The sequence below is a fragment of the Rhea pennata genome, chromosome 26, assembly GCF_028389875.1.
Source record: "Rhea pennata isolate bPtePen1 chromosome 26, bPtePen1.pri, whole genome shotgun sequence".
NCBI lineage: Eukaryota > Metazoa > Chordata > Aves > Rheiformes > Rheidae > Rhea > Rhea pennata.
This window is the reverse complement of record NC_084688.1, coordinates 5,051,138-5,167,989: the sequence shown is the minus strand read 5'-3', so window position 1 is coordinate 5,167,989 and position 116,852 is coordinate 5,051,138. Positions and strand designations below refer to the sequence as shown.

At 52.4% G+C, this 116,852-nt stretch overlaps 7 protein-coding genes across 7 annotated transcripts; 4 read left to right on the top strand and 3 right to left on the bottom strand.

Annotated features, from left to right (window-relative positions):
* Nucleotides 1–363: 363 nt before the first annotated feature.
* LOC134151082 (vasoactive intestinal polypeptide receptor 1-like) lies at nucleotides 364–13,374 on the bottom strand. Its single transcript, XM_062595370.1, has 13 exons — nucleotides 13,306–13,374; nucleotides 10,467–10,590; nucleotides 7,011–7,118; nucleotides 5,861–5,967; nucleotides 5,486–5,583; nucleotides 4,719–4,851; nucleotides 3,575–3,728; nucleotides 2,556–2,616; nucleotides 2,198–2,264; nucleotides 1,994–2,085; nucleotides 1,522–1,651; nucleotides 896–937; nucleotides 364–453 (listed from the first exon to the last, which is right to left on the bottom strand). The coding sequence occupies exons 1-13, from the start codon at nucleotides 13,372–13,374 to the stop codon at nucleotides 364–366; spliced, it is 1,275 nt and encodes a 424-aa protein (XP_062451354.1).
* Nucleotides 13,375–22,839: 9,465 nt separating this feature from the next.
* On the top strand, nucleotides 22,840–28,406 carry PRR29 (proline rich 29). The gene is made up of 6 exons (XM_062595369.1): nucleotides 22,840–22,917; nucleotides 23,608–23,710; nucleotides 25,179–25,312; nucleotides 27,751–27,932; nucleotides 28,070–28,140; nucleotides 28,375–28,406. The coding sequence occupies exons 1-6, from the start codon at nucleotides 22,840–22,842 to the stop codon at nucleotides 28,404–28,406; spliced, it is 600 nt and encodes a 199-aa protein (XP_062451353.1).
* A 2,497-nt stretch (nucleotides 28,407–30,903) lies between these two features.
* LOC134151080 (1-acyl-sn-glycerol-3-phosphate acyltransferase alpha-like) lies at nucleotides 30,904–35,760 on the top strand. The gene is made up of 6 exons (XM_062595368.1): nucleotides 30,904–31,088; nucleotides 34,145–34,278; nucleotides 34,551–34,726; nucleotides 34,898–34,993; nucleotides 35,247–35,319; nucleotides 35,495–35,760. The coding sequence occupies exons 1-6, from the start codon at nucleotides 30,904–30,906 to the stop codon at nucleotides 35,758–35,760; spliced, it is 930 nt and encodes a 309-aa protein (XP_062451352.1).
* A 2,590-nt stretch (nucleotides 35,761–38,350) lies between these two features.
* Nucleotides 38,351–54,760, top strand: LOC134151079 (alpha-2-macroglobulin-like protein 1). Its single transcript, XM_062595366.1, has 37 exons — nucleotides 38,351–38,424; nucleotides 40,296–40,485; nucleotides 40,954–41,116; nucleotides 41,489–41,541; nucleotides 42,189–42,209; nucleotides 42,424–42,577; nucleotides 42,964–43,048; nucleotides 43,170–43,302; nucleotides 43,635–43,749; nucleotides 44,323–44,432; nucleotides 44,578–44,742; nucleotides 45,031–45,261; nucleotides 45,683–45,709; nucleotides 45,832–46,008; nucleotides 46,285–46,434; nucleotides 46,712–46,786; nucleotides 46,892–46,927; nucleotides 47,517–47,610; nucleotides 48,099–48,210; nucleotides 48,359–48,584; nucleotides 48,665–48,791; nucleotides 49,088–49,209; nucleotides 49,672–49,723; nucleotides 49,979–50,053; nucleotides 50,341–50,517; nucleotides 50,706–50,787; nucleotides 50,994–51,150; nucleotides 51,290–51,364; nucleotides 51,606–51,762; nucleotides 51,920–52,137; nucleotides 52,254–52,469; nucleotides 52,542–52,666; nucleotides 52,849–52,939; nucleotides 53,193–53,261; nucleotides 53,418–53,520; nucleotides 54,043–54,084; nucleotides 54,699–54,760. Exons 1-37 carry the CDS (start codon nucleotides 38,351–38,353, stop codon nucleotides 54,758–54,760), a joined length of 4,341 nt encoding a protein of 1,446 aa, XP_062451350.1.
* A 675-nt stretch (nucleotides 54,761–55,435) lies between these two features.
* FTSJ3 (FtsJ RNA 2'-O-methyltransferase 3) lies at nucleotides 55,436–63,346 on the bottom strand. Its single transcript, XM_062595645.1, has 22 exons — nucleotides 63,297–63,346; nucleotides 62,932–63,057; nucleotides 62,741–62,846; nucleotides 62,016–62,062; nucleotides 61,710–61,789; nucleotides 61,358–61,457; nucleotides 60,999–61,193; nucleotides 60,791–60,906; nucleotides 59,828–59,932; nucleotides 59,543–59,643; nucleotides 59,382–59,462; nucleotides 59,145–59,291; nucleotides 58,659–58,794; nucleotides 58,345–58,550; nucleotides 58,107–58,221; nucleotides 57,915–58,008; nucleotides 57,591–57,735; nucleotides 57,396–57,472; nucleotides 57,117–57,219; nucleotides 56,793–56,976; nucleotides 56,599–56,693; nucleotides 55,436–56,236 (listed from the first exon to the last, which is right to left on the bottom strand). The coding sequence occupies exons 2-22, from the start codon at nucleotides 62,996–62,998 to the stop codon at nucleotides 56,047–56,049; spliced, it is 2,490 nt and encodes an 829-aa protein (XP_062451629.1). The 5' UTR covers nucleotides 62,999–63,057; nucleotides 63,297–63,346; the 3' UTR covers nucleotides 55,436–56,046.
* Nucleotides 63,347–63,715: 369 nt separating this feature from the next.
* On the top strand, nucleotides 63,716–68,410 carry PSMC5 (proteasome 26S subunit, ATPase 5). Its single transcript, XM_062595437.1, has 12 exons — nucleotides 63,716–63,827; nucleotides 64,240–64,311; nucleotides 64,800–64,869; nucleotides 65,341–65,438; nucleotides 65,809–65,865; nucleotides 66,023–66,253; nucleotides 66,666–66,792; nucleotides 66,995–67,185; nucleotides 67,308–67,406; nucleotides 67,557–67,667; nucleotides 67,811–67,897; nucleotides 68,297–68,410. Exons 1-12 carry the CDS (start codon nucleotides 63,789–63,791, stop codon nucleotides 68,348–68,350), a joined length of 1,236 nt encoding a protein of 411 aa, XP_062451421.1. The 5' UTR covers nucleotides 63,716–63,788; the 3' UTR covers nucleotides 68,351–68,410.
* A 118-nt stretch (nucleotides 68,411–68,528) lies between these two features.
* SMARCD2 (SWI/SNF related, matrix associated, actin dependent regulator of chromatin, subfamily d, member 2) lies at nucleotides 68,529–88,282 on the bottom strand. Its single transcript, XM_062595436.1, has 13 exons — nucleotides 88,202–88,282; nucleotides 76,644–76,828; nucleotides 74,325–74,367; nucleotides 73,619–73,741; nucleotides 73,360–73,479; nucleotides 73,070–73,165; nucleotides 72,319–72,420; nucleotides 71,814–71,975; nucleotides 71,321–71,418; nucleotides 70,824–70,959; nucleotides 70,491–70,613; nucleotides 70,197–70,298; nucleotides 68,529–69,800 (listed from the first exon to the last, which is right to left on the bottom strand). The coding sequence occupies exons 1-13, from the start codon at nucleotides 88,226–88,228 to the stop codon at nucleotides 69,747–69,749; spliced, it is 1,371 nt and encodes a 456-aa protein (XP_062451420.1). The 5' UTR covers nucleotides 88,229–88,282; the 3' UTR covers nucleotides 68,529–69,746.
* Nucleotides 88,283–116,852: the final 28,570 nt, after the last annotated feature.

Here is a 116,852-nt window from a genome sequence, read left to right as displayed (position 1 = left end):
ATAGTGATGCCAAATGAAAAATGCTAAACCTGCATCTGATCCTTTGTGAAATGGTATTTGTGCCTCCTAGCCAATCCGAGGGCAAAATAGATGGAGAAGTATTCCTGGGTTTGCCTAAAACACTGATCAAACTGCTATGAATGCTTTGGGCAGGTGAGATATAATCACAAATTAGCAAGGAGCTGCAAGAACAGCCAGCACACAAGTAGCTAGAGACTTTCCCAGTCACTGTCCACATCAGTCACTGAGGATAGGAGACCCACACATCAAAAAAATCTCTTTTATTGTGTTTCTGACTGCGGGACTGTAACCATGGAGCTGTACCACCACTGTCCTTGGAGAGGAATTTCCTACCAACCTTCATCACGCTGTGAAATCTTGCGTCACCAGGTTGAAGACATTGCTTTCCATGGACTGCCACTTGCCCCAGTTCCTCTTGATCTCAGCCTGGACCTGGACGGGCACCAGAGCAGCACTGGCATCCATGGACATGGTGCCGCCAGGCCAGCCAGAACCCCACAAAGCGGGCAGGAGCTGCCTTTCCTCACATGGCACTGATGGCTCAGAGACAGGCTTTTGGTGGTGGAAAAAGAAAGAGACCCCAGCGATGGCAGGGTCTGGTATGCACATGCGCCCTTCAGCACCGTGCTTGCCTGACCACATGCTCCCACTTGTAAATGTCATCATTTGTGGGGCCACAAAGCAGCATGCTTGCGCATTTGCTATGCACACATGCACATGTTTGCACATTTGGTGTGCACGCATGCATATTTGTGTGGATAAGTTTGCACACATGCATGGCTGCATACATGTGATATCCATCTGTGCACACACACACACGTGGCTGTGGATGGCTGGTGGGTAGATGATGTGCTTGCTACACAGGGGCACTCACCTCTCCGTTGAGGAAACAGTACAGCAGAGCCACCAGGAAGCCCTAAAATGCACAGGAAGGATGAGCTTCACCCAAGGGAAGTGACTGGATCTCTCCATGCACATCCACTGCCCTGCGCTTAGCATCCTCCCAGAGCAAAGCTGCCTCTAGGGTCCAGCTCAGAGCCTGCTGGTAGAGAGGCCTGGGACCAGCTTCTAGGACCTCTCCTACCTGGGTATCAGCCACATGTGCAGTACAAGGATGGGATTCATGCAGTCTGTTTGCTGGACCACAGCCCCTTTGCTTGGTCTCTAAGTAGCTGAGGTCTGCCTGGGACACAGCCCTCTCCTGAATGAACACTGGGCCCCAGCCCCTGTGATGCACCCCAGGGGTGTCCACCATGATCTCAGGATGGGATGGAATTGGTACATAGGGATTTTGCCATGTGGAAAGTTAAGCTTTGCTTCTTGGTATGACAGGGAGCTAAGCCCCAGGCTCAGGGCAGCCTGATGAAGGAGGAAGAAGCTGCAAAAGGGGCAGGTTGGACTACAGTGAAGGAGTTCTGGATTGGCCCTGGAAGAAGGTTTGAAGGAGAAGTCCAGGGAAACAGGCTCTGGGGACCTGCTCCTGCCTTCTCCTGTTAGCACCTGATAGGAGCCGAGGACCAGCTCGAAGTACAGCCGGGCATCCACACCAACGTGTTCAGGGAAGAGCGCGAACACCACGTAGTGCACCCCGAAGAGAGGGATGAGGAGCAGCGTGGACTTTGTGAGCCTCCTGGAGAGCATTGCAGCATGAGCAGGAGCCCAGGTGCAGATGGTCACCCACTGCCCTGATGAAACATCCCTGCAAGGCCCTCCTGTGGCAAAAACTTTGAGGAAGCAGAGCATGAGACACCCCCCAAGTGAAGCAAAACTTTGCACAGTTGAGGCTCTCCCTGGACACAGAAACACCCTCTGAGAGCCAAGACCTTCCCCCCAAAAATGTAGAAGTTAATCCAGAGGTGGGTTTCCATCAAAGGCATGTCTCAGAGGTTCCTTAGCTCTCCTCTATGCCCCAGGTGCCCCCCAAAACCAGAGGGGGGAGGGAAATCCCAGCCTTCCTTGAGCTGGTCCTTACATGTACTGCTGCTTGTAGTTTTTGCTGATGTCTGGAGATCGGATCTTCTGTGCTAAGATCCTGGTGACATTGAGGAAGATGAGGAAGTTCACCTGGCATGGGAAGCCTTGTCTCAGGCCCCCTGGAGTGGCCCCCTGGTTGTGTCCTCATGTCTGTGTGGGACTGCCAGGCTCTAGCACCAGGATGCTCTGGGAATATACTCACAAATATGGCCAGGAGAATGGGAGCCTTGATCACCCACCAGTACAGGCTAGCATAGTCATCCCAGCACCTATGGAAGAAGAGAACCAGCAGGGCTCTGCTGCCTGCTTGCATACTTTTAGCCCAGGTCTTGCCCCTCCGGCCACCCCAGCCTGCTGCCCCATTCGCATAGCACTTCTTGCAAAGGCTCCTCACCATAGCAAGAATTTCTACATACCACCAGAAATAGTATTAAGTGTTTCTCTGGTTCTTCCCTTGAGGCACAAGGGACAACCCCTGCCTGGTTTTCCATACAAAAGTTGTGTCCCCAGTACATGTGGCCAAGCTAGCCTGGAGCAAGAAGAGAGATAGCATCTCTTACCCATGGTTGTCATACTGAAGTCTGGTGATGACCCACACACACACTGTCAGCATGGGGACACCTGCAAGGACAGGACCAGTGTGGGACATGGAGCCACTCTGGGGAGCTTCTGTGGCTCCCTTCTGTTCCCTGCCCCTTCTATCTGGGCCTGGCATCAGGCTGGGGTCCTGGAGGTGACAGGAAGATGTAGCCTCTCCCTGCTTCTCCAGCTTTACAAGGTGATGATGTCCACTAATGGTGCTGTACCTGCCTGTGTCACCCACAGATACCTCCTCGGCTGTCCCTCCTGCCTCCCTGCTGCCCCTTATCTCTAACCTGGGAGGGGCATGTGCAGCCCCAGGTGCATGAGGCCAGGGAAGTGGGAGATTTGTCTCCATCAAACCTGCATGAGAGATGAGTTGGCAGCAGATGCTCCAAAGGCTCTTTCATTAACAATTTGTTGGCATTAACAAATATTTTCTCTTTCAGTGATTTTCCAGGGACCTCCATCTCCAGCCTCCACGCATCTCTAAGTGGCATTCTCCTTCATGCAAACCTCTCTAGATCAAAAGCTAGGTTTCTACAGCAATTTGTGATTCAAATGTCAGTATGGAAATGTTAGGAGGAACAGAGAGCAAGCCCACTGCAACCCCCAGCTATGAAACAAAGCTGACATTTCAGGTTGATCTTGTAAATGGTTCCCTTTTTCATACTTAGCCCTGGTGGTAAAGGCTAACCTCTCCCCCAGCACCTGCTTCCTGCAAGGGGAAGAATCAGAACAGACCACCCAATGCCAGACCAGCTCTAGTGGGGCTTGCAGGACCCACCACGCACTAGGCAATGAGAAGAGCACAAAAAGGCGATGTGCCAAGAGTGACTACTGGAAATATCTTGCCTGTGGTCTGCTGGCCAGGTGGTCTCAGAGCAGCAAGTTCAGGCAATGTCCTGAGCTCCCCAGCCACAGCAGAGAGATGGAGAGGAGGATGTGTTTACAGGACCTCGCTGGAGATGTTGATGTGCCAGGCGGGCACTGCACTCACCCCAGCCAATGAGGATGTACCACCAGATGTACCTCTTGTCGGAGGTGAAGGTGAATAGCAGCAGGGTCTGCAGGTACATCCCCTCCACCAGCAGCCAGTAGAAGTTGGCCAGGACCGAGTACTGGAAGAAGGTGATGGCTGCTTTGCAGTTCATCTAGTAAGGATGGGGAGGGGAACAGCTCAGTGGTGCTGGCTGGCAGGTGGATCTGGTCCTTGAGGGAGCAGGGGGTAGGCCAGTATCTTTGTTCCTGCTGTTTCTGTAGGTGCCCCAACTGCCTTCCCTCCTGTGGCCGAATGTACCTCAGACCACCTCTCCTGCTGCTCTGGGTACAGTTTAGCTCAGGGCTGTGGAGCTGCAGGATGGACCAAGAAGCTGGAGATGGTGATTTGCTCTCATGGCTGGGGAATCAAATCTCTCCAGGACCCTTTGAGGTGATGGAGCTCTTGAGAAGATCTGCAATGCCCTTTCAGTGCAGTGACATTATGACACCTCTCAGCTCCTAATGCCTCTCCCCACCTACAACCCTCCATCCTCCCTTCCAACCCTCTGGGGTCTCCCTTCAGCTTAGGATTTGCTGCTTACCTCCAGAAAGTCCTGTGTGCACCAGGGGAGCTGCACTGATCCCACACAGCAAATACAGCATTCTCTGCTCTCCCTGTGCAGAGAGCATGCGACATGTGCCCATGACTGCAGGGCCAGGCCTGTGCTGCTGTTATTGTAGGTCCTTTAAGAAACCTGCCCTGGGCTTGTTATGGTTCATGTCCACAGCATTGTAACTGGGCTGTGTGTGTGGGATTTTGTTTCTATTTACAACTCCAAATCTGTGCATCAGGAGCTGCAAGACCTGCCTGTTTGCTTGTACATGGTGTACTGTTGGGGCTGTGCAAACCTATAGTCCCACTGGGAGTTCATATCCAAGACCAGGGAGAGCTCTGAAGGCAGGTGATGTTCCCTGTATGTTGTTAGGACCCAAGCAGAAACACTGTTGTGAATCTCCTAAAGTCCACTCAAACCAGCCTTTCCTCCTCACTCTTCCCCTCATCTTTGTATGTCTAAATCTTCTGTAAATACAGCCAGACTCCCAGAAGGCAGCACGTGGGACCTGCTCCTGCATCATGTCCAGGATGGGCTCAAACAACTTACCGTTGACATTGTGCAGTGGTCGATAGACTCATCCGAGAAGAGGATGGAGTCTTTGATGAACACAGCAGCCCCACGCAGTATGAAGGAGGTGAAGAAGTGGATGTGGATGGAGTTCCTGGTGCAATGCAGCTTTCTAGGTTAAGGAAGAGACATGGTGTGTCCAGTGAGGAGGAGAAAAAGCAGATGGACAGAGAAGCATTTTGTTTGCAAATAACACAGGCAGAGCGCTGTTTTGCACCAGAGATGCTCTATAAACTTGCACTGCTGCTAAGACATTTCTGGACCATCACTTCTGAGTGTCAGGCTTGTCCAAAGACATCTAGGCAGACAGCCTTACTGTGACCCAAGTGACACTGCAATTCATGTAAAAATGTGTGTGTGTAGGGGGAAGGAAGCAGGTCCAAATTCTGATTCCCAGGTCCCTCCTGCGCCTGGCACAGCAGCTCAGAGCCTCTTCCTTTACTTGCACCCTGGCCTCATGGGCTGCGCCTTGGTGGTGGTAGGGCAGAAAGCCTTGCAGAACATTTTGCTGCTCTGAGCTCCCCAAAGGAAGGAGTTTTGCTGTACTGGAGGCTGCGGGCCTGGGACGATCCTGCCAGTCACCTCTAGATAGCATCCTACTGGCAGCACACTGAGGTCTGCAAAAGTGAGGCTCGAAAGAGGAAGCTGAGAGTTCAAAGACAGTCTATCAGAAGGACAATGTTGCACTTTTATCCGTGTCATACTTTGGCACGGACAAGCTTGGAGAGGCCAGTGCTAAGCCCTACCTGAAGCATGAGAAGATACCAATGGCCAGGAGCAGGGCTGCGAGGGATGTGGAGTAGCCGCAGGTGTAAAGTACCTTCATGGTGACAAAGTAGCTTTTCTGGAAGGGAAATCACTGGCTAAGTGAGGGATCAGGGCAACATGGGCATGCTGGAGTCCTTGGAGATGCTGGTGTGGTGGGCTGGGAAAGGGGCTAGGTGCTGCCCACTTGTGTTATCACACAAACTAGCCCAGAACCCACAGAGCCACCCATAAACAAGGACAAGACTAGGGAGATATCTTGGACAGCATCCCCGCATTGCATTGTCCTACAGCACGGGAGCCTCAAGGGTAGGGTGATGCCAGCAGCCCAGGAGACGCTGGGGCCCCACACTTGCCTTGGCCTCCGTGTCATTGCTGCTGACAATCTCCAGCTCACAGGCATTGTAGTAGGGGGGGCTGGGAAAGCTCCATCCTGACTCTGTACAGTTCCTTCGGATCAGAGCTGCAGTGGCAAGAAGGGACCTCATAAGAGCTGCAGGGATCACCCTGCAGAATGGCCCCACATCAGCTCCCCGACCTTAGTGGGAGCATCCCCAATATGTCCTTCCCAGTGCCAGCACCTATACCAGCACTCTAATCTCCAGGTTGGTGGTTAAATCCTACCAGCAGCTTTAACATCAGTATACTGCCCAAATGGCCTGGCTGCTGAAAAGGACATTCCACCAGAGCAGCTCAGCATGGACAGCAAGGAGAAATAGGCAGCATGGAAATAAGATCTTATCTCTACTGTCCAGTGCTATACCCAGAAATAGCAGGACAGGGCAGGGACATACCCAAAGACCAGGGACATACCCAAAGTAGGTTCCCCCTGTGGAGAGAATTAAATGTTTTTTTTCCAATCCTATGAACACTTTAGCAAGCCTCTCCCAAGCTGTTCTGCCCTAAAACATCCCCCTTTCCAACTATATCCATGCAAAAAGTGCTCAGCTGTCACAAGGGCCAGATAGACACTTTGCTTTGCACTTGGCCAACTCCATAACAGATGGAGCAGCATTTTCCTCAGAAGCAGCACCCACCTGGGAAGAGTGGGAGGCCTTGAAATAATGATCATTTGCAATGTTTGTCATCCATGCAGCTTGAAGCAGTGCTAAGCAGGCCAGGAGCTTTTGCCTGATCTGTGAATGGGGAGAGGTAGGTGCCAAGCAGCAAAGACTTGGCATGGTGTCACCTAGCTGGAAAACAAGGACCCCAGTGTTCCATCCACACTGTCCCCAGCTCACTCAGGGAGAGCACTTGGGGACTTTCTCAGGGTGGCAGTGTCCCACATTTCTGCTTTCAGCCATCCCCTGCTTCAACTGCATTACACACTAAGGTGTAGGACAGGGTGGTTGCCATGGGGCTGCCCCATGGGGCCAAGTACCTGAAGGGCTGACACAGGGCTCCTGGGCATGGAGAGATGGGTGCAGAGCAGCTCCATCTCTTGATCCCAGGAGCACCACCAGTCACAATACTGTCTGGATTCAGAGCCCAACAGCAGTGTCGCACCTTTGGACTTCTTGAAGACGTGGTGGATGTCAGGGCAGGCAACAGCATGGGACTGGCCAACAGGCACAGCCAACCAGCAGCTCACTCCATCCCACTCTGTCAGGCAGCCTGGGGACAGATGGACCAGTTAGTGCTGCTGGGAATGGGCAGAGCACTAAAGATGAACCTCTTGCAAGGAGACAGCCACCTGGGCTTCCCCAGGAAACACCCCCATGGTGGTAAATCCAAGTGGGAAACAGGGACAAATCCCTTTTGGTGGCAGGGAACTGGGGAGTAGTGAGGGGAAGAAAACACTTGCAACTCCGTGGCACACAGTCCCAAGGGACAGCCTGAAGCAGGCATGTCAGTGGCTGCCCAGCCCAGACGTGCTGCATGGCTGTAATGGGAGAGCAGAGACCAGCAAGTCGTCATTTGATCTACTAGGCCATGCCGTACCGCTTCAGGAATTAGGAGTATCCTGGCTCCAGTTCTGAGAATTGCCTCCTTGGGGCTCTGAGCTCTCCTTTTAGCCCTGTAGCAAGCAAGGGCCTGATACTTTCTGGGGCTACATCAGACCTAAAGCTCCTGTGGAGAGACCCTGGGGGTACACAGGTACAGGAAGCACTGAGATTCACAAACAGTTGAGGTTCAAAGGGACCTCTGGAGATCTAGTCCAACCCATCTGCTCAAGCAGGGTCACCTAGAGCACATTGCCCAGGACCCTATCCGGATACCTTTTGAATTTCTCAAATGATGATTCTCAAAGCACAACAGAAACAACCCTAGGACATAGGTGGTACCCAAGCAGGACGAGACACACACACACAGAGAGAGAGAGAGAGAGAGAGAGAGAGAGAGAGAGAGAGAGAACTAAGAAAATGCATGCAGCTTAGATGAAGAGCGAAAATGGAAACTTGTCCCTTGCTGAGCTGCAAGCAGAAAGCAGAGCTGAGCACCCTCTGCAGTGCCAGCCAGGACATCTCTCCACCTCCCAGGAGGAGGAAAGGAGAAAACATTGCAAGGCTTGCTGGAGAACAATTAGCTTAAATATATTTTGCTTCTTTGCCTAGCACTGAATTTGTATTTAAATAACTCTCCAATTGCCTTGGAAACGAGCACAGCCAAGCAGGCCTTGAAGAATTAGCAGCACAGTACACTAGGATGAGACACCACACTTGCAGGACAGCTCTTCCCAGCACATGTACGCTATTAACCTTGTAGATACACATTATTAACCTGGAGTCACATTTATTCCCACTCAGGGAATATGGAATCAGACAAGTCTAATTAGTTTTCTCTGGTTTCAAAGCTGACTGGGTATCTTGGCCAGGCTTGGAGGGATTTGCGGTGCTGTCACTATAAAGCCAAGGTACATCTTAATTTCTGCTTTGGGAGACTGACAAAATGAACACAACTACTGGACTGAGATACTGAGGGCAGTTCATTTCTTGGAGGCTGATAACATCTTGGTGTGCTATATCTGTTTGTATGAGAGTTTTAAGTGGATCTCTTCCACTGTACGAAGAAGCCCTTCCAGCATGCAAAGCAAGTGCTGTTGCGGGGCAGGAAGCCCTTGTGCTGTCCTGTAGATCTACCCTAGAAACAGCAGGGCAGGTAGATCACCAGGCAAAGTGCCTCATCTACCAGGGATGGGGAGAAATGGTTTAAGTCCCACTTACCACTCTTTCCCTCTCTGTGCAGCTGTGAGGGCTAAAGAACAACATTTCTTAGAGCTGTGCAGGAATGGGGGCATAGGGGATGTCCCCTTTGAAGACCACAAAGAAGGTGATGGAAGGGACTTCTGGTGGGACAGAGCTCAGGAAAACACAAGCAAAGGAACCAATGCAAATCATTGCAAGTCTGCCCACACTGGTAAGAGAACCACAGCGGTGGACAGGAGCTGTACCTTCAGTTTCTCTGCAGTTTTTCTTGCGGCTGGCCACTTTCTCATGCTGTCCAGTTCCCCAGGCTCCCATGTTATATCTCAACTAGCCAATGCTGGGCTGCAGCAATATGCAGCAAGCCAAACCAAATTATGCCAGTTTAGCCCTGCAGCCCAAGATATTTGGCTTGGATTGACCCAAAGCAACCTGTAGAAATTTCAGTCATCTACTGGGAAACAAGACCAACATTATTCTTGTGACATTTTTCTTGACATGGCAGATTATTTTTTCCCCAAGGTAAAGTAGGTTAAGAAGTTCCTGCTCAGCATTTCTACTGATTCATTTTACATAGACCTACCAGGGTTACAACCCCTCTGCTGGTTACTTAGCACAATGCCAAAACCCAAGGTCCCTGGGCTGTTCCCTCACACTATATTGCCACGATCTCTTGGTCACCTGAGCTGGTTTGTCCCCATACACTGTGGGCACACAGCGGGTGAGAATTGCCCAGCCTCCATCATCATCACTTCATGCCAGGCTCTGCGCTAGACCACCACAGTGGCAAGCAAGGGGAAGAGGGTAAAGCCAGTTCAGGTGGGCAGTGGAGACTTTAGTCATGCTTAAACCAAGCAGGAAAACTCGGATTAAATATTGATTTTAATTATACATTCACGCTTCTTAGTTTTTTTCTTAAAGTGAGATTCTTTCCCCTGGCCGGCACAATATGGGCTGCAAAAAGAACCTTTTCCAATCAGCTTGGCTTTTCTCTGCTAAGCAGGATATATTACATCTCTGCACAGTTACTTAAGCAATTATGCACCTTTACATGCATTTACTGAGATCCTTCTTTTTTACTGTTGTATTAGATGAAACCCATTGAATGACGCATGTCTTATTCACTAGGTGATAATTTTTACCCAGAATTTGAGCCAAGCTGCATTTGGATGGAAACTGAAATGCAATTTAAAAAGAAGTGTACAAAAGCAGCACTTTAAAACTGTTTTTCAATTAGTTAATCAATTTTAAAGTGCCAGATACATAAAAATCAAGTTACTCAAAACGTGTTTTGCATTAAAACTAACTGAATTAGGGAAGTAAGAAAGTATAAGTGGTGACAGGTACCGCATAGCTTGAGGTGCTTACAGGCAGGTGGTGGGGCACAGTGGAGGGCTGTGAGCATGCATCATGTGCATGCCATGTCCTGACATGCAGCTGGACAGAGGGACACACAGACACCCCCCACACTGGCTCTGCCCCAGGCTGGTTTGATCAAGGGAAGCCACGCCAGAGCCTGGCTGACTTGCCTCTGTGTCCTTTTGCGCCTCTTGGCCCACCTGAATCCCTCTGCCACAATCTCAGGCTCCCTCCACACTGCAGGGACGTACTTTGGGGCTCTCCAAGCACGCTGCATCTGGCGTTTGCCTCTGCACTGCTCTCCAGCTCCCTGGAAATACCTTATTTCCATTCACCATACATGCTGCAACCCCTCTAACAAGCATTTTTTTTTTTCCTTGAAGAGCCTGTTAGCAAATGTTTACCATTCCCTAGCAGCACTCCTGAGAGACATGCCCCATGCACAGCCAGTGGCTCTCACCTTGCTGCCCAGGGTGCTCCGGGGAGCCTAGGGTTTGGCTTTCACTCTTGATAACCCTCAGACATTCAGCCTCTTGATCTTGGAAACAGAGAATGACGGAGCAGTCGGGATGTGTTGCTTGCACCTGGAGGAGGGAATGGACAAACAGCAGGACACTAAAAGGCTTGGCCATGCAGGATACCAGCCAATATTCATTTTCTGCTGCAACCAGCCCCAGGAGAGCCTATCTATGCAGCTGTGCTTTGGGGCCCTGACATTTCCTTTTGCTTTCTATTGCTTGCCTTGTAAGCACCATAAAGAACCAGAGCAATTATTTCTAACTCCCTCCGAAAGCATTTTATGCTTAAGGGCATCACTCTGCCAAGGTGCAAGCACCGTAAGGAGGAACTGAGCTTTCAAGATGTAGGGGCTGAACCCCACTAACAGGGCAGATTGGAGCATGTTCAAAGCCAGAGCAAGGGAACCATGTAATTAGAGATAAACCCCACCTATCTGGGCATATCTAATCCTTCCCTTGTCAGCTGGGGCAGGCCTGCTCCTGCAGTAGGTTTTGCTCACATTCAGGCTGGTCTATTTTAACCCCATCTGCTATGGCTGTTGGAGATCACTGTCTCCTATTACACAGCCCTCTGGGGAGGTGCTTCAAAATGGACACACCAACCTTGTTAAAGCTTTATGAGCCAAGGTAACAAGGTGCTGGAGCATGCTCTAATCCCGTGACTCCCCAAAGGGCTGGCAATGCAGTGCTGGGGTGATGGAGCTGAACACCCTAGGGCCTCCACTGAACTGAAGTTTGGATTTTGCTCCTGTCTGTTTGCACGTGGAGAACTGGAACGTTGCAAGACTAAGGCTGAACTGAGGCCAGCCCATGAATTTTGCATGCCTAGGTGAGCATACAGCAGCACTTAAGGGGCAGTTCTGTGCTCATGGCCTCATTAGCCAGGAAGCCTGGCTGCTGCAGCAAGGCTTGCCTTGGACTGGGGCAGGTCATTTTTGGGCCAGAACACAGGCAGTTCAATGGACTATGGATAGTTTTAGGTGGGCAGACTGAAGTGGAAGGGTACATCCAGCTGGAGAAAGAGGTGCGGATGGTAGGCAAATTGGCCCAAGGACTAGGAGGAAATCTGGGACCATGAAGCATCCTTTTGCTGAGCTCTGTCCCCTCCACTGTGCAGCTGCTCACATGGTGTCTCTTCACCTTCCCTGGGAGATTTCATTTCTTTTCCTGCTAAATAAGCCTTTCTCAAGGAAAAAGAGTTTGGTGGCAGCTGCTGTGCACAGCCCTGAGAAAGCAGGCAGGGCTGCTCTCAGACTCGTGCAGTACCAGGTGGGGCGCAGGCACCATGGCCCCTTTTAGCTGGGAAGTTGCTGGTGTCTGTTTACAGCAGTGAAGCCTAATAGCTGGAGCTGTGGACCAGGTGATGCACTGTGTTCTCATCCGAGCCTCCAGGCAACCAGCACCCCTCACTGTGCCTCAGTGTCCCCCGTCTGTGATGGAGGTTAGTTCCACTGCTCATTATAAAGCCCAGAGGACTGGGCTTGCTGCTGTCCCCAAATAAATGCCACCAGTACTTGCTCCAGGCCCCTGCCCTGATACAACAGATGGGACTTCCCAGCCTGTAAAAGCAGAGGGTTCAGCCACTGCTAATTGCATGCTAATTAACAGGGCCCACTGTTCTCTCTACAGGGAGCAGCTAGCTCTCCTATGCAAGCAGGGGAACCCGTGCAGCACCCATCCTCGGGTAAAGCAGGGCCAGGGCACCCTTCTGTGCTGCAGCATCAGGGCATGCTCAGGGTGGGGGGGAAGAAGGGGGGGAAAGCAGGTGCATGGGGGGCTCCAGCACCAGCTCCTGCCCTGAATTATGGCATTGCTAGGGCTGATGCTCCACAGCCAGCAAGGTGCTGTGGGATAGGAACTGCTGAGGAGCTGCTAGAGTGACAGAGTCACCCTGTGGAGCTGGGAAGAAAAATGCCCTCAACATCAAGTGAGATGTTCTGTCTTTTCCCACTTTTTTCTTCCTTCCCCTTTCTCTCCCTTTCCTTCTCATTTCTCTTTTTCTTTCCATTCTCACTATTTAAAGCCACTATGCTGGATCAGGAACTCACCAAGCAAAGCATTGCCAGGAGAAATCCTGAAGGCTTCGCTGAGACAAGCTGAGCAGAAACACTTGCATGCCCGATCCATCCACCCCCGTCAGCATTCACCGCCGAAGCAATCTGACAAGTTCAGCGCTTGTGGGAGACGGCTGTCAGACCCGCCGCGCATTGCTCAGGGAAGCAAAACGGTTTGGTTCCCTCCAGTGTCGCCCAGGTCTAGAGCACAGGCTCAGTGCCAGCCCTCCCGGGGGTGTCTCCTCAGCACGGCCTCCCACGCCACCAGCCATCACTTTGTTCTGTCTGCATGAACTCACACCCTCCTTTGGCACAAGGGCTGCCCCTTGTACCCTCAAGCAGTGAGGCTGCCCCAGCTGGCTCCCTGCAAGCTGCTGGGAGCACAGCGGGTCTCTGCACTGTGCGTCTCCCTGCCTGGCTTGTCCGAGCTCCTGATTTCAGCAAATCTGCCTCTGGAAGCCGCTGCAAAAGCACACGAGCTGCTTGCAGGGGTGCAGATTGCCATCACCCTTGCAATACAGGTGGGAAGGGGCTGGGGAGACAGATGGGGATGGGTACATGCTGGGCAAGACCTATCCCACGGTGGGGTCTGCCTGCAGATGCCATGAGTGCTTTGGTCCCCAGGGCTGGCCAAAGCCTGAAGTGGCTGTCAGCAACCAGCTTCTTCCCCCGCAGACCTTTCTTCCCCAGGGTCCACTCTGCTGCCCCATGCCAGAGTCCCATGGACACTTACCCAAGGCAAGAGCAGCAGAACCAGCAGCTTGCAGGCACCAGGGGGCTGGTGTGAGGGTCCCATGGCTGGAGCAGAACTTGTGCCACTCTGTCCGTGGAGCGTCCCAGCTCAGCATCCACAGGTCTGGAGACAGCCCACCTCCTTCTCCACAGCTCTGTGTGCAGGGGGCCACACCAAGACCCCAGCTCTTGGAGATGTAACCTGTCTGCACCCAGCACCCTCCTCCTAACCCTGCATTGCCAGCCCTGTGCTGCTCCTGGGTCCCTCTCTAGGCCCTTTCAGCGGTGGCTGCTTGGGTCCCACCTGGGCAGTCCCATCCTTCACCCACCAGCTGTGGCTACCACATGCTCTTTTCCCTGCCTCCTGCTCCCTGCCCAGTGCCGACTGTGGGCTCAGTCTCTCTGTGAGCCTGAATGTCACAGCTCCTGGAGCTGGTAGTATGGCAGGCTCCACCCTCCACTCCCCCTCCCCACACAGGAGGCTGGATGTGCTGAACAGCCCTGGGGTGGGGGGAACACCCCAGTCTGGTCCCTGCTGGGATCCTGACTCCCCCTTATCTGCTCCCATTGGAGTGTTGGAGTGCCCTGCATGGGCCCACATGGAGGGGTCTCTTACCTGCTCCATTAGATGCTGCTGAGCTGGAAACCTGCTGGTCAGAGGCTTTGAGAAATGTGTGTAGGAGGTAGTCAGGCCAGCAAGAGTGGGCACAGGGGCCATGCCAAAGGTCACACTGCTTCTCAAATGGTTCCATGCAGGACCTCAGGCTAAAAAGCCCAAAGGTTGGAGTGCCAGGGCCATGCACACACACATACAAACACATGTCCCAACACATGTGCACAGAGGCACATCTGTGCACACAGGGTGGAGGCAGTGATGCTTCTTCAAGCCCTGCCTATAAAATCATAGAATGGGTAAGGATGGCAGGGACCTCTGGAGATCTAGTCCAACCTCCCTGCTCAGCAGGGTCACCTAGAGCATATTAAACAGGGTTGAATCCAGGCGGGTTTTGAATATCTCCAGAGAAGGAGACTCCACAACCTCTCTGGGCAACCTCCTCCAGTGCTCTGTCACTCTCACAGTGAAAAAATTCCCCCTCACGTTCAGGCAGAGCTTCCTGTGGTTCAGATTTTGCCCTCTTGTCCCTTCACACAGGACAACTGAGAAGAGTTTGTCCCCATCCCCTTGACACCCTCCCTTCAGGTACTTACACACATTGATAAGATCCCCCCTCAGTCTTCTCTTCCGCAGGCTAAACAGGCCCAGCTCTCACAGCCGTTCCTCACAGGGCAGATGCTCCAGCCCTTTGATCATCTTCATAGCCCTACACTAGACTCTCTCCAGTAGCTCCATATCTCTCTGGGGAGCCCAGAACTGGACTCGAGTACTCAAGATGAGGCCTCACCAGAGCTGAGTAGAGGGGCAACATACAGAAGCCCCTTGGGTGATGGCCAGCAGGCTCCTTCTCACCAACTCACTTTCTGCATCCCTTTTTGAGCAGTGAGGCCCAAGGTCCCCTTCACATGGTTGACACAGTGAGGCCCAAGGTCCCCTTCACATGGTTGACACAGTGCACCCTCCACCTTAACCTGCCCCATCCCCACCCTGCCCAGAGGCCTCACATGGGATGTCCAGCACATCAGAGAGCTGCATGAAAAACCAGCAGGGTGCAGTGGAGACTTTTAACCTCAGATGAGCTCATGTTTGCAGTGGTTTGGTGCTTCCAGGACTCCAGGCACTACAGAAAACAGCAGTCAGTCCAAGCCCCTGAGCAGAGGGTGCTGGTGACCCCAGGAAACAGGGGCACCCATGCAAGGTTTGCAATGGCTGCAAACACACATGCCTCCCTTCAACACAAAATACCTGTCACAGTAACCCTCTCAGCAGACACCCAGGACAGGAGCTGCCCTGAGGCCAGCTGTGGTCCCCAAGGTCCTCATCTGGGGGCTTCTCTGCATATGGCTCAACCTCCATGCTATGAAGCACCAGCCCCTTTAGCAAGGGGAATTTCAACTGCAACCACACCATTTTAATAAAAAATGCTCTTGGCAATGAAGTAAGAAGGGCAGGAGCAGTGAGCAGAGCTGCTTGGAAGAAAAAGAAATCCAGGAGTGCAGAGAAAGCAGCTGTGATAATCTCTGAGTTAAAGAGCCAGCTTTGCAGCCACAGACCACACAAAATCCTACTCACCAAGGATGAGTGTGGGCAATGGTGAAAGCAGGAACTGAAAAGCACCTAAGGGCCCTTGCTAAAAGGCAGAGAAGGCTGTTCTGCACCTATATATGATGTGGGAGGAGTGGAAACAGGTAGGGGAATAATATGCACAGCTGATGCAAAAGCGGAGGTGTTGAGCACACACTGCAGCTGCACAAAAGCCTGCAGAGGCAAATCCACCTGCAGAGATACCAAAAGCAATCTAGGAGGGTATCTGCCCTGGAGAATGGCCCTAGCGGGTGCCCTGTGAGGACTGCCAGGTCCTCTCGAGGCATAAATAAGCTTCGTAACACAGGTGGCTTTGTTAAATGAGTTAGGTGGAGGTTCTTAGCTGAGCAATTCAACTACGCCAAAACCGGTGCCAGGTATGACACAGCCAGTGCGGGAGGGTGGACACCAGCAGCCTCTCCCACCAGATCCAGCAGGAGCTCTAGGCAGCCGTGACCTTGGCCATTTCCCAGAGCTGACTTCAGCACTTCGTTATAATTTTATGTCTATAATTTTAGTACTTCTGCATCATGACCAGTTCTTAACGAGGCAGCACACCATATTATCTGTTCCTTCCGCAACTTCTAATAATGAGATATGAAGTGAACGAATGAACCATCATTATTACTTTACTGTTCAAAGACCTCAGTCAAAATTACTGGGTAAATTAAATACTCCTAAAAACATAGGGAAGGAACTGGCTCCTTAATGTTAAACATGACCTATTTAACATTACGTTAAACATAATGTTATCACAAGTGACTGACGCTGGTCTCCTATGCCCGGGCTGGCAAAAGCTGAACCTGTGGTTATGTTGACGCAGAAGAGCTCTGCGACCTGGGCAAACTCATTACTGTCTGATGGTTTCCGCTAGAATGCAAACAACAAATCTTAATAATTTAATTTTCCAAAAATAATAAACCATGAAGTGGCAGGGTGCCTTATTAGATACTGCTAAAACCAAATAAAACCATATCTGATGCAAATAGCCCTGCGTGTTAACTGAGCCCAAGGCTCTGCTGTGAGGGTGCATCGTGCTGTGGGGCCTGAGGCTTTGTGCTGCTGACAAGTCTGGGCTGCTCCGAACAGATGTGGACAGCAGAGGAGCACAATTAACAGTTATGGGGTCTGGCTCAATGGTCATGGTGACTCCACAGTCACAGTGGCCCAGTGGCCCCCAGCTACCAAGATCTCCCTGTAAGGCTGGTTTGTTTTGTGCCATCTAGTGGTAAGCTCACTAGATGGATGGGTCCCAAGCTGGTAGGAAACAGCCCAATTTCAGATGTGGCTGTTCTGGTCCCCATGATACAAAAGGCCGGATGTGGTTTGCCTGGCTTGCAAAATGCAAGTAGAGCATCGCTGACAGCTGGGCAGCATCCTTCCCCAGCAGCACCTCATCCTACAGGGGATGTGGCATGGGGATATCCACGTGATGCCCAAGCATCTCTGCCTTCCAGACCCAATCCTGCCCTTCCTCCAGTGAGGATGAACTGGGCCAGCCAACAGCAGCTTGATCTCCCATCCTGGTTTTGGGCAAATGATGTATCCCCCACCGTCTCGTGGCCACATGTGCCCAGGGCGCAGAGCAGTGCCGGCAGGGCACCAGGGTGGAAGCATGTGGGTGGCACCCTGCAACTGTGAGGGGACACCAGTCCCCAACATGGCCATGGGTGGCAGGGCTGGCAGAACTCCCAGCTCTTGTAAGGCCTCATGTCCACACTGAAACTGCAGGAAAGCTCCCAGGAGGCTGGCCTCGAGCCACTGGCACTCCCATTAATCAAACAGCGGAGCTGGGATTTCGGTTAATGCATGCCAGCAATTACAAATGACTCAGTTGTTTCCAAAGCGAATGAAGTCACTCGCAGTTATCTTTTGCGAGTGACAAATACTTATTTTCTGAGTGTGGGAATTACTGAGTGGAGTAATTATGTTTCCTCTGAGCACTTCTGTCGTACCTTGAAGCAGCCAGGTGTCCCCAGCACTCAAAACCAATCTCCCCACACACCCATCCAAGGGTGGCTTCTCCAGATAGGGGCTTCAGCCAAAAGTGAAGCTTTGGACTCCTGCAGAGATGCCAGCCCATGCTGCCTCCATCACATCAGGTGACTGTCCCCGGCAGTTGCACAGGGGCCACTAGCAGGGTCCCTGTGTTGTGACCACTTTCATCCTATGGTTATTTCAGGCACTGGGCTGCGACTAGCTACCTCTCCTTTGCACCAGGGACTCAAAACTCCCTGTGAGATCTCCTGGAAGGGGAAGGTGGCTTAATTTTCATTGACTTTCAAAGTGAGATACTTCCACCCACTTGCACACCCATATCCATGGAGGTGTGTGCTGAGGATTAGCTTCATGTGATAGAGGACAGGGGACAGCAGCTGCTGAGTCCTCACTTCATAGTTTGTCTTGATTAGGGATGACAGTTTTTTGAACTGTTTTTTTATACCTCCTAGGACCCAACAGTGATTTTAGGGGGATCTATTGCCTCAGTCTTGCTTTCTTCATCTTCCACAGGTCTTAGGCAAGGTTACTGCCTGTTGTCTGCATTACTTCATTTTGGGTATCTGTCTGGCTCCAATTTGCCTTCTGGGAAGAGGGAGGGCACAAAGGACATGCCGTAACCTTGTCACCCTCTTCCAGTTATCAGCGGGCAGCTCTATGAGTCATCAGTGCCAGAGCGTAGGTCGTCTGCTGGCATCCTTGGTGCTCTCTGTCATGCCCTAGGTACCGATATGAGTCATTCAGGTAAGCTCCACTCTGGTATTCCTTTTGGTGCTTCCGCAAAGTGATCGAACCTGCCTGTAACCTGGTCTTGCCATGACATGAGCTTCCCCTGTCATCAACTCTCCTGTTAGCGTGAGGGTTTGGAGAAGTCTAACCAGGCCAAGCTAAGAGTTCACAACCAACCTGGCTCCCCTTCTGCTGCACTGAGCTCAGGTGATGGGAGAGGATGCATGTCTCCCCTCCATGGCTGGGCCTGGAGGACAATGAGACCTCCTGGGAAGTTCCAGGAGATTGGTCCTGTTTCAGATGGGACTACTATCTTGGTCCTGACTGTGGCCCAGAGCCAAATGGCTCGTGGAGTTCACCTTCAGCCTGCTTAACCTGAGGATGTGGCTGAGATCCTGGCCTTGGGGTCCATCTGGATTTAGCATAAAGATTTGTGTTAGAGTTTCCAGATTAAGCAATCTCAGACTTTTAATAGTAAGAGAGGGGCTTAGCACCCGCCAAAGTGAGGGCTAGAGGGCTACTGTTAAAATTAGTATCTGATCATCCTTAGTCCAGGTGTTCAGGATTTCTTTTGGAATAATCTCTGTCTAGAGGAAGGGTTAAACAAGGTGGCTCTTACTGGGGACAGAAGGGCCAGTTCCCATCATAACTTTAAAATCCTCTGATCTCTCCTGAGCCCTTGTTCCCTGGTGTGCTAAGCATGAACAGCACACGTGTCATCACCAAGCACACCAAAACAGGGAATATAAACTGATTCCGAGCTGTTGCTTCCCCTGGTACATTAGGAAAGTCACCTAACTGTGGTCCTCACCCCTATCTCCCTGGAGCAAAGCCGTACCTCCAGCCAGTGAGTCATTTCTTTCTATAAAAGGTGTCTCTGGGCAAACATAGAGCCTGAGCCCAGTGTCTTATGGATGCAGTTTTGAAGACAGCCATCCTGGGCAGCTCTGCCAGAGGCTGCCTTGCTCCATTTCCCTTGCGTGTGCTTCGACGTTTGTATTTCCTCAGGCCTTTCCCAGCCCCATCCTTCCCCTTGGCTTCCCCGGCACTACGTGTTGGCACGCACTTATTCTGCTGCTCAGCACGCACCATCCATCACCTCACAGTAATTCTTACCCAGTTTGCTTCTAGCACCACATGGCCCATGAATGTTCCCTGCTGGAGGAGGCCTGGACACTAATTGCCCCAGTCCTGGTATCTACATCCCTAATTTGATGATTCCCTGCTGCAAGGAAGATTGAAAGCTGGACTGATGTTTGCAGATAGGTGCCTGGTGCCCATGTCTGGCCTTCCCTTCTCTCTGTGTGGGAGATGTGCTGGGGGACATGCCGGGGTGTCAGATACATGAGAAGGGACAGACTGCGGTGACCAGATGCAGCGGAGTAGGGATGCCCTTATATGAGACCCTCCAGCACGGAGCCAGTCCCCAGCCTCTGCCTTGTCCTGCAACACCGCCTGCGATGCATCTCGCCTGTGGCTTGCACTGATGCCTTTTGGCTTGGCCTGCACTTGATTCAGTTTGAGCACAGAGCAAAAAAGCCCCTATCCGTATTGCAGTGCTTTCCCTGAAGCTGATTTCTTGTTTTATGGCCTACCTAAGGTGACGCTTGCTTCTTCCCACTGTGGTTATTGCAGTACTTGCAGGTCATGGCTGAATCCCTGCCTTTATGTCGACTTATGCAAAACACCCCCAAATCTGCCTGAATCATGTATGCAGGAAGGTAGCTAATAACATCTCCAAAAGGGCTCTGGCTACTGTGGGTGTTTCCACACAGTACAGGAGTTCAAAGTGAGTCTCTCGGCTCCTCTTGTTGCCCACCACCAGCAGAAAGTCTCCTGATCCTGCAATTGGCTAAGCCCTTCGCCCTGGCATCTGAATCTTTCCTACAGACTGGAATGATATTAGCATCAGCAAAGCTGATAGCCAGGATTTGTCTGAAGCCAGCTAGGCTCTGCCAGAAAGAGAGGGTAATCAGCACAGTAATTAAATGTGTAAACAATATGAATTTAGGAGTTCTAACGAAAGACAGAGAAGTACTCCAGAGGGGCCTGAAGAAATTGGGAACACAGAGCAAATTCTATTCAAGCAGAAAATAGCCAAACTAGAGCCAATGGCTGGGGGCTAAGGCAGATGATCTTGGAGTGGAAAGAGCATGTGTTCCTCATGGGGCATCTGGAGGTGTCTCCAGTCCTGTTTTGAGGCAGGACAGGAATTTTTGGAGAGATCTGCTTCTGCTCAGTAAGCAGGGCTAGCTCCAGTCTGGGCTCTTGGGAAATGCTCCCAGATCTGTGCAAGGTGACATGGCTGATGGCAGAAGCAAGAGCCATCTTATTTTGGACTCAATATTGATGGAAAAGATCACAGAGACAGACTGGAGGCATGCTAATAGAGGTGGAGAAAAGATACCTGAGTGCCTGCAGAGGGAGAGAGGACAGCAGGAGATTGGGCTCTTTTGGGAACAGTGGCATTTTGTTGCAGTGGGTTTGCTGGGGCACAAAGATTTTGGGCAGAAATATTGGTCTCAGCAGCAGCATTCCACTGAGATGAGTTTGGAAGTCCAAAGCTCTCTGGCCAGAGGGAGATAAATGGAAAACGTGAGCTTTTTTTCTGTCTGAGCACAGCCTGCTGCACAAGATTTCCTTTGTGAGAATGTTGGAAAGGACTTATTTTCTTTCCAGTACAAAATAAACACTAGTTTTGAGAGCTCAGATTGCCCCAGTGTGGCCTTGTGCACCAGGCAGCTGTGCAAGGTGGGGGGACAGCAGCAGCAACACCATCTGGGCTCCACGCTGGGAGGTCCGCCAGTGCCGGCACCGTGCCATGCAGAGCCTCTGCCGCAGGTCTCGCTCGTGGGTCATTTTGGGCCCCTTATTAGCACTGAGCTATTGTCAGAATGGGAGGAATTTAGCAGAAAACAACAGGAAGAAGCCAGACTCTGGTGCAATCAAGTCATGCACCTGCTAAGCTGGTACAGGCCAGGGTTTTCGTGAGGGATATGGCCACTGCCCTTTACACACCTTGGGGAAATGGTCTAGGCTGAAGTGACCCTAACACTGGTCCCTGGGTGCCCCATTGCCCTTGGGACCAAGTCTCAGGTTGCACACAGCAGGGTTCAGGACCATCTCCATCCATACTCGGTGCTGTAGGAGAGCCTGGTGGCACACGGCCCATCACAATTACAGCGTGTTACATCTCACTAACTGCAACAGGTCATCCCATGGGGTGAAAGGACATTTTCCCTCCTTCTAGGGAGACCGTGAGCCTGTGGCATGCTGGCAGGGAAGCCCTATCCAATGGCAGACACCACTGAGCCTTGGGAGGGCCTGCCATCCAAGGTTTTCCTGGGTTTTCACTGCAGCTGGTCACCCTGACTTGTCTGCCAATATTCCCTGAAAAGGTGCCTGGCCTAGCTTTGCTATGATGGCCTGAAGGCACCCCGAGGTGTGTGTGACATGGCTCCTATCCAGACAAATGTGCTGGTGCCTTACGGCTGGCTCCTGTCCCCTCCAGGTGCTGGAAAGGGCTTTGCCATAAGTCCCAAGCAAAGGCTTCATAAAGGCACTGTTGCGAGGAGCAAGTGAGGCACGTCAGAGCTGCTCCACTCACTGGCAGCGGTCTTGCAGTGTCATGATCCTCGTCTTAGGCAGAGAGCAGCAACATGTGGGATGGGCAGGATGAGGGAGTTTAGCAGCCAGGCTTACAGCTTTCTGGAGCCCTGAGCTTTGGAGAGCCAAAAAGGTGTCCCACCGGACTTCCATTTCCTTGTTTTCCTGGCTGCAGGCAGCAAGGAGAGCATGAACAGGGTGGGATTTCCACTGCCTCACCCCAAACTGGAGCTAGAGAGCACCCTGTGAGATGATCTGGCAGTGGGTTCACAGCTAACGAAAGGGAATGTCTCTTAAACTGTAGATCTTGTTGCCGTGGGGTTTGGCAGCTGTCAAAAGTTTTTCCAGGCTCACAATAACGAGGTGCATTCAGGAAAGAAAAGGTTTATCAAGCTATTAAAGACAGGATTGTCTCTGACAATGAAGCTGAAAGTCATGAGAGGCTGCTGGGACCAGTCCTCCAGGTGCTGAGCCCCTTCAACACCTGGCTCCACACCACTTCCATGCCTGGGGGCTGGGGCAGCTGGGTGCAGCAGTGATCCCTTGGGTAAGCTTTGCTTTCTCTTAGCTCACCCTTGCAGTGCTTCCCTCTGAGAGAGGGTCCAGCGTCTGGGATTTGCACCCTTTTGCCCTGGACTCCGTGCTTGGCACCACCAGGGCAGGTGCCTGGGCTGGATTAGCCTGCAGCCCCCCATTCCCAGTGAGCACTGCTTGCTTCCCTGAAGGCACGGGAAGGTCGCCCTCCAGATTTGGGAATACTGTCCAGGGGGCATGAGCCACCCCTGTTCTGTGAATCACTGCATTGGCTGTGCCAAGAGGATTACACCAGTACTAGGCATACATTGTGGGGAAAAACAGTTTGAGGACACTCCTTTTCCACTGGCCAAATCTCTGGGGAGGGTTTGTTTAGGCCCAGCAGCTATAGCAACGAGTCCTGCTCGTGTTTGCAGCTTTCCTCATCCCTGGCTGCCCATTGCCTGCATGCCTGCCCAAGCCATGGACATGGGGGAAGCAGGGGACTCCGGTGGGGCCTGGGGAGAGACTCCAGCAGGGACCTACATTGTCCCACAAGTGGTAAGCCCTGGAGATGCGGCTGTGTCTCCTGGATTTATGGGACAGTTAGAGTTCACAAGGGTCCTTGTGGTTCAAGGTGCACCCTGTTTTGGGGAAACAGTCTGGGGCTGGACAGGGCAGGGAAGAAGGATAGGAGGTTAGAGGAGTTGGGGTTCAGGTTTAGGGGTGGGCATTGGGGTCTTGACCATCAAGGCCAGTCTCTGACAAGGTTGCTTGTAAAATGCCCCCCTACTCCCTGTCTACCAGGAGCCTCAGGCACCTCTTGGAGGACACTCTACAAGGGGACATGTCCCCAAGCATGGGGACAGGCTGACTTGTGCAGGCCTGCATTCGGGGTCCAGGCCTGTAGAGCTGCAGCCCTGGAAGAATGGTCAGCTCAGGCCATCCTTTCTCTGAGATACTCATCTCTGTCCCCTGCCTGGGCTCAGCGTTGCTGTTCTCCCTGGTCTCATCTCCTCTCCCTTCTCGACTCTGTGCAGGCTGGGGTTCAGCCCTGGCTCCCACACTCGCTGTGGGACCACCCAAAAGAGGGGAGCTCCTAAATGCACCTTGACTCTTCAGCATTGTCCTGACACCCCTCTCTGCCTTGGCTGAGGGGAAACAGGGGGGTAAATTAAGAGTAGAGTGGGAGATCCCTAGGACTTCCCTTCCCCTCCTTCATTTTAGCACTGACACATCCAATCTCCCCAGGGGGCTCTGCAGGTTCCCCAGCAGCCGCTGATGATCCTCCAGCAGCTTCCCGGGACCAATGCTGCCCTGGCTCGGCCGGCCAGACCCCTGCATGTCCGGGGAGGTGCGTGACAGTAGACATTGCAGCACTTCCACCCTGCCATGCCAATGTTGAAACTGCCTCTATGTTAGCCTCTTCTTTTTCCAGCCTTATTAAGACAAGTTAAGTAATGCTGCTATAAAAAGCCAGTTTTGTCTCCAAACCATTTTGCAATGTCAAATTGTGACAATCTGAGCATTTGAAAAGGCATCGTTGCCCATTCCCTGCCCAAGAGCATACCCATCACGTGGAATGAGGGAGAAGATGAAACCATTAATGTCCCCACAGGCCTCCATGTGACGGGATGAGAGACAAGGGCTGGGGGACGCGGTACGCAAGCGAGAGCTGATTCACTGCTCGCTGTTTCCTCACGCTCCCCTCTTTCCCCCAGGGCTGGAGGTTATCGCTCGTGTGTCAGCATGTGTGTGTATAATGTCTGTGTCACACAGGGCTGCCGGAGCTTTGGCGCCCATGCTCTGCACTCCACAATCTCAGCAGGGCTGGCCGCTCTGTGCTTTGATGGTTCTTTTGCCCTACAAGATATTATTTTCGGTGGCTCTGCCAAACTTGTAGTTTGGGCTGATTTTGGGCACGCCAAGATCTTCCTGGGGCTTTGGCTGTTCTTTGAAATCCAGCTCTCTCTGGCCTTTGAAACCTCATTTTATGTTGGTCTAGGGAGCTTCCCCAAAATTTTAGGCCAGGGAGATACAAGATCCTTGGGCATGCTAGGTGAAACCAGAGGAGACATATGCCAGCCCCAAAGCCCATGTAATGTGGCAAGCAGAAGCAAAGAAGGACACTTTCCAAGGGTTTCTCCCAATCTCATCCAATCCAGGATCCAAAAAAGCTGGCCTAAGAGGGGGCAAAGGAGCAGAGAGAAGAGCCAGGAGGTCTTGTGGTCCCTGGGACACACCATAGGGTGAAGCCTAGGTGAGCCCAAAGACTGTATGCTCTTGGGGGGTGCTATGGGACCTGCAGCAAAGCTCTGCTGCCTGAGAGCAGAGAGCAGCCTGCTTCAGCTCTCGGCTACAGGCTGAAGAGGCAGCTAAGGGAGGCAGCGAACAGATGCAGCAGTTGGCGCAGCACTGTCTCGGCTCTGCCTTGAACTTTGGGAGCCTGTGTTGGACATTGTAGTCTGCTGACCCTTGTGGAGCGAGCGGACTAGAGGGTGACTCTGCTAACAGGTAAGGGGAGCTGGGCAAGGGCTACTGCAGGAAGCCAGACCAGACATTTAATCATTTAAACTCACTTAAAGTTAAAAAACATGCATATATATATATACATATATGAAAGCTTTATCTAGGCAAAATAATCTTAAAATGCCATTTCAGCCTTTCACATTGGGGTTGGGAGGCTCTAGCTCAGCTCGCATTGGGCACAGGGAAAAGCCTCTGCTGCCCCATTACAGCACTGTGGGGACCTCTACTCAACTGTGCTCATTTCTTGTGTCTCTTGTGTGCTTGCTCTACTCTGCCCTCTCTCTGATGCAGAGCCCCTTACTCTCTGGCAGATTTAATTGAGTTGATGATGATTCAAAACTCCCAAATGCACCAGGTGGTGATGAACAGCCTGGCTGTGTCAGCACTGATGTCCTTTGGGTTCGGGCCATCTCCATCCACTTCCCAGGTAAGAGGGCCATGGAGGCTGGATAAGGCTGGGGACATAAGGTGACCATGCATTCCCCACCAAGGCTCTCTCAGGATTAGGTCCTTCCCTGGTGACTTTGCTACACCGAAAGCAGGATGTCTTGGCTTTGGCTTGGCAGAGTAGCCGTGCCCCAACGACATGACTTTGCTGCGTGTCTTTGTGGCTAGGGCTGGCAACTTGTTTTGGGGCAGTTATCCTGCTCTCCTACACACTGGACAGACCCACACAGCTAGTTCATCTCATTTACTCTCCTTGCAGTTCATCACACTGCATGTTTCTACTAGGGTCAGGATGTGGCCCCAGGTCTTTCCCTCTTCTTCTTGGACTGATCACTGTGCTGCCCTTCAGCCAAGGCTTTCTCAGAATCATAGAATTGTAGAATTGATAAGGTTGGAAGCGACCTCTGGAGATCATCTAGTCCAACCTCCCTGCTCAAGCAGGGTCACCTAGAGCATATTAGACAGGGTTGCATCCAGGCGGGTTTTGAATCTCTCCACAGAAGGAGACTCCACAACCTCTCTGGGCAACCTGTTCCAGTGCTCTGTCACTCTCACAGCGAAGAAATTCCTCCTCACATTCAGGCAGAGCTCCCTGTGGTTCAGATTTTGCCCTCTTGTCCTTTCGCACGGGACAGCTGAAAAGAGTTTGTCCCCATCCCCTTGACACCCTCCCTTCAGGTACTTACACGCATTGATAAGATCCCCCCTCAGTCTTCTCTTCTCCAGGCTAAACAGGCCCAGCTCTCACAGCCGTTCCTCACAGGGCAGATGCTCCAGCCCTTTGATCATCTCTGTAGCCCTACGCTGGACTCTCTCCAGTAGCTCCATGTCTCTCTTGTACTGGGGAGCCCAGAACTGGTCTCGAGTACTCAAGATGAGGCCTCACCAGGGCTGAGTAGAGGGGCAGGATCACTTCCCTCAACCTGCTGGCAATAGTCTTCCTAACGCACTCTTCCAAGACACATTTCTGCTTCTTGCTTCTGACCTTCTACTCCTCCCTTCACAGTCCATCATGGCTGCAGAGCTGGGACACACCAACACAGGCCCTTGCTGGGCAAAGGGCTCTTACCAGCATTGCTCAGGAGAGCAGGACACCCATGACCCTTCACAGCACAGTGTGGCATCCCTCTGACTGCAGCCATTCATCCATCACAGCCCAGCTCAGGCCCTGGCTTGCAGACCCTTGAGGTCTGGACAATCTTTATCTTGCGCAGAGTTGCTGATTTGACACCCAGCTCTGCTGGCTTAGACCGTTTCCAAGCTGCTCAGAGGTGATTTAGTCGATCTGGATAGAAACAGCTGCTAAAAACTGTCTCTACTGCCCATTCCCAGTGGCCATGTGGCTCCCCATCCCTGTCTCTCTGCTGTCCTCCTCCCTCCCTGGTCCCCTCAGGACCAATCCCAGATTGTTCTGAGCAATTCCCAGGGCTGCCCTGTGTGGGCTTGTGTTTCTTTGGCCATCCTTCCCCATGTGGCATTGTCCTGGCTGTAAAGCAATCCTGGTCCCTCCACACTCATCGTGGCATGGACAGGGTGTAAAGCTGGACTAGAGCTGCCGAGCAGCAAGGCTGAGTGCAATTCATTAAGCAGAATGGCTCTGCAAAGGTTTTCATTTAAAAGTCAATCCTGAAACAAAATCAGATTAAACATTTCATCTCCATGGGGAGAAACAACTAGTGCTTTCTTAGCGGAGGCGAGAGATGTACAGTTGCCTTGCTTGCTGCCAGCTGGCATCTTCAGGCTTGCACCCTGCCCATGCTGCCTACCCGGGGCCAACTGCTTCACCGCAGCAATGGAGACCAAGCCCCACTCATCATCACTCATCACAGCTCTCTCAAGGAGTGGAGGAACTGATACTGCTCTTTGAGTGGCTCTTGACATGGCCTCCCAGTTTTGGTGGTGCCCTCAGTGCCATGTGCCCCCATCCTTACTTCAGTGCATGCCCTTGCAGCCATGTTTGGAACAGGGTTGTTGAACTGGCTCGATCTAAAAACTTTCCAAAACAACCCCATGGCATCAGTGTGGTCAGAACAAATGGGAGCAGCATGTGGAGGTCCCCTTTGTAGGACTAAAATCTCCCCAGAGAGAACGGGGAGACTTTTCAGCAGTGCTGGCTCTCCTCTTGCCAGGTTCCCACATGGCTGCTGGTGCCCCCCGGGATGCTGCTGACATCCCATTCAGAGCCAGCTCAGGACTAGCTACAGCCTGAATGTTTGCCTGCTGTGAGGCTTTGTGTGGGGCAGAGCCCACCCAGCCAGGCTCTGGGAGAGCCACTGCCTTGCAGGCAGCATTGCAGCCAAGTGCAGCTCTGTGGCAACACTTTTCAGATGTTTCGGAGAGAAGAGCGTGTGCGTGCGCAAGAGACCCAGGTAGTCAAAAGGGGCGAAGCACAACTCTGCTTTTTATTTCTCCCTGCAGACAACTGTGATGCCTTGGCAGACTGATGGGGAAGGAGAAGCTGTGGTGTTCCACCATTACTACGTTCCCTACCCGAGTCCTGCTCCTGTCTTGTCCTGGCCAGTCCGAGCACCAGCACAGGCTCGGGGGCCAGCTGCTGTACGCTACGTGGGCCCAGTCTCAGCAGTCAGGGATGAGGAGGTGTGAGTAACAAGGGTGTCTCTTTGTGCCACTCCACACAGGGTTCTGTGTTTGTAAAGTGCCTAGTACAATGGGACCTCTAGTCCAAGCTGGGAGCAATGCTAGGCCAGCACTCACTCCTGTCCTTCATACTCTCCAGCAGTGCAGTGCCTCCTCCACCACCTCCCAGTGCTACAGGGACCGTGGGAGCCAATGTCCTGCCAGCCTCAGGTAAGGACACCCCACGGAGAGCTCTCTCTCCCCTCCATGGTCACTCTTGTTCTCCTACATAAACACCTCAGTGTGTCCTCCAGCTCCTAGCTGAGGTCTGAGCCCTCCCTGCTCCCTCCATCCATCAGGTCCTGGGTGGCTCTTGCACAGCCCTGGCTTCTTGCTGGCTGTTGGCATTGCTGGGACAGGGCTGCTCTCGATGCCCAAATTCCAGGTCCTCCTTTCTCTTTGCAGAGTACTATGACTTGATGGAGGGCAGGCTGTGAGCTCTGTGCCTCCCAAGATGTCCTGCTGCACGTCCCAGCCCCTGACCTCAGAAGATCACACTGCAGCAAAAGCAGGTCCTGAGGGCACTACCCCATGACACCCACCCACTGCCTCAGGGTGACTCATGGGAAGGAAGTGAATGTGCCCACCAAAATGCACCAGCCTCAGCTGTCTGGAGCTGTTTGCTGAACCTGGATGACTGCATAAGCCCAGAATGGGACAGACCTTGACTCCCTGTCCAGGGTCCCGGCTATGCCTCTCCAGAGGCGAACAGCCAGCCCATCCTCAGCAGGATGGTGGTGACATCCCAGTCCTGGCTGAACAACATGTCATTGCTGTGGCCAAGCTATAAGGACTCTGCAGGACAGGCTCAGTGTGGGCTGTGCTGTGCCCCCTTGCGAGATGCAGACACCCCAGGGGGGCTATGCCAGCCCAGGTGGCCTTGGTCTCTATTATTCCCTTCAGATCTTAACACAGCACATTGCCTGTAATTCATTTGCTTTGTTAAGAAAACTCCCTGCTGTCACTAATTAAACATCTGTAATTACCCAGACTGCTGGCTTTGTGCCTGAGTGCAGAGCTCCCTCCTAGCCAGCCGCAGTGCGGATGAAGGAGAGCTGTGATTCTCTCAAGCCTGGGCAGAACTGGTGCCCAACGTGGATGCTGGGGCAATACAGGGAGATGAGTTGCTGATGGCCAGTCCTGAGAAGCTGAACATGCTGCTCCTATCCGCACTCGCTCACCAGTCTTGGCTGAGCACTGCACAAGGAGGGCCGGATTCTGCAGCCCCATGGAGCCCAGGGGGAATTTGTTGGCACAGGGTGATTGGTGGGACCTGGCCTGTTGATCTCTCCCAGAGGAGATGTGAGTCAAGGCAGCCACCTGAAAAGGGATGCAGCATGGTGACCATGGAGTTTTCCAGGGCACACAGCCACTCTCCTCTCCTAAGATGTTTGCATCAACAAACAGGGCCAGAGAGGAACCAACTGGTTTGGGCAGCAGCACCTCGATATCCTCAGGTAGGGCTTGGGGACCAGTGCAGTGGGGTTGTGATCCTGCCAGCGAGGCAATGTTGCTGACAGCTGAGCTGACTACTGGCAGGCCAGGACAGGTATCATGCAATGACAACCATTTGCTTTTTAAACCTAAGACTCGAGATTCCAAACTTCTGCAGAACAACGCAGAACTGGCCTGAATCCTGTGTGCCCAGCATGAAAGCATTAGAACAGGAGGAGAAGTTAATTACAGTCCTGTGCTTTCTGATTACACCTAAGTAAACATGTAACGCAATGCAACCCCTGGCTGCCAACTGGGACGAGATCTGGCATTTCCTTCAGAGCTGCTAGGATTGGAGCGGAGCAGGTGGAAGGGCCCAGACCCATGTGACGCTGCTGGGCAAGAAAGGAGCAGGATCTTGGCAGGGGAAAGGCAGAGGGCCTCCTGCAACCCCAGTGAGAGAGCAACGAGGTGGTGAGCACCAGCACCAAGTGCCTGCTGTGCACTTGGGAGGAGAGCAACAGGAAGATATTCACCAATAATCCAATAATCTGCAGGGTGAGGGTTGGAGATTAACTAAAATGCCAACTAGTTGCTGCAACAAACCTCACTAGAGTAATGGTCGTGGATCACAGCCAGCTCCCTTGTGCTGGCCTGCTGGGCTCCCCCTTTTTCCTGGCTTGGGGATCCCTGTGGCCGTGACAGGAGTCCGGAGGTCCCTGCTGCCCTGGGGCTGTCAGGAGCTGGAGCTTGGACTGTATCTGGCCTCAGGGATGCTCCATCCTGGCAGGCTCAGATAGTAGTGGGAGTATCCCAGAGTCCAGTGTTCGGAAGCTGCATCTGGGTCATGGGGCAGATCAGGGGCTGACACGAGACTGGCCGTAATACAGCCTGCTTTGGACACACCCCTTTTCCACACATACCGCTCACACTGGGGACATTACCCAGCATAGAAAGAGGGCTCCAGCACGTCCTCAAGGTGCCAACTGCCAGCTTAGCAGGAGAGGCTGGAAGTCAGAGCCAGGTGGCTGAGAGCACCAGGACCTGAACTCCTGGCACCCATATGCCTGCCCAGGACCTGTCTCTGCTCACTGCTCTGTGCCCCCCAGAGCAGAGGGGATGTACAGACACTTCTCTGGGCAATGGAGCTGGCTGTATCAGCTCAAAGGCACTAGAAGGCACTGAAATGGCTTTTAATCACCCAGCAGGGCATTTATTGACAATATCTTTCTGGGTGATCCAGGGTCTCCTGTGTTGTCTCACCTCCACTCTCCACTGCTCACTTTGGCTGATGTACCTGCCCCCAGCCCAAGCCAGTCTGTCCTTGAGCCTTTGTACAGAGTCAGAGACGCACAGGTCCTCCCCCTGACCAGCCCAAAACGCCTACATACTGATACACCTGATTCATCTGCCACGCTGCTCAGCATCCTCATGCTCAACTCGTCGTGTTCCTGTGGACGTTGGCTGAGCTCCCCAGCATCCTCTTTCCCTGGCAGCATGATGGAGATGGTCCTGCTCCAAGGGCTGCTGCTCCTTCTTCCCTTCACAGCCCTGTTGCTTTACTGGTACAGTGCCACTATCCAGTACTTCTGTAAGGTGGCTTTCTTTAACTGCTGGATTGCAGCCATGGCAACCCTTCTCTCCCCCTATGCTGCTCTTCGGGGACGCAGTGTGGAGAACATGAAGTAAGTACAGCCTGGGGTTGTGTTTCCAATGCAGAGATATTTGAGGTTTAGCTGTGTTGGAGGAATTTGCACTCTCTTGTGGACACATACTCTTTCCTGCCCTGGACACACCTGCAGCCACGTTATGGCCAAGAACTCGTGCTATGTCCATGTGGTGAGGCCACTGTTTAACCCTAGAGCTTCAGAGAAGGCTGTAGTCATGTCTGCATAGTTGTGAAGGATGTATCTGCCTCTTCTGATGTGGTCAAGAGGTGCTGGCTATGGTGTGGTGAGGGAGAGTTAACTCAATGAAGGAGTTGGCCAGGTGTGTCTAGACTAGCTGATCCTTGGAGGATGATATAGTATAATATGGATTACTCTTGGTCATTGCAAAGTTGGGGTTATCAGTTGGGTGGCAGATGGGGGGAGTTGGCAAGGTGACCGTTACAATCATTAGCAGGTTGATCATTGGCACATGTACATACAGTTCCATCTCCCTAGCAATGCAGCCACATCTTCTCAGTGGGAGCTTTGGGGACCAGGTTTTGGCAGAAGGTCTTTGGGATTTCTCAGTGCCGTTGTCTCTTGGGCATGGTGCGGTTGTGTTCTGGCAAATCTTGTTCTGGTGTTGCTCTGCAGCAGACAGCTGACAGCTGCACTCCCAGGGAGTGGTGGTAGTGGAGATAACATCACTGTAACACAGGAGGAAGGTCTAGATGCTTTCAAAGGTTTTGCAATCTTGTTACTGGATTTCTGAGTACGAGAGCGTACCAAAAGAGATAATTATGTCAGAGAGAGAGATGTCTGATCCTGTGATATTTGTCAAGCTCGAGCCACCGTGTATTTGTGCTGATGGATTTTGGGCCCTCAGCAGGAGTGTGTTCAAAGATTTGACGTTATCTGCCCTACTGAGTAATCTCTCCCTTATCCCTTCTCTGCAGACATGCCATGCACGCATGCATACACTGTGCATGGTATACACAGGCACTCTGAGCCCTGGCACGAACATTTCTGGCTTAGTGGAAATATCCTGTGTGACAAAGTCTTGGGTCACAGCTGCCTTATCTTGTACCACCAACACCTCATGCCATCCTCCTCTGCAGCAACATGCCCGGCTCCATCTCCTCCTCCTCAGCCTCCGAATCACAAAGCCTCTGGCTTGAAGCAAGTTCCTGTCATTAGTTCCGGCTTTGGAGCACTGCCACATTGTATTTGCATTGTCTTTTGCTTCTCCTCAGCCATTGCATCCCTGGAATCTCTGAGCCCACATCTCCCAAGAGGTCCTCTGACACAACGTAGCTCCCTCTAACCACCATGCATTTCCTCTACTTCCTTCTCCCTCTGGGCCTCCCTTTACTCTCTCCTCCCAAACTTCTCATCCCCACCTGCTGCTGAGGTCTCACTATCAGCTCTGTCCCCTGCAGGTGCTGCCAGACTCCCTTGAAACATTTACCTCTGGATGTCCAGTCCCCTGTGTTTATGCTCTCTAAACTGCAAGTCAGTGTGTCCCATTTCAACCATTTCAACATCAAAAATGTTCCAAGTTTTGCCTCTGCTGCAATCCTGTTGCTCCATCCTCCTCCCATTCCTCTCGGTATTCTCATACTCAGTGTCACCCTTAGTGCTGCCATCCTCATGTCAGCGTCACCCTTCCTGTCCACCCCTCCCTGAATGGTGACTTCCTCACCATCAGTACAGATGAAAAAACCTCTGTCTGTTCCTGATCCCTTCCAGCACAGTCCTGATATGGCTCCTGTACTACGGCCTGTACTGATCCAAAGCTCTTGTTGGACAGCCCTCACACGCAGACATTGCAGTTGTCCCCTTTTGGCTTTGGTAGAGCTCCCGGCAGAGCTGGTGTTGTTGCTTTGATTTTGATTATGTAAGCGCAGTTCTTTTCCTTGCCTCACCCCAGTGCTCCTAGTCCCTTTGACACCTCCTTGCTTATCTCATTTCCTCTCCAGCTCTTCTTTGCATGAGGCATGGTGTTGCACGAGTCTCTCCTGCCTTCTCCCTGCGTTGGCTTTGTGTTAGTCACACCGGAAGGTTATTTCCCAGTTTCACAGCAGAGGACCACATCTTAGAAGTCTCTACGGATATGTCCCTGCAGACTGCCCTTCAAAATTCGTGTTTGCAGGCACACTTGTTGAGCTTTCAGCTACCTCTACTGGGAACAGGGCTAATCCAGGATGACCCCTCTCCACAGGCTTAGTGAAGCTATCCTTTGTCATTTGCTCTAATGGAAGAAGATGAGCAGTTTTTTTCCCTCCTTACTTTTTGTCAGGAGCCTCTTCCACCTCCATCTGCAGCATGAAGCTTCGTGCCTGTAGCAGGGAGCATTGCTCTGGCTGCTCCCCAGGGACAGTTCCACGTATTTTAAGTATTGATACATCCACAGCCTTGTAGATCTGGCTCTTGCAAGGCTGTTTCTCTGTGCTTGTCTTTCGCATTCATGCATCTACAGCTCAGCACGTCTTGTCTGTGATCCAGATCCCCTGGTTTTAGGTGTCTGCAGTGAAAGTTCCTCCTCCTAAGCCAACTGTCTCAGTTTCCCCACTAGCACACAGAAGTCTACCTGGGCAGTTAGTAGAGTGTGGGGTGAGGTTCACGTGGCTGGATGCATTTGCCTGCATTGGGATGCAATGATTTTCACTTTGGCTCCAGACACACACATCCCATCCTTTCTGTTCTTGCTCTTTCATCTTCCTTGGATGTCAAATCTGTTATTTCCTCCTCTTCATCTCTCCTTCACAATCCCACCAACTTGTGCTGGGTGCTCTTCTCTCTTGTCAGCAGATCCACTTTCTACTACTGAGACAGGAGCTGGTATCACCTTACTAATGGTTACAAGGTTAGCACTGAGCTGTGCAGGCTAGAAATGCGCTTAGAAAAGCAAAGCACCACACAGCACAGCTGAGATTATGTATGATCATAGGCCCGCTTAAGGACACACTATTTACTCAGCTTTAGCCCAGTCCATATCATTTCTTGCTAGCTGAGTGATTATGAAGGGCTGGAAAAATCAAATGGGCCCCATCTGTGTTGGTCTCCTTCCCACATATGTTCTTCTGCCCTAGGATCCTGTGTGCTGCTATCCTGCCCCTCAAACGCTTCTTTGGCATCAAGATGCAGGTATGGGGATCTGAGCATCTAAATATCAAGGAGCCCTACGTGATGGTTTGCAACCACCAAGCTTCCCTTGACCTTATGGGTATGTGCATGAGAGAGGTGGGTCTCATCGCTGCATGACCAGTCTTTGGGGTGCTGCAGGAGCAGAATAGCCTGGGGAGTCCCAGCTAAGCCAGTGCTAGGATTTGTACAGGGTAGTGCAGTAGGCATGGAGCAGAAAAGCTGGTGGGACATGAGCTCAGGGCTGTGGGCATGCTACAGACAGTGGGACTGCAGAATGGAAAGTGTCTCCAGGCTGGATGATCGCAGGGACCACCAAAGGTCTGATCTTTGCCTCTCCTGTCCATCCTGCAGGCATGGTGGAGATCATGCCTGACCGCTGTGTGCCCATTGCCAAGAAGGAGCTCATGTACATGGGCACCGTGGGATGGGCCTGCTGGCTCAGTGGCATTATCTTCATTGATCGCCAGAAAAAAGGAGATGCTATTGATGTCATCACCCAGACTGCCAGGATCATGCGGCATGAAAATGTAAGGGGGAACAGTAGCAGTGGGGAGGTCAAGAAGCAAACACGATGCAGTGAGAGCCGGGGGAGGTACAGGGAAGAGGGACATACTGTGTCCCTGGGTCCTCTAGTCCCACGGGAAGGGCAGGCAATGCCAGCTGAGGTCCACATTCCTATCTGTCCCTGTACCATGCAGCTCCGTGTGTGGATTTTCCCTGAAGGCACCAGGAACCAGGACAAATCCATGCTGCCCTTCAAGCGTGGGGCGTTCCACTTGGCAGTACAGGCCCAGGTAAGGTCCTCTTTCCCTCCTAATCAGCCATGCTGGGGTGGGGTGGGCATGTACCCAGGAGTGAAAGTATATAGGAGATTAATGTCTTTGGGGTGTGTAGTCCCTGGGATGGGTACACCACTGAGCAAGGCCCGGGGAGGAGACAGAGCCCTGCTGAAGCCTGAGGCATAGTGGGAGCTGTAGTCCCATGGGTGTTACCTAAGGAGAAAGAGAGTCAATATGGAAGATGCACCTGACTCTACATCTCCTGCAGGTTCCCATTATACCTATTGTGATCTCCCCGTACTGGAACTTCTTCAGCTCCAAGGATAAGAAATTCATCCCTGGTAAGTGGGGAACCAAGAACACCGTTGTCTGAGGACAGAAATGGCAGCATGGATGGGATACATAGGGACTGGAGGTGTCTTTCTGAGACATCAGTGGCTAAGGATGCTGGTGGAGAGACCTGAGTCCTGGTGGGTTTGGTTAACAGCCTCCTTGGCCTTTCCCTTCTCTCTCCAGGGACATGCACCATCCGAATTCTCCCCAGGATAGAAACCCAGGGTCTGAGCCCAGAGGATGTCCCCAATCTGACAGAGACCGTTCGCAAGGCCATGACTGATGTCCTCTCTGAGATGTCTGCAAATAATTGTGAGGATCAGCATTCTGAGCAGCCTGCCCTTCCATGTAGTGCTGGAGCCAACACTATCAAGGAGATAGGCAGTCCACAGCATGAGGAGGACACAACTGGGACCAGCAATGAGGCACAGAGCCCCTCAGGGGTATAAGGCTGGGCCATGCTGCCCCCATCCCCTCCAGACGTGTCCACTGGGCTTGCAATCACCCTGGCATCCTGCAAGTGCAAGAAGATGCCCTGTGCCCTGGTACAAGACGAAGAAGAACAGTGCAAGATGGGTACCAGGCAGCACTGCGAAAACAGGGCAAAGTGCCTTAGGCACCTCCCTCCTGCAACGGCTGTGTATCCCTTCTTATCCCTTCTCTTGGGCAATGTTATGTCCCCCCAAGCCTGGTGCCTGTGGCTGGCCTGAGGTAGCAAGGTCAATCTTGCTCCTCTGCCCAACAGCACAGCTCCCATCTGCACACCAGGCAAGGGGACACTTGTGCTGGGCAGACAGCCTTGTACCCTCTCCTTGCGGCAGCCAGGACACCATGACCCCTTTGAAGCACACCAGCCCCTACAATGCCACGTGCTAGTGCAGGGTCACACCACTGGTTACAGACACTGCACCAGGGACACACAAACCTGGCAAAAGCCACCTACCCTGGACACACCTGAGATCACGGCCCTGCAGAGCCCACACCTCCAGCTTAGGTGGAGGATAGTGCAGCTAGTATGGTGCAGGCTGCAAGCAGTTCTCCAGCCCTGGGGATTCAATGTGCCGTTTACCGTACCTGTCAGTGTAACTTGGAGTAGAGTTCATCTTTCTTCCTCCTGGGCCTGGGTTGATTCCTGCAGAGGAACCTGCAAGCCACAGTCCACCTGGCAATGCTGTTCAAGTGCAGCCACCTCTAGGGCAGGGAGTATGGTCCAGAACTCAGTGTAAGACCCGGAGGGGGACAGGAGATAAAGGCAATATTGCCACCTGTGTAAAGCTTTCTCTATGCTGAGCTACAAGACAAGGATGTAAGATTAAACAATCCATAGCTGTTGATGTGTGCATGGCATCCTGCCTGAGCCTGGGGTACTGAGGGGTGGGTGGGAAGGGGGATCCTTGTCCTACTGCTGTGCTGAGGCCCCAATTCAAAGCACACAGCACATCCCTAAGGTCTCAAAGCTTTTACCGAAGGGGAAGGGACAGGGGTAGTGTGAAGAGCGTATGGTAGGGTGAGAGTTACACTGAGGAAGGCTGGGTTTGCACTCAAGATAGGAGCCCTAGCCCACCCTTGAGACTTGCTTTGGGGACAAGTGGTCACTGCAGAGAAGGAGCATTAGTAAGGCCTGGAAACCTCAGAGGGGAAGTGGTGCCTGGCTAATGCCCAGCTAAAGCAGGAGGGACTTGCACCTCCCTATGACCTCTGGATCCTGGCACAACCAGTCATCCTTTCCACTTAGAGCTACCAGCTCTGCAGGGCTCCTCCAAGCCCCTCATCACCCCTGGCCCATTCTACGGAGCCATGCAGGGCTTTAGGGACTTTCTGGCCCCTTTCCTGTGGAGTAGCTCCTGCCGCAGCTGCTGCAGTGACAGTAGGGCGGAGGGAAGGGCGATGTGTGGGTGCCCTCAGTGCTGGGAGTGTGGCAGGCAAGGTTCGCCTCCTCCTGGGACTTTACTGGGGCCTCTCCAGGGCAGAGGAAGCTCAAGTTTGGGTTACTGGAGGCCCTTAGTTGTGGTCATGTCCCGACTGTCCTCTGGGCTGGCTCCTGATGACGACTATGCTTGGTGACCCCTGTCCATGCTAGGACTCCATGGTAAGCAGGCCCTCCAGTGCCTGGAGGCATCCTCCAGCACAAGAGACCTCTGCACTCCAGCGCAGCTGGCCTACATCTTTGGGCTTGTGAAGAGCACAGAGTGGACAATCCCCTGTGGACCATGGCCTGAGACAGTGTTAGCAACACCCCTGAAATGAGCTAGCTGTCACCAGCCAGGGGTTTTATGCCACTGAGCATGGATGTACCCCTAACCAGCTGGACAGGCACAACCCTTTCCTTGTCCTGCTCGGAGCCCCCCGGGGTCCCGCGTGGTGCTTGGAGTCAGTGCTGCTCAGAGAAGACAGGACACAGGTCCAGTGTTCAGAGACTTTAGCAGTGAACCTCTGAGAAATTATACTGATGTTGTGTAACAGAGCATTTTAGGGACATCATTTCTAATTTCTCAAGCAGAGCAGCTTTTGGTGGAGACAGAAGTAAGCAATTCTCTCTTCCTGGTGCTATCCCAGCAAATTTTCAGGTTCCAGCTCCAGATGACGGTGGCTGTCAACTTACTTAAAATATTCAAAGCACAACTAAGCGAGGACACAGCTGCCTGGTTTGACTTTGTTCTTGCTCGTAGGAATGACTGGCTTGTTTTGGAGAAAACTCTGAAAACCAGTCTTCCTGGCCTTCTAGGGCTCCCCACATGCTGCTTATTCTGTTGACTGGAATAGCACCCCCCATTCCTGCCACGTACCTGCCACCCTGGATGTGATTCGGTTTCACAGAGCCTTGAACCCAGCAATGGATTGAGTAACTAAATATTGTCCTAGCTGAATCCCTGGGTCCCAGCCAGAGACTTCACTGGTTTTTGTTTACCTGCTGGATGGAAGGCAATGACCCTGTGAGCTACGCAGAGCAGGCTGGCTTCCAGCAGTGAGCTCTGGGAAAGACGATAGACCCAGTGAGGGGAGCTGTGGATCCACCTTGTTTCCAGATGCTCCCCAAGCATGAGGCCCTCAGCAACTCTACCCTGCCTGCTCCTTTACATCCTACACCTTACAGCTGGAACATCTGCAGAGCCGTAAGCCCTCCCCATGTCTGTCTGTCTGAGGCTGATGGGAGGTGTTCAGTCTTGGCTCCCTGGCAGTGCACATGGGGTGATAATCCCTCTCGTGACTGTGCTTTCTGGCTGAGGTGGAAATGCTTGGATTGGTGGGTTGTCCCTGCCCACGGTGATAGAGGACTTGTTCTTCTCTTCCTCACTGTGCTGCCTAGGTCCCCCTCCACCTCCTTACCCATGCCCCAGAGGGCTCTGTGTGCTGTTGACTTCTGTCACTTTGAACTGCCCCTGGGGACACACAGAGGGACACTGACCTGGCTCCACATCCTGTGGCTCTGGGACAGGCTCAGGGCCAGTGTGCTCTTGCTGGAGGCAGGTCCAAGGTCAACCTGGGAAGTCATCCATGGGTCTGGGCCTGGATCACTGGGGTGCATGTCCAGGCATGGGACAGCAGTGATGCAGCAGGAGCTTTAGCACAGGCAGAGGCCAAGCATTAGAGCTGCAGCTTAAACAGCACCCGTGGGAGGAGGGATCAGCCCCAGCTGTCCCCCCCACCCACCCCACCCTGCAGCACTGCCTGGCTGCCTCTCTCCATATCTCCAGTCCACAGCTGCATGGTCCCCGAGCCCCGAGAGTGTGAGCGTGTGCTCCAGAGCCCTGATACCATGTCACTGTCCTAGGGCTGCCTTGGCTTTCCTGGATGCCCATGGGGACAAAAAGAGCCCCCCCCCCAGCCCTGGAAATGGAGGAAAGTGAGTGTTTGGAAGAATGGTTGGCACTACCACAACTGCGTGAGTCAGTTCGGCTCCTGTGCTCACAACTGATTTGACTGCAATGAAGGAAATTCGGAAAAAAGACGACCTGATACCTGAGACCAGCCCAAATAGCTACTGTTTGGCTAACTTTGAAACACCTGGAAACAAACATTTCTGAGAAATTGTCACCAGCTGATGTACGGATCCCATGATGTGTTGCCTACTTTCATATCAGGAACTTCTCTCCCACTCTTCCTGCCAGTATTTCCCAGCACCTGGGGTATTACAGCATGACTGTGTGTAGGAGGATCTTGTCCCTAAAGCTTTGAACCCCAATAGCCTATGTAAACCTTTCCTCAAATTGCAAAAATCTATCAGAGCCTTGAACTGAGGGAGCTGTGGCCAGACAGTAAACATTGCCCTGGTTATATCTCCTGGCCCCCATCATATACCTGTCACAACTCTTGCTTGCTTGCTGGATGGAAAGCAAATATCTCATTTCAGTGACTGCAATTGAGTAGAAGAAACGGGTCCACAGTAGTCCAAAACTTGGAAATTGTAGGTGTCCCCAGCACCGACTTGCAGCTGAAGGCATGATGCCCTCAACAGTCCTGCCATGCCTGCTCCTTTACATCCTACATCTCATAGCTGAAGCATGTGCAGCACCGTAAGTCCTCTCCGCGTCTGTCCATGTCTGTCTGTTTAAGCCTGGTGGGAGGATGTTCAGTCTTGGCTCCCTGGCAGTGCACAGGGGGTGATAATCCTTCTTGTGTCTGTGCTTTCTGGCTGAGGTGGAAATGCTTTGGGTGGTGGGTTGTCCCTGCCCATGGTGATAGAAGACCTGGCACCTGGAGGCTCTGGGGCTGGTGTCTCTGGGCTTGTTGTAGGTGTAACCTCACAGACAAGCTGATACGTGAACAAAGCCTTTGCTTTTCTGAGCCAAGAAGTCAGTATGGTCCTGGAATCTGAGATGGAACGGGATGAGGTGGACCTGTGTTCTGGCCCAGCACTGCCTATGCCCTCAGTTTTCTGTGCACCTGAGAGCTCTTTGATTCATAGGAGTGTGTTGTCCTGTGATGTGTCTTGGCTCAGGTGTTTCATCCCCACACCCCTCATGTTGGCACTTCTCCTTTCCAGGTATTACGTGGTCACATCCCCAGCTGTGATCTACTACCCACACACAGCCATGCTGTGGGTCCATCTCAGTGGTGTCAATGAGTCTGTCTGGGTGACTGTCCAGCTGGAGAGACCAGATGTGACAAGTAACATCACCCTGTTGGAGAGGGAGGTCCAGGAGTCTCATCTGTATTTGAACATCACCTTCCCTGTGAGTCTCATTCCTGTGGCATAACCATAACCCTAGTTGTCCAGGCCCTGGACACGACGCTGTCATCAAGCAAAGCAGTTCTCATCAGCATCCCTGAGCCTGGGGTTGCTTGACATGACATTCTTCATGATGCTGTGTAGTCCTACAGCTATGGAGCTGGAAAAGGATGGGAACAGGTGTAATTTCCCCATCTTTTTGTACTCTCATCCTTCATGCATGCAAAACAGCCCCAGGCCCAGCCCAGCTGTTCAGTAGCTGAAATGATCCCTGTTGGAAGGTGTCCATCTGGGTGAGGAGTGCTCCAGGTCACTTGGAGCAAGCAGATCCTGGGTGTGGCGCATCCCTTGTTCTCGTCCCTCCTCGCTCCTCGTGCCTGGGGCAGCAGGGCAGAGCCAAGCACCGTTGGCCACTCCTGCTGCAGCAGCCACGCATCATGACAGCCTCTCTTCCGGCATTTCCCCTGGGCAGGCTCCAGCCCCCTCCAACGGGGAGGAAGAAATTGCAGTCCTGCACGTCTCAGTCCAAGAAGATTCCCTGGAAATCTCCGAGAAGAAGAAGGTGATATTGAAAGCCCTGGAGCCTGGGATCTTGGTACAGACAGACAAGGCTGTCTACAAGCCTGGGCAGAGAGGTGAGGGGGCAGGATGGGTTGCCCCATGCTGGGGTCTGATTGAAGGAACCAGTGGGAGAGAGGCATCTGCCAGTGCCACAGCTACCAGAACAGCTGTGAGGAGCAGGAGGCCCAGTCTTGCTCCTACCCACAGAAACAGGAGGCCTTGCCCTGGGGGGTATTAGGACCTTCAGCAGAGATGCTGAAGCCTGGCTGGGCTCAGGGCAATGCCAAGACACCGTGGCAGCATGCAACATGGGAGGCTGTGCTGCTTGGAGGACAGTGCCCCTTTTCAGGGCTTGGAGTGGCTTTCTATCAGCCTTCCCCATTGGGACTCTCCCTCCAGTGGATGCAGCCATCACTCACTCCTGCATCCTCTTTTGCTCTTTCCAGTGAAGTTTCGAATCATCTGTCTGGATAAAGACTTCATTCCCAGTAACAACAAGGTGAGGGCAGTGTTGGGGAGGGGGGGAGGTGAGATGTCTCCTCTACACTGCTTTCCAAGCTGTGAGAGAGCTGTGGGAATTAGCTACCACCATGTCCCTTGGGAATCCTGCCTCAGCCAGCTCTGCCTAGGAGGGTGAATTTCCCAGGTGCAGAGATGGCTGGTATCATTCATGTAGGCTTTGGCAGCATAAGGAAAGAGATGGCATGTGTGATCTGGGACTGTACCCAGTTAAACTTTTGGTCAGGAACATCACACTGGTGAGAGAGAAGCAAGAAAAGTTTTTTCTATCAGTATCTAACAGGTCATCAGATACCAGAGTTGCAGGCAGGTTCAGACTCTATCACTTCCAAGCAGTCCTACTCACTGAAAATGCAGGAGGGCCCCCAGTTAAATTGTTGCTAAGACACTAAGGGGGTGCCACCTCTTCATGCAGGGCTGGCAGTACCAGTGTTGGCTCCCTCTGGCTAGAGCCATCCATACAGCTCACATCAGTCCCAAAGCAATCTGGAAGGTCAGAAGTACACAGCATCCCACAAATAATCTTCACTCTACCCACTCCATGGCCCCTGAGATGTTCCCATCCAAGTGAGACCCCTGGGCTGTGCTTTCAGTTTCTCCTCTGACCATCTTCTGTTTCCCTTGCAGCTACCACTCGTGATCCTGAAGGTCAGTCTCAGAGAAGGAGGGAGACAGGGCTTCTGGGAGATGTGGGTTTGGGAAGACAGCATGAAGGGCAGAGGAGAAATGTAATGTGGTCATGGTCTTTTTTATTGTGGTGTGGGTGTTGCTGGGTTGCACGGTGCTGCCCTGCCCCAGGTGCACAGGGTCACCTGAGATGCCCTGGGAGTGAGGGGCTGATACAGTGTGTCCATTCGCACAGGACCCCAGTAGGAACCGCATTGCGCAGTGGCGAGATGTGAGCCCGCAGCAGGGCATTGTGGACCTGTCCCTGCCTCTGTCTGCAGAGCCGGCCCTGGGCACGTACACCATCGAAGTGGGGAAGACGAGACATTCCTTCAGTGTGGAGGAATACGGTATGTGGGGAGCAGAGCCAGGAGGCAGCAGAGGGGAGCTGGATATCGGCGGGGCACTGTGAGCAGAGTGTCCAATGGTCCTTGTCAGGGGAAACACATCTCAGGCTCTTTTGCAGTTCAGCTGCCACATGAGACCTCTTCCTTTGCAGGCTACAGGTTCACTGCTTTGTCCTTCCAGCTTCTGCTCCTGAGATGCAGCCTGCATCAGCATGCATCAGCATGCATCAGCATGCATCTGATATTGTCCAAACTTCCCCAGGGAGAGCCCTTTGTCATTGCTGTGGGATCCAAGGGTGGTGGTGGTGCCTGTCCAACTCTAGCCATGCAGGCACCGATGTCCTTGTGCTGGGAGAGACCATCCCTTCTCCACTTTGCTTTTCCCTCAGTGCTACCCAAGTTTGAGATGACAATTGATCTTCCCCCCATGGTCCTGGAGAAGGACAAGAAGTTCCAGATGGAGATTTGTGGCCGGTGAGTCTGAAACACTGTGTCAAGAATATAGAGTGAATGGAAGGATCTGACATGATGTGGCCCATCAGGCAGTGCTACTCCTCATATCCCTGGCACACCCTCACCACTCTCTGCCCCACAGGTACACCTATGGGAAGCCTGTCCAGGGGAAAGTCCAGGCTAGCTTGTGCCAGCCCTTGAGGTATCTCAGGAGCCACAATGTTCCAGGCGTCCTGTCACCCCACAACAAGAACTGCATCCAGGTTTCTGGACAGGTGAGTGCAGCTGGGGAGTGTGGATGCTGCTGACAGGGATGCCTCAAAGTGCTTATCACATCCTGTCTGGGGCATGGTGGTGAGCTGAGCTCAGCATCAGCACCAGAAGGAGAGTCTCACAAGAGGCAGTCAGTGCCAGAAGGTCTGCTGTGACCATGAATAATCAAGGTCCTGGCTCACATCTCATCCTGGTACCATGATGGGGACCATGGTATGTCTCACTGCATAGTCACCCTGCAAGTACCATCAGGACAATTAAAATCAGAGACCTGGGGTGTCAGGGCAGCCCATTCCCAGGAGTGCTGCTAACCTGGTTGATTCTCTTCCTCCAGACCGCAAAGAATGGCTGCTTTTCAACAGAGGTTTTGATGGCTGCCTTCAATCTGACCAACACCATGTTTCAGAAGCGCTTCCAAGTCCAGGCCTCTCTGGTGGAGGAGGGGACAGGTAGGGTCAATAGTGTCTTCCTGCACAGGAATGAGTGCAGTTACCACTGCATATTTTTGCATTCATCCCTGTACACATACGAATGCACATAAAGCACTGCTGTGTTTCAAAGTACATACGTGAGGGAATGAGGCCCAGGTGGGAATGTAGGTCAGGTCTGCAAGACAATACTCTTAATTCAAAGTAGATGAATGGTCAGGAAGAAAAAAATGATTTGTCAGGATCCAACAATTCAGTTAACACTATGGCTAGCAATGACTCTAGTCCTTGTGATACAAACAAGTCACTTCAGTGACTCAGTTCAATGGGTTTTGGGTGGAAAAACGCAGGAGATTAACAGAAAAAAAAATAATTTCTGATCTTTGGTGGGGCAGGTCAGGGCTCCCATGTTTCTGTGAAAGGCAGGTGCCGGACTTTGACTGACCGGCCACTTGTACATGGTACAAACTGCTCAGAGCTGCCAGCTGCAGAGAGAAAACTGAAATGTCCCAGGGCCCTGCCTACACTCCAGCAGCAGCTAACCTGTGCCCTGTGTTCCAGCAACACCCTTAGCTTCCCTCTTCCTCTGTGCAGGGCTGGAGATAAACAGCACCAAGAGCTGTGAGATCTTGCCTGAAGTCTTCACTGTGACCTTTGAAAACACTGATGATACCTACAGGCCTGGAATCCCCTACACTGGGACGGTAATGGGGATTCCCTGCTCCACGCAGAGCTCATCCCACACCCTGCTATACCAGTGCCAACCCCACAACCCTGCTCTGCCACCTCCACCGTCTGCCACGCAGCTCCCTCCCAGAGCTGGACATCTCTCCTTTCCTCTTAGCACAGATGCTCCTGAGGGGAGCTGATGGCTCCCTGCTGAAGGAGAAGCAGCTGCTGCTCATTGTTACATCTGGAGGAAACACCGCAAGACATATCTTCCCGACAGATGAATCTGGGAGAGCCTCCTTTGAGCTGGACACCTCTGGCTGGACTCAGAGTGTCTCCCTGAGTGTAAGTGACCCATGTTTCAGCCCATCAGGGGCCCTTGCCATGCATTCTCTGGTAGAATGGGGCTGGACACCTTTTCCAAAGAGGCAGGACAACTTACATCAGTGGTGCCTGGTGCTGGGACTACCACCTCATGATTGGCTATATGCTCTGCTGCAAATCTCACAGTATTTCTTCTGCCCTGCTGGACACAGCACTGAGGCAACGGTGTGATCTCAACTGCTACATCAGTTCATTGCTGTGGAGCTGTCTTCACCCTTCAGCACCCTAATTTCTTCCTCCACTGCTCAGGGTCAAGTCAACAAGGCAGACCATGACCAGGAGAATGATGGGTCAAAACCCAGATACCAAACTGCCTTCCTCTCCCTGAGACCCTTCTATTCGGAGAGCCAGAGCTTCCTGAGGATCCGCAGGCTAGGAGAGGAGCTGCCCTGCAACCAAGCCCACCAACTCCAAGTGGATTACACCCTTGCCAGGGAGGCCCTGGGAACTGAGCTCCAGAGTGTGGATGTGGTCTTCCTGGTGAGCCTGCATGGGGAGGGCGAGCAACAGGCAGTAGAGAGGGCATGTGAGACTTTGTGTGTGAAAGTCCATATCCACACACAAGTGCATGGTTGTGTCCCAGTTGTGATCGCACTCTTTGGCCCATTTGACCTGAGGACAAGACAGTGAGCAGTCTCTCCTGGCTGGATTGAGGTGTTTAGCCCATGCTTTTCTGTTCCTTACCTCCAAACAGCACTGCTATGATGACTGAGAGACATACACCAGTTAGTAGAGGTGTCTACTCACACTATTGGACTTGTTTGCCAGTGGAAGAAGTTGGGGGGCTGGAAACTGGCAAAAGTCAAAAAAAACTTCCATAGACTCTAGCCCTTGGATCCATCAGGGTATTTTAGATCCACACAAAGCAACAGTTTAGTCATTCCCATCTCCTCCTCTGCAGGTCATTGCCAAAGGAACCATTGCCACTGTCCTCAGGAAACAGCTGTACTTGCCTGAGAAGGCTGGTAGGTCTCAAATCATGGATAGGCATGTGCAGGGCTCACTGTGACCCCGTTTGTATGGAGAAGGCTCTGCTGTCTGCACTGTGAGCTGATCTACTTCCATGTTTCCCTTGTCCCAGGGCTGAGAGGCTCCTTCTCCCTGGAGTTGCCTGTTGGCCTGGAGCTGGCACCAACTGCCAAGGTGCTGTGCTATGTGGTGCTGCCCAATGGGGAGATGGTTGCTGACAGCACGGAGCTCCGTGTGGTCAAATGCTTCCCCAACAAGGTGAGTGAAGCCTGTAGGAGACAGGAGAATTGCTCCTCACCCTATCTAAAGCTGTGTGCCCAGAGCTCCTTCCTGTTCTGCTTGTACTGCAGCACTGCTGTCTCTTTAACTTGTGCTCTGATTCCCAAGTCCCTGAGCCTGAATATCATCTTGTGCAGCTCCAGGAGAGACCTCCATGCGCATGGCTTGGTTATTCTAGCTGGGACTAGCTCCTCTTTGGGAGGTGATTCCCTCTCCTACTCTTGAATACCACCTAGTATTCATGTCACTCCTCAGGTGAAGCTGGCATTTTCGGAGACGAAGGCTCTGCCTGGCTCAGAGCTCTACCTGGAGATGCAGGCTGCCCCTGGGTCCTTGTGTGCAGTTCGTGCTGTGGATCGGAGTGTGCTACTCTTAAAACCCGAAGCTGAGCTCAGCAGGGACACAGTGAGTCATTGCAGCTGCCTGGGGCACTGTGGGGGCTTCACCTCGTTCTGAAGTGACAGGAACCAGCTGTGAATGGGAGGTGGAAGGACATTTGCTAGGGCCTCCCATTTGGGGGCTCTGGGCTGTCCCCAAGTGAATGTTCATCCCCTGACTGCTTGTGGGCTGCTGGCCACAGCAGTGCTGTGGTGTCCCCTGGGCATTCCTCTCAAGGGGCTTTAAGTAGTCAAGGTGTAGACTCCAGGCTTGTTTTATGCCTAATGCCTATGTTTATTCCTAGGTCTACAAAGTGCTCCCCAGATTTGAATATCCTGAAAGGATTCAAGATCCACCTTATTGTCCAAACTCTTACTGGAACTTCCTGCCAGAACCTGCTGGTCCTCTCATTCCCTTTTCTATAAGGAGAGAGCCAATGAGGTTTCCCCATCAAAGGAGGCATCTTTTGCCTCCATATTTTTCAAATTCTGTCAGGATGGAGTCCTATAAGTTGTTTCAGGTAGAGTTCCTGCCTACTTATGTGTAGTTGTTCCTTTTCGGCCCAGGAGCTGACTGTGATTTGCACAAGGTCCCTGGAAAGCAAGATAACATCCCTTCAAAGCCACACTCATGCCTGGTCTCCAGAGGATGCTGGTGGTGCCTCACCTCCCTCCCTCAGGATTCCCCTCAGAAACATCCATGATGCCCAAGGCAGGGATGTGGGAAGACTTGGGGCATATTCAGGGCTCTGGTGCCCTCCAGCAGCCTCCATGTCAGCTGTCTCTGCAGGCACACGGTGAGGTGTATCTCCCACAGAGGCTGCTGAACGCTGGAAGCTCACCTTTCCCCACGCAGCCTTGCAGGGATGTCTGCAGAGTAGTCACCCACCATACTGCCTTTGTGCTCTGCTGGGGATATCTCTGCTCACGTGGCATTAGCAGACGCCTTTCCCCCTTCCTGCAGATCCTAGACTCTGCTACTTCTCCACTTCCCTTATTTTGCAGTCCAATGACTAATTATCATTTTGATATGACTCTTCAAAATGATTTTGATAGGGCTCTTCCTCCTTCAGGGTTTTGGAGATGGCTGACCTGTTTTCTTTTTCACAGGCTGCAGCACTGAAAATTTTCACCAATGCAAAGATCAGGAGCAAGTGCAAAGAGAGGTACAAGATGCTCGGATTGGGCGCCTTGGGTCCCAAAGGTCAGCATACTTGCCCTGGTTTGCTTGCTCTGCCAGACACACATGGAGAGTCAGAAGAGGAGAAATAGGAGCTAGTTCCTGACCCTGGCACAAAAGCAGTCAGGTCACATTTTTCCTGTGCCTTCAGGGGGCCTTGGAGCCATCCCAAAAATTCACTTAGCATCAAAGAAGCAGAAGCTGGGCTGCAGGTCTCCCCATTCTCAACAGGGTAGAGGGAAAGGCTGTCTCACACAGCTTTGCCTTATGGAGCAACTGGGTGTTTTCCATGCTCAGGTGTCAGTTCGTTAAAGAGATTTTTGACCACTCTCAGGCTGGCTACAGCCAAGGTCCAGCCTTAGACTCCACAGAAAAGGAGCAGAGATGCAGAGAGATCCACTGGCACCCCATACCCATGTTTCTGTTCATCCAGGAGCAGACCCTAAATCCTACTCTGCTTTCTCTAGGGACCTTTAGAACTACAGCAACCTCTATGAGGAAAGAGATAGGAGGGGATGTGATAGAAAGGAACGACGTGCAAGAGTTGCCTCTGATCCAGGAAGAATCACCAACACCACGGACATATTTCCCAGAAACGTGGCTGTGGGACCTGGTCCCTGTGGGGTAAGTGAAGATGTTCTCTGCAGGGCTGGTCCCCAACCAAGTGCTCCTCATGCATGGGACAAGGCCAGGCCAGCTCCTTCTCTCCGAAGGTCTAGCATGGGCAGGATGGCATCGGTGCTCGTGACGCTCTTGTACCACCCTGCTGCAGCAAGGGAGGCTCTGCAGAGGTGCCAGTCACAGTGCCCGACACCATCACAGAGTGGAAAACCAGCATGTTCTGCATGGCGGGCCTGGGCTTTGGGCTCTCCCCCACCATCACCCTCACGGCCTTCAAGCCCTTCTTTGTGGAGCTGGCACTGCCCTATGCTGTGATTCGCAATGAAGCCTTCACGCTCAAGGCCACCGTCTTCAACTACCTGCAGCAGTGCATGCGAGTGAGTGGGGCTGGGTTGGCAGGGCTGGGGCTGGTGGGGGTTCGTGAGGGCTGATGGAGGCTTTGGCCATGGTCTGGCAGGTGCGGGTGACGCTGGCAGAGTCGGCGCAGCTGGAGGTGTCAGCGAGCGTGGAGGGGGTGTACAGCGGCTGCGTGTGCGCGGATGAAGGGAGGACTTTCCAGTGGGATGTGAGAGCAACCAGCCTGGGTATGGGATGCTGGGGCCATGCTGGGACCCATTTGCCCTGTTGCTTGGGAACCCTCTCAGAGGATGGGGTGGGCAGGGAGGTTGAGGAGAGGAGCAACGCCGTTTTGGAAATGTGCTTCTGCTACACTTTTACCTTCCCCATTTCCTCCCCATCTTCACCTATCTGCCAGTAATGCTCCTTTCCCTGGTCCCCTCCATCCCTACCCAGGCAGCCCTTGGGCTATGCCAACCTGTGGGACTGTGGTGCAGGTTGGGGGGGGCTTTATCAGTACTGGGTGCTCTGTGTGCGTCTGCAGGGGAGGTGAATGTCACTGTCAGCACGGAGGCCCTGCACTCTGAAGAGCTCTGCGGCAATGAGAATCCCGTGGTGCCCACCCAGGGGCGCGTGGACACCGTGATAAAGCCTTTGTTGGTGCAGGTCAGCCGGGCCAGGGGTGCTTTGGCTGCGGAGCCAAGGGATAACAAGAGTCTGAGCCTCCTCTGAGCCTCAGGCTACTCTGTCATCCCCTGCCACTGCAATGTCACCGTTCGCAATGCTGACACCTCTCTGCTTCACACTGCCCCGGCCCAGCGAGGCTGGGGAGGATTGTGGAGGAGAAAGAGGATGATGGGTTTGCAGACAGGGATGCCTCTGAGCAGGATGGGGTGTGAGGGGCCTGGGGGGAGTGCTCCCTGGACGGAGCGGGGCAGAGCAGCATGAAGCCCTGAGGTGTGCTGGGCTCTGAGTAGTTCTTGTTGAGCAGTGGAAGCACCACTACAGGGCCCTGGGAGTAAGGCAGTTCTGGCACCCAAGTGCAGGCTGTAGGCATGGCTCTGGGTGGTGGGGGGACATTGACTGGTCCCTCCTCCTGACCAGCTCTCTGGTATTGCTTTCTTGCAGCCTGGAGGAATCCTAGAGGAGAAGGCACACAGCTGTCTCCTCTGCCAGGAAGGTAGGACTGGCCAGTGGTGTCTGGCACTGCTGTGGGAATGTGGGACAAGGACAATTGACTACTGGGTGCCCTACAGCAGCTGCGAGGGCCACCAGGGCAGGGTCCTTAGGTGCTCTCAGCCGAGACATCCCATCCCCATCCTTGAGCACATGGAGGAGGGGAAGGATAGAGCAGGGCTGTGGTAGGTGGTAGTCCCATGGGTCAGGCCTGGAGGAGCTGGTCATTGCCAGTTGTCTTTTCCCTCTGTTCCTGCAGCCTCTGAAGAAATCACCCTGGAGATTCCTGCAAACATCTTGGTGGGTTCCCAGCGAGCCCAAGTCACCGTGATGGGTAAGACACGGGCAGAGGCCTGTGGGTTGTGTGGTGCAGGAAGGCTGGAGAGCTGCCTGGGTGCTCTAATGCCTCTGAGGAGGGACATGGTAGATTCCTGGGGTAAGAGATGCCAGTGCCCATGGGAGACTCCCTCCCAGCAGTGCCCTGGATCCTGCATGGTCCACCCTTGGCAAAGATTGGGAATGCCCAGAGCAGAGATGGGATGGGATATGGGACACTGGGCTCAGCTTCCTGGAGGAAGGAGTAGTGCACTTGTGATGGTGTCCCTGCTTCCCCTGGGACAGGTGACATCCTAGGCAATGCTCTACAGAACCTAGACCGTCTCCTGGCCATGCCCTATGGCTGTGGGGAGCAGAACATGGTCCGCTTCGCTCCCAACATCTACATCCAGCAGTACCTGGAGAAGAGCGGGCAGCTGCGCCCAGACATCCGGGCCAAGGCTCAGGGCTTCCTGCAGAGTGGTGAGAGTCCTTGGCCCATCTCCTCACCCTGTAGTCACTTGGAAAGCCCTGTCCTACCCTGCCTTACTGGCAAGGGCCACCATTGCCCCACATCTTCCTCCCTATTTTCTGAATGCTCCTCGGGGTGTGTCTGGTTTCTGGGCTGATAACTGTCACGTAAAGACTCATCCCCTGTCTCCTCCCCACAGGGTACCAGCGAGAGCTCCTCTACAAGCACAATGATGGCTCTTACAGCGCCTTTGGGAAGAGTGATCCCAAAGGCAACACCTGGTGAGGAACTGCATGGCAGGCAGAGCCGTCACCTGAGCAAGGGACTTTTCTGGCCAGCCATGCCTTGAATGCTGGCATGTCCCTTCAGGGGCCAGCCTTGCCAGGGCTTTTCCTGCCCCCACAGCGCTGCCTCGGCCCCAGATGTACCCTAGACTCATGTTCTTCCCCTGGGCTCCCACTCCCTCTGATCTCCCACTCACTCACAGGCTGACAGCTTTTGTCCTCAAGTCCTTTGGCCAGGCCAGAGCCTACATAGCCATTGATGAGCAGCACATTGGGGATGCGCTGGGCTGGCTGCAGAAACAGCAGCAGGACACAGGTTGCTTCCGGAGCACGGGAAAGCTCTTCAACAATGCTTTGCAGGTGGGCCAAGGGGTGCACATGCAGTCCCTGCTTGGGACCAGCTCCTGGGGACCTGGTGGGGATGTGGCTGGAGACAGGAATGAATCCTTGCATTGATGGCACAGCCTGGCTGGACCTATCTCTTGCGGTTCCCTTGCAGGGTGGCGTCTCAGATGAGCTCTCGCTTTCGGCTTATGTCACGGCAGCGCTGCTGGAGCTAGGCCTGACCCCCACGGTGAGGACAAGCTGGGTCTTCCCTGGTGGTTGGTGGGGTAGAGATGGGCATAGGAACAGCCCCATGCCAAGGTCTGCCCATGTAGGTCTGCGCAGGGAGGTTGTTCCCAGACGGACCCAGGCATAACCAGTCTCACTGGGCAGAAGTCCCAAGTCAGGCTATTAAGACCTCCAAGTGATGGCCATGTGCACGGGCTGGCTCCTGACAGTGACTCTACTTGGTGTCCCCTGTCCCATGCCAGGACCCCATGGTGAGCAAGGCCCTTCAGTGCCTGGAGGCAGCAAGCACGGATGACCTCTACACGCAGGCGCTGCTAGCCTATGTTTTTGGGCTGGCAGGGACCACAGGGAAGTGGCAAGCCCTGCTGCAGAACCTGGCCCAGCATGGGGTCAGCACAGGTACCACTAGGGAAAGGGCAAGGCAGGGCTGGAAGGGCAGCTCCTGCCCCAGGAAGTACCGTCCTCTGCCCTGAGCCATCCTGTTCCAGCACCAGTTTCATGGTGTTGAGCTCACACCTAGAGCTGTGGGGCTGCCCTCCATCTCCTGCTCTTCTAGAAGGCCAGCTCTACTGGCAAAGGAAGGTCAAGGCTTTGTCCAGCTCACAGCCCCACTGGGCAGCAGCTGCATCGGCAGAGGTGGAGATGACTTCCTACATTCTCCTGGCATACCTGTCCCAGCCCAACGTTTCCTCTGCCCACCTGGCAACTGCCTCCCACATTGTCCGCTGGCTCAGCAAGCAGCAAAACCCCTACGGAGGCTTTGCCTCCACGCAGGTATTGGTGCCGGGGGCCCAGCGGGGGCCAGGCTGCAGCTGCTCTGGGGATACTCCAGTGTCTTGCAGCAGCCTGCACTTCGGGGTGATGCTGCCTCAGTGCCTCTCTTTCCCCAGGACACCGTGGTGGCCCTGCAAGCCCTGGCCAAATATGCCACCCTGACGTACAGTGGCAATGGGGACTTGGTGGTGACAGTGAAGTCAGCAACAGGTGCTACACAGGAGTTCTTCCTGGAGAACAACAACCGGCTGGTGCTGCAGCAAGGTGCCCTGCATGAGCTGCCCGGGCAGTACGTGGTGCAGACACGTGGGCAGGGCTGCGCCCTGGTGCAGGTGGGTACAGCCCCAATCCCTGTGTGGCTGTCCCCAGCTTGCTCGCTCTCTAACCCTTCTGCGCTTCCCCAGGTGACTCTGCGCTACAACGTGCCTCCCCCTCCGAGCACAGGCACCTTGGACCTGCGCGTGGAGACGGAGCCCAAGGAGTGCACTGCGGATGCCAGTGCCCGCTTCAGGCTCATCCTCCGGGCACGGTATGCAGCAGAGCTGTGTCCCCAAAACCTCTTTGCCCACAGTGACAGCATACAGAGAGGCCAGGGGTTCCCAGCATTGGCAAGGGTGCAAGAGCAGGTGGAGGGTGTGTGGTCCCTGCAGACAAGGGAGGCAGGAAGGCAAACCCCAACCCTGCTCCCAATCTGGGGCTCTGCCCTTGCAGCTACACCGGGGAGCGTCCTGCCACCAACATGGCTGTCATCGAGGCCAAGCTACCATCTGGCTACATCCCCGATAAGGGCTCCATGACAGAGGTGAGAGTCCCTGGCTGCCTTGGGCATCCTCTCCAAGCACCTCTCCAGGGCCAAGACAGGCTGGTGCAACCACCCTTCCTCCCCCCCTGCTCCATCCCACCTTGGCGCTAGGTGCTCACTTTCTCCTCCAAGCACTGAGCACCCTTGCCTGGGCAGAGGGCCACCTGTGGGGGATGTGTGGCCCTGGGAAGCCCCCAGTACCCAGTCGAGCTGCCTCTCTCCGGACTGAACCATTTGCTCCTTGTGCTTCCAGCTGAAGAAGCAGAAGCTGGTGAAGAGGGTGGAAATGCAAAGCGACCAAGTGACACTTTATCTGGACCAGGTGAGATGAGAGGATGGGGACAAGACCAGGACCTCAGCCCGCTGTAGGAGGCTGAGGAGCAGGGCTGGAGTGTGGGGACATTTCCCCACCATTTCCAGCTGAGAGGGCTGAGGCAGCTGGATGTGGTTATGCCTCACCCTTGGGCTCCATCCGCAGCTCACAAAGGAGGAGGAGACTTTTGCCTTCTCCATGACGCAGGACTTCCCCGTGAGTAACCTCCAGCCAGCCACTGTAAGACTGTATGACTACTACGAGACAGGTGAGCCCTGCCAGGGACTTGCCCTCTTGGGGTGCCAGGAAGGGTCTGGCACCACTGCTACCCCTCGCTCCCCCAAAACAGCTAAAGTCCGCACCACTGAAGCCCCAGCTCCACACAGAACCTCCAGTGCCCCAAAGGCAGCCTTAGGATCCAATGTAGACCAGCTGAAAGCCCCAACAAGACCATGGGGACAGAGCAGCAGGCCTTACCCCTATGCTCATGATCCCAGGCATGGTTCATTAGCCCATTATTAGCTCCATGGCTCCTGGCTGTCTTGAAGCCCAGGAATGTCCCAAGAGGGCAGCAAGGAGAGGGAAGGCTCCACAAGCAGTGTATAAAGAGGGAGCAATGAAGCCATATTGTCCCGGCCCTGCATGGCAGCTGGTGCCAAGATCAGGCACAATTTGGGTTATTGGTTAATACTGATGAGTTTTGGCTCATTAATGGAAGCTCAAGGGCCAGCTTACTGTAAGCCCACAAAGGAGCACTAGGTCCTGACAAACATGGTCCTTCTCATTACAGGTGACCGCACGGATGCAGCGTACAGTGCTCCTTGTGGCTCAGGTAGGGCTGGTCCCATCACTAGGACCTCCAGGCAGTGATCTGCCATCCCCAAAGGGGCTGCCCCTGGATCCAAGAGAAGGAGGGCAGGGAGCAGGAATGGAGGAGTCAAGCCAGGAGGGGAGCCCCCAGCTAGATCCATGGGTTCTGCTGGCTAGAGGCGAGGGAGGACCCAGGGGACAGGCTGCAGAGAGCTGTGGGTACAAAGAGGTGCTTTGCTCCCTTTGAGGTGGGCACTGAGACAGGTTGGGTTCAGATACACAGCAAATCTGGCCTCCCTCTTTGTCCCTCTGTGGAGCTCCTCTCCCTGGGTTTGGCGTCACACAGTGACCCACCATGCAGGCACATGTAAAGGAAACCTCATGGGGGGCAGCACATGGACCTTGGGAAGGGGCCACGGGGGGACAGGGAGGAAATAGAGATCCCTGGGATGGCTTTGGAAGGACAGGAGCAGCCATGCACAGAGCCAGGGGTGGCTGGGGGATGGCAGAGGGGCTGCTCTTCTCTCTCAGGACACCTGTATTCAATTTTGAAGAGGCAGAAGCCCAGAAGAAGAAAAATTTCTAGTGAAGCCTGACCCTGTCAGCTGGTCACCTCGCTTGCCCTGATTCCCTCAGCAGCGCTAGCCCCTGATGACCGGGACAGCCAACAGTCTGCTCCTGTCATGGCCACAGCATAATCCCTCCATGCAGGCAGAAAGCATCTCAGAAACATTCACAGCACTGCCAGCAGCTGGCACAGCATGACAGGGCTTACTCCAGACCCAGCCACTTCACTCCCAGTGGCAGCCAGGGATGAGATCCCATCAACATTCGTTTGACTAGGCTGTGCTAGGAGCTCAGCAAGGCGTGGTGGGCGATGGAAGCAAACTCTGGCCTTGCCACTGGAGAGCAGCAGCTCAGGTTGCCCTGTCCTGTGCCTAAATAAATAAGTTCACTTAACTGCACCTTTTGTTTGCTGCCTTTTTTTTTTCCCTGTAATTGCTGCATCCCACACCTGGAGGTGGCAGCGGTCATCTTTGCAGCTGGCCAGGAGGGCTGGGGTGCCTCATGTGGACTGTTCCCTGGGGGAAGGAGGGCAGATTTCAGAGTGCTTATGGGCTCCTGGTGTCAGCTTGCTACAGAGCAAGCTGGTGTACGCCCAGCTTCTTTGTCAGTGAGAAAATGTCGGTAGACTGAGTTTGGCTCCCTGAGGAATTAATAAAGAGGCACAGGGCTGCCCCAGACAACCATGGGTCCTCCCTGCGCCTGACAACAGCGCACAACTTGAGATGAGATGTGGCAGCTCCTGAGTAGTCCCTCTAAAGCCGACGACGGTGCAGGCCCCTCGCCTTGCCAAGACACAGGACACATCCTGGGGCATCCTCAGACCAGGGTTTAATTCTGTTGCAAACAAGGAGCAGTTCTGTGCCGAGCAGATTGTTGGGACTGATACCTGTCTGCCTCAGAGCTCAGCATCAATAGCCCCACACAGTCCTGAGTGTGCAGAATGGCTCTGGGGACCGGCCTTTCACCAGGATTTGAGTGATAAATATGGCCCCAGGAGCGATTTGCTCAGAGCCATGACTCCTCCCGGGACAGCAAGGGCTGGCATGGGTGCTCCCTCTATCTCTGCAGCCTAAGATTCTCCCAGCAACGTGGCCAAGCTGGGGAGCCAGCATGACCACAGGGACCAGGAGATGCTGCCATCCAGCGAGCATTTGAAGGGGGGCAGGGTCAATGCCACAGAACTAAGGTCAAGTTAACCCTGCCTGTGTGCTGGTACTACTGAGGGCAGGAGGCAACGTCAAATCAAGGCACTGAGGAACAGGAGCACATTGCTAACTCACTGCTCCATCTCCAGAGAGAATGGCAGGCTGCTCCTAGGGTCACAGTTGGATCAGTGTCCAGTGGAGGGAGGGCAGGAGCCGGCCCTGCCCAGAACCCTCTAGCTAAGTCCCTTGCCTGGGACAGAGTCTGTTCCACATCACTTACGGCGCTTTTTCTTCTGTTCTTTTCGTTTCTGAGCCCTCACATCCTTCTTCAGGCGGCTGTCAACCACCTTGAACTGGCCCTTGACCCCAGGGGGACGGCGCACGCGGGGTCCTACACCCTTCTTGGCCACCAAGTAGGTGACCTGTCGTTTCTCCTTGCCCAGTCCAGCCTTCTTGTAGATGCTGCAGGAAGAGGGGAACAGGTGAGAACCGAAACCACAGCCCTACCAAGAGCTCAGATAGCAGGATTTGTCCAGGAGCTTGGCATCAGCACACATCCAAAGGCCAATACTAGGCTCTGCAGGGCAGCTATACCTCAAGATGGGGCTCCCCAGGACAAGTACCCAGCTCCTCCCAGCTCTCGCTTGCTCTCCTGCTGTGCTGTCCTGTTCCCTTTCCTCTATCTTCCCAACCCTCAGCCTACCCACAAGTACAGCCCAACTCTCCCTGGCCCCGCTGGGTTATGCTCAGGAGCTGCTCCCACACTGCCTTGCCATCCAGCCTAGCACAATCCAAAACACCCAGATCCCAGCTTCACCACTCACCGCCGCAGCTGGGCCACTTTCTCCCGCTCTGAGATATCCACCGTGCTCACCACGGCCTCTGCTTTCTTCTTCATCTGCTCCATCTTCTTCAGCATCTGCAAGGACAGCAAAGCTCAGAGGCAAAGAAAACTGGGGGACAGAACATCTGGGACAGAGGGGACGGAATACCTGTCCAGGACCACAGCCCCACTCACCCGCCGCTTCTTGCGGGCCTTGGCCTCCGCCACCTTCTTGATGGGCCGCGCATTGATTTCGCGCCAGCGCTGCCGATACTCCTCCACTGTCTGCCGGTCTAGGGGTATCTGCTTGTGTCGATGCTGCTTCTCCTCCTCTGTGAACCACTCAGGCAGTTCCCCCTCATCCTCATTGAAAGAGTATCTGGGGGACAAACAGACTGTGAGCAGCGCACAGGATCCCAGCCAGTTCCCTGCCAACTCCAATACATCTGCCACCCCCACTGCCTGTCCTGTCAGGGGACCATACGCTACTCCCCCTCCAGCAACCACAGCTGGAAGTACCTGTTGAAGGAGTCATCAATCAGATCCCGTCTGGCCTTTTTAGAGGTGGCGATGACCGAACCAAGTGCCAGGCCCTCTGCGTCCAGGACACGGGCTTTCTTCACTGCAGCACACAGATAGATTAAAGCTTGTCCTGTCTGCAAGCAGCCTCAGACCCAGAGGGCCAGTAGCCACTCCTTCCCAGGCCAGATACACAGGACCTGCCCTTGCCTCCTGTCCCCAAAGAGGGACTTGTTATATCACCTGGCACACACGGGCCCAGACTGCAGCGCCACTCACCTGGGTCCTCAATGGGCACCACTTCGAAGCCACTCGACTCATCTCGGGCTCGCTTCTTCCCCACTGATGTTGGCAGCCTGTGGGGAGGTGAGCTGTCAGGGCTGGGGCAGATGCACGCAGGGGTCCCCATGTACCCCTTCTCCTGAACTGTGGAGCAAGATAGAGCATCCAGACTGCTCCTCTCCTGCCCCTCACCTCTCCTCATCGCTGCTGCTGTCATCGTCACTGCTCTCCTCATCCTGTGCTTCACCACCATCTGGTCTTGTGTCCACTACAGTCTTAGGCTTGGTCACGGCTTCCTCCTGAGGAACCTTTTTCTGCCCTTTTCCTTTCTCCTTGTCTACAGGACAGGAGTCAGTGGGTGAGAGAGGATGAAGGCAGACCCCACTCCAGAACTTAACCCCTTCCTCCAGAGACACTTCTTGTTAATGCTACATTAATGCAGGCTTGTTAACTGTATAATGTTACAGGCTGGAAAGGAGCTCTGGGGATCCCCAGCAACGCAGCCCCCTCATTGACCTGTCCGAGACTCCCGCTGTCTCTGAGCCAGCATCTGTGACTGTCCCAGTTCCAGGTCCTCGTCTGCATCATCCTCGATGCCAGCGAAGGCATCCTGTGAATTGGGGATAGTATGTCAGGTAAATGGGTAGAGCTGGGGAGGAGATATTGAGGCCGAGGCTGTCCCATCAGTTCTGGGCCACGGGGACTCACCTTCCCAAACCATAAACTAGTCTGCCGTTCCTCCAGCACTGACTTCTCCTCCAGGGGCACCAGAAGGGGATTTTCCTCTTCCTCCTCTGCGTCCTCTTCCTCCTCAAAGGTCACCCTGTAACAGACAGCAGCAAGATCAGTGCCCACAGCTAGGACAGGGTATGCCTCCCCTTTCCCCAATCCGCAAAGCTGCTCCAAAGGGAGTCTCTACCCCAGGACAGCCTCTCATTGCTCTCACCTCTTTGTACCCTGCTCTCGCCTTTCCCGCTCCAGCTGGCGCTGACGTGCCTCTATCTCAACCAGCTCCTCTGGGTCCAGATCGCTGGCCAGGGACACATCATCTGCTTCGTCCCGATCTGAGAGACAAATGTCATCGTCCCCAGGCCCCATCTCCAGGAGGGCGTCTGCTGATGCCATGTCCCCCCGGGCCATCTCATTCAGCAGCTACAATATGAGCGAAATGATAGTCATGAGCAAAAGTCCATCTCTTTCCTGCCTGCCAACATCCTAGTCCTGCCAGTAGCCTTAAGAACCTTCCCACTGTCCTCATACCTGGGTCTTGTGGATAGTCTGGAGGGAGAACATGCTAGTGTCACCCTCATCAGCAATGGAGACACCGGGGAGGTCCATCTTCAACTCCACACGCTCACGCTGCTTCCGTTGCTCCTTCAGGATCTTCTTCTTCTTCCTGAAAGAGGAGGCGAAGAAACGAGGCCACACCGGCCCCCCCACATCTCAGTGTCTCAATCCACTGCCATGTTGCTGCCAGACCAAAGGGCCCAAGAACACCATCATCCCACTGCGAGGCGTCCCCAGCTTTGGTGCAACGAGAGCCCACAACATTTGGGAACAGCTGCTTCACCTGCCTGGAGGAGCAGCTGGCCCCAAAGACCCCAGATCTTGGGGGTCACCTTCTCCACCACTTCCTCTCTGAAGGAGAAAGGCCCTGACGTTACTGGCCCATCCGCACATTTAGAGCCCTGCTATGCTACACTAGCATGATTTTCCCCTGGCTCTCCTCATCTGAGCAGTTTTCACCTCTTTAACTCTGCCAGTTCCTTGGCCTTCATCTCTGCCAATGCCAGCTCTACTTCCTCTTCTTCTTTTGCCATCTCATCAGCTGTGGCTTTTGGTGACATCTTCTTTTCCTCCTCCTGGCCTTCCTCCTCTTCGCCAGAGCTCAGGCTGTCAAAAGGAAGCAGCTCAGAGTGTCTCTTCTGGTGGCAGCCCCAACCAACCACATTGGTGCTTTGGGACAGCCCTGGTGTCTCCTACCTGATATCCAGCTCCTTTGCCTGCTCTTTCAGTTTTTTAGCCAGGAAACGTCGCAGTTTTGTCCTCCAGTTCAGCAGGGCTCTGTACAGGGAGGCAGCCAGTCTGAGACACCTGTCCAGGTCCAGCGTGCCACCCTGTCCCAGTCCCAGTCTTCCCAGTACCTGAGCTCCTTGCGCCCCAGCACGCGGATGTCTTTGCAGCATTGACGCAGCTCCTCTGTGGTGGCACTGTGATTCTCAAGCTCACCATCCCCTAGTGTGATCTGGATGCAGCGAAGAAAAAGCACTGCCACTCCCAAGCACCAGCCGCTGCCCTGCCTCCCCTTCCTCTGCAGGAGCAGGGCTAGGAGCCACCACTGGGGCAGCTAGCTGCCCTCCTTCACTGCTCTGTGCTCCTGAGGACTAGGCTCTGGGGCCACCAAAGTTCCTCTGGCCTCAGATACTCACCTCATTGGCCTTGGAGAGGAAGTCCACAGGGTTGGGAGCCTTGAGGAAGTCCATCAGGGTGAAGCGGCGGTACAGGGTCGTGTCACCATCTGCGTAGCCCTCTGCCTATGGAAGAAGGAAGCCTTATGAGCCACGCAGCTTCAGCCACCCCCAGAAGTCAAATCATTTCACATAATTTGTGTTTAGCTGCAGCATCCACCTAAACATGCCCAAGTGATGCATGGACAAGAACAGATTACCAGCCTCTACCACCTGCTGAGTATCAGGTCCAGCTCTAGGATGACTCCTCCAGCCTCAACCTAATCTCAGATGCAGAAGGGAGATGGCAATACAGGCTTGTGAAGCTCCACTCTAAGTTGAAGCTGTTTCACATAGCCATTGGCATCCTGTGCCCCAAAGACACCTCACGGAGACATAAGCCCTGTGGCCAACTGTTGCAGGAAGAATACAATACTGGTCTATCCCCATCCAGCCTCATGGCTTGTTCACAACTCCCCCTCACCACCTTCAAAGGCTATGAATCTCTCTACTACCAGCTCTTCCACCCACTAGTATCCTGCAGTCTCTCAACTTCCCAGACAGCACTCCTGATTAAGTATCTTAACCACCATCCCCAGCCCCTTTCACGTGTGTTTGGCTTTGCTGCCCAGCAAAGCAAATCAGCCAGCTGCCCCCCAACATCCTCCTCCTTCCTGCAGCTATTCAGGTGCTTGTGAGCTCCCAGAAACCATCTCCTCCTGCTCCTCACAGACTTTGTCTAACTGCTGCCCCCACAAGAGCTTTTGCTGCTCGTCTGTCCCATGACAGAGTTGAAATTGGGAAGGCAGATGGCTCCCCAGGACAAGCAGAACAGGGAAAATAGCACCACGGAGACAGACGCTCTCTCAGGCTGTGGCTGTTCCCTTGAGTCAACTCTTTGCTGAAGGACCCTTAGTCCACCCCAGGAGCGCACCATCCTCATACCTTTGGCTTCTTCTTGCTGATCAGCTCACTCACGGATTTGGTCTGAACCTCTACCTCCTTGAAGGCATATTTTGGGTCAAAGAATTTGCTGTCAATTTTATCTGGAGCCTGATAACCTGTGACATGGGAATCAGAAATAACAGTCAGGAACTGCCCTGTCCCAGTGCCCCAAGCTGTCAACAGTTGCAAGCTCCCCTTGGCCACTCACCCTGGCACACCACAAAGATTTCAGCGGACTCGTTGCGGGAGGCTTGGGGCTTGGTGGCCTGGACCTTGCGGAAGAACTGCTGGAAGATCCACAGGAGAGGCTGGTAGTCTCGAGAGCGAAAAACCTTGGTGATGAACCAGCCGCCTTTGCAGAGGAATTCGCAGGCCAGCTTTAGGGCCATGAGAGTCAGGTTGGCTGAAGTGGGAGAAAGCAGCAGTCAACAGAGTTGTCATCTCCTCATCACCTGGCTCCCTGTCCCACAACATGTGCCATCATCCATGCTGGCGCATGAGATAGACCCACCCTTGCAGCCCCCCACAGCTGCTCCAGGCCACACTACAGCTCTGCAAGGACTCTACCTTGGGAGTAAGCATCGTGCACCCAGCTGGCTCCCACGTTAGGAGCCCCATCGTTCAGCACCACATCCACCTTCCACGTCTGCAGCTCTTTGCGCAGGGCCTGATGACCAGAAGCACATGTTAGTCCTGCTAACGCTTGTCGTTCTGCATGAGCCGGCAGGCGGCATCCCCAGTTCCCAAAAGCCCATGTTTCCACCCGCCTGCCAACCTAGACACTCAGTTCAGCCCCCTGCTCTGGTCCTGCCCCCAAATTAGCCGTGATTAAGCAGCTAAGGTGACTCCCATCCCAGACAGACCTGCTGAATCCCAAACCAACATGTGACACTTGGTGGGGCGGTGGGGAGGTTTTTACCTGGCGACACTTCTCAGTAGTGATGTCCTCCTGCAGCGTCACCACATTGGGAATGGGTTTGATGGGGACCAAATCCACTCCTAGTATAAGAAAGAGATGTCAACATTGCAATTTCTCCCCCTCAACCTGGGTTCCAACCTGTCACAGCCTAGATTTGCAGCTCATTCCCTCCATGTACCAGTGTCCCCAAAGCACCGTGTCCCTCAGTCACATCCATGGACTACAGTGGAGGTCCTTGCACCCAGTCTACACTAGCACATCCTTGCCCACCCCTGTTCCAGCTCAGCACAAGGTCCCACCACTCACCAATGATCAAGCTGGAAACAGGCATGAATTTGGAAGCCACCTGTAACCTGCAAAGAGCAGAGAGGTTCAAAGCTACAGCAGGATCCCATGAGAGCCTCCAACCATGAACTGTACAGCCTGAGGCTTGGGATCTGCCTTGAGATCTGTGACAGGGAACAAGATGAGCCACCACCAAGGCAGAAAACATTAAAGCCACTTCACTACAAGGTTCCAGCCACCCAAACCACCAGATTTCTACTTCATCTGTGAAAGTCTTTTTCAAAGGCACCCTTGAGTCAGGAACAGATTAGATACCCAGACAGAATAACTTGGATATCCCCATGTTGCCATGTGGGGAAGCCACAAAGGTTAAGGGCTACTGGACTAGCAGCACACACAAACAAAATGATAACTAAAGAGTATTTCAGTCTGCATCACTTACACACAGCCCAGAAACTGAGTCTCCTGCAAGCAGATGCCTGTTGGCTTATGGCTCAAACCCCTCAGTAGTGGGAAGCATTTTAGCAGCTTCAACAAAAAGCAGCCATGGTTCTCATTGACTCCCCATCAACATGATATCTGGGCTGGAGGAGCAAACACATCTTACACGGACCACTTTCCAAATGGTAGCCAAGTGTGTTCCTCTACGCTCTGGCTGGTCTTGCTCACCCATGCACCTCCAGGAGGGAGGTCTGTGGGGCAGCTGGAGACACTGAGCCATGGCTCAGGGCCCTGGTGACACTCACCACCCACCAGGGGCTGCACATAGGTCCAGCAGCGCCCGGGCCTTCTGCAAAAACTGGAACTTCCTATTGAGCTGGAGAAGTTTGAAGGAGGAGCGGGAACGAAAGCCTGTGGGAAGAAGAGCGAGGGGTTACAGATTACTAAGGGCTACAGGTTTCCCCTTCTTCTTCTGGTGTGCACAGGCCCTGTTTACCTGTCTCCTTGGCCAGGTGGTAGAACTTGTCCCGCCGGCTCTTCCCCACTTTGCTCTTCTTGCCCATGGTGCCGTCGGGCTGAGATCCGGGTGGGTCTGGGAGCTGCGGTCAGCTTGCACACGGGCCTGCGGGGAGGATAAGGGGGTGAGCTCGGGGCGGCAGAGCTGCGAGGGCAGACCCGGTGTCCTCCCACCGCCGCCGGTGTCTGCCGGCCTTGCATTCCCACACTGCTCCCCAGCCCCGGCCCAGCTCGGCTGGGGGGGGGGGAGGGTCTGACCCCGCCTCGGGGTCCCGTGGGCTGCCTCGGTTCCCCCTTCCGCCGCCTGGGCCCACGCAAGACCCCGCCGCGCCCGGCCCCGCTCACCGCCACGCTCCCGCGTGCGCGCCCCGCTGCCTCGGGCTGCCACCCGCCGGGCGCCTGGCTTCCGCTTCCGGACGCCCTTCACCACCATCTTGGGAGTGTTGTCTCAGTACTGAGTCCCCGGTGCGAGAGGCGAAACGGGCCTCCGTGCGCTCATGAAGAGAGTAAAGGGAGAAGATCCCCAAGGAAGTGCGTTTTCAGCCTATTTACAGCCCTCTAACATTTCACAGTACGGAAAAATAACGCTTGACCTTATAAAGATGGCGGCAAAGCAGGGGCGCCTGGTACCACGTCTGCGCACGCGCATTCTCACCCCGCCAGCGCTGCAGTGCGCATGCGCCCTCCCAGCCTTCGGGAGTTGGAACATGTTTGTTTGTTACCATGTCATTGTTGGGGGGAGGAAGTGACGTCAGCGCGCTCCTCGCGCGGGGGGCGGGCAGCGGAAGGGACACCGCAGCCATCTTTAGTGCAGGCAGTGGCGGTGCCGGTGTCCCGATGCCGGCGGAGAAGATGGCGGTGGACGGACCTGAGCAGGTGAGGCTGGATCCGGGGCGGGGTTAGGGGCTGTCGGCGGCCGCGGGGTGTCCGGGCCGCGCCGTTCTGCCGTGCTGAGGGCGGGCTTGAGGCCTGGGCCTGGTGGGTCGCCGTGACTCGGCGGGTCTCGCCTCAGTCTTGGCGCGGAGGGTGGGGGGAGACGAGGGGTCCTAGGGGACGAGAGGGCATGGAGAACCCGGGAGCTGGCGCTGGGGACAGGCCTGTGGAAGCGCATGAGGGAGTTGGGATCTGATCCGTGGACAGGCTCGGGGAGGAAGGAGGCACCGGGGCAAATGGGGCCCGAGGGCCCCTAGGGGGTTGGCCCGGGGGCAGAGGTGTCTTGCGGGGCCCTTGGGGAACCGGGAGGCCCCCAAGGCCCAGTCGCATCCCGCTGAGTCCCGTTTTCTCACAGATGGAGATGGACGACGGGAAGGGCGGCACGGGGCTCCGGCAGTACTACCTGTCCAAGATCGAGGAGCTGCAGGTGAGCTATCTCCAGCCATGCACTGCTCTGGGAACCTATTGCTATGGTTCCAGCCAAGGGTGCCCATCTTTCTCTGGGCCTGCCCTCAGTCCAAGACCAAATGCAGTGCTTTGTAGGCCTTTCACTGCTTTGGTGCCCTGTCCTAGGATGCAAGGAGGAGGCAGCACTTCTCAGGGTGGCATCTACAGGCAGGGCCATCGATCTAGCCTTTGGGCGATATGGGCATACAAGATATCTCTGTCCTACCCAGTGTCATCGCTGCTGTGCATGTATGAGATATTGCCTAATCCTTGGTAAAGGAGCCTGGCTGGCCATGTCCTGTTTGGAAAGGCTGTGCTGTACTAGGTGCCTGTCCCAGGATGAAAGCTGCTCCTCTCTGTTCTGCTGCAGCTCAACTAGTGGCTGTTGCATGTACTTGGTGTGCAGTTGATTTGAACGCTCTACGGGGATGCTGAAGTCTCAGCTAAGTTCTTTGGCTTTTTATGTAGCTCATCGTGAATGAGAAGAGCCAGAATCTGCGGCGCTTGCAAGCGCAAAGAAACGAATTGAATGCCAAAGGTACAGTCCTCTCATCTTTCTCACCCTGATCTCCTGCAGTGATGTGGCCACTCAGCCACTCCTAGCTGCTGGGCTGATGACTTGTGACCCAGTTGTGGGCCAGCACGGCTAGTACTGTTGTCAGAAGGGTCCAGCTCATGCCAGATGAAGAAATGTGTGCTAAGTTTCATAAATCCTCTAGTTGTTTTGCTCTTTATGGTGATACTTTTCTTTTTGGTGGGTGGGTGGCTGTGAGTGGGTTTTTGGATTTCTGTGTGTGTGTGGAGAGGATTATTGTTTGTTTTTTGCTATTTTAATTAGGGAAAGGTGGGCTGCCTTGGTTCTAGCTGAGCAGGAGTCTGCACTGGTGCCCAAGATGCCCCAGAAGGGCTCTGTGGGCCACCTCCATCAGGGTGTCTTCCTGCTGTGTTGGGTGCTGATGCCTGTGACTGGGCAGAATGGTGGTGCTGATGGCTCCCTTGCTCTTCACAGTGCGCCTGCTGCGGGAGGAACTGCAATTGCTGCAGGAACAGGGCTCCTATGTGGGGGAGGTGGTGAGAGCCATGGACAAGAAGAAAGTACTCGTCAAGGTACAGAGCTGGGGCGAGCAGATTGGGGTAGGGCAGACTCTTTCCTCATCCCTGTGCAAGGAGAGGGGTAGGGGGCAGAAGCAATAGCACAAGTTCTGGGAGGGATGTAACGAGGAAGAAACTTGAAGTGAGAAATGTTTCTCTAGAGGAGCACCTTGTAGCAGCTCTCCTGGGCCCTGACCTTCCCCAAGCAGGTGGGAAGCACCTGGCTTAGTGGTTCTGTGGGGCAGGTAGGGCTGCAGGGCATTTGTTGGTGTCTGAGCTGCGTAGCTCCTCCTCCTTCTCCCTCTGAGAACCTAGTATGGCTATTAGACACGATTGGTGACTTCAGATAGAGAAATAACTTACGGTGACAACTGCCATGTTCCAGGTGCACCCGGAAGGGAAGTTCGTGGTGGACGTCGACAAGAACATTGACATTAATGATGTGAGTGTGGGAATGTTCTGGGGGCCGTGGGTGGGACGGGAAGGTGATTGCTCCCTTTGGGGCGGCCTAGTGCTGCTTGTGGCATTCTTCAGCCTGGGGTGGCTCGGAAGGGCCGTGTTTGGGCCAGGCACTAAGCTTCACTCTGCTTTCGGTGTAGGTGACCCCCAACTGCCGTGTGGCACTGCGCAATGACAGCTACACGCTGCACAAGATCCTGCCCAACAAAGTGGACCCTCTCGTGTCGCTGATGATGGTGGAGAAGGTCCCAGATTCTACTTATGAAATGATTGGGGGTTTGGACAAGCAGATAAAGGAGATCAAGGAAGTGATCGAGCTGCCAGTCAAACACCCAGAGCTCTTTGAGGCCCTGGGAATTGCCCAGCCCAAGGTAAGTGCTGTCCATATGGCCCTGGTGTGAGTAGGGGCCGTTGGCCACTACAATGAGAGGAGCACCCTGGGGTGCTCCTGCAGTTGCTGCCCCAGTGGCACTGCGATGCTGCAGTCCTGCCGCTCACCGGCCAGGCTTGTTGCGTATTGCCTGCTTCCTGCAGGAGGTTGTTTGGGCTTGTGGGAGGGAGAGGTGATTCTGGGGTGTCATCGCTTCTTGGGTGCTGGGTCCCACTTCCTGAAGGAGGGAAAGAATGTAGGTGCTGCTGCCCTGGTGAGGGCGTTTGCTCTCTTCATCTGTGGCCCTACCTTGAGGGCAGGGGAGAGGGGTCTTTGCTGTCCGGGTACTGACAGAGCGGGGTTCTGAGGCCCTACCTGGCAGCAGTGCCAAGGTGATCGCACGGCTGTTGCAGGGCGTGCTGCTCTACGGACCTCCTGGTACGGGCAAGACTCTGCTGGCCAGGGCTGTGGCCCACCACACCGATTGCACCTTCATCCGTGTCTCAGGCTCCGAACTGGTGCAAAAGTTCATTGGCGAAGGTAAAAGCATGCAAGGGGGGGGGCTGCTGCATGGATCAGTATCAGCCTGAGCCCCAGAGAGGGCTTCGATGGTGCTGTGTGACTTCCAGCCTGGCTCCCAGGGGCCAAAAGTCTCTTGCACGGTGTCCTGGGCTTGCAGAGACACCATGGGTGCACCAGACTCTGCACAGTGCCAGGGCTCAACCCTCTCTGCTCCCTGCAGGTGCCCGCATGGTGCGGGAGCTCTTTGTGATGGCCCGGGAACATGCCCCATCCATCATCTTCATGGATGAGATTGACTCGATTGGCTCCTCCCGCTTGGAGGGTGGCTCCGGCGGGGACAGTGAGGTGCAGCGCACTATGTTGGAGCTCCTCAACCAGCTTGATGGCTTTGAAGCCACCAAGAATATCAAGGTATGAGGACTGTTGTCCCTGGTTGGGTCCTGAGCCACCTGGAGAAAGGGACAATGTCCTGCTGGTCCCATGGTGGCAGTGAGGGGCCCAGAGTGGTGACAGCTGCTGCTTTCCTGGTGCAGGTGATCATGGCCACAAATCGGATTGACATTCTGGACTCAGCTTTGCTGCGTCCTGGCCGCATCGACAGGAAGATCGAGTTTCCCCCTCCCAATGAGGAGGTAGGTGAGATGCCCTAGGGCAGGTCCCATGTCTCTGTCATCCTGGCCCAATCCTTGGTGGGAAAATGAGGTCCTAATCCCTGTCTGGGAGCAACTTCTGTGCTTGTTCTAGGGGTTCCAACCTTTGCCTCACTGCTGCTGTCCTTACAGGCCCGTTTAGACATCCTCAAGATCCATTCCCGGAAAATGAACCTGACACGAGGCATCAACTTGCGAAAGATAGCTGAGCTGATGCCAGGAGCGTCGGGTGCGGAGGTGAAGGTAAGCCAGGCACTGCAAGATGAGCAGCAGCTGGGTGCCTGGATGTGGTCTTGGCCACCAACATGTGCCCTGTTGGCCCTTACTGGGGTGCAGGCTCGGGCGGATGGAGAAGAGCAAAGGGTGATACCTCTGTTCCCTGGCAGGGGGTGTGCACAGAAGCTGGCATGTATGCACTGAGGGAGAGGCGGGTGCATGTGACACAAGAAGACTTCGAAATGGCTGTTGCCAAGGTAAGTGCCATGGCGGGGAGGTGAGGGGAACTGCTGGGTGGCTCCTCCTGGGGAGCTGGCAGTGGGGCACAAACTGACCTCTGGGGCAGGATCTGCTCAGCTTGCTTTGCCCTTCAGCTACCTCTAGAGCACCAACAACAATCTAAAATGGTTGCTCCTGGGCACTAAAATGCCACTGTCTACAGGGTTAAGCTCTAAGCAGACTCCAAGAGGCTGGAGAAGGTGGAGGCTGGGCTATGGTGACCACAGAATATGGGGGTAGCTGGAGACAATGGTTATAGCACTGGCCCTGCCTAAGACTGCAGCTCCTGGGTTTAGTGGCACCTTCCAGGGTGCCCCCTCCAACTAGATAGAGATGAGACCTGGGTGCTAGGACCTGAACTTCTCCTCCCTGCCCAGGTGATGCAGAAGGACAGTGAGAAGAACATGTCCATCAAGAAGCTATGGAAGTAACAGCGAGGCTGGGGCTGCTCCTTGTTTCATTTCGTCCAATAAAGCGCTGCTGCGGCCAGGCTCACGTGCTGATTTGGGGCAAAGGGAGAGCAGCGCTGGCTCTCACTGGGGCAGCGAAGGGCTACGAAAGGGGAAGCCTGTGCTGTGACCAGAAACCCCCGGTAGACACACAACCAGCTGCTGCTAACTGTTTTTATTAGAAAATATCCAAAATAGACAAAATGGTTACACAAGAGGCAGAGCAGGCACCCCTGAGCCATACACCCTGTGAATATGTAAACACCCCCCCTTCTGCCTGTGACTACGCAGAGGAGGCAGGACTGCTCCGCTCACAGCCACTGCGCCAGCTGCAGCTGGCAAGGCCAACGCCACAAGGAGTTTGCAGGCAAGGGGCAGCAGAGGCTCGAGTGGGTAAAGGCACTTCAGCAGGTCTGGCGGGTGGTGGCACCGGTCTCAATCCCAGCACTGCAGCTGCCCCCCTCTCCCCAACCCTTAACTCCAGCATCTCCAGTTCTCATACCCCCCGGGGCCCTCTGACCCCGAGCTTATAGCCAAGCCAACCCCCTTGCCTGCAGCCTCCTCGGGGCAGAGCTACCCCTCTGCCCCAGATACCTCGTATCAATCACAAGACAAGTCACTACATATGTAAAACAGCAGGGGGTGGAGTAATTAACTGATTGTCAAAAACTCAAGACTAAAAACTTGGTTACATATAAAAAGAACAGCCTGGGCCAAGCCAGCCCTTGAGAACACCATGAATCCACTGCATAGATTGAGGCAATGAGTGCAGTAAGAAGAACTCAATATATTAATCAAATACAAACCCACTGTACAAAAAGCTTCCTTTTTATAAAACCTGTTCACAAAAATAGTGCAAAACATTGGGCACCAGCGGGGCTGGCGTTTGGAATGGACAAACTTTGGTTGAAGAGCGGCAGGGCCAGGCCTGCCCTTGCGGTGGCTGGGAGAGGCTGGGCCAGGGAGGGCTGGCAGGGCAGGCAGTGCCTCCCCCTCCGGCACAGGCAGCTTTCCCTGCTGGGCAGCAACTCCAGGAGGGCTTTGGCCAGAGGCAGGGAGAGGAGGGGAGCAAGCAGGAGAACATGCTTGCAGAGGGGCTGCATTCAATGCTTGGGGAGAGGCAAGCAGCATGATGCAAAAGCAGGATGCATTAACAGAAGGGCTAGAGCAGGACTTAGGGGGAAACCAGGGGAACCTCCACTACTCTGCCTTTGGCTAGAGCTTCCTGGCCAAGGGGAGCCCAGGGGTTACTAGTGGCTCCGACTCCCTACAGGCACGTAGGCTTTGTGCAAGTGCTGTATTTGATTCCAGTAAGAAGTACCATCAGGCTCAGGCAGCAGGGAGAGGAGAGGGACGCTCCTGAGCCCCCACCAGCCTCTTAGGTGAGGCGGATCCCGAGCACTTGTTCCAGTTCCTGCCGGCGCTGCTGGACCTGGGGAAGAGCAGTGGGGTGGTCAGGCAGGGAGAGGGACTCAGCTGACCCATGCTACTAGCTGCCCTTATCCTTTCCAGAGGATCAGTCCATTCCACGCAAGCAGTTCCTGCCCTTGTTCACTGATTGGCCTCCTTTCTGCCCCCAGCTGCTATCTCAGCAGCACCCTTCCAGGCCCCACCCGAGCACTTTATCTCCTGCTGTACAACCTCCTCTTGTTTTATACTTCCACCCTTTTTCTCCATTTGAATTTTTCCATTTCATACTCATGGAGACAGCAGGAAGCTCAAAGTTCCTCCTTGGAGGAGCTTTGGGGGCAGAGGGTAAGAGGCCAGGACTGGTATACAGGGCAAGGCAGGCAAGAGCCCGCATCCTACCACCTAGCAAGGAACCCACCTTGGCAAAGATGTGTCTCCCCACAGCCTCTTGTGCCCAGGGCTGCTGGTAGAACTCTGCTCTTCTCTCCTCCTCGGGGTTTCCGATGACATCGGTTATGATCTGAGCAAAGCACAGGGTGCAATGTGCTGAGCACCACCATCCGGCTCTCTCCTCAGCCCCTTACCCTGCCACAGGACCAGGCCAGCCGCCATCTGCCAGGCACTGCTGGAGCCTGGGTGCTGCCCCTGCAGTTGGGGCAGGTAGCTCTCCTCATGTGCCCTGCTCCTCTCCTGCCCAGCCCCAGGGTTTTACCTTAAGGTCCCTCCTCTGAGATTTGATCCATTCCTGGATGAAGTCCTGTGGGTTGTTGCTGAAACTCAGCATGAAATCACGCTGCGTCTTCAGCTGGTTGATGGATTCAATGGTCTCATGAATCTAGGAAGATGGTAAGAGGTGAGAGAAGGCTGAGGGGGGGCATGTCTGAGCAGTAGCTAGAATTGTTCAAAGTCCCCCAAAACAGGAGAGTAGAGCTGGCACCAAGCTCCTCCAAAGCTCTCTGCAGCACTGAGCCCAGTCTAACCCCACAAGTCCCAGCCCTGCCACCAGCTTCCAGGCAGGGCTGGCACCTCATGGGAGTCTCTGCACCTTGGCATCCAGGGAGGCAATCTCCTGCTGGTTGGTGGTAGAAGCCAGGAAGTTGCTCATCTGAGCTTTGAGGGGATCGTCCACCTCCACATCAATGTCATAGCAGGCAGTCTTCTTCTGGTCATTGGGGTCCACGCTGGGGTAAGACAAGTCATTAGTGGGAGGGACATCCCCGGCCTCCACTCTCCCATAGGAGTGAATACAACCCCCCCACCCCACCAACAGCAATATAAGCAGTCCACTACCACCCCAGCCCCACCTGATTATCCCAAGAAGCCTCTCAATTAGTCTGAACCATTCTCCTCTCCTGAATGACTTGCATTCAGTGCTGCTTTGGGCTTTAGGCCTCATACCACCTGTGGATACTGCCCTCCACTCCCGCACCTCACCTGAGGGAACTATCTTGTCCCTGTGCTGCTGCACGGGGCAGCCCATCCTGTGGTGACAGAGCCCACCACCCCCCAGGAACACTACCCAGCATGGCCTGCTGCCCCTACCTGATGGTGTGGTTGATGATGATGGGATCTGGGTGCTGCAGGAGCCCTGCCAGCTTCATGGGGATCTCAGAGAAGCGCATGCGGACACAGTTAAAGATCTGGAGGGGGCACAGCAGAGCATTAGCTGCCCATGCCAGGGGCTCCTTCAGCTTGCTGCGGAAAGGGCCAGGCAGGAGAGGGAGAACTCACCCAGTCCTGATTTATGCATGGCAAACTCACGGATGCAAGCCAGAGCCCGAAAGGGGCAGGGGAGGGGGGGGAAGGACATAAATCAGGGACAGACACTGAAAGGGACAGTGGTCTGGGATGCTCATTTCAAGCCAGGAAAGATGCTTTTGCTGTTGGCCTTGCTAGGATTGGGATAGGTGCTCTCCTCCCAGCAGCAGCTTAGACAAACCATGCTACTGCAGCAGGGCAAGGGCTGGGCTGAGGCTGCAGAGCTCTGCAGCAGGCACGCAGCCAGGAGCACATACGGAGGACGGATGGGGCTGACCTGGCGGAAGTAGCGGTTGCAGTTGATGTACTCCTTCTCATGACTGTCCTGCAGCTTGTTGTGCTTGATGTAGAGCCAGAGTGCTTGCATGATGCTGGCACGGGTCTGGGTGTGCACCCCAAGCAGGCGAGCCAGGCGAGGGTCCAGTTTGTACTGTGGTGGCTGCAGGGACACACAGGCCCATTAGGGTTAAGGGAGTCTAGGACCTGGAAGGACTCCTCCCACAGGCATGGGGCCTCACACAGTCCTTGTTTCATACATGAGGGTGCCTTTTGTCTGCAGGATGTGAGATCCATGCCTGGAGCCCCTCTGTGCTCCTTTCCTACTCCACTCTGCACTTCTGCACCACAGCATACAACCCCACAGCACCCTGACAGCTACAGACAAGGCTCTGTCCCAGCTTAGGCCCGGGTGTGTGCCCTCCTGTCTACCCCATACAGTTGGGCCATGCTGGAGGAAGGACAGCAGGGCACAACCAGCACCCGCACAACCCTGGGGCCCCTACCTGGTGATCCAGCATGAGCAGCAGGGTGCATTTCACATTGACGTCACCAGGACGCTTCACTTGGAAGCCATCAGTCTCCTGCGTTGTGGGCAACCGGTGCCACTACAAGAAATCAGGGGACAGTGCTCAGCTCCAGGACTACAAAACGCCCGAGACACCTGCTAATGGCCTCTGCAGTCAAGAGCCAGCAGAGCCGGTGCTAAAGCTCTGCACAGGGGTCTACCAGATGCAGACAGCCTGGATCCCATCCCTTGCTCTTGCAGGCAGGACTGCACCATCACCTTTTTCAGGACTCAGATGCGTCCCTCGAGTATCCCTGCCCAGCTGCAGCCCCAGGCAAGACAGGGTTAAGAGCCAAGCAGCCATGGGTGAGCTTGCTGCAGTTGCTGCTGGGAGACCTCCAGGTGAGGGGACAGGGCAGGCCACCCTGGGCTGCTGGCCAGCACCACAGAGAAAAATGCAGCCATAAGCTTAAGCCTGGAAAGTGCAGCAGCCTGGTCCCTAGGGAAGGCTCAGCACTGCTCCTCTGCGCACACAGCACCACGTCCCCACCTCTCTCCACTCGTTGCTTGATCCCCTTTTGCACTTGGGCAGTGAGCACAGAAGCCAAGCACCCACAGGGCAAGCAGCAGCACCCATCTACCTCCCTCTGCCTACTGGGGCCAAAGGCTCTCCTCATCCTGCCCTAGATGCACAGCCAGCCTTACAGCAGAGCTGAAAGCGTCCTGCAGCCCCACTGTGTGCGTCTTACCTCCACCAGATGGTTGTCTGGCCCATACAGCTCTTTATCCAGCTCGATGACGAGGCTCTTGAAAAAGGAAGAGAACTTCCTCTTCTGCTTGCTTGGCTGCAAAACAGAGCACTACAGGCTTGGCCTGATACTGCCAACCACAGAGCGCCTCAGCCCAGAACATTGCCTCCGGCACCTGGGAAACTCAGAGAGCCATATCAATCTCAGAGACTCTCACAAAACCAGCAGAACCTCCCCCCGCCCCCAACCAGCCTGCAGACTCTAGCCCCAATCCCTGCCCACATCCTTACGTCCTCCAGCAATTTGCCCTCCACACGTAGCTCCCAGGAGGCCACACGCTCACCACCCTCCCCTTCTTCTTTGGCTGGGGTGAAGGTATTAGAGATATAAATCCTCAGCTTCCGCTTTTGCTGTGGAACAGAAAAACAAAAAGGGGGATGCCTGGAGTGAGAGGGTGAGCACTCACAGCGGCACCCACCTTGCAGGTTCCCTCACTTTCCCCCTCCCCACAGCTACTTGCTCTCCCAACTGGCCAGGGCTGCCACACACCGTCAGTGGTTTCTTAATGGCCTCTTGAATCTCCATCCTCTTTCGAGCAATGGTTTGGTCCAGTTTGCGCTCAAAGGCGAGGAGGTCCATGTAAGCCTGGGATTCTGGGACCAGCTCCCGGATCTGTCAAATGGAGATGGTCAGTCTTTCACATGCTGAGATCACCACCGGCATCACCCTCGGGCAAAGCCCCAGGCGGACCAATAGACCAAGGAGTAAACAAGCAGCCAGCCTGTCACGACAGCACAATTGCTCCTTTCTAAAGCTCTGCAAAGCTTTCCCCAGCTGTGGAGCAGTTTGGAGCCTGCCACTGTGTCCAGGAGTCTGCCCAGTGTCACAGACGGATGAACGTAACCCTAGGTTGTCTAGAGGGACCCAAACGCCCCAGGAGAGAGGCTCAGGAGCTACCTGGGGTTTCCATTCCAAGGCACTGCTGATCCTTGTTTACCCAAAGTCCTGGTTGTCCAACCCATGTGCACTCTGAACCTCTCCTGCTACCCCAGCAGAGAGTTGACTTCCAGGCCAGTTTGGGACTGAGCAGAAAAGCCAGGGAAGGCAGGACGAAATCCATTGAGAGTCTGCTCAAACAGAGATCTTGTCTCCCCTGCTGCCCTGGGAAGGCAACACAGATGCATCACCTCCTTCCAGCAGCTCAGTTCCTTCCCCATGCTGCTACCCAGTTTGTCAGTGCCAAAGCAGCACTCACCCGCTGCGGTAGAACCTTGTCAGCCATCTTCCTCCTTTTCACCCTGCAAGAAGCATGGAGACAATGAAAAAAAAAAAATCAAACCAAAAAACCAAGATACTGAAGCCCTCTGTACATGGCACATTGGGCTTTGCTGTCTGCCAAGTGGAAGCTACTGCATGGCCCAGGTTCAGGAAGCAGCAGGTCTGGGGGCCACCAGCAAACTCTGCTTATACACCAGGAGCTTGGTCACACCTCTGGCTCCATCCACACCATGAATAGTGCTGGGCTCTAGGGAAGGGATTTACACTGGCAATGCTAGCTGTGTGCCAAGCAGATGTCTCAACCTGAGCTAGGCTGAGTTAAGGCTCCTGTTGCAGGGCACTGAATGATTTGAGGGAACAAGTTCCCTTTTCCAAGCTTTCCCATGTGATGGGTGTTCTGAAGTTGCAGAAGGGGAACAAAGAAAGGCCATAAAAGCATCTAGAGCACAAACCATTGGGTCAGTGCTGGAAAGCAAATAAAGAAAGAATTATAGCCCCATGGGCAAGCCAAGACGTCTTTTAGAGAGGAAGGTGTTGGACCTCTAAAATACATCGTCAGGGAAGGAAATCCAATCCCCAGGCCCAATTCATTGCACTGCACTTGCTCAAAGTGGACAGAAGCAAGCAGAAGAGGGTACAAGCCAAAGCTACAACTTCAGGCTTGCTCCAGCTCTGATCTATTTGTAGTACAATACTCTCTTATTCTCATTCTGGAACTGGCCATCACATTCTCCCAAAGCTACAAACTAAAGCTCAGAGAACTCTAGTGAGTTCCAGGAGCTCCCTAAGAAACTGAATAGCTGAAATCCAGATCATCCTTGCCATTATGGGGCTAAAACCATTGCAGGCTAGAAGTAATGGATTTTGGGCTTTCAGTGCCACTACAGAGTTGCAGCCTTGCTCAGAGCCATTTTAGCTTCTTCTAAGCTTGTAACACCCTATCTGACCACAGCAACTAGTCCCAACACTCTGGGCTTGCCTCCCTTCCTGGGCACTGCAGGCTCCGTTCCTCCCATAGTTGCTCAAGCAGGAGCAGCACACTGCAAGGCCAGGTCTAGCTAAGTGGGGGGTCACTGTGCCTCTTTCAGCTTTTCCACCAAATAAGCTGGGCATCCCATTGAGCATTTCCGTCCTGCGTGATTTGGCCACCTTATTAACAGCTGGTAGGTCCTAGTCTCCTCGACAGGAATGAGGCAGCACAGCCAGCACAGACCCTGCACCCAGCCACACAGCTCCACACTTGAGGCATTGCTGACCCCCATACAGACCTATTGCCTGCTCACAGGAATAGAGCTGCCGTCTTATCTGGCTGCTTACACCCTTGTTTAGTGAACTGCCCCTTTTCCTTAATTTCCAATTTGCTCTGGAGCACCAAGCAGCCACTGCTTTCCCACCAGCAGCATAGAAAGACAGTAACTCTCCAAGCACAGAGCTCTGCAAAGGGATCACAAAGCCATTTTGCTCAGTTTGGCTAAGTCAATAGACCCACCAGCTTCCAGCCCCACCACACAACCCGGGCAGGGAACCGGACCTGAATATCCATTAAGACCATGAGATCCAGCCCTGAGAAACAGCCTAAAGTAATCAAGAAGCCCTCTTGAAAACAGGAACAGACCAAAGGGCTTAGAAGAATCGTAAACAACTGAGGAGTTGCTGGCAGAGCCCCACAGCTCACAGAAACCAGCCCAAATGAACAGTCATACCGAGACCACAGCTTCAGGGAGTGTCTCTGCAACCTGTAACCCTCGTGCCCCCCCCAATGGCCTGTTGACACTGCCTGGGAACAGAAACACTCTCTGCACCTCCAATTGCCTCCTGCAAGGGGAGGGAAACGGTTGCCAATTATGTCTGTGCTCGCCAGTGCCAGGATGCAGCACAACCCCTCATGAGAAGGGGAAAGACAGAGCCCATGCTGCAGCCTCTGGCAACTGCAAACGCACGTGGTGAGGCTTTTCGGTTACTGGCGTGGAGATCAGAGTGCAGGGAAGCGGCCAGCCAAGTGATCTCTGTCCCCATCTCCACCCACTGCTATCGCATCCCAGTGCCAAGCTTTGGCAGGCTTCCTACCCGCTGGTGGGGCCAGCTGGAGGAGTTTGCAGGCTAGTAGTGCTCACTGCCTCCCCTCTAGCAGGCAGCTCACCCCTCCGCAGACAGGCAGGGAGGCAGAGGAAGCTGAGGGTTTCTGCGGCAGAAGTGCAACTAGGAGACAGCGGCCAGACCCAGCACATTAACCCCGTCACCCTGCTGTGAGCGCTCTCCCATCTGCCCCCAGCACAGGAGGGCACCAACTCCTTACCCTCTCCTCTGGCTGGCCAGCGGCGGCTGCGACTGGGGAGCAAGCAGACGTTTCCTAAAGGGATCCATCATGGACTGCGGCAGGCCAGGTCTCATTGGAGAGGCTGCTCCATAGGGGGGAGCTCCCGGGGGTCCCACCTGCAGTCCTGCCATAGGCATCCGGCTTCCTGGTGGCATCCCAGGACGCTAGCAGCAGGGAGAGAGAAAACATGTATGTTAAACGCTGCTCTGCCAGGAAGCTTCTCCCAAGCTACAGCCCCTGATGTGATCATCACTGGTTGCTAATCAGCACGAAGCAGGTGCCACATGGAGGAAATGCAGCTCCCAAGACCTTACCAAGCCCTGCTGGCACCTTTATTTCTCCAAGAGAGATTTCCAAGGACCCCATCCCTAGCATTACAGCTGTATCCCTGCTCCTCAAAGTGTGGGTGAAGGACAGGGTAGGGGATGACTCAGCGGGAGGGAGGAGGAAAGGACATCAGGAACCGTTGCTTGGTGAGCTGTGGCCTTCAGCGCTCTAGAAAGGGTGACAGGAAAGCAGAACTGAGAAGAGCAGAAGCAGCGACCACAGGGGCCCCTACACTCCTGCTAACGGACATGAACAGAGGCTGCTGGCGCGGGGGAAACCCTGTCCACCAGCGCTTGCTTCCCCAGGAGCGGGACAAGGTCTGTGCACAGGCCCATGCCATCGCCATGCTTCTCCCCACACAGTAAGAAATGCCAAACCTGGAGGGGCACAAACCAGGTCACCAAGGCCAATATCTGCAAAGCCTCCACCCTATGGACACCATGAGCTGCTGGGGCTAAGTGTTACCGGCATAGGGGGCTAGCACCACCACGGGCTGTGCAGTAGTGCTGCACGGGCTCCTCTCCAGAAAGCACTGCTGCTGGTAGATGTGACACATGGGAAGGGATTAGGATTAGCCCACTTCCCCAAAGCACCGTGCACAATGCTGGCATGCAGGAAGGAAGCTGAGCAGGATGCAGCCCTCCTCAGGCACAGGAAACGGGGTCAGATCAGGCCTGATGGAGGCAAGAGCTCACTCCAGCTCTCCAACTAAGGGCCAGAAAAGCACTCACAAGGCCTCAACCTGAAACCTAATGCTTCCTGCGAAGAGTCTTGAGCCAGGGAAGCATTCAGAGTCCTTCCACGTCCCCTGGAGCAGAGTGCTTTTGCAAGGTGGCATCAGCAAGCCTACACTGCTAGTACTATCAGGTCTACATTACACAGCCCTCAGGTACTTGAGAAACGGTTAGAGCACCCCATAAATGACTGCCCACCCCTACGTGCTCCAGCACGCTTCAAATAGCAGTTTAAGCCAACTGCCTTCTGGGATCCTTTGATCTGCGTGCTCCCTGCTGCCAAGGAGCTGGTTAGTCTAGGAAAGCCACCAAGCCAGCAGAACAACATTTCTCTGCTGCCACAGGCTCCTCAACAAGCTAGGATAACCCTCACTGCTCCCCTCCCACCTTTGCTTCCTGCAGAAAAGCTGGTGCACACAGGGCATGCCTGTTCTGTGAAGAAGACTGAACGAAGCTACCTTGATCTCCCAAAGGAGCGGGGAACCCAGCTGTGGGCCGACAAATTTATTTGCATACGAGCATTAATCCCAGCACAAACCCCACTCGTGATGGGTGGGAGCTCACAAACACACCCAGCTAGCAGCTGCCCTGAAAGCAGTCTTCTCCAGGACAGCAGCAGGACAACCTCCCCACCGCGTTGCCCCAGCGGCGAGTCTTGGGAGGGGTAGGGATGCGAAAGTGCCTCCAGCAGACCACCCACTGCAGCTTTCCCAGGTGTAGGCAGCCAAAGGTGGGCTTATTGGATGGGCAGCCAGAGCTAAAACCCACTCACCTCCTCTCTGGTAGAGCAGAGGAGCCAGGGAAGGCAAACAGACCAGTGGAGCGGACTGTGTACAAGTTGCTGGGCAACAAGGGAAAGGTTCTCCTGCCAGCTAACAAGGCCTGGGGCCCTGGTATCTCAGGAAATGCCAACTTCAACAGGAGAGCCCGCAACGTATCAACCTCTCCATCTGAAAGCAGATTACAGCTGGGAAGTCGAGCACCAACAGGCCAGGAAGTGCCGGAATTAGTGCCGCATGTGGAGGTTCAAAAATACGTGCACAGGGCAAGCAGACGGGACCGCTTGCACAATCATATGTTGTTTTCACCTTTGCTCGGTGTCGCTCTGAAGCAGCACCTTCAGATCCTTGGCTCACTAATCTGCCTCAGGATGGGGTGAGCACCAGCGCTGTGATCACCTCTCGTGATGCAGAAGCGAGGGTGAAGGAAGCTGGAGGTGGCCATCTGCTTCTGGTGTGCGTGTCCCCAGTGCTGGTAAAACATCTCACCTGGCAGAGCCGTTTCACCACCCAGCACACGTGCAAGACTGTAGCATCACCCCCTCCCACTGCCTGCCAAGGGCAGAAAAGCAGAGAGCTCCAAGGCAAGAGCTAATTTTTTCCCCTAACAGCCCCCAGATGTTTCTCTCTTTTTGATCAGCCACATTTGTGCAATGCCTCATGACAAGCAGGACTGCACAAGCACTGCCAAGGGCTGACCGTGGCCAGTATCACCTCTTTTGCCAAAATCGCTAAAGCAAGAACCCAGTTTCGCAGGGTTTGTCGTCAAGAAATCCTCAAAGGCAGAGCTATCAGGAGGGGCAGGCCTGAGATCTGCATCCTCATGACACACAAATAAATAAATAAATAAATAAATGAAGCAGCAGTGGGATAAGGGCTGCGTTGAGCCAGCGCGGCACAGCTGCACTCCAGCAGCCACGCTAACAGACTCAGCCTGCGAGGCCTTTTGGAGAACAGATAAACCCCGAGAAGAGGCTGTGAAACTTTTAATTAGCAAAGTAGAACCTGGGAAATATGGAAAGCTACGTAAGGACATGACTGCACTTGGTCACTTTGTACCCCAGGGAGCCCTCTAGAGCCACCGGGAGCACAGAGGAGACGGATGGCTTTCTAGGAAACACCTGCCCACGGGGTGTTTCTCAGATGCTGCTGGCACATGCAGGACACTGAAGACCATGGTGCAACCAGTCTGAGTCCACGCACATTCTCAACCTCTAACTTGAGGGATTGCAAGCAGCCTCCTGCAACCCGAGCATTTGAATGGGGGACACTGTCAGCAGCCATCTTGGCTACATCACTTGGCTTTTGCTGAGGTGATTACCAGCTCCTGACCCCAGGCCCTACACTTCTCATTGCTCTAAAAACCAGGCCCCAAGAGTCCCTACTAGCTTGCTGTGCTGCTTCTTTGGTCAGATTCCTGAATCTCCCCAAAATGAGAGATTTTGAGGCCATTTGAAGTCAATTCAGAAGGTCTTTGAAAGCTCACAAGTGACAATCTTCTGTTCAAAGACTTCTGCAAGTTTATCTGGCCATAGAAAGGCCATAGAAGTTATTTGCTTCCAGAAAGAGACCTTCTGTTGGTAGGAGAAAAATCAGTACAGGGATGAATGCATCTCTTATACTTGGTTTTAACATAGCTTGCACAAGTGACTGAGAATCATCAGCCACAGTTAAGCTGTCTGGAGGGAGAGCTACAGCCCATCAGGGACACGCATTGGATCCCTTTGAGGAGTAAAAAAAGGAAAGGCACAATCCTCTGTGCAGATTTTCTCTGTTTTATCCTCAAGATTTCCAAAGAGCTAATGGAGAAGTCGCACAGCAAGACAGGGCAGCTTTTGTGTCAGGTTCAATCAGCAACCATATCCTTGTCTGGGGCTGATAAGTGACCACCAGTCACCTCACTCTCTGCCTGACGGTTGCAAGCACCCAACACTGAGCTCAAACACTGCAGCCCTAAATCTCTGGCTAAGCCATTAAGCAGCATTACAGCCCAGCAGGGTAAAGTGTGCCTCCAGCACCCTTCAGAAGCCCTGAGAATAGCACAATGCAAGAGGCTTAAATTCAGGAAATTTTATTAAACCAGTTCAAACCAAGAGGACCTTCCTCAGATTCTTGGCTAATAATGTTTCTTGGACTTGGCTGGGGCATTCCTTCCACCCATTTTCCTCCGGCAGCGCTACTGTCCGAGTCCTTCCAGATGCTGTCTCAGCCACCCTCTCTGCCCCACTGCCTCGACCTCCTTGTGCTGCTCCTGCCAGTGGGGCGAACAAAGGGCAAATCTTGCGAGCTCCATTCTAAGGAACAAGCTGGATCCCATCCAGAGTTCCCCGTGGAGAATGAGGAGAGCCATTTGGAAACGGGACAGAAAACAGCTTGTTTCTGTTCCCTGCCAAAGTTGAAAGAACGAATAGGGGCTGGCTGTAGTTTAGCAGTTCATCCCAGGTCAATGCACAGGCCTTTTGCATTTGGGGAGCTCTGTTTAGAGTCAGCCTCAATTGGATCTAATGTGAGTTTGGAAAGCTTCGTGATGGACGTTCGCTCGCATGACAGAAGCCTGTGCACTTGCCAAAGACCCCTTCTTAAGGAAGGGCAGGCCAGAAATGAGATGCTAGTAGCAACAAGGACCAAAAAAAAAATAAATAAATAAAAGAGGGGAGCAAGAAATCAAAGGGCAGATCTGCAAGAGCAAGTTTGAAAAAAGACAGCAGTTTGGAAGGCAGGTCAAGAGCCAGTCTTCATCGCTGTTCAAAGAACACAATTCTTTCCTGCAGCTCCCCAGTGACAGGAAAGGCTCTTCCTAAGCACAGCACAAACATGAGGACCATCTGTACTGCAAATAAAAGCGCATCCCACCGTGCCTCTGCACTAGCTCCTCACAAGGAACCCAAGGGTCACGGTGTGAAGGATTAATGCTTGCAAGAGGGCTGAAGCTCAGCTAAGCTACTGCCCCAGAGCTCCAGTCCTGCTCTGTAGCATTTGTACTGCAGATCAGAGTGCAGTCCTTGCTCTGCCCCATATTTTTGGATTCAGGAGGTTTCAGTTACAACAGCTTCCTACAAACTGTCCAGAGTGAACCTTGAGAAGTGCTCATTAAAATAAAAATTAAAAAAAAAATTTTGAACGGGGCTTTCCTGACAAACATCCCATTTTGTTCTGTCCGGAAAGGAGTGATCAAACTTTGTACACACTAACTTTTAATGAGTGAAAGCCCACATGCATCCTTGCCTGAGGCTTTGGAAGCAAAGCCTGGACAAGGGCCAGGTAAAGGCTCCTCCTGCAAGTCCCTTCAGAAACCCCACAAGTCCAAACAGCAGCACCTCCCATCACGACACACAGACTCCGTTCAAACAGGATTTTAGATCAACTCCAGGCTGATCTCAAGGAAAGCTTGACTCTCTGAAGCCACTTGCTCAATGCAGCATTCCACACTGCTTGGACAAACCAAGCCTGCAAAGCATACCTCCGAAACCACACTTCCCCTCCGTGCCTTAGTTCTTATCTGTGAGCAAATCTATCTTGGGAGGACGCCAGCAGTGCCTGGGTTAGTGCTGACGACGCAGACCAAGATCTTCAGCCGGAAGGTACTCTTGTTAAGATGTTCTCGTTTGCTACAAGCCCTTGCACAGCACCTTGCTCCCAGCAGGCCCAGAACTGCACACACGCTGCTGCAGGAACGTGACTTGTTATGCTTGGAAGATCAGCAGTACTTTGATACAGATGTAGCTTCAAAAGTTAGATCACATTTCAACCAAAAACTGAGCACGAGGAAGTAGTAAATTAAAAGGAGAAGGGCAAAGGAACAGCCAAAGAAATTGAACAGATTTAAGACACACGCTGGCAGCATATCAAGCACCAGCTGATATTTGGGTCTAGACAAACCTGTCTGTTTGTGGTTTCACATCTGAAACCACAGATGTTACAGGTCAGAGGTCCTGACTGCCTCAACGCAAGCTGAAGAAGCAGCACAGTCCAGATGCTTGTGCCAGGACCGAAGCAGCAGTTTTGCTGCCCTCTGCTACAGAGAGAACGGGGGGACACAGTACAAGCACACCAGGTTTATACACGGCAACACTCGGGGTCCACAGAGGAAATGCCATTTCTAGTCAGGTTTTCTCAGCAGCTTCCACACCACAAGGGCTTGGCAAGCTTACAAAACTGATGCTCCAGTTCAAGTCTGGGACTTCCACCTAGCACTGACATGCTGCAGCGCCATGATAAACTGCTCTCCCTGAAAAACAACGCAGAAAGATAAGGCCATCCTTTTGGGAAATTTTACTGGCAGGAGGCAAGACATGGAGCAGGAACCAAAAAAACAAAACAGCAAGTCTGAGGAGAGAAGAATGCAGCCAGCAGGAGAAAATAAAGGTCACTGGGAATCAAACCCTAGCATGGGTGTAACAGCAGGCAGGAACAAGAGTGTTGGGTTCCCACTCGACAGAGAAACTCTGGTAGCCTCAGTAACAGTGTGGAGGTATGACTAGAAACACATGGGAAGATCAGAATTATGTCCCTGGCATAGGACACACTGGCACTGCAGCAGTACTGAGCTGTCAAGAGAACAGCCTTGTTTGACCCTCCAATAAGGAAAAGAAACCAGGAGAGCGCTCTTGGGAAGATCCTGTGGCATAGGAGTCTTCAACAGCAAGTTCTGGAGGTGTCTTCTACCTGGCAGTACTTCATTGTCACTTTGCCTCAGCAGAAACAAAGGGTTCCCTGGGTTCTGTTTTTGCCTTCCTCTCTTCTACCCCAAGAGGATAGTATTTATCTGTTTTGTATCATCACTTAATTTATCTCCAATGTTGAGTCTCTCTGATGAAACCTGCCTTGGAAACCATCTCCCCTGAGAAGGGTGGGGTTTCACAGCCCAAGCAGCATCACACCCACGCAGCCGGGCAAGAGGCAGATTCCTGCTTTCTGCTGCAGCTCCAGCCCAAGCCCTTCTCCTCGAGCCCATGCTGAGCCACACCAAACCTTTCTCAAAGAGCAGAAACACTGCTTTCTCCTCCTCTCCCGTGCTGCACTGCATACACTCCAGCGCTTGCAGGCCACTCCATTTTTCAGCATTCATAATGTGGCTCCATATTAGTGATGAGCATGTTACCCTCTGCCAGCTCCTCAAGTCCAGACTGCCTGCACTGACTTCTCAAAGAAGCATTACTTCACTTTCTTTCACACTGCTTTTTTCTCAGCGACTAAATCACAGAGCCACAACTGCATCCTGCTTAGAGGGACCTGTTTCTTTCCTAATGCCCCTACCAAACCACAAGGATAGTCCACAGGCAAGTCCTTCTCCAAGTGAACTTCTTGCATCGCTAACAGATACATACACATGCCATCCGTTCTGAATTAGAAGGGTTGTGCAAACTGTAAGCCCCAAGATAGGATCTGCCTTGATGGTACGCGTCCAGAGCTTTGTACAGAAAGAATCCAAGCAACTGCAACCTCCCGGTTCCTCAGAAATTATTTAGTTAGCAGTTGTCTGGATTGCAACAGCCCTTCAGTGCCCCGGAAATAGGATTCCTTCTTGTCAGCAAGTGTCAATGAAAACCCTTTCTAATAGGGCACTTACACTGCTTTATGCCACCTAGCTGTGCCAGTAAAGCATTAGCCCAGGGTAACTTCAAGGGCAGAGCACCATTTTGTACAGAGCCCACACTCCACCGCACGCCTTGAGTTAAAGAACTGACAGCTGCTGTGCCACAGAATCAAGCTTGTTCCCTACCACAGTGTCCATGTGTTAACTCGGGAAGAGTCTCCTAATCCCCTAAACTAGCAACCTAGTAAACAGAAGAAATTCCTCCTCTTGCTGGTTTTACTCTGGCCAGCACAAACCGCCTGTGTCACAAGATGCTGAGGGTAGGGCTCCATCCCAGGACTCAGCTTCTGCAGCCACACATCTACCTGGCAAGCAAGAAAGGCTGGAGGCAAGTTTTCTCTGCTCATGAGCTACATGGACTGTAATTGGCTGACATCCCTTCAAAACCTTATCTTCACTCTCTGCACTACGTTTGAGCTTCATCTCCTTCTAAAACCTCCCTAGACACCTATCTTTTTGCTCCCCAGCACTCATCGTTCTCTGCTAGGGGTGTGAACTGAATTTGGTTTCCAATGAGCCTTCAAGTTGATGCAGAAGCCTGCTTTATGTGGAAGCTGTATGCTCCCCATTTTCCAGGCAGCCGTTCCCCTGAACCACACTCCTGCCAAACCCTTCAACAGTGACCTCTGTGCAGGTCCTCCAGGTGCCCACGTGAACAGGCGAACTGGCAGGCTGCACAGGGACAGAGACCAGGGCTCTGCACACAAACACGCTGCCAAGTGCCCTGCTGAAGCTCAGCTGATCATCCATTTCCTGATCATCCTACTGAAAAAACCCTCTCCTTTCTGCTGCAGATACAGGAGCAGTGTCTGGCTGCTCTGGCAGTCTCAGCTACCATCAGGCCCCCCGATCTGCTACCACCATGTGACAGAAAACCAGGACTCAGCCACGGTGCCCAAAGGAGCTGCTTTCTCAAATTCCCTGTGTGAGCTGCTAGTGAATAACCAGCAGACACAAGGATGTCAAAGGATTAACATATGTGTAATAATCCACTGATTTAAAAGCCCCTAAGCGCTCACTGGCGTAGATGAGAGTCACTGAAAGCTGTTGTGTCCTCCAGTGCCCAAGTAATGAATTAAGCTCTTCATTAAAGCAGGGCATAACAGAGCAAACAGGGCCTGAGTCACTACCCCCCAGAGAAGTTCTGTGGGTACAGCTGGGGTGACCACTCGTGGTGAGGAGGGGCCGTTTTTCCCCGCCTGAAAATTGCAAAACAAAGAACAGATCGTATTGATTATACCCGCTCAGCCCTCCCACTCCAAGGCAGCTCCACAAGCACACCGCCAGCCAGACACAATTCCTAGCCAGACACCAGGAACGCTCACTGCGCGCTGCCACTGCGGAGCTCGAACCACCCCGCAGACCTAGCTGCATCCTGCTTTCCTGCGGCTTCAGTTTACCAAATACCGCAATTCAGCGGCATATGCTCAGGGTCTCACCCTATGCCAGCCGTATGCTCCAAACACCTGCTTTGATCACAGTGTTACGGCCAGCACGGGTGGAAGAAATGCATATGTTAGCCTATTTACTCAAAACTGGCTGCTTAAGCCAGACACACAGCTCCCAGGCTGTGTTTTGCAACCTGCTGTGCTGCAGGTCAGGGTAAACGAGAAGATCTCTCCTGGCCTGAAAGGCCTTTGAATCAAGTTACAATTGCAACCGTTGGTTAATGCTCAGATTGGCCTTGGATACACCATCTCGATTTTCACTTCAGGGCTCTTCCGTGTTTTAAGGCTACTCAGGTTGCTTCCTCATTTTGTATTAATTAAGTTTACAAGTTGGAAATTCCCTTGGTTTGATTTTTTTTTTCTTAAGTTTTAATCCATGCAAATAACGTGGCAGCTCTGAAGGTGGCGATCAGTAGAGACTAAGAATCTGTTGCATAACTGGGCTCCTCCACTTCCAAAGAATGACTGGAAGAAATTGCTTTAAATCAGAAGCCTAACCTCTTCAAAATAATCACCATGTGCACAAGAGCCAACTAACAGGCAAGCTGTGCACACAGGGAGAAGCAGAAACTTGAGTGTCAGTTAAAATATACTGTTCACAAAACATTCAGGTAGAAAAGAGAACAGTTTCACTGGTTTTGGCTTCTCAAGGGCTACTCATTGATCAGATCCACTTTAGAGGCACTTGAATGTCTCTGCTCTTTCTCCCAAGCTTAACAAGCATTGCTCTGCTCTCCCATCATCTCCTCACCCCTTCAGCTTCCTTTTGAAAATATGCATCCAGTACTTTAAATAGTTACCCCTAAATTTGCAAAAGATGCATATAAATATGCTTCAAGGAAGCTCTGTGCAATGAGAAATGGTTGCAAAGCTGCAGTTAGACACATGACCTCATCTTGGAGTGGCTTGTGCCTCCTCTGCTCCAAAACTGTTTCTTCTCAGCCCAGCAGATGAACAGCCTGTGGTCCCTGGGTCTCACCGCAGCCCAGATATGGAGTTACACGCATTGGTTCCTGCTGGGTGTTTACAGCAGACCCGGACTATCACTCTGTGCTGCTAAAATGGATGGGATTTGCACAGCAATGCTGCCAAACATTCAGCTGCTAGCAACTTTTATGGGGATTTTTAAGTGGTTAGAAACCATGAAGAACAAGAAAAGACGGCACACGCAGCTACTCTGAAGGAGCTGGGTCCACTATACTGAGTGCATGTAGACCTCCTACCTGCTGGAAGTTGTAAGAAAATAATGTTATCTAGGATTTAATTGGGAACTCATAATATTACCCATGCCGACAGAGCTGCCATCTTAAGAAGTAGGGTTTTAGAGCAACAGAGTTGTGCTAGGAGATAAAAATCTCAGAGCATTTTCTGGAAACAGAGAGGTTTGGCAGCAGCTGCCTTCATTTCTCTCCAAAATGATTACCACTTGAAAACATGGGTCTATTGTACCTCGGTTACCTCATCTGTAACGGCAGAGGACACCAGTCTCTCACTGGGCATTTGCTCCTAACTACATTTATTTAAAGGGCCTCAAAAATAAGGAAACGCTGCCCTAGCGCGCTGGTCATATTTCCTCCGTCCTAACTGCCAAGGCCGTAGGCAAAGCAGCCACTCTGCCAGTTTACTTCTTTCCCCTGGTCAAAAGCACTTCCCGCTGAAGACTGAGAAGCTGCTAAAGGGCACATTCAACCCCCGTGCGATTCTCCACTGGGAAAGCAGAGGGGATCTGGAACACATAAGAGCACGGTTGGATTCAAGTACATTCCTGCAGCATGTTTCATTTTGTCCCCATACACACATTCCCCAAAAGACAAAAAAAAACAACAAAAGAAAATAAAAAACACCAAAAGAAAGGAACTTTTCCTGCCTTGCTGAAGGGCAGTGAGCTGCTAACACGGCACCTTTGGGGCTGCCCGCCAGACCTCTCCGGACACCAACGCCAAACAAAGCCGCCGAATCCCAACGGGCACAGCTCGGACCGCGCTTTCAAGTAAAAGTTTGCCCTCCAACCTCCCTTCCAGGAGGCACCAAACACCCTGGGGTTATTGAAAGGGACTTTCTACGCTCCAGACAGGATTTGAGTGCAGATCCTGGGTCCCGCGAGAGGAGCGGGACGGATGGTAATCGGCACATCCCGCGCAGGGATATCCATCTTCTCCCAGCTTCGGGCAGGACCAGGCTTCCCACGAGCTGGTGCCAGCAGCGGAGAGGGAAACGGTGCCCCGGGTGCACCCACCACCGAGCGGGACCTCGGCACTGCCGGAGCCCCCCGGCAAGGGGAACGGGACCCGGCCGCGGCCTCCGGAGACGCTGCCGTGAGGAACGGGGCAACCGCAGCCCACCAGTGCTGGGAGCCCCACGACACGCTGCCCTGAGTGGGGCCCAGCCAGCACCCCCACGGGTGCCCAGGGAGCCCCTGCTGCATCCTGCCCCCTCCGTGGGGCCTGGCCGGCACCCACGGCGCCCACCCCCACGCTCACGCAGGGAGCCCAGCCTCACCCTGCCCCCAGCGGGGACGAGCCAGCCCCACTCGTGGCCGGTGTCGGGCCCTGCCCCGAGTGGGGACCGGCGCCTCCCCCCTCATCCGCCCCCCACGCGCGCGCCCAGGGCGCCGCGCGAGGAGCCCGCCCGCCGCGAGCGGCCCAGGCCTCACCTGGTACTGCGCGGCGGCCGGCCCCATGGGGCGGTAGCCCGGGGCGGCGGCGGCGGCGCCGGCCGGGGCCGGGCTGGGGCCGCGCAGGATGCCGGGCGCGGGCCCCGGCGGCGGCGGCGCGGCGGCGGGGGGCAGCGGGCTGAGCGGGAAGGCGCCGCGTCCGGCCATGGCGGGCGCCTCGCGGCCCCCCGCCCGCCCGCCCGCGCTGTTTACTCGGAAGCGGCGGCGGCGGCGCCCAGGGCCGGGACTCACCGCGCGGCCCCGCCCTCCGGCCAGGCCCCGCCCCCGCCCGCGGCGCTCCGCCCCCCGCCCCCCGCCCGCGGCGCTCCGCCCCCCGGCCGGGCCCCGCCCCCCGCCCGCGGCGCTCCGCCCCTCGCCTCCGCCCGCCCGCGGCGCACGTGGCTGCGGCGGCCCCTCCCCCCGCGCGCGGGTCTGTGTGCGCGCGTGCGTGCGTGTGTGTGCACGCGCGTGTGTATGTGCATCCACATATATGCGTGTGCATGTTGGTGCGCATGTGTATGCATGTGTATGTGCGCGTATATGCGTGTGCATGTTGGCGTGAATGTGCACGTGTGTGTGCACATATATGTGTGCGTGTTGGTGTGTGTGTGCACATGTGTGTGTGTCTGCGCACGTTTGTATGCGTGTGCGTGTCACATGTGCTGCACATGCACCAGGGTGTGCAGGCATGTGAAGGCCTGCGTGTTTGCATGTGCAGGCGTGTGCATGCCCTTGTGCAGGTGTGTAGGAGCACAGACATGTGCGTGTGCAGGCGTGTGGGACTGCAGGCATGGGAGCTGAAGGCACGTGTGTTTGGATGTTCAGGTGCGGTGGGTAGGAAGGTGTGTGCGTGTGTAGGTGCGCGGGTGCGAAGGCAGCTGTGTTTGTGCAGGAAGGCGCATGCGTGCAGGTTTGTCAGTGCAAAGGCCCCTGTGTTTGCACATGCAGGCGTGTGTGTGTGCAGGCACAGCCGTGGCATGCTGGGGGGCCGAGGCTGGTGTGGGGCGAGGGATGGCGATGATGTGGGGTGGGAGATGGGGAGCGCTGGAGCAGGACGCGCTGGGATACCCTGGTGTGAGCGGCAGCTGAGCTGCAGCTCCAGCCCCCCTGCGGCGTGGGGCACCCCATGGCTGACCGCGGAAGGTCTAGGAGCTGCTTGGCTTGTGCTGGGGCATGCACAGAACAACGCAGGGGGCTAGCGCAGGTGTCCGGAGGGCATCCTTCCTCCCCGGAGGCCCGTGGATCCCGAAAGGGCTCCAGAAGATACTGCCGACTCCGGTGTCCTCTTGGAGCCTCGCTCCATGGGCGCTAGATGGTGTCCTTTCCCAAAGCATTGAAAAGGCACATTTTTGTGTTAAATTACATCTCCGCTTCAGCCTTGGTTGCAGACCTCCGTGCCTGATCGTGGAGATGGCTGGCGTCCGGAGGTGCAGCTTGTCCCCAGAGGCACCGGGCAGCCACCTCTTTTTGTTCTCCCAGGAAAACCAAAGCTGCGTTTCCTTCCTCATTTGTAAGATGTTACCACCTAACCGCTGCTCATCACATCGTGCGTGGAGGGGGGGGGTCCCACTGAAGCTCCCCAGACCCAGCTCTGCTCCTCAAGTGCTGCGAGGAGGTGGAGCGCTCTTGGGTCCAGACAGGACCCTGCTCCTCAGCATCGGCAAGAAGAGCAGGACTGAAGCTTTCCAGGGGGCGAAAGAGCTTTTAGGGCTCTGATGATCCCTCAGCTTCTTTCCATTTCTCTGCTCAGCTGTCTTTTGCTGTGAAATGTAGAAAAACTGTAGTATCTTTGGCCATGCCCATATTAGCAATTAGCAGGAGTCAGGGCCAGAAATGGAGGCTCATTCCCGGCCAAGCGTGGTGCTCACAGGAACGGCTGAACACGCTTCCCATCCCAACGTACAGTGGCCAGTTTGAGCTGAAAGCTCTGTGTGAAGACAGAAGTGGAGCCCTTGCTCTGGGATAGCCAGGATAGGAGGATTAAAAAGTGATGTTTCTTCTTTGTACTTCAAAAGCCACTTGGGTTGCAGGGGTTGCAAAGAGCTAGTCCAGAGCTGGTCAGATGATGGGAGCGATCACGTGGGTCCCAGCTGCCCTACAGGGCCCCTGCGCTGCTTGTTGGAGCTGTGTTCTTCTCTCCAACCCTCAGGAAACCTCAGAGTTACATTATGATTTTTATTTTTGCTGGGGTCCTGGAGGCTAAAACTACAGTAACAGCGAACCAGGATGACATGACTTTATTGGGCAGATGTTCGTGTTCCCTGCTTGGGGCTGGCCGGTCCGTTCAGGCATCGCACTCCTCCCTGCTCTCCTGTTCCTATGGGAGTCGAGGCTGTCCTCATCCGTGTTCCCCATGTGCTTGGTGCGTGGTCGTGGAGCACTCGCCTCCAGCCAGGTCTCGCTCTCCTGTCCCTGCCTGGCCGTGCCTACTTCCACCGCAGATTTAAAACGTTATTAAAATATGTATCCTCTCTTCGGAGGGACTGACACTTCATTAACCAGAACATGAAACCCTGCTCCGGTGGCGATTATACAGCCGCTAATAACTCTTAATGAAATTCTATGAAAGGCTGAAATACTGATCGACATAAACCGCATTAGCTCTTAGAAATGAACCTTGTTCTCCAGTGAGGCAGGCAGGAGAGTTTATCAGTGGTGACACGTAAAGTCTCAGGTGCTTAGGGGTTGTGCTCTGTGTCCAGGAATTATTCACATGATAAGTCAATCTCTGGGCTGGGATCGTTAACCTCCGTGTGAGGGAGAGCCCTGAGAGCTAGAGAAAGGGAAGCAGAAATTCGGTTTCCTGTCTACAACCAAAGCCGAACTTCATGGAGAAGCAGCGGTGAAACCAGGGAGACAGGCGTGAGGCTCAGCAAGGTACCATCTCCAGCCATCCAAGGTGAGGGAGAAAGTGTAAGAAGTCCCAGGTTTGGTTGCTGTCTGCAACCCAGCAAGCTTGCCACCAGCTCTGAGGAGGTTTCTAGGACTTTGGAGCAAATTCAGACTTCCATTCTGTGTAGCCCCAAGCTGTTCAGTGAATGAAGCAGGGTGGACAGAGAAAGTGATGCCGACCTTCTTCTCCAGCAGCTGGACCAGAGTGCCGTGGGGACCGGGCACATGTGAAACCTGGCTGAAAGGGATGGTGAAGCCTCTGAATGCATTGCAGATGTCGCTGAAGACCCTCCTGAGCAGACTTCCTATATGTACATCGGTCAGGGAAGACTCATTTTGGCTTTGTGGAGGCCGTTTCCTCTCTTATGGGACTTAAGCTCCCAGTGGGACTTAGTCTCAGTCTCGCTCCTGGTGGTTTTTCAGCTCAGTGGATTGGAAAGGGTGATGGCACGAAGCACTGATTCCCGAGGACCAACACGGCTCTACGGCTGATCTGTGCAATCACTGAGTTGATTTTCCTGCCTTGTTTCATACTGGGCTATGCTGGAGAGTAGTTTCTTTTCTCAAAGGAAAGGCAGGGTACAGAGCTACCTTTTGTACTTACAGATAGGAAAGAAGTCTGAAATAGAGAATTATCACTTTTTTCTTTGCTGAAATGAAAGAGATGCTACTAAAACCAAATAAAGGGGAAAAAACCTTCTGAAAATAAGATAGATAAACAGAAGGCTTAAGATGAAGAAATGCCAGCACAACAACAGTTTAATTTGCCTGCATATATGCTCTGCAATGCAGTCATTAAGTACAAGATATCCTGCTGTGATGCTGCAGGGCCCCTGCAGAAGCGATGAGCTTTCAGGAAAGGAGGCAAGGATTGCTGTTGGGCAAGGAGGCCAAGGGCCTCACTGTGTTCCTAGCTCGGTATTTGCTGCTGTTGTCTTACCTTGAGCACAAGGAGGTCCTCAAGGCTCGTGGCTAGAGCATGGCTAGCAGCCAGGGCATCGCATCCTCTTTCTGCTGCTGGCTTGCTGAACGACTTTTGGCAAGTTGTTTCTTTTCTTTTTCCTCAACCTTCCCACCGCTATTGCAGTGGCAAATGACTGTCCCAACCAGTCTAGTCCTGCAGATGATTTCCCCTGGATGGGGCAGAGGTTTTCAACAATCTCGGTGCTGCTTTCTGAGCACAAAGGCAGAGCCAGGCTATGTGGAACATCTCCCTGTAGTGGTTCCGATCTCTAGCGGGTATGTCTTTGCAATTATTTTGTTACCTGAGAGATCTTGGACCAGTTCTTGCCAAGTTATTAATGAATGTTTTTTTAGTTCGTTATTATTGCTGTGTATTAGCAGTTACCGAACATCACTGTATTGCTACAGAAATGATGCATCCTTTCTGCTCAGCACTGGTGTGGCTGTCTGCTCATGCATGCCCATGCTATAGGGGTTTGCAGCCAGAGACTCTCAGAGGGTCCTAAGATGCTAAAGTAGTGTGGGAGAAGGGCAATGACGGAAGGAGGACACACTTGCAGTGACTGGTCATCCCCTTAATCTTGTTGGGAACTAAAGATCCATGAGATTGTAGGTACCCAGCTTCCCATGACCAGGGTGGTCCTTCCCATCTTGTGCTCTGTGACGTACAGGGAAACTCTTTGACATTGCTGGTAGGTCAGTCCTTGCTGTCCTGCTACATTTGTGGGACTCATGGGAAGGATGCTTAGAGCCAGCTCTGCTGCCTCATGCTGCAGGCTCAGGCTGCCCATGCAGCTTTGGCACCACCACATTTGTGTTCGTCTGCAGGGGAAGAGCAGGTGCTAGTGCTCTAGCAGCCACAGCCGTGACTCCAAGAAACCTCCATCTTGGGTGGACGCAGTCATCCACAAGTGGGTCTGAGCCCTCCCAGTACCACGCCAGATCCATGTGCAGGGACATCTTTCTCCAGTTACACAGATGTTGAGTTTTGATCTCCTCCCGTGACACTGTCAGTGTGGAAACCCCGACAATTACTTTGTTGGAGTGCCTCTTAAAATTTTGAACTTTTCCAGTATCCTGCCAGGTACCAGATCATTAGTCTAGGATTAAGCTGGCAGGATCCAGATTAAAGGACTTTCTCTTTGTCAGCTAGGAATAAGCGTAATTATACTGGCTTCTTTTGCTATTATGAGACACAGGTTGATGCCTAGTTAGTGAGATCACATTTCTCAGCATAGGTGAGGTTTGGTGCACCTCTGAAAAGGCTGCCTGTTCTCAACTGTTTGCACAGACTTCAGGGAACTTGCTCTTTGGATACAAAGTCAGGAGCATCTTTTGCATATTTTCCAATTAAACCTCCCTTTCTGGAGGTCAGTGTGGGCCCTTGAGGCAGATGCAATTAATATATAAATTGCAAATCCATGCCAGTGGACAATTTATACTTTGGGGATGGAAGGGAGATATTAAGCTTATCACAGTAATACTCTTAGAAGACAGAAAGATCACCCAGAGAGACAGCCATGGGTGTCAGATGAAGGCAACCAGAAGAAATATTGTTTAGTAAGTGGCCTTGATTGTGTCAAGGAAAGGCAGAGAGCCCAAGGGCCGAGACTGTTGCAGAAATCTCTAAAAAAAGCTATGCTCCTGAAAAAGGGCCCAGGCAAACCATCAACGGTCGTACAAAATCCAGATTTTGCAAGTTCTACCCTTGCCATGTTTTATTTCTTGTGGAACAGAAGTGCTTTGCCTGGTGCAAGCTGTGGACCTACCTGGCTTAGCCCTCTGCCTCCTCTCCCCCAAGCTTCCCTCTTGACCTCCCCTGTAAGCTGATCTGCCCTGGGGTTCCTCATTCTCCCTCTTCCTGTGTTTCGTTCCGTTCTTTCCTGGCTTCCTTCCTTGAAGGCCTGAAGTACAGCCTTCAAGTTATTTGGGATATCAGGATGGGGGGGCTTTTGTTCATAAGTGGTGCAAAAGCTTGGGTGATAGGGACATGTAGCAGCAGAGAGCTTGACATGTTACTGCTGAAGTCACCATCATTTGGAAGCCCTTCTTCTTTTCCTGTTCCCATAGCTTCCCTCCTGCCCCAGGAAGCGCTAGGATGGATATCCTGAGCAGGGAAGATGAGTGGTGGGTTGTGCCTCCATCTCCTTTAGAACCTGGTGACAAGGGCCTGGGAATGATGCCGGCTCATAGAAACACCCCGAGCTGAATGGTCTGGGCTGATTGGAAAGGACTGCATCTTGCATGAGTGTCCCTCAAATGAAAGCGTAAAAATGATCCCAAGAGACATGATGCAGCTCTTTTGGTTGGTGTGCCTGGAGATAACTGACCTCTTTTCTCCCCTGCAAAGTTAGCTTGGCAGGGAAGAAAAGGAGCCGTACAAACCCAGGAGGTCACTTTCTATCTAAATTTTTTAGCTCACTGAATCCTGATATTTGAACACTAAGCGGTCAGCTACTCTAGTCTCCTGCCAGTTTAGGTCTCCTGGCTAAAAGTATGGCCTGAGGTACCCAGGCTGTACCCTAGCTGGTACAGTTGTCTCTGAAGTCCTCACCTAGGTGTTATCATTCAAGCCCCCTTCATTTAGCCAGAGAGATGAACTGGAACAGCTCTATGAGCAAAGGGTGAAGGGGACCCTTGCTAGGATGAAGTTGCAAAATGTGCTCCCAGGTGAGACCTGCCTTCAGATGTTGCTTTCAGATCATTTGCTTTCCTACAGCGTTAAAAATCCTCTGCCTCATCCAATCAGAAGCAGAGTCAATGACTTCCAGTGAAATCTGGGAAGCAGAGAAAGCATGGTGGCCTCACAGGCTTCTCAGTGTGAGCACCTGGGACCAAAGCAGAAGCATGGGAATACGGGTGGAGGAAGAATGACAACAGCTAAATTGTTTTTCCAAGCTAATTAGTGTAGAGCACACAGGAGACAGAGGCTTGGGAGAGCCAGAACAAATGAAAGAACAAATTTCTAACTAAAGGTGTCTCCTCATTTGTTTTTCTCCTCCTCCAGCTGTTACCAGGCTCCTGTAACATGAAAGAATTTGAGATCATGGCTGCAGCTTTTCCCAGCTTGCAGGGACCATTTGGCAGCACGATTATTTTGCCAGCTCTTTTCCCATTTGCCAGTCCAGGGAGGTTGCAAACAGAAGCGATATTTGCACAGGGAGCAGAAAATCTTACACTAATCTCTGGGCAGATCTGTTCTTTTTGAGTAGTGTACAGAGAATTCATTACAGAAGGTCACGTCAGTAATAAAAATGCCAGAAAACTTGACTGCACAATATGGGCTGGATTCAATATCCCCCCCCTACATTGTGGTATGTGCAAGAACAAGCCACAAGGAAGGAGAGCACCAAGCTTTGACCATGAGCGAGACCACACTGCCCCAGACACAACTGTGCAATGCTTCATCCCACCATGCTGGTGTCTGTGCCCACATTGCATCCTGCTGATGGGTGCATGTGAGCTGAAAATGCCTGCTCCAAGTCTTCCCTGATGGCCCTCATAGTTTCCAGGAGTTTCTGAGTGAGGGGATCTACTCCTGATGGGCACAGCTGCCCCATGGTGCATCCTTGAGCTGCAGCTATCAGCAGTTGTTAACCTATTGCTTCCAGAGTAGCTGCAGCCTCAGCCCATAAATCCCTGAACCACCTTGGTTTTCCCTTGCTGGAGGATGACCTTGCTAGGGGCAATGATCCCTCATAACTTATAGGACTACTGGCTTCATGGTGCCCGTAGACATCTCATCAGGGGTCTCCCCTTCAAGTATTGAGCTGATTTCTGCTGTGAAGAAGCCTTGAAGGAACCATATGCCATACTCAGAGGATGTCAGTCCCCTCACTCCAAGAGTTGTGTTTCTCGTTTTGGAAGGAAGGTCTCTGCTTTTATGTGATTTCCAGGTTGGCTAATGAAAAGTCTGTATCTAACTATGGGGATCTGTAGGCACAAGCCTGCTCCAGCCTGTCCTAACTCCTCTCCTGTGCCCATCCTGGTCCAGCTTGTGATGCAGTTCTGCCTGACAACTCAAATAATGCCCATGATTAGACTTCGAGTTATCATCAGTCGGAGAACGAGGTTTTAAATTATTTACCTATGCAGAGAAGGCTTCCCTGTCAGGGAGAGTTAACCCACTGCTAGGAAGACTGCTCATGTTTAGCCTTCTTTGAGCTGTAATGAGATTGAGTTTGTCATCTCACCATACAGTTATCATTTGTTGGAGGTAAGCTTTCAGGCTGACTCTGGAGCCTGTCAAACTCCATCCACCATGAAAAGGTTATGCAATGGGCTTGGGATGGGTTGCACTGTCTCGAGGCTGAGGAAGGTTCATCATGGTCTCCCCCATCCCAGGGAGTCATGCTGCAAAGGTTGGGCCCAAAGGGCACCAGGGTTGCATGGCATTTGGTACCGCCAGGTCAGAGATGGGAGAAATCCCTTGTTGTTCAGCACATCTCAGCCAAGACATCTCTTGGGGGAATGGAACAGAGGCAGGGATCTGGCTGATGCGGGAATATCAGTTTAAAACAGCCTGTTAATGTAGAAAATCCTAGATATGCTGGGCTGGGAATTTGCACCTTCATGGGCAGGTGAGCTGTGTTTCACAGCAGATCTCAGGGTTGTTTCCAGCCCCACCAAATCCTCCAAGGCTTCTCTCCAGCAGCAACGGGCTGGCATGGGATACCCTGTTTTCATGGGGAACGGCTCCAAGACACTGCTTCATTCCTAGCTCTCAGGGCTACACTTTCAGTTCAAGGCACCTGCTATTTCAAAATATTAAGCTCTAGTTTTTGTGCATTTTTATCCCTTAGTGCTTTTCAGGCATTAGGTTGGGATTGTGCTATCATTTTGAGGGGTCTGATCAAGGTGGAAAAACTTGCCTCCTCTGCCTAAATACTAACGTTGCCATCATCCTTATCCATGCTGCGCTGTGTGAAACAGGTGACAGCAATTGCAATGGGACAAGGCCTGGCCACAAGTCAACTTCAAAGGCACATCCTAAGCAGACAGACTGGAGTATTCCCAGCTACTGCCTAAGGACTGTGTGAGGATGAAGTATCTTTTAAAGGTCTTGAAGATGTGCTATTTCTTTGACAGATATGGGAAAAGCATCCGCTGATGCTTGGACCAGGGATCTTCTGCCTCCAGGGCACAACAGCATCTCCCCAGGCTCAGCAACTCCACAAATCCTCTGAGCTTGGGCACAAGAGGGCACTGAAACACCGTTGCGATCAGGCGGTTTATGAAGAGTTGCTGTAGCCATAAGGTCCCTGCTACACTTTCCTGCTGGGCACACTGACGATGAGCAGACACATCAGAAAATTCATGTCCATAATGCGCACTTTACACTAAATTACATTTCCTCGTATGAGATTGGGGAGCGTGAAGCAAGTACAGCCTGGGTCAGCCATGGCCCAGAAGCAGCCAGGCTCTGAAGTCTCCCGGCACGTCTGGCCCTGCTGTCTGCAAGCTGCGTTCCTCTTGCACAAGCAGAGCTCTGTTTCTGGGGGCTGGGCTGTGCCAGGGACGCAGGGATGCCACCACTTCCTGAGATGCTCAACAGAGCGGCCAGGATTTTGCAGCCTTGCAAGCAGCTCATTGCAGCAAGGCAGCAGCAGAGGAGGCTCACTTCTCCCCCCACCCCCAACCTCTGCTCCTGGGGAGCTCTGTCCTCCAAGAAGCTTTTTGAGGGTCACTAACTGCTTTGAGATGGCCTCCAAGTGTCAGAGATGGGGCGCAGGAAGCAGGCATGGATGCAGCCATGCTGTCCTCAGGGACACCAAAGGACCATGAAAATGAACATGGGAGAGTGTCCATCCTGATGAAGATACACCCCAACCCCAAAATGGACCTGGGAACAGAGACATCAGCCTAAACTGGCTGCTGGGCTGGGCTCAAGGGAACGAGCCTTTAGGTTTCACATCAGCCCAGGCAGAAAAAAGGAAACAAAGTCTCTTGTTGTTCTTGTTTGTTTGAGTCAAACACCCATTCTGCCCCCAAAACAAGTAACAGGCTTGCTGATTCAGGTTGGAGCAGGTGGAAACCACCAAGAGACTGCACTCTGAAAACCTGGGAGCACTTAATTAATGTTAATCTAATTAATGCAAATCATACTAGGTCTCCTGGAAACACTAGGCCTTTTATCAATAATGATGCTGACTAGTCCATATAAATCAAATTTACTGTCCTATAAATATTAGGACATTCCACAGACATATTCACCCTCATAAAAATATCAATTGCTGACTGTATTAGTGGAAATAAATTACAGAACTTTATCTCTCTGCCGTGATTATGAGTAAAACCACAGAAAAGAGACACTTGGAAGATGCTTTTGTGTTGGCTGTTACAGAAGTTGCTGATGCTATTCTGCTTCTTCAGATCACTATGAACTGCATATAATTAATGGATTTTAAAACTTTTGACTGCTAAATGATAGAAATGTCCCCTCTGTAAGCCCTGAAGCACCCATGTGAGCAATTTTATGCAGGCGAATAGGATAAAACCTATCTATTAAGCATCATGTGTTGAGAGGGATGCAGATCAGATCCTTCCATATCCTTTTCCCCAGTGATGGGTGAGTAGGAGAAAATAAATGTCTGATGGAAAAAAGAGAGTTCGCACTTTCCATCTCCTCAAAAGGAAGACTTTGAGGTGACTTTATTCCAGTGTAAGTATCTCTAGAGGGTGGAAAAAACAGCTGCTAAAGGACAATTTCATCCAGCAGAGAATGTGGAGAAAGGTACAAGAAGTGGTAGCTGGCAGGGAAGCCAGGCTGGTTCGGGTGAGAAATTATGCTTGTGCTTTACCCAGATTGGGCGATTAATCACACGTGCACACACCTTAGGGAAGAGATGGGACCTCTCACAGAGAGTGAATGCTTTTTGGAGAAATGCTTCACTGCCACATGAGTTATTGTGTAGTAGGATGTGATGAAAAGGTCTATGCTGCAGGGAAGGTTGATCTCAATGGCTGAACACCAATGCGTCTACAAATCCATAGCAGAAGGAGCAAAGAGGTATGTGGGGAGTAGAAGCTTGCAAACCCACAGGAAGCATCTTGTTGGCTTTCCAGCCGATTTCTTATCCAGCCTGCAGGGCTTGGGTGCAGGTGGTCCAGTGTCCTTCAGCCTCTCCAGGGCCAGAGAAAAGGGTCACAGCAGAGCTAATTTGCCTCTTCCATCTGTCTCATCTGCGTTATCTCCTCTCTGCCTCTCTCAGCTCATCAGTCCAGGTGACTGAATAGCTCCTGTTCCCAGCTTGCAAAGGTTAGAATAAGACTCCCATTTTTCTGCACCTCTCTGATTATTTTTTGTTTGTTTTGCTGTTTTGCTTTTTTTTTTTTTTTTGTTTTTGTTTTTTTTTTGTTTCCTATTGAGGCCTTATCCTCCTGGTCTGTCTCAGGTATGTGGTAGTCTCGTTACCATAGTAATATGTCTCACCAACTCACAGTCTTTAATGCACTTATCCTTGTAATGTCCCTGTGCAGTAGAGGAGCACTTTTGTCCCTGTGGTACTCGTGGTGGAGGGAGGCAGTAGGACAAAAGGCTCGAGTGTCAAAATGAAGTAGGTACCAAAGAGTCCCTGAAAATCTCACAGGCTTGCTGTGGTGTCTCAGACCTCAGACAAATGTCCTGGTCCAGGGCAAGGATTCCCATACCTGGTTGCCCATCTCCACCCTTCACCAAAGTCTGCACTCCTCACTGCTTTGCTGGATGCCGTTTGTGGTGGTTGGCCCCTATCAGGCCTCCCTCCTTGCAGAGATCCTCCCAATCAGCTGAAACGGCTGATGTAGCTACTTGGAGAACTCTTGCCTCATCCTGTGCTGCACGGGGTGGACACAGCCTGAGAAGTCTCTGGCCTCACTCATCAACAGGGCCAGTGTTCACAGCTGTAAGCCTCCTGCCCTCTCTCTGTGCTTCACAGCTGGGATCTCCATCTATCCACTCCTGCACGGTCTGGTTTGTGGCCTTTTCTTCATGGTCTGGAGAGTGCAATATTTCTGCTTGTCCTTTGATTGCTTGAAAAGGGGAGCAGAGCCCTGTTGAGACCTGTAGCAGACCTCTGGCACAGTCTCTTGGCTGGCTCTGCCCATTCTGCCTTTGATAGCTCTTAGCTCCTTGTCTCGTCTCCCTGTGTGTGACAATAACAAGTGATTAAGTGTTTTAATAATCTGACTTTATTCTCTACTTCTTTCCAAGCCTGTTCAAAGAACAACATGATTACTGTTTGGTACTGGTGTCCAGGGACACTTACTCTAGCAGTGCATCCTTTTGGATGTTAATAGCTGGGAGGACAGCAGGACACCTTCTTGGGGGTCCCTGAAGACGTCCCCAGGTTGGGCTGCAACAAGTTCCTCTTGGGCAAGTGTGAAGTCTGTATGGCCATTTGCAGTGACATTTGGATGCATTTTTCTTTTGGGCCGAGGAGAAGTGAAATGCAAAAGAGCTGCGTGTGCCTGACAGCAGGGCTATAGGGCCTTCCTTACCATGCAGGTTATTCGTTGGCAATGGTTGTATTTAAAGTGAGAGCCTGGCTCTAGTGCAGCCTTCTGGGGCCTGCCATGAGATATTAATGATGTATCTACCCATTGGCAAGAAAAGTATAGAAATCCGACAGTACTGCAGCACAAGAGCACACAGCTGGAGCACGTGTACCTGTGAGGTAGGGAGGCCAGGTTGGGGCTGGAGCGCAGCAGCCTTCAGTTTAGGGGCAAGGTCCTCTAGTCTAGAGCTCTGATTTCTAGTAAACTCGAGAATCTCTCGTTCGTAACTGAGGAAAAACTCTAGGGCAATTGCATACGAAGGCAGCTGCATGAGTGTGCAGAGGGTCTGAGATGAGAGCTCAGAGAAAGGGTCTCAAGGGGGCATGAGCACTGAGTTACGGTGTCATGTTGTGCCTTTTATCAGCTCAGATCTGCCTGGATCTGCACCCAAATGTGATGTCAGCCTGCAAAAGCTAGCTTCTCTCTTGGCTGAATACAACCTTTTCCAGGATGAGATAAATCCTCTGCTAACACACAGCTGGGGCAAATGCAAGCATAGCTGTGCTCTGTCAGCATGCCCATGGCTCCTATCTGCATACGGTCGATCAGATCCCCCAGCCTTGCCTCACTCAGCAAGTCTACGGAAATCAGACACTGCTGGATCCTTTATTCCTACACCAACACCTTGCTGGAGCCCTCAGAGCCCCATCTCATGCTTCAGTCTAGCACTGACTAATTACTGGAGCTGTTGCCAGGTTGGGTAGCTGGGAAAAAGCTAAATGGCTTCTGCTGAACCTGGAGTTTACTGGTGAGCTGCAGGACAAAGTGGAAAAAATGGGAGGTAGCCACCATCAGGGTCTCACCCTCCTGCCAGCTCCACTCTGCAGATGGGCACCGGTTTTAATATCGTGTCAACTCTAATTGACTTATTGCTGGTCTTTGCAAATTGCCCTCTTAATGATAGCTACAAATATAGTGTGTGCAAATTACCCTGCTAATGACACTTACAGATGCACTAAATGACTTTGCTTATTCATAGAGCCATGCAGGAAATCATTTAAAGCTGAAAGGTCAGGAGCGAGAGCAGGATGGGAGGGTGCCATCTCCCTGGCAACCACCTCTTCTCCAGGAGGCTATCCCCCGCGTCCCGCTGCTACTCTCACTGGCTCCACAGCAGGACTTTGCCATCTGCCACTCTATCCTGCTGCACCTCCTTGCAGGGCTTTGCCAGCCCTGGGCACCAGGCTGGCTCTCCCACTCAATGGGAGCAGGGCATGGTCCTTCACCAGGGTGCCCTGGCACAGAGGTGCTCCGCGAGCATAGGATTAAAAGAGAGCAACCTGCAGAAGGAACAAGCCTGTCTCCTGTGGCTGATGATTACAAAGCTGCAGTAGAAACCAAGGAAAAAGAACCTGATCTCTGCTATTTTTTTGGTGGTGATGTGCAAGGTGGTTTTCTGAGCCTTCTGCATTTTTAATAGAGCAAGAGTTTTTGTGTTCCCTTTGCAGTGATGTCCCAGACGGGTCTCACTGCAGCAGCCAGTGACTTGCACCATGTCCTTCCTGCCATTGATGCAGCATCTGTGCATGGAGCTCCTGCTCTGAGGGATGCAAATAGATTTTGTGCATCAGGATAATGAGTGTTTAATTAGACCCTCTCAAATAACGACTGTCAGTGTATGGCTAGGCCTGTCTCCATATCCACATGTCACCTGAATGTTAGTGGCTGGTTTGGATTGTAACCAGAAGTAAGGGCAACCTCGGCTCATTGAAGCTACTATTTCCATGATAGCTCTAAACTAAAGCACTCTTCTGGCTGGCGCTGGTGCTTATTGTAACTTGGATTTATCATCTGCTGAAATGAATCATCTTCTAGAGCTGCAGTGGATAAGCAACTAAAAACTCAGCTGTGACAGCTTAAAAACCAATATCCTTGCTGGTGTGAACCTTTCAGCAATCCTTGGGACATGGGGGCACTCAAGACAGTGGTGTCTCTTCCCTGCGCACAGCTCGATGTTCAATGGAGAGCAAGGAGAACCAAAATGAGCTCCCCACTAAGCCTTGGACACCTGGGTTGGGAATTCAAGCACTTGTTTGCCTTCAGGCTCCAGGAATATTTATTATCTTACCTGAGGTGGAATAATTTTATCAGGAGAAGCACAGAATCTCCTTGCCTAGGAATATCCTACAGCTTGTTACCTTGAGAGAGATCCTGGGAGAAGTGAGTAAAGGATTCAAAGCATCCAGGCAGAGGAAGCAATGACGCAGCCATTCCCCATCCTGCACACTCTGCGCCCTCAGTGCCAGCGTGGGCTGGAATAGGAATACAGCACGTGCCCAGCTCACGGGTACCCTCCTTGCCTTTCTGCTGCCCAGCTGCTGCATGACCCGTGACTTCTCTTTGTCTAACTTAAGCAAACTTATGAAGTGGTCTGAGAGCTAGTGGAGTTCCTATGGTTTTTGTGGAAATTGTTGTCTGAATAGAGAAGAAGGACACAGATTAATGCCCTGCCCAGGAGGTAGGAGGGCAGCACTTGGCCATTAGACCGTATACTTGGAAATAGGTAGTTGGCCAACCAGCAAAATGACTTCCTCTTTCTCTAGAGCACATGGGGAAAAGCTGAAATTGCTGTGGGATGCAAATTCAAGGAACTGAGCATGCTAGTGCAGGAGAAATCAGGCTCTCTTATTTCCACTGTTCATAGAATGTCTTGGTTCTTTATTTCTTTTATTTGATATAACTCTGGATTTTCTTATTATCCATATAAAACATCCCGTTTGAACACCGGCAGATGATATATGATAGCAATGAGTTCCAGAGGCCAAGTGTGTCATGCTGTTATGAGCTTCCCTAGTCAATTTTATTTAGCCATTTCAATCCCCAGCTCACACTATGGAGCTTCAAAAGAGCATAGTCCTTCCTATGGTGTGGAAGGAAACCCAGTGATGGGGCTACTCATCAGGAAGTCATACTCAAGGTGGTCCTGAGCACTTCTTCATCCGTTGACACATCTGCAGTAACATCCAACCTCAGCTTTGGAGCATTCATAATTGATGTATCTGCTAAATACAAACAGTGTTCAGGAAGATTTATCATTTCTTCTCTTGTAATTACCTGTCAAAATTAAAATAATGACCTTTTAGAAGGAATGGACTTTTTTTTCCCTTAATTAATTAAGTATGCGGCTTGTCATGCAAAATCGAGGTCATCAAGAGAGTTGAAGATGACTGTCCCATTAGTGCTGCTCTTCTCATAGCCCAGCTCACACATTCGGGGAAGAGGGTAGAGGTCTGGGGGAGAGTCAGCTAATGGAAAAACAAGAACTAGGAAGTTGGATTTTGAAAAGAGGAGTGAGCAGCAAAATGTAATTTCTTTGTGGAGGGGAGTTCAGCAGGGCTGACTGCTGTGTGGAGCAGGAAGGACAGAGTGACCAGTCCCTCCAGTCCTAGTTTAACTGGTCTGAACATCCCTTGTCTCTGCTGGCTGCACTGTTACATAAGCACAAGCTCCGCTTGGAGAAATAGGTAGCAGGTCCGTGTAAGTGGGATGTCAAGGAGGCATGAAATAGTCCCCTGTCTCCAATCACAGACACTCCTGATGGAGCCCCATGAAGCAGAAGGGAAGAGGAAAGACTCTGTTAGCATGAGAAGGATGGGAATGTCCCTCTGTCCCCAGTAAGAGCTGGACATCCCTGCTTCTTCTCCCTCTCCCAGCACGTTTAGGATGGGGTAATCCCAAAGGCAGGTCTTCATTTTTAGCAGCCTGTTGCTTTTGTGATCAAGACCTCTGCATCCCTGCGCTTTAAGATGCTCCTCTCCGGGGAGCTGAGGAGCTGGCTGTTCAGACTTATTTCCCTCTGATAACAGACTCTATTAGCATGAAGTATTGCTTTCAGTGCAGCAGTGAAAAATGTTAGCTTTCTCCGTGAGAGGTATCTATTGGGTTAGGATTACACTGCCCATAAATAATGGAGACAGGCTCAATTCCAGGCGCTTTCCCAGCCCATAATTGGAACACCATTATAAATTGTAAACATCTACTTTGTGCTATAAATGCACCTCTAAATGCAGCCGAGTGGGGAATGGCACAAAGTGCCTGCTAGGAGGAGAGTGCAGGGCAGAGTCCTCTGGCACCCACTCCAGAAGCCGAGGGTGCTGGGGAAGGAGGCTGCGGACCGGCTCTGTGAGGATTTCAGGGGACATCCTCAACATATGTGAGAACCTGGAGCACTTGCCCCTCTACCTACTCAATCTTGAGGGCAAGAAGGGACAAGAGCACCCCAGAAACCATCTCCAAATTCCAGATGGCCGCACTTGGGTGTTTCGACTCGCTCTGTTGTTTCGTTGTCTTTCTCAGCCTCTTCTGCTTTCTTCCTGCCTGGTGCAATGAGAGGGTTGAGCAGCACTCAGAGATGGGCGCTCTTGGATTATTGCTTTAGGTAGCCTTATTTCTGCAGCCCTTTCTTGAAACTTTCCTCTGGACTTCCTCCTGTGCTCAGTTGCAATTGGAGTTGTCCGCTGTGTCCGGGCTTGGTCCTGACCCTCCCAGCCCCAGCTGGGCACATCTGAAGCCTCTAGCAAGCACTAAGCTGGATGTGGAGGGTGTCTTCAGAAAAGATTAGTTTTTACTTGGAAACAAAAAAAATTGAACTTGTGAGAAACCAAGATCGTCTCCTGAAATTTGTTGTAATTATTTTTGGCTTTCAGATTTCTGTGCACATTTTCATTCTGCTGAAATGCCAATTTTCAGTCAAAAAAAAAAAAAAAAAAGAAAAAAGATTTAAAAGTTTCAGTCATCCTTGCTCTTCATTTAATTTTTTCTCTGGAGGTATTTATATGCTGTGATGAGATTCTTGCTGAGACAACTGGGGCAAAAGACTCATTTCATCTCCACTCACATTATGCATGGACCTAAGATCGACATTTATTTTAATGCACTGTAAGCTAATGATTTTTATAAACAAGAGCCTTATAGCCATTGATGCTTTTGATTTCGCCAGTAATATGTCTCCTAAGAAGCCAGTGATCTTCTACTAGCTGCTACAGCTCCAAAGTTGCTCAAGGAGACATCCTCACATGGCAGCAGAAGGAAGGACACTATGCTACAGCACACAACGATGCAGAAGACCCTTGAGCCCAGGCTGTGCTACCATGAGTTTTTCACCTTATGCAGAAGAAATAGGTGCAAGGCCTCATCCTTCCCTGCTCTGCTTTTCTGCTGGGAAGAAAATGTCAGACTCGTGCTAGGCCAAGAAGCCCTGGTTTCTCTCCAAGAGGGAGTTGAAGCTCTGCAGTGGTCGCTGATGCTAGAAGCACTGCAGCATGGGATGGAGGGCAGCTCCATCTGGTCCAGAGGCTTCCTATTTGCTACTAGGGTCATGGCCCTAGCAGAGTTAGGGAGACAAGGAGCCTGCGCCTCCCTACAAGCTGGAGTCAGACCTGCCAGCTCTCCTTGGAAGTCACAGGCTACCTGCAAAAATCGGTTTCTCTGTTGAAGAAAACTCAGTATCATAAGGAATGTGACTGTCATCAGTGCTGTGTGGACTGCCAGCTGGAGACAGAAGAGAAAGGGGGTCTTTGCAGATGGACAGAAAAGAGATGTAGATCGATAGGAAACTGGCTTCCATGGTTCACGAGACAATTTTCTAAAAGCAAATGGGGCAAGGAATGCAGGCCATTTGGTGCCTTAAAAAAAATAGGATCAGAAATGATTTGATTGTGGTACTTAATTACTTTCACAGGCGAAATAGCTGCATTGAATGATGCTTTAATCTAGCAGCAACCACAGAGAGAAGAGCAGTAACTGGCAGGACAGGTGATGCTCAGTGGTCCCAGCTAGAGGTGCCATCTCAAGGAGGGCAATCTGGAGGACAGGTTCCATGCTAGTCATCAGCCATAAGGTCTCCAACCATCGACATCCCAAAGGTGGCCAGGTGGAGCCTGGAGGAGGGTTGCTTGGGCCTCATCTCTCTTACATGCCCTCCCCTCAAGCAATGGCTGCTGCCCGGGATCGAGGAGACAGGGGATATTTGGTCTGATGCATGAAAGCAGCTCTTAGACCCTCGGACTTTTCATCCCTTCTTCCCATTTGGCTTGAGCATCATGCCTGAGCCTCCCTGCCTGCATCCATGTGGCTCTGCTGGGAGCTGACACACGCTGACATGGAAGGGGGCAGAGGGGGGGATTAATTCTCTAACAACATTTGAGTGCTGCATATTGATCATATACTTTTGCTGCTGCCTTAGTATTGTTTATTAATTAGGTAATATGTACAAGTTTATGCAATTCTCATTTCAAATCCCAGCAAATTAACTGGGCAAGTATTAATAACTATAAACACCAAGAGGATAGCAGAATCATGAGTAATGAGCAGCTTGGGTTTATTAAGAACAAATCATGCTAGCCAACTTAATTACATTTTTGATAGAATTGCTAAATTAGAGGATGAAACAAAGGCAGTAGACATTCATATATCTTGATTTTTAGTAAAGCATTCAACTCAGCCAAGTGCAGTCCAGTAGAAAATGTCACGTAAACTGGCAGGGACTGAAATACTGTCACAGAAAGAGAAAGATAACCTTAGGACCATGCTGCTGAGAGGGGATAAGTGCACTGCAGCGCAGCAGCAGCTGTGTGCTTATCCCGATGCTGAGGCCCTCTTGGTGAGCCTGGCTCTCCCACATCGTGGTAGCTGCTCCTTTGACCCATCAGCTGGTCCCAAGCACCCTACTGTAATGTGCAGATGGGTGCAGCGTTGGCTGTGCAGAGGAGGGGCACTGGCTGCAGTGATGCTGGAGTGGGGACCGAGGTGGGGCTAGACTGAGGGCAAAGGGGGAGTTGCCGGCAGAGATCGCACATCAGAGATCAGCACGTGGCCAAGCACCATCAGCAAGAGAGATTTACACTGAATACCGCCACTGGGACCACTAAGGTAGCGATAGGGCTAATGCTGTAATGCAATATCAGTGTAACTCTGTAATAGGTCTACCAGCATAACAGTTACAAAGAGAATAGGGGAGTGCAATAAGCGCTCGCACTTACTAAGCCCATAATCCTAGCTCTGATTTTTTTCTCTCCTTAGTAATCGGTTTGAACGTTGATGGAATAAATCATGAGTTGAATGTACCAACTCTCCCCTGCTTAGAGACTGTCTCAGGTTGCTTGCACTGAGGAAAGCAGAAAACAGGGTTCTTGGTGGTAAGATTGCATATTGAAGTCGGGAGGATCTGCATGGGGGTCAGTCTGAATTAGATGGTGTATGATGGATCCTTCCTTTTCCTGCCATGCTCCATGGGAGCACTGGCCTCTTCCGTGTCAAAGCACCCCTAACCCTGCTATGTATGGTGCCTACAGGGGGGCTGTGAAAAGGGGCAGGGGGTGGGAACTAGCCAGCAAGTCTACAGTAGATGCAGTGGGGGCAAGATCAGCATCTTTCAGCAGCACGATGCTTTGAGGATGTTTCAATAGCAGCAAAAGCCTTGCAGAAGATCTCGTTGCCGTGCACAGCTGCTCCTCTAGAGTCTGCCAAAGCCTTGTGAAGGAGAATGCTGCCATCAGCTTCCCTGAGAGCGTGATCAAGCCTTTATGCTCCAAAACCTGGCTCTAGCTGTGGCTGCCTGCTCTGCTGTCGGCACACAGGGGCTCTCCACTGAGACGGGAGGTTTCAGAGCATGGTGAAAACAACCTTCCCTTTCACTGTCCCATCATTAGCCCAGCAACCATCCCACGATGCTGCTGGTTTGTGCACTTGCTGCTGGTGAAAGCTCCAGGCCTTGATGTGCCCTGGCTATTCTATCTTCGGTGAATCAGCTTCATTAGAAGATTGCCATCTGCACTTGCCTGGCCTAGTATGACTTGCTTTGTTCCTGGTTAGGAAATGCATTTGATCACCTGGAGGGTATTTGTTTGCACTGCTTACTTTGAAAAGTCAGATGGGATTGACAGGGAGTGCGATCTTTGCACGCTGCGTGGGGAGGCTTTTCCTGGGATTTGTGTGTTTATGCCTTATTACCAGGGCTGCAAGCCAGGGCACCTTTGAAAAATGTTTCATCCTCAGGAACGGGAAGGCAGTCACTGAATTCCTTTTGCGAGAGGACTCACGGTGGTACTAACGGACTAGTGTGGCTCTTTGATGGTAGCATCTGTCTGCCATGTGCTGTGAGACCACCTCTACCTTGGCTCTTCGGGGGTTGCTCCACACCTATGGTCTCTGAGTCAGCAGCCAGTTCCATACATGAAGCAATTGGGAGCTACAACCCCCAAAACAGGACATATACTTGAAAAGAACAATGTTTAAAAAGGGAATATAAGATCCCTTTTATTTCTTCTTTAGATCTAAGCCTTTGAGCTGTGTTTCAAGTTTTTTCTTTGAGTCCAGGAAGGCTGGGAACTTATTTAAAATAAAAATGAGTGCTGATGTTCCCGTGAAATGGCTAGATCCTCAGAACTGATGTTGCAAGAAACAACCTTGTTTCAAGAAACTAATGTTACATCTCTGAAATGACAGCTCCATGGAAGGACAGGTCTGACTCCCGAGCCAGGCCAGACTGGTAGTTATTGAGTAGTTATTTCTGCTTAGTCACACAAAAAGAATGACTGCTATGAGACTTCCCAAAGCAGGTCACTACCCTCCTCTTGTCATCAGCAGGCACCCCTGAAAGCAGTGGATGCCCTGGAAATGAGGCAAAATCACAAGCTTTTGATGCAACTTCAGAGAGAAGTTGCCTTCCCTCCCTCCTCCAGTATCCTTTGCTCTCTATCTGTCATTAGGAACCTCACCATCAAGCCTAAACACTTTGGCTCACCTCTGCATTTGCTCCTTACGCTTTAGGATTTATTAACTGGTTTATTTTTGATTTACTGGAGGACATTATTCGCTGTGCTTTTCACAGGGTCAAACTCTAGGCTAAGGGAAAGGACAAGCCTACCCGATTAGCCTCTGAACTGAACACAAATAGCAAATCAGCACTGGGAGCTTGCTGCCTTTCGCATCCTTCCCGAAAGCGTGCAGTGACTCTCTGCGCTCCCAGGCTTTCGCAACAACAGATGCAAAAGTCAGAGGCTCTTCTAGCTCATCACTCTCCAGGCAAAGCTACAAACTCTCGTGCTCCCCAGGAAGAAGCAGACTCACCTTGCATGTTTGGATTTTCACTAGCAGCCAGTGCTGTACAGAGGAGGGAAAAGCTTTCTGGAAAAAATGAGTTTTAGCACCTGGTAACCGAGAGCAAGTGTTTGCAGAATAAATGAATATGAAGCAGGTCATGAGATACTTGCATTCATCATAGACCTGTGAGAGGAGAAAAGTATTTATGGCGAGGGACTTGGTGACGTGATGGCAGAGGGACGGGCACAGCTGTAACACCTGGCCATGCAGGCAGCTAGATCTCGCACTGCTGTTCTGTTTTGTGGTTGAACATAACCCAGGTAAGATTGATTCACTGCCTGGAGCTTTGTAATGAAAATTAATGTCTTTGGTGCATAGCTGTTGTCTTCAGGGTGCATACAAACAAACAACCAAAAAAATGTAGTGTGATGTAAAATCAGTGTTTTACATGCTTTGAATGCTAATGTTTTTTAAATTGTCTTGATTTATGAAGTGTTTCTTTCCAGAATTTTGCTGATATCCATCATGATTACTGCAACTTTGCTAAACATCTGGGTGAAGTTAATCCCAAAAATGAAACATACAGTGGTTCCCTGAGACACAACTCTGCGGTGATTTGGGCATCACTGATATGCACCCTGAGACATCATCAGCTGGTCACAGCCGAGCTTTGCAGAGATGGGCTCACAGGTCCAGCTTCTGCTGGATTCACACATGTCCTTTGGGGATGGACATCTCTGTTCTCAGGAATATAACAAGGAAATTTTAGTACATTATTCAACAGAGCTTTTGTTTAGAGTGGGATCTGCTATTGGATCAGGGAGCAGGTGAGGACCATAACCATTGCATCTTGAGCAGCATCAGCCAGAGTGGCATATTTGGCCACAGCTGGAGCCAACACATCACAGCCGAAGTATTCATGCTGAGGAAACACCCATCCGCACACGGAAGCCCAGCAGTGACAGTATTGTAAGCTGAAGGGGACCACTGAGATGTCTGTGGGTGTGGAGGAGCACCCTCTGGTTGTAGGGTGCCTTCAGGGTAGCTTAAACAGCAGTTTAGAGCAACTATCCCTGCCTGGGGACACCATCTAAGGAAAAGAATTTGCAAAGTGCTTTGGGATCATTTGAGCTTGAAAAGCATTATACAAACAAAAATTCCCTGAAGGCCTCCAAACAGCTGTCATAAGTGCTGGCAGATTTGTATAGATTCGGCTGGGGAAGTCTAACCTCAGGACTCAGTTTATGCAGCAAAACTGATTTAATTTCTCAGCAGAAATAATTAATTTCATGAAATCTCCCCAGTGACTGTCTGAGTTCCCATCCACAACGAACCTGATTTGGTATAGATGCATAATAATGAAACTTACTCCAGGACCAGAGTCAGATCATTTGAGAAATTCATGCCTCACACGGGCATGTGAAGATACTCGCTGGAATGGAGAATAAAAATAACAAAAATTAACTGACCTTTACAACAGAAGGTTAGCTATTTAGGTCATAGCAGAAAAGTGACAATTTCTTCTGGAAGACAACAGAAAACAATTAAACTTTGGATTTATTAAAACACAGGGCTACTCCTATTAAGCTAAGAATAAATTCTATGAGAGCAAAATTTGTCCTCAGTCTGCACAGCCTCAGGATTGTGGCTGTCCTTCTAGGGGGTTCCTGGGGGAAATGGCTCTCGTTGCAGTAGGTTAAGGTTGGTTTTCTCTTCCTTTTCCTCTCTTCTGTGTCTTGAGGTGCAAATCAGGGCAACTCGGGGATAGGTCTTTTGTGGTGACTGGTTAGCAGCAGTGTCCGTTAGCTGGCTCTTGTGAGAGGGAACACCAGATGCTAACTAAGCAGGGACAAGCTCAGCCTTCCAAGCCAGAGGAGATCCAATCTCCAAGTCGGGGAGACAGAAGGATTTTGAGCATTAATTTCTCTACATTCATCATTTGCGATCAGTTGCGATTCTGAGAAAATGCATCTCTCCTGCCTTCACACTATGTTAGCTGATGCCCTTTAAAGCCATAAAGCTGCCAGGGGAGCCAGGAGAAGGGGAGGATGAGTGCATCAATATTATTCCTCCATCCCTGCCATGAAAGTCAAGATGGGAGTGATAGGGAAGTCAGCAGAGGGTTTGTCAGTACAAAGAAACCAGCTGCTCTCCTCCTCTCACTTACCAATGTCCTAACCCCACTGGGGGGAACCAGTGCCCTGCAGAAGAGGACAGCTGAAACATCACTCACAGCCTGCTGGGAGCGGGGCAGGACCGTGCCCTCTCCTGTCTCTGCTGCTTGAGATAAAGAGAAGGCTGTGAGCTGCTGCAAGCATCAGTGCTGTAAGGGTGGGAAGGCACCATGAATAGCGAGAGGGCGTCAGGCTACTGAGAGGCTGCACAGCCGTGTTCATCTGTGCTGTGGGTTAAAGATGTTTAGAGCGACTTAAATACTAGAAAGAAGCCTCTCTCCCTGTGCATGCGTGCGCACACGCAAAAATGCACGCACAAGTATGCGCGTGCAGACACACGCATGCATTTTGTTCTACTTTCCCCATGCAGGCCAGCCCTGCACACTATAGATGGGGTTCACCTCCTCTACCTTTAGGTCCCTGTAGTGCTAGTTTAGGGGACGAGCACAGGGTGCCTGGAGGGCAGGTTGGGGAGCGTGAACGCTGCACAGTGCAGGAAGCTGCAGACGCTGGAGCCATAGTTCGTGCTCTCTTTTCTTCTGCCTTTCTAAATCCCATTGTGCTGAGCTACCAAATCATCGCTGGCTTCCTCCCACGTCCTCACTGCTTGTAAAGTCTTGGTTCTTGGCAGTTCTCATTCTGTCACCGACATTGTGAGCTTTACAGTGATTTTCTCCGTGTTCCTGGCCATAGAAGTGATGTTGCTCCTGCTGCTGTGGTGTCAGTTTAATAGCTCTGGGAATACTCTTTACTATTCACCTTGGCTAAGGAATAGAAAGTGTCTGGAGAGACCAACTTGCAGCTGACAGTTATTAAATATGATGGAAGTTTTAAATACATCCTTTTCTTGATTTTTTTGCAATTGAATATTGTTCTGGATGACTGGGTGGAGGATCTCAGAGGTTTGAGGGAGGCAGGCTGAGCAGAAACAATGGCATGTGGGGGATTAAGCACGAGTGGAGAAGAAAAGGACTCACTCTCCCCAGAGACAGCAAGTACAGAAGGATCATGCAGAACACTCCAGATCCAAGCTGGCCTTTAATCCTGTAATTCCCAAACCTGTAGCACTTTCCATCTGCTCCGTAGTAGCTCTGATCTCTCTTAAGTGTCTGTCTGATCCCCATTGGAGCAGCTTCCCACTCCAATATGTTTACAACTGGGCCAGTCGACACTCTCCAACCTGCAAAGATTTCTGTCCCCTCTCTCGCTGTCTGGGGTGAGGGATCTTCCAGTTTAAACCAGGACCTTTCCTGGGGATGCATTACCTGAAGTGATAGTTTCCTGGGCGTTGCTTACCCACTGTTCAGTTAATTCAGTTAGTTCTCTCTCCTAGTCCAATCTGCTCATTTTTAAAGTAATTTCTTAAACAACTAAGTGACTTGTTCAAATGCTCTAGTGTGATTCATCATCTCAGAGCCAAGAATTCAGCATTTTCTGCGCTGGGCCTGAGGAAGCAGAAGTATAAATGAGAAACTTCCCTGCCACGTTCGCTTTTCCCTTCTCCTTTGGGATCTCAATGGGATGCATCCACCTACACTTAGAATATGTGTCCCAGTGGCTGTTGAAGGATGTAATTATTATAGTGGTTTTATGAACCTGGGCTTTGACAATTCATTTAACATCTTTGTGCTACCAAGTCTTGGCTTCTGAACTCGATTATGCCCTGACCTTTCAGATCAACTTAAGTCAGAGTTCATCTAAGGACAAAAAAGTTCATTCAGGATTTTTGCTTGCCATCCCAACAGCAAAACACAGCCAGGAAGATCTCTGGGAAAGTTGGTTCCAGAAGCATAGCCCATCTCGCTTGTTACAGTTTGGCTCAGGTGCTTCCCACCTCTTTCAGTGAAGGATTGTGATATTCATCCCCGGTACCTGGCTGCGTTGCATTATTTTTCTTGATGTGATGCTGCATCTGTTACCTCCTTCTGGCTTTTCACTTTGTATATAGGAATATCTAAGCAGGGTTGTCCCAGGGCCCACCAGGAGCATCTGTTCCAAAGTACGTCTCAGTATCAGTGCTGGGCTCATTCCCAGACTTTTAGAGAAACTCCAGAGGTACACATAACTTGTCTCTTTTACATCCTTTGAAGCCTCCTGAGAACCAGAGGCTCTAGAAAACAAGGGAATTAACTAAAATTTCAAGTCTTTTTGCTTGATATTAGCCCTCTTAATGATGACAGCCTCAAAACACAGACCTTCATAGCAAAATCAGATGCATTATCCACTTCACTTTGTCCGCCTGCAGGCAAGGAGGATAGGAGCTTTGTGAAGAACTCATTGCTTGTATTTTCCTATATTCCCTTCTTTCTATTAAAGCACCAAAATGTTAGTGCCATGCTAATGAAATTCATTTGGTTTGTCTGAACTGTCCACTCATCACTTGATAAATCACTTGATAAAGGCATAAATGAACCTGACTCATAATCAATTGATATCCAGCAAGCACCACAGCTGGGCAGCAGCACTTCTGTTCCCCAGAGTTATCTGCAGGGATGGACAGAGCTGCCCCCGCTTCTCATTCTCAAATTCCCTGAAGGAGCAGGGTGAAGGAGCACATAAGGCTGAGCATCCCTGCATGGGCTGAGGGTCTCGTGCTTGGTCCTAGGATGTGAGTGATTCTGGTCTGCCAGGCTCTCCATGCAGCTTTCCCCTTGGGACCACATACTTGGAGAGAAAAATTCTCCAAATTTTTGGAGAGAAAAAAGATTCTGGTCTGCCAGGCTGCCAATGTGCAGGGCAGGCGGGGGAGGGTAAGCGAGGTGCTGCTGGGGTGGTCCCATACCATAGGGAGGAGGATCTAATAGTTATTCTCTCAAAAATGAGTCCAAGAGTTTTGTCTACTGTAATGCAGCAACAGGATCCTGGACAGACTTAAAAAATGCTGGAATCAACCTTGAACACAACAATTTGAGCCAGAAGCAGACCCCAATATCTCGCTGCAGCATGTGCTTTGTGACCATTGCATATTTAACCATGAAGGATTTTGCCTTTGCCTTCTGTGCACTGGATTCCTGGTGACAGAGATCAATTTCAAGGCTGAATGGTTGGTAAGAACTGAAAATACACAGAAATAACGTGGTACAATTTATTCTCTGGTCTGAGCAGTGGTGGCCCACTCTGTCCCATACTCCCTTCCTCTCCCATATCCAGCACCTTCAGGAAACTCAGCCTATCACACACCCCATGCAGGGGAGCTGAGTCCCTCTTGCGCTTCCCAAAAGACTTCAGAGCATAAAGAAAACATTGCTAATCAAAAAAAAATCTTGAGGTTGCTTTAACTTATCACAACACATCCACCTTGCTTCTCCAGTTCTTGGGGATGGACAGCAGTCCCTGTGTTGCTACATTTGCTTAGGTTATTCCTCATCAGTGACTGGTCACTGCCTCTCCACATCAAAAGTGAGATATTTCTGTAAATCATTTTTGACCTGCATATCTGTTCTCGCTTTGCTTATCTCTGCTAGGCTCTCTGGCACTTTGAAGAAAATCTTATGCTCTGTTCACCAGGTTTTCCTCTCACCTGTGCCCTGAAATATATTTGTGCATCTCTTCCCTGGTGAAGCTGACTTGTGTCATCGATGGGAAATCCAAGATCTTGGACTTTCTAGTCCTTGACTGAAACCAGCCTTTCTCCCTTTAGAGGCTCCTCAGGGGGTGAAGTTAGGTTCCCCAAGAAGGCAGATGCCTAACTCTCTCCCATGAGTACAGAACTTAAGTTTCTTGAAATTTAAGTGTCTTGAAAATTCTTCTATCTGCTGGGGCACCATCTCACCCAACCTCAGCTGTTTGGTTGACGAGGCTGAACGCAGCCAAGAGACCTGCCTGCCTTGGGCATAGGGCTAAAACTGCTTTTTCGTTTGTGTTGGACTGTCACATCCTCCTACCACTTTTCTGTATGCTTCTTATCACTCCTCAGCAGTCTGTGTTTCTACGGTTACTTGAGGCTCGGTGGTAGTGGATAATCACGGAGAAATCACTGGAATCAGATAGACCATATCTGGGCCATCAGGGTGTGTTTCAGTCATACAGTCTCTGCAGTTTCCATAATGCCATTGAGAAAAAGCTCTTCCATCTCACTCAAAGAAACCTTTTCTGCTCTTACCCTAAACACTGTCAGTATTTTGCCTTCAGTGCTTGGTTTTATGAGAGTTTCTGAGTATTCATCCGAATGCTGGGTATCTGCTGACTTCATGCTGTCTGCTGCATCATCTCCTGCTTTCCCTGCTTGCATCCTTCAACACTTTTATTTCTGTTCCCTGTCCCCTGCCCTCTACCCCCTTGCTAGCTTTGCATGATTAGGATCCATAAACTAGTTCATTGTTCTGCAAGAACAATAGATTTTCTAACTGAAATAGCTGGGAAAAAATGCTCCAGTTGAATCGCAATTAAAATGTATTTGTTTATAGTTCCTTTGCTGAAAAGAATTAATTATTTTGGGCAGAATTTTTCAGTTTTGTTTTGGAATTCTCTTGCTGTCAGGAGGTGCAACATCTTCTGGGAGGGCTGAGTTCAGAGGCAGCCTTGGTTTAGCCAGAAATTTGTATTAAACTTTCCCACTGCCTTTGGGCTATGTGGGCTTGAGTGGGGAGATGCTCTCCAGCTGTGTCAGGACCAGCACTGATCAATGATCAGCCCCACGTGTTTCTTGTTATCCTGGCTCCCACCCAGTCCTTCTTGGTCACTTCCCAAAGGATATTCAAGCTTTGGCCTGGTTGGTGGTCTGTTTAGGGGTGCTGGTCTTTGCTGAGTGATCTCTGTAGGCATTTTTAAAATTTTATTTTATGTATTTACTTATTTATTAAAGGTGTTCTCTTTGATTTGCTATGTGGAGATGGATGGTGTGTGAGTCTGTAGTGCCCAGGATGAGGAAGCTCCCTGGGCATTACTCTATTCAAGCTGATGTGCACGTGTTTTTTGCAAAGTGGAACAGCAGAAGAAAGGTAGCACATCTTCTGCCATCCATGAAGCAGGAGAGGCATGTTAGCTTGACCCTACCCAGCCGATGTTGGAGGTAGGTGTCTGGATGATGGAGCAGGCCCTGTGGT

Bases quoted from the DNA above. Each gene is read 5' to 3' on its own strand.
- LOC134151082 (XM_062595370.1), bottom strand. From the start codon at position 13,374: ATGGGACCCTCACACCAGCCCCCTGGTGCCTGCAAGCTGCTGGTTCTG. The intron at 5,968-7,010 runs GTGCGACACTGC...TTGCCACTGCAG, and splicing joins CGTCTTCAAGAAGTCCAAAG to CTCTGATCCGAAGGAACTGT. The intron at 2,617-3,574 runs GTGAGTGCAGTG...CTGTCCTTGCAG, and splicing joins GTACATCCTCATTGGCTGGG to GTGTCCCCATGCTGACAGTG.
- PRR29 (XM_062595369.1), top strand. From the start codon at position 22,840: ATGGACATGGGGGAAGCAGGGGACTCCGGTGGGGCCTGGGGAGAGACT. The intron at 25,313-27,750 runs GTAAGAGGGCCA...TTCTCCCTGCAG, and splicing joins CATCTCCATCCACTTCCCAG to ACAACTGTGATGCCTTGGCA. The intron at 28,141-28,374 runs GTAAGGACACCC...TTCTCTTTGCAG, and splicing joins CAATGTCCTGCCAGCCTCAG to AGTACTATGACTTGATGGAG.
- LOC134151080 (XM_062595368.1), top strand. From the start codon at position 30,904: ATGGAGATGGTCCTGCTCCAAGGGCTGCTGCTCCTTCTTCCCTTCACA. The intron at 34,279-34,550 runs GTATGTGCATGA...TCCATCCTGCAG, and splicing joins AGCTTCCCTTGACCTTATGG to GCATGGTGGAGATCATGCCT. The intron at 35,320-35,494 runs GTAAGTGGGGAA...TTCTCTCTCCAG, and splicing joins GGATAAGAAATTCATCCCTG to GGACATGCACCATCCGAATT.
- LOC134151079 (XM_062595366.1), top strand. From the start codon at position 38,351: ATGAGGCCCTCAGCAACTCTACCCTGCCTGCTCCTTTACATCCTACAC. The intron at 43,303-43,634 runs GTGAGTGCAGCT...CTCTTCCTCCAG, and splicing joins GCATCCAGGTTTCTGGACAG to ACCGCAAAGAATGGCTGCTT. The intron at 47,611-48,098 runs GTCAGCATACTT...AAGAGATAGGAG, and splicing joins GGGCGCCTTGGGTCCCAAAG to GGGATGTGATAGAAAGGAAC.
- FTSJ3 (XM_062595645.1), bottom strand. From the start codon at position 62,998: ATGGGCAAGAAGAGCAAAGTGGGGAAGAGCCGGCGGGACAAGTTCTAC. The intron at 61,194-61,357 runs GTAGAGTCCTTG...CTCCCACTTCAG, and splicing joins GCACGATGCTTACTCCCAAG to CCAACCTGACTCTCATGGCC. The intron at 58,009-58,106 runs GTGAGTCCCCGT...CCCAATTCACAG, and splicing joins CTAGTTTATGGTTTGGGAAG to GATGCCTTCGCTGGCATCGA.
- PSMC5 (XM_062595437.1), top strand. From the start codon at position 63,789: ATGCCGGCGGAGAAGATGGCGGTGGACGGACCTGAGCAG. The intron at 63,828-64,239 runs GTGAGGCTGGAT...GTTTTCTCACAG, and splicing joins CGGTGGACGGACCTGAGCAG to ATGGAGATGGACGACGGGAA. The intron at 67,407-67,556 runs GTAGGTGAGATG...CTGTCCTTACAG, and splicing joins TTCCCCCTCCCAATGAGGAG to GCCCGTTTAGACATCCTCAA.
- SMARCD2 (XM_062595436.1), bottom strand. From the start codon at position 88,228: ATGGGGCCGGCCGCCGCGCAGTACCAG. The intron at 73,742-74,324 runs GTGAGTGCTGCT...TCCATTTGACAG, and splicing joins ACAAGGTTCTACCGCAGCGG to ATCCGGGAGCTGGTCCCAGA. The intron at 70,960-71,320 runs GTAGGGGCAGCA...GTCTTACCCCAG, and splicing joins ATCATCAACCACACCATCAG to CGTGGACCCCAATGACCAGA.